The 144179-nt window shown below is 39.7% G+C and overlaps 2 protein-coding genes across 3 annotated transcripts in view; one reads left to right on the forward strand and one right to left on the reverse strand.

Moving 5' to 3' along the window:
• Positions 1 to 36227: 36227 nt before the first annotated feature.
• TAB2 (TGF-beta activated kinase 1 (MAP3K7) binding protein 2) lies at positions 36228 to 102260 on the forward strand. 2 transcript variants are annotated; one of them, XM_032873150.1, is made up of 7 exons: positions 36228 to 36340; positions 55007 to 55197; positions 65675 to 67175; positions 88210 to 88370; positions 88575 to 88668; positions 90023 to 90103; positions 100312 to 102260. In XM_032873150.1, the coding sequence occupies exons 2-7, from the start codon at positions 55096 to 55098 to the stop codon at positions 100452 to 100454; spliced, it is 2082 nt and encodes a 693-aa protein (XP_032729041.1). In that variant the 5' UTR covers positions 36228 to 36340; positions 55007 to 55095; the 3' UTR covers positions 100455 to 102260. The 2 variants fall into 2 exon arrangements, with proteins under 2 accessions (XP_032729041.1, XP_032729042.1); XM_032873151.1 differs by lacking the exon at positions 36228 to 36340 and adding an exon at positions 55350 to 55431 and having other exon boundaries at positions 55118 to 55197.
• Positions 102261 to 132122: 29862 nt separating this feature from the next.
• The window catches only part of ZC3H12D (zinc finger CCCH-type containing 12D), a 34653-nt gene continuing 22596 nt past the window's right edge, over positions 132123 to 144179 (reverse strand). The window contains exons 5-7 of the mRNA XM_032873153.1: positions 137347 to 137581; positions 134750 to 134856; positions 132123 to 133709 (exon numbers count right to left, since the gene is read on the reverse strand). Of these exons, the coding sequence (XP_032729044.1) occupies positions 132904 to 133709; positions 134750 to 134856; positions 137347 to 137581 (1148 nt within the window). The 3' untranslated portion in view covers positions 132123 to 132903. The remainder of the gene's footprint in view (positions 133710 to 134749; positions 134857 to 137346; positions 137582 to 144179) is intronic.

Consider the following 144179-nt stretch of genomic DNA (forward strand, 5'->3'; position numbering starts at 1 on the left):
TCATTAATTTTAATAAGCAATGCTTTCACATTTTCTAAATCAAAAGAAGGAGGAGGGACAAAAGGAGATTTCTTACTCTCTCCCCTTTATCTCAGCTGCCCTCATTCTCCTTCCCAGTGTGTGTGTGTGACTTTCCCCTTCCTTTACACAAATTGTAGCATGATACACACACCATTTTGCATCCTGGTTATTTGATTCATAAAACAAATAAATTAATAATAATTTATTCAAATTAATAAATTCATTAATTTGTTCAAATATTCAAATTCATTAATAAAATGTCAAAATGCTCTTTAAAATCACTTTGTCAGGGCACCTGGGTGGCTCAGTGGGTTAAGCCTCTGCCTTCAGCTCAGGTCATGATCTCAGGGTCCTGGGATCAAGCCCCACATTGGGCTCTCTGCTCAGCAGCGAGCCTGCTTCCCCCTCTCTATCTACCTACCTCTCTGCCTACTTGTGATCTTTGTCAAGTAAGTAAATAAAATCTTAAATAAATAAATAAATAAATAAATAAATAAATAAAATAAAGTCACTTTGTCAGGGCACCTGACTGGCTCTGTCGGAAGAACATGGAACTCTTGATCTTGGGGTCATGAGTCTGAGCCCCATGTTGGGTATAGAGATTATTAAAAATGATAAACAAAAAAGTAAAATAAAATTACTTTGTCAACTTTTGATTGTGATTGAGTTAAATTTATGAGCTTAGGGACAATTTTCATCTTTAAAATATTGTCTTCTCCCTCAAGAACATATTATTTCTGTTTTTTTCTTTTTTTCGTGTCCTTCAGTATTTTTTAATTTTCTTATAAATCCTATATATTTCTTAAGTTTGTTTTTGAATAGTTGGTCTTTTCAATTTTTATCTGCTAGGCTGGGAAAAAAATGTCTCCTTTGTTTCTTTAACTTGTGTTTACATTATTACCAATGAGGTAATACATTTTCATATATTTATGGATCATTATAATCTCTGTAAGTTGCACTTCTCATCCTTATCCATCTGAATGGTGGAGAAGGCTTGAGAGGGTCCCTAGGACAAATAAGATCATTGTTCAACACATTAAAATTTTAATGCACCATTCCCACAAGAGCAATTTCTCCACCTTTCTTCTGTTTCTGTTAGTATGGGGATAACAATTCTGTTAAAGGGGAAAACAAATCCCCATTATTCAGGCTCAGAATCACATTGCCTTCTTTGATAACTTTGTTTCCTTCACCCCCTACTTTATCTCATTTGCCTAAAGTGATTTTTAATAATCTTCTATTGCAATTTCTCTTACTTTTGACTCTGCCTTTTCATCACAAGTTTGTTCAGGCTGTCCATCCCTTTGCCCAGAAATAGTCAGTTTTCTGGTCTCCCCACCTCCCTTTCTTCCTTCTGCACCTGAGAGAGGATAGATGGATGGCAGACCCACTTATATTACATTGTTCATAAAACTTGAATGGTGCACCACTGCCTCCTAAGTTTGTCTCCTACCACTATCTTACTTTTTTCCTACAGTTCAGCAAAACCAAACTAGGTTATATTCCCAAAATACTCTCTATGATTATCTCTATGATTTACTTTTTCTTCCTCTATCATCGGTGTCTGGAATGCTCTCCTTTTCTTTCTTTCTCTCTCTCTCTCTTTTTTTTTTTTTTTGGTTTTGTTGTTGTTGTTGTTGTTGTTCGTTTGTTTGTTTCCTTTTGCAAACCTGTGGTTTCCTCAAGGCTCATCTGAAACATCATCTCCAAGAAAACTTTCCTGTGATCTCCAGCTCTTCTGAACTCCCAGAGAAACTTTGTTTCTCTTAAACCTCTCACCCTATTATTATCACCACTATAAATTGCTTAAGTAAAGAGAATATGCCTTATATGATGGTATGATGAAAAAAATTCTGGGATATGTGGTCAGAGGATCTGTTGAAAGCCCCACTGCTCACTTACTAATTGTTTTAGATTGGGTATGTCATTTAACCTCTTACCTTAAGATCTTTAGTAGTGAGTTGTTAAGGATAGTAATAATATGTATAACAAAAGAAGCTGTGGAGAACAAAGAAGATAATAACATATGTGAAAAAAAACTGTAAATTGTAAAGCACTGTATAATAAATATTGGCTTAGAATTGATACATTTAGTGTGCCTTGAGTTCCCACCTCTTTGTTTGCACATCACAGCACTGTATCAAGGTGCCATATTCCATATAAGGCAGTAGCAATTATTTTTAATAAGATTTTGCATCACAGGGCTCCTGGGTGACTCAGTCGTCAAAGGTCTGCCTTCAGCTCAGTCATAATCCTGAGACCTTGGGATAGAGCCCCACATTGGGCTCCCTGCTCAGCAGGAATCCTGCTTCTTCCTCTCCCTCTCTCCCTGCTTCTGTTCCCTCTCTCTCTATGTCTCTCTGTCAAATAAATAAATAAAATCTTTTTTAAAAAACAAGATTTTGCATCACAATCTATTCTCAGAAATGGAACCTGTCATTAGTTGGTTGAGAAAATAGCAGGTTTTAAAAAAAATTTTTTTATTAAAGGTAAAGAAGAGCCTTAAAAATACTGAACACCCATGCCCACGTTAAAGACAGGTGACGTTGTTACAGACTGTAGACAATTGCTAATCATGCTTATAGAAATCTTTCTGAATGAAACACATTTCTATTGAAGAGTCTATGAAATATGGTGACAGGGATATATGGTGATATATGACAGATATATGGTGATAAAGATGAGATTAGCTGTTCTAACTCCTGTTTTCAGGTCTAGTCTTGAGGCAAAGGGTAGCTGAGCAAATGAAGAAGACTATTGATATCCCATGAACTTCATTGTTATTATTCTCCTGAAAGAAGTTTTTAAATTATTCATAATAACAATGTCTGGTGCTTCTCCTCACAGTGGCATCACACAACACATACACACCACATTCCCTACACCTAAGAGCATGTGCACATAAACCACCTTACCTATCCTAAAAGAGACAAGACAAAAATGGATGAGTGACTCTCTCCCTTCATATCACTATCTTCTTTGAATGAATTTGTAATCCCTTATCCAACATCCTTACTCTGAGTAAAAGACCTTGCTTTCCACATATCTGAAAGGTTGGAGGACCCCACAACCTTTCTACCATCCCTCTCTCTCTCTCTTTTTAAGATTTATTTATTTATTTTAGAAAGAGAGAGACCGTGAATGGGAGGGGTAGAGGGAAAAAGAATCCAAAGTGAACTTCGCACTGAGCACAGAGGCCAACATATGGCTTGATCTCAGGACCCTGAGAGCATGATCTCAGCAGAAACCAAGAATCAGACACTTAACCAACTGTACCACCCAGGTGCCTCTGTCTCTCTCTCTGAGCTTAAGTTCTCTACATTGTCATCCATATATCTTCATTTTTGTAAATCTTTTAATTGAAGTAAAAAACATTTTCAGTAAAGTGACAAACTCACAATTAATTTTAGTTGTATAACTCAATAGATTTTTACATATTTTTGAATCCAAACAACCATCACCTAGATCAAGATGTGGAACATTTCTTATAACCCAATAGGATTCTTCATGACTCTCTATAATCAAATTCCTTACCCAATATCCTCTAGAGGTAGCCACTGTTCTGACTTATATCACCATCAATTACTTTTGCCTTTTCTTAAACTTCACGTGTACAGAATCATACAATGTATACTCTTGTGTCTAGCTCTTTTCTCTTCTCAGAATATCTGATATTCATCTATTTTGTTAATCAGTACTTCATTCTTTTTACATATGTAACAGCTTTATTAAATATAACTCATATGCCATAAAATTCACCCTTTCAAAGTACAAAATCCAGTGGGTTTGGTATATTCAGAATTATGAGACCTTCACAATATATAATTTTAGAATATCTTTATCATCCCCAAAAGAAATCTTATACCAATTAAGTCACTCCAAATTCCTCCACTTTCTCTAGCCCCTGGCAACCATTAATCTACTTTCTATGTGTTTGCCTATAGTGGACTGTTCATATAAACAGGATTATACGGTATAGAATCTTTTGTGAGTGGCTTCTGTCAGTTAGCATAACACGTTCAAGGTTAATCCACACAGCAGCATGTATCAGTACTTCATCCCTTTTCATTGCTAAATGCTATTCCACTGATGGAAATACCACATCTTGTTTATCCATTTACAGACTTCAGAGTTGTTTCCACTTTTTGGCTATTATAAATAATCCTGCTATAAATATTTATGTACATGTTTTTGTGTGGACATAAGTTCTCATTTCTCTTGAATATAATCTTAACTTACTATTTTTTATGAAGCCCAATTTATCTGTTTTTTATAAGTGACAAAAGAAATAACAGTGATTATGGGGGCTGTCAAGTTCAAACTCTATAGGATGAGCTGGCAGGCTGAAGACCCAGGAAGAGCCAATGCCACAGTTTCAGTTCAAACGCCATTAGGCTGGAGAACCAAGAAGAGCGGATGTTCCAGTTCAAGTCAGAAAGCCATCTGCTGGAGGATTTCTCCCACTTGGCAGCGGGGGGTGGGGTGGGGGGGTGGTCTTTTATTCTATTCAGTAGTTAGTGACTGAATGAGGCCCATCCACATAATGGAGGACAATCTGAGAAACACTCAGAATAATGTTTGACTCAGACAAGTTGACACAAAAAGTACACTAACAGAGTTGGGTCATAGAGTGGGCATATGCTTAGCTTTAGCAGATCCTGCCAAATAATTTTCTGTAAATTGGATAAACCAATTTACACTCTCATCTGTAGCACGTGAGAGTTCAGGCTGCTCTCTGTCTTTCTTGGTCAACACTTGGGCACTGACAGTCTTTTAAATGCTAGCCATTCTGGTAGGTAGGTAATGATTTGTCATTGCGTTTATAATTTGCATTCCCCAATAAGAAATTATGTAAAACACTTTCCTATGAACCTATTGGCCATTTGGAGGTCATTTTTATAGTATACTCCTTCAAGAGATTTTCCCTCTTTAAAAAATAGCATTGTTTGGTTTTTCTTAATGATTTACAGAAGTTTTTTGTTTTTCTTTTACACAGTCTAAATGTGAATCCATTGTCAATATATGAACTGAAATACATTCTCTCTTCCTTGCCACACTCTTGATAGTTTCCTTTGATTAATAGATGCTTTTTGTTTGTTTGTTTTTATTTCCCATTTAGGTCTATGATTCATCTTGAAATAATTTTTATATGTGGTGTGAGGTAGGACTTGAGTCGCGAGTTGCTCCAGAACCATTTGTTGAAAATATTACCCTTTCCTCACTGAATTACAGCAGTGCCTTTGTCATAAATCAAGTTCTATTTCTGGATTCTCTATTATGTTCCTTTGGTGTATTCATGTATCCTGGTGCCAATACCACACTGTCTTAATTACTGAGTCTTTTCATAAGTCTTTAAATTTGGTAGTATAAGTCTTTTAACTTTGTTCCTCCTTGAAATTTATCTTGGTTATTCTAGGCCCTCATATTTCCATATAAATATTAGAATCAACTCAATTTGCATGCACATGCACATACACACACACTTTGGGGGAAATTTTTTCCTTTCTTATTTATCTTTGTCTCAAGAAATATCCCTTCTCCTAAAAAGTTCAAACTCTCTTTCTGTGCCTTCAGTGTTAATCCCCAAGGCTTCTCTTGCATGCTCAAGCATCATCACCTCATTCTTGCACCTTTAGTCTTTTACTCTCCTTTGAATTGTTCCCCTCAGCAGATAAACACAGCTAAATGTTTCTTATTTCCTGCTAAAGCAAACAAACAAGCAAAAACAAATGTTTTTCAGCCTTACCTTTCCCCCAGTTACTGTACTCTGTCTTTTATTTTTTAAATACATGCATATACATTTTTAATTATAAAGTTGTTATAACATTACACAAAATTTGGAAAACTCTGTTCAGCCACTCCAAGACAATTATGGTTATTTCATAGTATACATGCATGTATACTTTTTGTTGTTGTAATCTGTGTGTGTTTTTTAAAAGTTTTCTATCTTCTTCCTTCACTTAATATTACAAAAATTTTTTCCATACTGCTCCATAATCTTAATAATTATTTTAAATAACTGTGTCACACACAATTGATTACACAAATCCTAATTCTTAAAATAACAGTATGTTCAGAAATCTTTGTTCCTTCCAATTTTTAGTCATGTAAGTAAATATTGCTATAAACATCGTCATTCGTATAGCTTTCCCTTTCATGACTACCAAACCTTTGGAAAGAATAGTCTGTATTTCATACTTCCTCCTACCTACCTATCTGCTCATTCCTTAACTCCTAAAATCTACCTGATCCTACATTACTAATTAAAAAACAAAACAACAACAACAACAAAAAAACTCTATTAAAGGTCACAATGACCTTCCAGTCAGCAACCCAATGCCTCTAAGTCTACATCACCCCGAATCTCTTCATAGCATTAAACACTGTTTGCCTTTTTGAAACTCCATCACTTCTCCTTCATTTCTGTCCTATATATAGCCCAACTTTGCTACTTCTCTTGCTTTCCCTGTTTCTACTTCATCCTCTGGGATTGTGTTGTAGATCCTCTCCACTCCTCCTTTCCTTTGACAATCACATGGTTTCATTTATTCTCTCTGCAAATGACATCCAGTGTATATCCCCAACTTTGATCTTCTTTCTGGACTCCAGTCTCATGTTATCAGATGCTAATCATCTCCATCTAGATATCTCTTTGACATCTCAAATTAGAAGGACTTTCACAACAATCAGCCTCTTTCCTTCCACAACTTTTCCTTTTCCTATGTACTGCAGTCATTTAGGCTTAAGCCCTGAGTCATCTTTGACTCTCATCTCTCTGTCTTTGACTCCTCAATGCTTGTTCCATCATATAAACCAGGAACCATTTCATGAATGGGCATGTGATTCAATTATGGCCTAGAAGATGGGGTATGGGTTCTGGGATGGGGAAGTGGTTGTGGGAAACAATTTCCCTCTCTTAAGAAGACCCTTCTACTTCCTCTGGACATTATGACTTGGAGATACGATCATTGGAACCACCATTACCATCTTGCCATTAGCCAGACAATGATGCCTACACCCAAGACATCAGAACAGAGAAGGAAAGAACTTGGTGCTTGATGATATTATCAACCTTCTGGATCTTTTAAATCTGAAGTCCACTCTAGTTTACAATATCCAAATTTATGACATCAAAATTTCATTATTGTTTAATCTATTTGAAATTGAGATTTGTTACATGCCTGTGAGAACATCCTTACTGACAGGCTACTTTAGTTCTTCATGATCTCTCATTTGGGCAATTGCAGGGCTATGTGATCTGTATGCCTTCAAACCTAATCTATTTCATATACTTGCTGTTAGATTATCCTTCCTATGAACTATTTGATCGTGTCTTTGGTTTCATTCAAAGACCTTTGGTAACTTCCTATTGCCTAGAGAATAGTTCAGATTCAGCCACTCAGTATTTGTGGTTTTATGCTTTTCATACCTCATGTAACAGTTACACAGAATTAAGTACTATCCCTCAAATGTACCTCTCCCTTTCCTGATTTTTTTCAGGTTTTCTCTCCAGAGAGTATTCTTGTTCTACCTACTCCTGTCCATATACAATTTTCTTCTTGAAGCTATCCTTTCCCTACTGCCACACCCTGCAAAGTAAACTCTTCTACCAAGTCAACTCTTCCCCTATATGTCTTTGGTCTTTATTACTACCTTGAATAAATAATAATAATAAAATATATTATTTATATAGTATAATCTCTTCTACTACCAGTGCTATGCCATGGAATTTTCTGTGAAGATGGTTAATGAGCACTTAAATTTGTGGTCAGTGCAACTGTTGGCCTGAATTTTTCATTTTGTTTCAATTAATTAATTGGAATATAAATAACTACAAGTAGGTAGTGGCCACTGTATCAGACAGCATAGTCCTAGACTAAAAGGCTCTTGAATGTAGCAGAGGGATTTTATCTCTTTTATCTCTGTAATCACTACAAAGAGCACTGGAAAGGCACGGTATGTTTTATTCTCTCTTATTTTCTCCATAGAGCCTTGTGACCAATAGACACTGAATATTCATTAGATCATTAAATTTGGAAATCACATTTACCAAATACAGTATATAAGTAAGGGCTCCAAGATATTTTTGTTCCAAATTCAAGTAGATTAAATGGGGGAGAAGGGTAAGTTGAATGGACAAAACTTCTCCCCTGGTACTGAGACACAATAGCTAGCCCATATTAAAAGGATCTTTCTATTGACCTGTGTACCTTACAACTTTACTCTCTTAGTCAAGCAGAACTCTGCAGTTTAAAGTTCTTTGTTTTTTAAAACTTCTAATTTTGCAATAATTTCAAACTTACTGAGAAATTGTAAGAACAGCACAGAAATTTCCATGTTTATCAGGTTTTTAAAATACTTAAACATTTCTTAGAATTTAAAAATAATCCTGTAGTTGCCAAGGGCTGTGGGAGGGGAGAGGGAATTAGTGTTGAGCTGGGTATAGAGTGTCAATGTTCCAAGGCAAAAAAGTTTACAACTCTGTTTTACAATAATGTGAATACACTTAACACTATTGAACTGCACACTTAAAAATGGTTAAGATGGTAATTTTTATGTTACTTTTTTCTTTAAAGATTTATTTATTTATTTGACAGACAGAAATCACAAGGAGGCAGAGAGAGAGAGGAGGAAGCAGGCTCCCTGCTGAGCAGAGAGCCCGATGTGGGGCTCGATCCCAGGACCCTGAGATCATGACCCGAGCCGAAGGCAGAGGCTTTAACCCACTGAGCCACCCAGGTGCCCGTTACTTTTTTTTTTAACACACACACAAAGAATGCATACCACCTTCCAGCACGAGAACAGTTAAACCATCTTTGAAAAATAAGTTATAATTCTATTATAGACTCCAAAAAAAGAAAATATCTTTTCTTTTATCCTCTGAATTATTCTTCTAGAAATCAATCTGTTCTTGTATTTTCAAATCCTCACTTTTTTAAAAGTTCTTCCCTATGGCTAATTTTAAATTCCGTATTTTAGAAGGGAACCCCTTTATCATCATATTCCACCCTCAATAGAAATAAAATTGGTTCTTTAATAAAAATAATAACCTAGATTCACCAATTTTTAAATTTTATCAATCACTGTCTACATGTGTATGGGAGACATGAGAGATGTGTATGTGTGCATGTGTATATTTGTGTGTGTATGTAATTTATTTTTTCTGAACCATCTGGGAATAAATCCCATACTTAATGTCCACTTACCCTTTAATATTTCAGTGTTGTTTTCTTATGAATAAGGATATTCTTGGACATATCCTATTCAGGAAATTTAACATTGATACAGTAGTTTTATCTACTCAGCAGTCCATATTCCAATTGCATCAATTATCCCCATAATGTCCTTGATAGCAATTTTCTGCTCCAGTAAAAGACTCAGTTCAGGGTCACATTTTGCATTTAATTGTCATGTTTATTTAGTTTCATTTAATCTGTGACTTTGTTTTGTCTTTTATGATACTGACTGTTTTAAGAATACAGGTCAGTTATTTTATAAAACTTTTCTTCTTTTTGGGTTTGTCTAATTTTCTTCATAATTAGATCCAGGTTAAAGCTCTTCTATGTATGTTCACACCTATCATACTCATAAGTTTATAAAGCATTCTGTTTCTATTAAAATACACATTTATTTCATTAAATATATTTCTAAAAATATTTTTGTATAAAAGACACTTCTACGATTTCAAGACATTGTTGGTTTTGTGCTTTTTAGTGGTTTCAAAGACCAGTTGCAATTTACTTAATAATAGACCCAATTTCTCTAAACTCATTTATTCAATTACTTTAAGTATGGAAATAATTCATCAAACAGAACTACTAAAAGTATCAAGGTTTGGTGATTTTTTATTACTCACCAGTGAATAAATTAAGACTATAACACTTCCATTTTTTAATTTATGTCTACATCTGTTAATGATATCAATAGGAGAGAAAATACTTAAATTCTGATATTGTAAATAACAAGTACTTTTGGCTTTTGAAATGGTAAAGGTTTTGAGTTGGTTCTTTATTCCAAGATTACAGCTCTTTTTAAATTATGAGTGCGGAAAAAGGAACTGGGAAAAGTCCCTTAACTGTATAGAAACCTGTAATTCTTAAAAGACATTTAAAAAAATTCAGTATAGCTATAGCGCTCATTCTGGGAACAAATATAAAAATGGTCCTTCAGGATTTTTCTGGGGAATAAGAATGGTTTCAAGGAAGAAACTGGCAGGGATGTAGACATTTTGGACGGGGACAGAAAAATGCCGGAGTGTTTTGGACACCATAAAAGCACTAGAATCTTTAAATAAATATTTTACATTGTGAGAAATTTCTGAGTGTTAAACTCGTATTTTTCCCCCCAGGGGAAATTAAACAAATATTTCTTTAAGATGATAGAAACAAGTCTCCCCTTCTCCCCCCCCCCAAGTTAAAGAGTCTTTGGCTCTGCTTCTAGGACTTCTAGGAACGTGCAATTAAAATAAAATCGGAACAACAAAACTCTTGCAGCATTTATTTTTTTTTTTTCTTTTTTTTCACCAAGCGCTCTAGAAAACTCAAAGTCCGACTCTTTTCAAGTCTCATCGGTGGGAGTGCGGAGACTTCCCGGACTTCTCCCACATACATTCTTGAGACTCTGGGCTCCAGCCCCGTAGCTCCGGGCTCGAAGGGGGTGTGTCCCGGCCCCACCGCGGCCAGACACCGCCTCTGACGCGTGCCCACCTGCTGCCCCCGGCGGCCCCGGCCCACTGAGGGGCCGCCCCCAGCCCCGAGCACTAGGCCCCCACCCGCGGGCTCGGCCCACCCGGGGCAGGTCCCGCTGCCCGCTTCCGGACGGGCCGAGCAGATTTCAGCGCGAACTGCTACCGGCCCCCGTGGGGTGGGGGAAACTTGCACTTTCTCCGCACACACCCGCGCACGCACACGCGCGCGCTCACATACACACACACACACAGCCCTCCAAAGTATGAGAGGTCGGGATTTGAAAACGTAGGCTCCCGGGCCCTCCCCGAGCTCTTTGCGCCGGCTGCCCCTCTGGCACTGCCCCGGCGGCGGCCAGCGCCAGTTCGCGTCGCGGAGCCGGGCTCTCGCCCCGGCTTTCGCTAAGCGGGCGTGGAGTCTGCGAGTGTCGGGGGAGGGGTGCAGGGCGGAGAAAAAGCATCCCCACGCCGCCGCTGCCGCCGCCGCCGCCGGCCGGCTGGGGGAGGCCTCGTCACAGCCGCCGCCTCAGCAGCGGCCGCAGATCTCGCGGTGTTTGCCGGCGGCTGCGCCGCCATATTGTGTGACAGTATTTTGATTTGCACTGGGCTGGCGGAGCCGCGGCGAGAGCAAGCGAGAGCTGGGGGGGTGGGGGGAGGGCAGGCGAGCGCGAGGGGGGTGGGGGCAGAGGGAGGTGGGGAGGCCGAGCGAGCCGGAGCCGAGGAGCGAGGAGCCGGGAGCGGCGACGCCACCCAGCCAGCGTTTTTGATCTGCAGCAGCCGCCGGCGGGGCGACCCAGCCCGACCCCCTCTCCTCCCCTCCCCCTCAGCCACGAGCAGCGGCGGCAGCGGCCGGAGGGAGTTGGCGGCGGCGGCCGATCGGAGGGGCTGAGCGGGGAGGGAGGGAGGGCTGAGGTGTCCCCCCTGCCGGGTGGAATCGGAGGCGGCGGCGGCGGCGGCGCTGGCGGCAGCCGTGGTGGTGGAGGCGGCAGCGGCGACGGTGGAGACGGCTGCCCTAGTGGGAGAGGCGGCGGCGGCGGCCGAGGAGGAGGAGGGGGAAGCGGCGGCGGCGAAGGGTAAACGGACAGCACTGCCGGGCCTCGGCGGTATCCCCAGCCCCGGCTCTCCCCTCAACTCCCCGCAACCCCCCTTCGTCTGGAAGGGGCTCTGCTGACTCGCTGGGCCCTTGCGGGGCGCCCGCTTCTTCCTCTCACTCTTTCTCCCTCCGCCTCCTTCCTCCCCCAGTGGCAAGGCAGAGTGGGAGGCCCCCCAAAGTCCTCCCGACCGAGTGGGGGTGGGGAGCCTCGGGCCGGGCCTGGGCTCCGGGGAGTATGTGTGTAGGGGGAGGGGGGCATTCATTGGAGTCGGGAGCCGGGGAGAGCCCCGGGTAGGGGAGGGTGCCAGGGGGTGGGGAGGGCCCCTGCCTGCACCGCTGCCCCCGGCCCGCCCCTCAGGCATGTGTGAGATGGGGGTGGGGGAAAGGAAAACTCCTTTTTGGGGAGCCATGGTCCGGATAAAGATGACTTAGCGAGGGTGGTGGGGGGAGAGAGTGAAAGAGATGTGTGGGGACGGTGGGGTGGGGGAGAACTTCGCTCCCTTTGCAGTGTTGGTTTTCTGCAGCCTTCTTGGAATGGGGAGCAAGCCCCGCTGTGAATATGTGGCCCCCTGATTTCACTGGGTAATACTAATGTTCTGTCCATACGAACTCCAACCTTAAGATTGTGGTTGTATCTGGGAGGCTGAAAGGACCTGGGTATTGCTGAACAGGTGACAGGTGTATCTTTCTGTTGGTGATGCTGTCGAATTGCTCCGGCAGAGTTGTATATCAAGGTTTCAGAGAACGTGTGTTTGTATTTATGTGTTTGGCTACGTTTCATTCCATATATAGTATATTTGAGATGTTAGGTTTCCATTCTTCAAGTCCGCTTAATTGTTGTGGAGAAATTCTTCAAATGTTTCTGATAAGAGGGGTTTCCAGGAGAGCGGAGGGAATTTGCAGCTTCACAGGGGTTTCTCAGTAGTTCATGAAATTCAGGTCCCCAGTTCGAGGCTGTTTTCAAGAGCATTTTATTCACTGGAAAGTTCTTGAACACTAAGGTCGTGTTGGAGGCAACAGTGAGGTAGTATAATTTTGCATCCATTTTGTCTGTTTTAGGTAAGATTTTAAAGTGTCAAATTTTAGGTTCAGGTTGATTCACTTTTTATAAAAGGAACTGGTCTGTGCTTTAGCTCACTCAGAGAATCTTGTTCATTATGCAATATCAGAGTTGGCTGGGAATTTTGGTGGGCATGGAATAGAATTTTTGCTTTCAGTTTTTACACTATTAACTGGTTGCCACACTTTTCTTCTTACAGTAACAGAGTATTGGCCCCCTTTTTTCTTGACGGTGAAATCGTGATTGGTTTTAATAAACCCTGCAGTTTGAAACTTTAGTTTTGAAACAGTTGCATTTTCTAATAAAAGAGGGCATGCTTTTCATCTTATTGTATGTTTTGGCTGAGCACTTAAATTAGAAACAATGGAAGGAATTGTCAGATAAATGATCTACAAATTAAATTAGGGCCAAGTTAGTTTAAAAGGGATCCTGAAGCATTTAAAAACATATATGGAACAAATATATTGAGTGATGGTACCATCAGTGTGTTAACAGGAAATAGAACAAAAATTCCAGTGATTCAGAACTTCTGTTGGGGTTTTTTTGGTTTTTTCTTTTGTTTTGGGTTTTTTTTTTTCCTCCTTTTTATCTAATCAGTTTCTAATATAAGGTCTTACGATTTAAATCTTTAAAGGAGCAACTGAAAGTTGAATGTGTTAATTAGATAAGTAAGTCATCCACTGAATATACTCCATTATTTCATTTTTTTCTCTTGGGTACATGGTATTACTTTCTGAGTTTAAAAGTATTCTCACAGGACACTGATGAACTGTAGTTATTCACCCTTCTTTGGTGAACTGATTAAATAGTAGAGCCTGTGCTTTTTTAACTCATTAAGAACTTGGTAAATGATGGGCATCTCATCTGATACCAGTTTCCTGAAAAATATATTTTGACTTAAATCAGTCCTGTTTGATTGAAATAACATCTATATTTGGTCCTCTCTTTAGTGGGAAGAAGTACTTGGCTTCAACTAAGGATTGTTTTAAGACTTGCGTACAGTTATTATATCTAATGAAATGAGGTTTTTAAACTCTGCAGTTAGGTAGACAGTACCCAGATCCCCAATTATGTTAATGAGTATTCCTTTAGTATTAGTAACGTGGGTAATTGTCTTAACATTATACAAGTAAAAGTTTATTCTATTTCTATAATTTTCTCTGTAAGGAAAATTCTTTTCTCAATACTGTTCAGGATGAAATGTACATATATATCTGTGAACACCCCGCATTTTGAAAAATAGGTGTAATGTAGATCATTTGCATGAAACTATACATTTCATGCCACAAATTCCTTGAGGGATGTCTGAATTTTCTGAACATTTTTTAAGAAACATAAACTGATGAAGACTAAAAGTTTATTTTTTTTAACAGTCATCAACATACTTGAAGAGGGAATTTTTGTCTTTTATAGATCGTTTAGAAAAAAGTGTCTGATAATCTTTCAAACATGTAAAGTTTGTAAATTAAACTGTAATTCAGAAAGGCTTCAATTCCATTATATCTCTACCTGGTCAGGTTTCTGTGACCCAGAGAACATTAGTAGCACTTTTCCTTTGTTTCACTTATGCCATCTTTATTTGATCCATCTGAATTGGGATTGTCTGTAATAGAAGGCCTTATGAGGTAATTACAGAAGCAAACGCGAAGACTGGGGCAAAATAGTATTGAGGAGAAGATAAGGGATTATTAGATGAACAGTTTTGGGTAGCTAGAAATATGTAGATGTGGGTAGTGGTGGCTGCCAAGCATAGGAAAATGATCATGCTGAACTGTACTAAGGAGATTTGCTCTGAATCTTTCGATAGACTCTGACCATATGTATGTCATCTTATTTTAAACCTTCAGTCAGTTAAGCTTATGCCTTCAGCTCAGGTAGTGATCCCAGGGTACTGGGATCAAATCTGCTTTGGACTCCTTGCTCAGGTGGGAGCCTGCCTCTCCCTCTGCCTGCCACTCCCCCTGCTTGTACTCTCTCTCTCTGACAAATAAATAAATAAAATACTTATTTTAAAATGAAATAAATAAACCCGTATCAAAGTGGTAAGAATTTGGAGACATTTAAATTATGGGAATTTGTTTGTATTATTTACCTCTGGCTCATATTTTGAAAACACAGTAGTTTGACATATCATTCCTTGTGATTCTGGTCCTATAAAATCAAGGACACTTGCTTAATCAGAAAGCTAAAAAACCTGAGGAAGTACTCTTAGGGGTAGCTAGTATTGTACTTTCAGCATTCTCTTTTGTTGACCACTAAACCTGAGTGTGATCTTGATAAAGTCATAGCTTAAGAATGGCTTTTTCTTTGTTTTCTAAGTATTCCATCCCTTAAAACACAGTGTTTAGTATCAAGTAACCTTCTAGCATTAAAGTTAAGCATTTCATTTAGCCTTTCACTCTGATTTTTATATAGTCACTTTATAGAATATGCTTAGTTTCTAATTTCTTAATCCTCAGAAGAGGAATGAGCTACTGTTAAAAGCACAGTAAAAAGTGTCAGGTGACAAGTTGATATTTCAGGAGATCCAAGTCAGAATTGCCACAAACTAAAATCATAGATATTAATGTCACAAAACATAACCTATGAAAATCGATTAAAGTTTAGGCACTTAAAGGAGCATTTTTTCAAAATATAATTTATGTAGACTTCCCCTTCTCCCTTGATGTGTGGTAAATTGCTGAATGTCTTTTTGATTTGCTTTGTAATATTTTTAATGATAAATTTTAATAAATCTGTTGCATTTCTGATCTGTTCCAGTTCAAAATTTGGTTATCAAGGGAACAATGAAATTTTTTTGACCTTTAAAAATTTAATATCTTTTTAGTGTTTCTTTCATAGTAAAGGAAAGAAAAAGACACTAATATTTACTAAATGCCTACTGGGTGCCAAGGTTTCATTTGCTTCACAAATATTTATTGAGCACTTACTGTGTGCCAGGAACCTTTGCGATGTTAGAGGTAGCAGCAGTGACTGACATAGAATTTCTGTTCTTACATAGTTTACATTTTGGTAGTGAAAAACAAATGAGTAAAATTAATATGTCTTAGATGAAAAAGTCCTGTGGAGAAAAATAAAACAAAAATTTGTTGAGAATGGACACTGTTTATTGGCTGTTTTCAGAACTGTATGCTCAGTATTATCCTTGATTTCAAAAACAAAAACTTGCAATTTTTTTCTTTAAGAATATATTTTATAACTTTTGAAACACAATTATGTTTGTACTTTAGAGTTATAGTTTCCATTGATAGCAATTTCCTATTGTTCATACTTCAGAAAACTGCTTTGTTGCTCAATAGAAAATCTAGAGTCTGCTATCCTCGTTTTGCCACTGACTAGCTTTGTGATTCAGAGAGGATTACAATTTTGTAGCCTCTCTGAACTTGTTCTCTTCTGTCTAAAAGGACTGTAATATCACTAAGGTTGATGTGATTATAAATTATACATTTTGTGTCAGTTATCTGCTATATAGAAGGGGCTAGGTAAGTTGTAACATTTTTGTTTGCTACTTACCAGAAAGTTCTGTCAAACAAATATAGTTGAAGTTGGTGACCCTTCCAAGAAGCTCTGGTAACACTGTGGGGCATTGTTCATATATATTTCATTTGAACAACTAAAGCATTCTTGTCTGATAGCAAAGGTTAATTAAAATGCACCTGTAACTTACAGTCACTAGTACTGTCTGGGAAATTGGTACAGCTGCCTAGTCAAGTGTGATAACAGGTATACAGTGTTTTTCTGGTGACATAACATTGTGACATAGCTTATTAAGATTGACGAGCTGGATCTCAGCATTTTGACAAATACAATAGTGTGTTAAGATTCCAATTTATGCAATAGTTGTGAAACATTTAGTATAGCCTGGCATATGGTAAAGCATTTGATAAATGTTTGCTCTTTTCATTATTTATTACTCCTTTATTGTGTGAAGGGGTTAATCCAAAGAATTCACAAAGTATTAAGGAAAACTTTTACAGAGAAAAAAGAGTACGAATTGTTGATGAGTTTTTTTGAGGGGAAAGTGGAATAGCCAGTCATATTGAAGTATTTGTTTTTCATTTTTATTATGGAAGATCACTAACTGAGCTTCTCAGGGACAGACCATGGTTTATTTTCATTTCAGTTTTGATTTCACCATATCTTCAGTGGTTGGCCTCTGCTTAAGACCTCAAGAAATACTGTGTGTTAAATGTTGAATGGTTCTTAGATTTTCTGTGTATCACAACTCATTTTGGTGGTAAGCCACTTTCGAGTTTGAAAAGTGACTACTGGGCTGAAGTCTTTGAATCTCTAGTTTAAGCACAGACTGAGGTGTCAGGCAAGGTCTCCTGAAAGTCATTTTTTAAAAATCTGGCCGAAAATTTGAAATATACCACAGAAATTGAAAGGAAGAAATCAGTAATTTGCAGCTAGATTGGCATTTATTAACCTATTCCTATGAAGTTGTTGACATTCAAGTGAAAAAGTGAATAGCAGTGTTTATAAGAATAGAAAAAATAATTCACACATACTTAGACTTACATGCTCTTAACTGTTAAAAGATAAGTTTATCTTTTTTTTTAAAGCACTTTCAATGAAACTATAGATTTATACTGGCTTTATGAATTAAATGGGTTCAGTCACATTGTTACATGCTTAAGATGTGGGGAATATTCATGTTTTCACAGAAAAAACATCCCCCCCACCCTACTTCAATAGTAACCATTTTTTGTATGTTTAAATCTTAACCATCAGCCAACTTTTTCCTGTTCTGTGGCGAGTTATCCTCTGCCTAATGAATAGTAATTTTAGCTTATTTGCTTTCTTTCTTTCTCTTTCTTTCTTTTTCTTTCTTTCTTTCTTTCTTTCTTTCTTTCTTTCTTTTTAAGATTTTATTTATTTGACAGAGAGAAAGTAGGCAGAGAGGCAGGCAGAGAGAGAGGAGGAAGCAGGCTCCCTGCTGAGCAGAGAGCCCCATGTGGGTCTCCATCCCAGGACCCTGGGATCATGACTTGAGCCGAAGGCAGAACCTTTAACCCACTGAGCCACCCAGGCGCCCGTAATTTTAGCTTTCTTAAAACCTAAGATTTCCTCAAATTCTAAGATATTTAGTCATTTATACAAAATATTTCTTGGGTTTTAAGAAAATGTTCTTCAAAGGTATAATAGGAGCAAATTGTTTTATATTCAAATTTGGTGTATTCCAGTACTGTTTTAGAAATGAGATAGGAATACAATTTAATATTTCGATATTCTTACTTTCTTTTGTTGACTTGTTTTGAACTGTAACAACCTACCACTAAAAAGGAATATTCCCACAGTTTGGCTTCAGAAGGAAAGTCTGATTTATCCACAAACAGGTAGGACATAGATGAGAGCATGGTAAGAATTTGTAGTATTTTAATTGCATTGTTAAAGAAAATGGCATTCTTGTTTCACTTAAGAAAAACAAAAACAGTCCTAGCAAAAGTCATAGAAGTCAAATAATAGAGGTTGGGAAGGTCCTGCAGAGAAAGAGACAGGAGAGAAGCAAGAGTAGTGTAAAATTTAACGAAGATTTTGGTGGAAATAAATGAATGTTGGTTGTTACTAAAAAAATTATTCAAAAGAATTAATTCATCAAAGTGTGTGATCCCTGCATCCGATCCCTCCACCCAAACTTGCCAAAACAGTAAGTCAAAGCAATGCCACATTCCTAGACATATTAGAGAGTTTAGTGCTATCAGCAAAGTCTTGAACATTTCTGGGGGGTAATTCTGACCGTTTAACTTGCCTGGTTGGCTGGTGCAGAAGACATGTTCTGGGAGAATGACAGCAAATTATTGCCCCTTCCCAAAAGTGTGTCAAAGAGTCCTTTCAGTTACTAAAATCTACTTATTCCCTGGTTTATTAACCATACTTCTATTTGAATTAATAGATAATACTATTATTTTGAGTTTTAGTTTGAAGTTTTACTCTTAACATTTATATTAAGGAAAATTTCTTTGGGCCTATCTTAATGTTAACTGTTTTGGTGGCAGCAAAACTGAGCACATCACAGGTTTGCTGCTTTTCATCTTGCCAGCTGGGCAGGCTTGTTTCATCAATATAGAGCCAATGGCTGTTCAGTGGAATGATTTTCTATTCCCTATCAATGAGAGAAAGTACTTGCCAATACAAACGAGATCTTGAAATCAGCAACTTGACCTTGTAGAAGACGATTCTCAAACCAGGCGAGTTTTGCTTAAACAAATCAATAAAAACAGTAATTCTGATATGAACTGGAGAGATAAGAGATGAGGGGAGTTTACCTAGTTTTGATTCTGTCAACAACTGAAGAGAATATTACTTTTGATTTTGAGTTGGTCTCTCTTGCCAACTTGTCAATCTCTACTCCTTTAACTAAATATCTTGTTTACCCTGGTGGGTTCATTCAGGTTTAATAAGAAAAGACCTGGGCTTTGAAGTCAGTGAGCACAAGTTCAACTCCTGAGTTGTATTGCTGGCTCTAAGTATGTGGCCTTAGATTGACCACTCAAACTCTTTGAGCCTTGGACTTTTCTTTAGAAAAATAATGTATACTAATACTTATCTTAAATGGTAGTTTTAAGTACATTATCTGTATTTCTTATGTTACTTAGTACTGTACTGACTTTGAACCTAATAGGCATCAATAAATAGTCAAATGGCAGAATATATCCTATGATAATCTTGTGCTTTTCAAGGCATCTTTTCTTCCCTGTAACTATTTCATGTCAGCTTCATGTTGAGTGCCTTCTATTTAGTCAAGTTTAATTTTTTAAAGTATTAATCTTTCAAATAGAACAAGGCAAATTCTTGTAGTTACATAAGACATATAGCTTAAATAATTAGAAGTAATTTTACATTTGGAATTTTGTTAGGTTTTTCCTTCAGGGTACTTTATTTTTCCTCAAAAAATAGAATGAAAAGGAAATAATTTCTCTACTGTTTAATTTACTCTTACTCTTTGGACCAAGGATGAAATAAACAAAGCATCATCATTATTTTTTAATCACAAAATAAACGTGTGACTTCTTTGTATTTTCCTTACCCTTTCCTGTGAAGAAGCCTTTATTTTCAATTTGAAAGTAGCCCATGCTCATAATTAAGTTCTTTCTAATTAGAAAATTGCCACGGATCATACTTGAAAACACCTTAAATATGAGGTTAAATATAATACCATAAAACTTGTGCTACTTTATATAAAATGATTTGTACCTTTTTTTTTTTTTAAAGATTTTTATTTATTTATTTGACAGAAAGAGAGATCACAAGTAGGCAGATAGGCAGGCAGAGAGAGAGGGGAAAGCAGGCTCCCTGCTGAGCAGACAGCCCGATGTGGGGCTCGATCTCAGGACCCTGAGATTATGACCTGAGCCGAAGGCAGAGGCTTAACCCACTGAGCCAGCCAGGTGCCCCTGATTTGTACCTTTTCTGTTTTAAGTTCCTAGTTAATATTTTTTAAGTTATTTCAGTAATACTCTTCTGTGTCTATTTCACATTTAAAAGGAATATAGTACTGATTTTCCCAGTGTTTATTACTGGATTAACTATGATTTTGTGCTTTGATCTTTCCTAAGTTTTTTTTATCTTAATCTGTTGAGTGAATTAATGTGATTGTTGTAGGATTTTTACTCTACTAATTAGTATTAAGTGCTATCTGCATAAATAGTATTTTAACATTAACAAATGCCATTTGTTTATTGATCACCCAGTAAACTTCAGAACTTTTCCTGCATTGTAAGTAATACAAGTAATTTATTACTAAAATATAAATCCAATTACTGTGGTTACGGCTAAACAGTATGAATGAATGAATGAATGAATAAAAAGTATGTTTAGAACATTTTGTAGTGTGTATATGAAATCTCTAACCCTAGCGGTAGTAAATACACTTTACTCTTAACACTTGCAGTTTGTGTGCAGTCTGTAAAATAAAGCCATGAGACATTGGAAGTCTAGCCATTAATCATTAGATAAATAATAATATTGCAGAGAGGATTATGAAATCTATATTGGTCTTTTCAGTGTTGTTTCTACAGCTAAATAGTTTTTCTTTTAGCAAAGTCAGTATGTAGTGTGTAGGATTATTTATGTAATTTTTGTTTTCTTCAAAGACCATTTTTGTTTTCCTCAAATGCCATTATTTTAGAAACTTAACATATTTTCAGAACCTTTCAGATGGGTCACTTAATGCCAATAATAGGTCAGCAAATTTTTGCTTTTTTGTCCTTTGCAGCAGAGTTCATCTTATATGTAACATCAGTGATCAATTACATAAGGATTTAAATTGAGGAAGTCTACTTTAAAAATTAATTACATTCAGGGGCACCTGGGTGGCTCAGTGGGTTAATGCCTCTGCCTTCTGCTCAGGTCATGATCCTGGGGTCCTGGGATTGAGCCCCGCATCGGGCTCTCTGCTCAGCGGGGAGCCTGCTTCCCCTTCTCTCTCTGCCTGCTTCCCTGCCTACTTGTGATCTCTCTCTCTCTGTATCAAATAAATAAAAATAAATAAAATTAATTACATTCAAATCTATGGTATAAAAATAAGATAGATACTTGCTTCCGTATTCTTAACTTTCTATAGGCTGTCCTGTCTTTTATACTAGCATTTCCTGATCATAGGTTTTTATTGGTGCTAAGTCATCCCTAGAAAATAGTTCTAGCGAAGACAGTAATATAGGCAGAAACAAACAAAAAAAACTTCGGTGGTTTTTTTGAAAGGAATTTGACACACAATGTATGTTCCATTTTAATCTATTAAGCACAGATTGTATAGTTGCAATTAGTGACCCCATAAACATGGACATTTACTCTTTGGAACTGAAGCGGTTGTATGTAGGCATCACAGTTAAGTAGCTGCTAGAATTGAAAAGAAAAAGTGCTTAACAGAGATATCTAAGATACCATTGTCAAACAAAAGTTGGTGGAGATACAGGTACTGTGTATTTGCATTAAAAGCAACTTGCTGTTTACCTTGTAACTAACATTTACCTGAATGGTACTTAAGTAAGTACTGTTTGCCACTTTATGATTATTTTCTAAGGAAATGGAAAAATAGACTTCCATTTCCACATGGACAGTTCTGCTTTTTTACATAGGAAAATGTATTGACATGTGCGGTTGAGCTTGCCATCCTGCCTTTTTTTTTCTTTCCTTCCTTCCTCCCTTCCTTCCTTACTTGGAGGTTTCGTTTTTTGTTTTTCGTTTTCTTTTTCAGGGCTTTTGCAGGTGAAGTAATTGGTCAGCCTGAGTGAGACGTCTTCATTCTCTTCAGGAGATTTTCCCCTTGTGAACAATGGCATGAATTTACAGGATTACTGTTCAGAGCCATTCCCATATATCAGCAAGTGGAACAGGAAGTACTTTTGGGGGAAGGTAGCTGGTTCATGGGAAAATTGAACTGGTGATCTTAGCCAAACCAAGCTACAGGATTAGTTAGTACTTCAACTTTCATAGACTGTCACGTGATCAAAAGAGTAGAAAGAAACTCCACAGAATTTGTTTCAGGTGCCTTCTGTGACACACCTGTGTGAAACAGTTGGCTAACCCAGGGAATCTTGCCTGACTCATTCTTCCACTGTGTCTTATCTCTACATTCTTTATTAGTCAACCTAATTCACTTATCTAATAGTTTTGAGTTGTTTTTGAGTTTTTGCCGTGTGCTAGGTACTTTGCTGGTGACAGTGATGGAAAGATGAATAAGATCTAGGTCTTGCCTTCTGCAGACATGTATACAAACTGGTATGCTATTCTGTAACAAATGCTGTGGTAGTGGTAAAACATAAAGCCCTTAAGGACTCTATAGGAGGAGTGTCTGACTCAGTGAGGGATTAAGGGATACAACAAAGAAATCTTCATAGGAGAGATAATGCTTAATCTGAGGGTATGTCAGACAAGGAGTACAAGCTGGGAGAGGAGAGGCCACTTCTGTCCGAGAAAAGAGTACGTGTGAAGGATGGAGGAAGGAAAGTCCACACACCTTAAGTAACTGTAATTTCATCATGCAGAGGCACTATTGAGGGGTTAGTAGGAAATGAGGTGGAAAATTAGAAGACAGAGCACGAAAATACCTCTATGCTCTGTAAGGTAGATTTGCCTTAGTCTATAAATGATGAAAGGCAAGTGCTTAAACTGACATTCTAAAAAGATGTTTCTGGGGGCTCCTGGGTGGCTCAGTGGGTTAAATCCTCTGCCTTTGGCTCAGGTCATGACCTCAGGGTTCTGGGATGGAGCCCTGCATCAAGCTCTCTGCTCAGCGGGTAGCTTGCTTCCTCCTCCCTCTCTGCCTGCCTCTCTGCCTACATGTGATATCTCAGTCTGTCAAATAAATAAATTAAGGTCTTAAAAAAAAAAAGATATTTCTGGCTGTAGTGTACAGAATATTTAGAAAAGAGCCAGAAGGAAGGGGCAGGCCTTACAGCCATGTATTTGGATAAGGAACTGGATTAATGAATTAAGGTAATGATTAAAGAGAAGAGTACGTAATGAATTTGAGAAGAGAATACTGAGTGTGAAATAAAACAGGTAATGGTCCACATGCCCTGGCTTGAGTACCAGAGTGCCTAGTGTAATGCGTGCCATTTACCGGCTTAAGAACATACCAGGGCAATAATGTGTGAGGAATATATTTGAGTTTTTTCTGTTCACTTCAAGGTTCCTAAAGAGAGAGTAGGAAGATACCACTTTATTAGGGACAGACTGGGAAGCCTTCTTGATTAGATGACCTTTGAGTACGTACCCGATGAAGTGATAAAGGGAACGGGCTTTCCAAATAGAGGCAATAGCACGTCCAGAGGTCTTTAGGTGGGGGCGTGCTAGCCATGTTCCAAGAGCAAGAAGGCCACTGTAGTTGGAGCTGAGAGAGGGGGGAAGGGTGATGAGATCCAAGTATGTATTTCATGTAGTGTCTTTAGATCGTAGTAAAGACTTTAGATTTTATTCAGGATGTGATAAGAAGCCCTGAAGGGTTTTAAGACATGATCTATTTGCCTTTTTTTCCCTCGTTTTTTTAGAACATGTTTGTTCACTTTGTATATGTATGGCTATATATCATTCATCATACATATATAAGATTCATGTAACCATCACAGTCAGGATATAGAACTAGAACTGTTTCATCACCACAGAGAAACTCCTTTGTGTTTTTTCCCCAGCCTTAACTCCTGGCAACTACTGATCTGTTCTCTGTCACTATAATTTTGGTGCTTCAAGAGTGTTGTCTAAATGGAATCACCCATTATATTACTTTTTGAGATTGGTTTATTTTACTCAGCATTATGCTCTTGATTCATCCAAGTTAATGCCTGTATCAGTAGTTGATTCTATTTTAATGTCAAAGAAGTATACCATTGTATGGATCTACCACAGTTTGTTTAACCATTGACTGACAGAAGGACTTTTGAGTTTCTAGTCTTCTATAAAAACAAAACTCTATAGGTTTTTGTGAAAATACATTTTCATTTCTACAGTAAGTCCCCAGGAGTATATTTGGTGTGTTGTATGATAAATACATGTTTGTAAGAAATTACCACTTTTCCACAGTGGCTATACCATTTTACATTCCCACCAGCAATATATGAAAGATTCAGTTTCTCCACATCCTTAACCAGCATTTGGTGTTGTCAGTATTTTTTATTTCAGAAATTCTGCTAGGTTTGTACTGGCATCTTATCAAAGCATCCATTTGCATCTCCTTAATGGTTAATGATTTTGAACATATTTTCATGTGCTTTGCTCTCTGTATATCCTATATAGTAAAGTGTCTGTTAAGTCTTTTGCTCATATTTTAATGGGATTTTTTTTTTCTTCTTGTTTAGTCTAGTGAGTTCTTTAAATATACTGGATATAAATGCTTTGTCAAGTATGTGATTTGTAAATATTTTCTCCTGGTCTGTGGCTTATCTATCTCTTTTTTTGATTTTCCTTTGCAGAGCAAAAAAAATTTAATCTTGACGAAGTTGAACTTACCCATTTTTCCTTTTGTGGATTGTGCCATTGTTGTCACGTCTAAGAACTCACTATATAACCTTAGATCCCAAATTTTCTTCTGTAAGTTTTCTGAAACCTTTACATTTTGGATATATAGAGCTATGACCCTTTTGACTTAATTTTTATTTAAGATGTGGTTTGTTTCTTTAAGATTTTATTTTTTAAAAAAGATTTTATTTATTAGAGCATACACAAGCTGGCAGAGGGAGAAGCAGACTCCCTGCTGAGCAGGAAGCCCATTGTGGTACTTGATCCCAGGACCCCAGGATCATGAACTGAGCCAAAGACAGACACTTAACCAACTGTGCCATCCAGGCACCCCTGAGATGTAAAGTTTAGATTCAGGTTCATTTTTGTCTGTGGATGTCTAGATTATTTGAATACCATTTGTTGAAAATTATATCCTTCCTCTATTGAATTGCTTTTGTACCTGTGCCACAAATCAAATGGTTGTATTTGTAAGGGTCTGTTTCTGGGTTCTCTGTTAAAATCCATTGATCTTTGTGTCTTTCCCTCCATTAGTAACTATCTTGATTATTGTCACTATATATTAAAGTCTTAAAACCAGATGGTAAAATTCCTCCAGTTTAATTTGCCTTTTTTCAGATTTTTTCTTAGCTATTCCAGTTCTTTTCCATGTAAAATTTATAAAATTTTATAAAAATCCTGGATTTTGGTAGGAACTCCATTAAATCTATAGACCAATTTGAAGAAAATCTGTATTTTTACCTTGTTGAGTCTTTCAGTCTGTGAACACTGTATCTCTCCTTACATCTAGGTGGTCTTTGATTTCTTTCATCAGCATTGTTTAGTTTCCAGCATACAAACCTTGTACATGTTTTGTTAGACTTATAACAAACACTTGTAAATGATACTGTGTTTTAAATTTTGGTTTCTAGTTGTTCATTGCTAGTTTAGGATTGACTTCTGTTAACTCACCTTGTTTCCTTAGACCTTGGTAAGCTAAACAATTTTTAGGAGTTTTTTTTGTAAATCCCATGAGTTTTCTAATATGTCTGTGAATAGAGATAGTTTTGTTTCTTCTTTCCAATCTGTGCGCCTTTTATTTGTTTTTCTTGTCTTACTGCACTGGCTAGTACTTCAGTACTGTGTTTAATAGGAGTGGTGAGATCAAACAAGCTTGTCTTGTGCCTGATCTTAAGAGTAAGCATTCAGTCTTTCACCATTAAGTATATGTTAGCTGTAGGTTTTTTGTAGATGCTGTTTATCAGATTAAGAAAGTTCCCTTTCAATTTCAAGAATTTTTATCATGATTGGGTATTGAATTTTATAAAGTACTCCTTCTACATCAATTAATAGGATCATACTTTTCTTCATTAAACTGTTAAACTGACGGTAACTTTTCTTTCTAAGATTCACTGAAGCTGCTGTGTGGAATAAACTGTGGGAGTGGGGCAAAGTTATAAGCAGGGAAATCATATTGGAAATTATTACAGTAGTCCAAATGAAAGATGATAGTGGCTTGGACCAGGGTAGTAACAGGAAAGGGTGAGAAGAGGTCAGATTTTGGATATGTGTCAAACCCTTGTGTGGGCAGGAATTGCTGATGAATTGGATCTGAGGCATAAAAGAGAAGTCATGGATGACTCCGAAGATTTTTGGCCCAAGCAATTGGAACTGTGGATTCGCTGTTTACTGAATTGGAGGAGACCGTGAAGTAGCAGGCTTCAGCTGGACAGTCAAGATTTGTTTTTGGACATGTTAACTTTGAAAGGCCTCTTAGACTTGTAAATATCAAGTAGGTGATTTGGTATACAAAATAGAATTCCAGCAAGAGATCCAGGCTAGAAATGGAAATTTGAGAGTTAACAATTGGGTTGATATATGAGAAATTTATAGTCTAGCAATATTTATTAAAAACTGTACCCTGTAACCTTTTTCTTTTTCCTGTATCTTATCTAAGGTTTGTTAGCAAAATGCCATATTTTCCTACCACGTAAAGAACTTTACCAGGTTCCAGTTTGGATTGGTTCTATTTATCAGCCTACTGTAGTGTATCTGATGTTAAGTGCACCAGAAATTATGTGATTGGGGGATATGTATTTCCTGTAATAATGTATTTAACCATGCTTATTTGACAGGAAGATGACTATAATAGTAGTATAGACACATGTGTCTATATTTTCAGAGGTTACTCCTGAACCTTTATTAACAGGAAGTACTTCTATGTGTATTGTGAAAAAGGTTTGGCACTATTATTTAAATGCCTTATAGGCTTTCTGTGGCAATATTTCTCTTGTAGGAAAAAACAGAACACCCAGAGAGACAGATCAAAAACAAAAAATGAAAATAGGTATGCAAAATATCTAGCAAGGAAGAGATTGATTTCTGACTTAGACCCGAAAATAAATTGGTAAAGAGAGAGGGTGAGCCTCAATTTACAGAACTGGTAAAAAGATCTTCTGAGTTCCATTGAGATATGTTTACTTCATATAAAGGTGTTTCAGAAAATACTTTTTAAATACCACAGTCTTTTCTGTTGTAACTAATTAACTCTAGTAATATTTCTGATTGATAATTTCTGTATTTCTAGCACTTTGTTTTAGTTCTTCTGTTGTAGGACTTACTATATTGTGTTATAATAGTCTGTTTACTTTGCAGTTTCTCCCGCTAAATATAAGTTTTCACAGCATTAGTACAATGCCTTGGCACTTAAGCTCTCTGTATTTGTGAATGAGTGAGTGAACACACATATACACACTGCTAAAGTTTAAAGTAGTAACCTTGCTTGCTTTTGAAAGTAAATGAGTTTTTGAGATTCCAGAGTATGGGTTATGGCCCTATGTCTCTTCTGAGTACCACACTTTGAGTTGATGCTTTCAGACAAACATTATACTCCTACAGAATGCACATAGCAACAATACTAACCAAAGTTACTGAGGCACACATTTTGCCTAAGTTATCTGTTCTTTTTTTCCTTGTGGTAATGGATTTATGCAAAATCATCTAAACTTTAGCCCAGACTTCTTGTAGTGAAAGGGGCACACATTACAAATAGTAGGCTGAGCTTAGAATTGAGCCCGTAGTAGCATGTCTCATAGGAAATTCCCCGCGCTCATTTTAAAAATCTTTTACTTGTCCTTCTCCCCATATTCAGGTAGATGGTAGAGTTATAGGCCAACTTTCTCTTTTGTAATAATTATACTTTCAAAAGCATTTTCATAAACCTTTATTTCTTTGAGCTTTACAAGACAAAAATACCCTGAGCCTTTATTGTTCCAGTGCAGATTTAAGTACCTGAGAACATTTATTTTTGCAGCCATGTATTTTATTTCCAGATCCATATAGTGTGTTTGTACATGTATGTGTATATGTGTGTGTATGTATATATCTGTATACACATATATATGTCATGTGAGTCTATAACAAATTAATAAAGTTCATTGGAAGAAGCTTTCTCTGATATTGTTGATGCAGTAATAAATGCTTAAAAATGTTGTTTATAGAAAATTTTTATATTCTAAATTAGCTATAAAATTATTACCAAAATAATAAACTTAAAACTCTATAATCATTGTTATGCTTATTTTCATTTGGCTTTCTTGACCCCACTCCTTCCTGAATTTTGTCTAACTCTCTGACTCTTTTGCTGTAAGTTCTTGGTCTTTAAGTCTCTTTTCCTGCTTAGCACCTTTTCCATAATTCCATAGATGAGTGTTACCACCTTCTACTAATACTCAATACTGTATAATTCTACAAAACCTGTTAACCTCTGTTGGGGAGGAATGTGAGTGATCCAGTTATGTTTTAAGAGCTAGGAGGTTCGGGGCACCTGGGTCTCAGTGGGTTAAAGCCTCTGCCTTCAGCTCAGGTCATGATCCCAGAGTCCTGGGATCAAGCCCCACATCAGGCTCTCTGCTCAGCAGGGAGCCTGCTTCCTTCTCTCTGCCTGCCTCTCTGCCTACTTGTGATCTCTGTAAAATAAATAAATAAAATCTTAAAAAAAAAAAAAAGGAGCTAAGAGGTTTGTTACCACTCGGAAATACAGCTTAGCAAGGTCTAAGATTAGAATAAACCATCAGATAAGAGACTTGTGTTACTGTGTTTGTCCAGGTATCAGATACCTGAACAAGGACATTGTGGATATAGAGAGGGGAATGAATGCAAGAAATATTTGTGGGGAATAATCAGTGGAACTTTGCTGTTGATTGTGTGTAGCAAGGAAAACAATTGAAGACCCTGAAATTGCCAGCTTCAGAATCATGCTGTTATTAATAATTGACATAGAGGCACATTATTGGGTGGGAGGTAGTGAGATAAGTTTTAGACAGGGTAATTTTGGGTCCCTAGGATGGCATTGTCAGGCTATTAGTTTTACTCGTCCCTCCACACCCGGCCCTTGCTAGCCTTCCCCCTCACTCACTGTATTCCATTACTATTGGTCTAAGAACTTCCTTTTAGGAAAAGTAATTTCTTTTTGATTATAATCAACAGTAGAAATTGTAACGTGTGGAAAGCAATTCCTTGTTTCCTACCCACATTCCCATTATCCTCATCTTTTGACCCTTCCCTCCAACAAGAAAGATTACTTAGAATGGTATGTACCACCATCATTCTTACCACCTCACCCCACACCTACCCAACCTCTGAGATATGGTATGTAAGTTTTTTATATTTTTTGAAATAAGTGAGTCAACTGGGTAGAGATCTTTGAAGAAAAAACTTTATGAAGTGTTTGTGATTAAAACATCAATCAATGCATAGAGTAACACCTCATTTATCTGGTTTCATTAGGTAATAAATAACGCTGCGTAAGATAATTGAAGCTTATCCCAAAATGTTTTTTTAATAGATTTTATGTATAGAGGTTTTTATATGATGTTTAATAATAACACTATGTAGGTTTTTCTTACGTATATATGTGTATATATACGTCTAATAGTTCCAAATATGTTTCTTTATGATGTTTTATATGATTTACTACCTTCTGAAGTAGGGAACATTCCCCTTGCTCCACACTTAACCTGTCCTGAAAGATAGAAATAGCTTTTTGTTTCAGAGCTTCAGAATGAGTGTCAGGAGCCCTAGCTTCTAGTCCAAGGTCTAACAGTAAATTCCTATGTGAGATACTTTGTTTTTTTTAATCATTGAATCTGTGGAATCTAGTATAGTGCCTGGCATGTAGTAGGTGCTTAGCAAATATTTTTTGAAACAAATCATTGTTTTATGCCTACTTTACCACTCCTTTCCTGATTTATTACTTGGACTTCATTACTACCTAGTAAATAAGCTTCTGAATTTTTAATATAATAGGAATATCTAGGTTTTGATTGAAGTGAACTGTTAAACTTAATTTATGCTGCCTTTTAGGTGCTTAGTGGAATTTTTGGCCTTCTTGATGTTTTGTTGTTTTTAAAATTGTCCAAAAAATGATCTTCTAATTTATTGAGAGTAGTTTGCTTACTGTGAGTACATTCTATATGCCTTTATTATATGTAAGCAGTGTCTTATTTACAAGGATGCAGCCCATGTCCTCAGGGATTTTATAACCTAGATGAAGAGACACAGAAGTGGAACTAGAAGAGAAAAAAGTTGGATCTTGAAGCATTGACCCACCCACAAGTACAGTGGGAGTTCCAGGAATAGATCCATGTGGACTGAAGCAGTAAGAAAAGAATTCAAGGAGATGAAACTTGAGTTGGTTTTGGGGAGTAGTTAAGATTTTGATAAGCATCAAGATGGAGAAACGACATTTTAAGTCCGGGCAATAGCGTAATCAGGAAAGAAAGCTGGGTTAAACATGTTCAGACAAGCCTGACTGGATTCCTATGGGTAAAAAGGACTAGTGCGAAAGGAAAGTAGGTGGACTTAGTGTGAGTTTTACTCTAGCTTCATGAACCTGAATGGGTTTGAGGATAGACTTTAGAGGAATCCCTATGTTTAGATGAGTAAAAAACCCTACATCTTTATGTTTTCACTAACAGGAACCTATAAATGAAATTCAGTATTTCCTTCTATGGACAGTCCCTATTTACAATGGTTCAACTTAGAATTTTTCAATTTTCTGATGGTGCAAACGAGATATGTGTTCAGCAGAAATGATACTTCAAATTTTGATCTTTTCCTTGGCTAGCAGTATGCACTGCCAGATACTTCTGTGTGCTGGGCAGCGCAGCAACCCACAGCCTCGGGTCAGCCATGAAACTGTTGAGGGTGAACAACCAATGTGAGCTTACAGAATCTGCTCCCAAACAGCCATTATGTTTTTTACATTCAGTACACTGTTCAACAAATTACATGAGATAGTTAATACTTTTTTATAACATAGGCTTTGTGTTAGATGATTTTGCCCTTATGTAAGTGTTCTGAGCACATTTAAGGTAGGCTAAGCTAACCTGTGATGTTCTGTAGGTTAGGTATATCCAATGCATTTTTGACTTAGTGTTTTCAGGTTACAGTGGTTGGGAGTGGAACCCCATCATAACTCAAGAAAGATCTGTATTAGGATTTTAAACAGTAAAGCACAGTAGTATTAGCAGTGGCTGTGACTTTATTACTAATGGTAAAGCACAGATATTTCCATATTTATAATTATTGATATTTCTGAATATAATTTATGCAGATTACTATTTCAAAATTATGGTTATTAGACTTCTGCTAGATTTTATTTTGTTGAGTATTAGTAAAGAAGCATATATATTAACATATCACAAATACAGGTTTAAAAGAAACTTGGTAACTTTCAGTATTTTTTTTTTATTTTCTTTGTAATCATTATGCATTTGTATTCATTATGCATTCTTTGTAATCATTTATGCATTTAAAACCATATTTTTAATTATATTTTTAGTAAAATTGACTCTTTGTAATCCTTCATACTGTATTTAATGCATTTTAAAATATTATGAGAGGATATCTGTAGCCTTCAGACTGCCGAAGGGGTCAGTGACACCAGATCTAGTGAAACCAAGTGGGAAAAGGCCTTGAAAGCCATACCAAAGAGTTTTAGTTGAAATGATAAGTAGAGGAGGAGTCTAATAAATTTTTTGTTTGTTTTAATTACAGAATAAATGCAAGTTAACTTAGAAAACATTTTTAATTTCATTAAGTTTAAAAAAGAGGGAGTTCTTTATTTCACAGATATAAAGTTTACAAGGTAACAAAAACTTGTCTATCATTGCACATTCATTATCCTTATACTCTTCATGTATCTGTTCCAGTTTATTAAGTTCTTCTGCAAAGGAGTGAAATATTTATTAAAGTGATTATATAGGAGCATTTTTAATCTGCTGTACTGTGCTTCATAGGTCAAGTAGGAAAACTTTGGTGGCAGGGAGGTAAGTTATGGGTCTGGTCATTGAGATGTGGGATGACTGGGGTAGTGTGGTAGCGGTAGGGGTGGAGTAGAATTGGCGATTCTAAGAGCTATTAAGAACTTAAAGGGCTTGGTGGTAAACATGGGAGCTGAAATGCATGGAATGGCATAAGGGAAAGTAAGGGAAAAGAATAGAGTACCTAAATTAGGATTCCTGGAATAATACTGTACAGGTTCACAGTACTTTATCTGTAACCCAAGGCCAGCTGTTTTGGAATTCAAATTTTTTTGAATTTTAGAAAGGAAACATGGTATTTTTATTGTATACTATGTAACACCCCCAGTAAGGTCTGAGGCATCCCCCAGAGGGAACTCTGAACCAGGAGTTAGAAAGCCACAAATACATTTCTGGCCCTCAATCCACCACGGATTGAAGTTTTTGATAATTAATATATTACTTAATTTTCTGAACCTTGCAAAATGAGAGTAATGACTACCAAGCCTTCTCAGTGGTTTTTCATGAAGATCAAATGATATGATGAATTAGAAAGTAGCCAGTAAAACTCAAAATATTCTAAGAAGTTTAGTTATTGCAATATGATGGATGAGGATCCTGAAAAGGTTATTGTATTTGATCTGAATAAAACTCTTATCAAGGGGGGAAATTTGGAGGTCGGTTAAAACAAAATCGAAGCCACAGTATAACTACTCAATAGAGAAGTTTGGCACGGCATGAATGGTAAGAGACAGATGGCCTAGCATAGCATATCCATTCCTTACATTGCTATGGCAGTTTTTGGTTTTGTTTTGTTTTTTTTTTTTTATGTTTGTGTTTCTCACTTGATGAGGAGGCAGAGGGCAGGAACTACAGCTCATTCTCTTTGCTTAGTGCCTTGAATAAAGTAGCTATTTTCATAAATAGTTTTGTGAATAAATACCTGCTGGAGAAGACTTAACTGATAAGGAAATACTTTGTGGTATGAGTATATACATGGATTATGTTTAAGATGATTAAGACTTAAATATGTTCAAAGATTGAAGGGAGAGATTGAGAAGAAAGGTAGGTGGCTGGTTTCCTCAAGATGTGGGGGGGATAGCATCTGGAGCCATGGATGAAAATGCTGGTCTTACTAGTTAGAGACTATTTGCTGCAAAATGCACCAGACCTAGGAGGTTTTACTATTGAATTCTTAAAACTTCAAGCCCTTGATAACTATTTCAGAGCGTAGAGGGAAAAAAGGTAAACTCCCCAGTTCTTTTTACAAAGCCAGTGTAACATGATAATAAAATATGAGCGTAAAAGATTACACACCAATCTCACAAAAGTTGGTGCAAAAAATGCTTAATATAACTATCAAATGCAAACTACCATTACGTTAATAGAATAATACTGTAATGAAGTAGAATGCAATGTAGAATATAGAAATGATAAATTCATTCATATGTTAGTAGGTGAGAGAGGGTTATGAATATCTTGAAGGGTAAAAAAGGGAGATCAACATTTATTTCTAATATTCCTTCGTGAAACAGGAATAAATAAGTAGACATAAGATTTGGCATATCTCAGACCGGAAGTCTGCATTTTGTTATTAGAAATAAATACTAAATTCCTTTTTAAAAGTCATGAATCAAGAAAAGTCGGGCCAGCATTAACTATTCTATAATATTGTCTTTGGAATACTGCCCAATGTAATCAGACTAAAAAACAAAATAATTATTGAAAGGGAGGAGGCAAATTTATCTATAGATGACATTGTATGTCTGGAAAAGACAAAAAGAATCTACTTACACTACTGTGAGTAATGAGATTTCATTATGATAGCTAGTTATAAATTTTTAAAAATCATTTAAAGTATTTTTCTTGATCTTTTTAATAAGTGGGAATCCTCATTCTTAAATATTTTTTTTTTTTTGCCTTTTAGGGAATGCACAGACTGAATTTAATCTTACCATCTCTAAGTAAATTGCAGTGTGTTTTGAATGAGACACTTTCCATGTTAACTTTTTTTTTTAAGATTTTATTTATTTGAAAGAGAGACAGAACAAGCAGGGAGGAGGGACAGAGGGAGAGAGAGAGAGAGAGGCAAACTTCCCCCACTGAGCAGGGAGCCCAATGTGGGGCTCCATCCCAGGACCCAGAGATTATGACCTGAGCTGAAGGCAGATGCTTAACCGCCTGGGCCACTCAGGTGCCCCTCTGTGTTAACTTTTAAACACTGTTTTGAAATAAATTTGTAGCAGTGAATAGTTATTTTTAATCTTTTTTTAAATTCTTGTTACTTTTGATACTTGCTGTGTTACTTGGTAATGCTAGGGAAGGTGTAATCTGATCTTTGAGCTGTATTTGGTAAATAATAATTTTGTATGGAACCCACAGTTCTATCAGTGAGAGGAAAATTATTGCCCAAATGTAAGGCTTTTCTTTGCCCTTAAAGCATTTCCTGACTCAAAGACCAAGTTATATCATGCATGGAAATAGTTTTGTTTTTTAAAGTATAGCATCTTTCAGATCTATAATTTTTAACAAAAGTGTGTGGACGAAGGTATTTTCTCCTTTATTTGTAGGGAAAAGAATTCATGTCTCCCTCTTTACCACTGATTTTGTTTATATCCTAAAAGTAAATTGTTTTATTTTTATTCATCATTAGCTCCTAACTTGAGCTCTCACACATTCCCTTTATAGCTAGCTGTTCTGAAATCAGTTTGATAAATCAGTTATATCTCTTTCGATGTGATGCGGTTGAGTCATTTAAACCTAAAGCTTATCATATAGCTGTTGCTTTAGCATATATAAAAATGAAAACTTAAGTATACCCATATGTTTAGAATAAAAAAATGTTGTTTCATTCTGTAGTAATACAGAAAAATATATTGAATACCCGCTGTATGCCAGGTTCTTCTACACTTCAGCTAATCCTCTTGACAATCCAGTGAGGTAGGGTGTGGTATCCCACTTAATAGAAAAAAACTTGTTCAGAGTTTTAGTGTGAGGTCATCCTGAAACCAGATTTGTCTCTACAGAATTTTTTCACCAACAAATACCATCACGAAGGATGGGAAATTTATATTTTCTTAAAAACTGCTTTGATTCTGTTTCACTTTGCTGTGTTGCTGGTCACAAGAAATGCAAGGAGTTCTTTGAATCTTCCTCTTCACTGTGTGTGTGTGTGTGTGTGTGTGTGTGTGTGTGTGTGTGTGTTTGTTGTTGTTGTTGTTGTTTTTCCTGTTACAGTTCTCACAGTCTGCCATCATTTGACAATTGCAGAGCATTCCGTTTATTTTGACTGCTATGACATTTGTTTCTTAGAGAAACTCCTGCAGGTGCCAATTCATCAAGCATAAAGACATCGTTTCCAGGCCCTTGTACAACAGTCTACCATTTTTAATATCCTACATTTCTATAACCTTTGTAGTTACAGGGTTTTATTTTTCCTATGGACCTAACAAATTTATACCAAAAAAAAAAAAAAATTCAGTCTGTTTTGGTAATGGAAAAAAGAATTTCCAGTGTGGTTACGAACCACATCTTATGAGCTGTTCTTTGCCTCCTACTTTAAGGATTACCAAGTATTTTTTTTTTTTTTAATTGGAACCTGAAATTCAGTTCATTGCTTGGATGCATTTCTTAAGAAACCTCTGAGAATTGATTGTAGGAAATTAGGGGAGAAGTTAGAAGATGACTGGAAATGAGATAGTGAGAGAAGAGCAAAATGACTGGAAGATGAGGACTTTATAATTTTAATTTTACCGGTGAAAGTAGATTTGTTGTTTTTCTCTTTCTGCTATACTCTGTGGTCCCATATTGAACAGTCTGTTGCAAAAAGCCTTAATAGATTTCATATAGGCCACTGTTTGAGTATCTGGAACTGGGAGTCTGTAGAGTAGAATTGGGTATAAAGTAAGACAATGACTTAACTAATGTAAATAGCATCTTTTGGTAACTTGGAACTTAAGAGATCCTTTTTCCATCTCAGTATTTTATGTGAGACACACTGGGGACTAACTCGCTGCTTTTAGATCTCATAATGTTATCTGGTCACGTTTCTTATTCTGCCTACCTCTAGTTTACTCTAGTTTCTCTTCTGCTTTCAAGGCTCCAGTTCCTGGACCTGCCCTGGAAAAGAAGTATCCAGTAGAGATGAGCTCACTGCAGTTACTTAATTAAAAATTTGTAAGCTACAAAAATGGCAATGGGCCAATCAAGAACAGCTACAATTTGAATTTTTCTATTTCCAGGTATGCTAAAGTCCATGGCACCAGTTAAGCTTAGCCTGCGTAACTGCCTCACTATGACATTTATAATAACCAAAACTTTACTTTCAACATCTGTGGTCCTCTTGCTTTCAAGTTTAGTAACATTCCTAACATTTAGGTAACATGCAGCTACTCTTGACTTTAACATACCCTTTGCCTGAATATTTCTAATTTAACTTGTTTGCTAGTAGTAGCAAACTAATACAAAAACAGTTAAAAATAAATTGGAAATGCTATTGAGTTAGGCCCTGTACATGTACAAAAGATACTCTGGTCTTCATTGAGAAGTAAACACTAACGACAACAAAACTGTCTTCCTTTAAGAGGTTCACATATAGTATAAGGAGCACAGGGAATTAAATAAGTGATCCTAGTTCTCGCAACTATTCTATACTACAAACACCTTCACATAGAGTTAATACATTCTTCAGTAATTGGAAATCATAGGATTTCTGAATAGAACCAGATAATGTATTATATAGTACTTTTTAACCTGAAGAATTTTAAATGTAAGTATATAATATTGCTATATTTTTACTTGATTGTTCAAAATAAATCAGGTAAGAAAGTCATAGTAGTTGGAATTGTCCTGGAATATAACAACACAACCAAAAACTGAGGTTTCTTGTTGCCTTAGATATTAATGGAGTAAAAACTACTTATGGGTGGTTAGAGGGCAGAGGGCAATTAGCTTTTTAGGACTTTTATTACTTTTACCCGTTTGTATAGATTTAGAAACAGGATTAATTCATAAAAGGTAACTTTATTTACTAAATGGGCAGATAGCCATACAGATCTTTTGTTTTTATTTCTTTTATTTTTTCTAAAGATTTATTTGAGGTGGGGAGCCGAAGGAGAGACTCTCCAAGCAGACTCCCCACCACGCGGACCCCAGCGGGGGCTCAGTCCTGTGACCTTTGAGATCATGACCTAGCCGAAACCAAGAGCTGGACACTTAACCAACTGAGCCACCCAGGCGACCCTCCATATCTTTTGTTTTTAAAGCTCAAGTCAGAGGAATTGAACAGAGGAATTTTATATCCCAACTGTGATTTTGAAAGATGATTCTAATATCCTTGTGCTTTAAAAATTCTCTCCTCCATTGTTAATGTATAATGAATTTAATGTCAACCGGTGTATTCAGCATTGGGTCACTGGTTATGTCCCACATGATTTGTTTGGTATTGAAAGGATTGTATCTCATGGAGTGTTGAATTAGGACTGGAAAGGGATCTGCTGCCAGAGTTACTGTAGGATCATTACTGCTGTCACGGGAATTGGAGGGGAGAAAGTGCATTTGAATTTCAAGTTTTACTAGTTATCACTGGGGCTATTGGTAATGATGAGATTTTTTTCTACATTACCTAATGCAATTTTTGTATAAAACACTGTAGTAGGCACAGTAGGTATGTGGAAATGAATAAATCTTGCTTTCAGTGATCTTACAGACAAATAATACCAAAAAAAGTACTGTAATAGAGGTGGGAATTGTGTACTGGAGAGTACCAGAAAGAATCAGCTTTGTGGGGAAGGTAACATTTCTACTGCGCCTTGAAGAACGGATAAAATTCTTTTGAGAGAATGACAAGAATATTTCTAAGTTATGGAAATGAAAGTATATAACATGTTCTAGAAATTGTGAGCATTCCAGTGTGCCTAGACAACAGTGTATGGGATATGATAGAAGATGGATCTATGTCATGCGTGCTTTCAAATGTCACGTGAAAGAGTTGGGACTTCAGTAGTAGGTAATGGGAATTATTGGAGATTTCTTAGCATTGGCGTACTTAAGTAGGTGAGTCTTTTGAAAAGCTGACTGAGGTAGAGTAAGGGTTGACTTGATGAAGTCAGATTAGGCGGTAGTAATACCTAATTAAAGACAACATTTATTTTTATATGTACCAGACGCTATGTGTGAAGAGTTTATTTCTCATTTAATCCTCATTACGGGAATGTGAGAAGTAGTTGAAATAATACATACTAGGCATTTACACAGGACCTAGCCCAAAGTAATGATGAGTCAGTAATGCTGAATCATGGCGATTATACTGTAAACTCAGAGAAAAGTGTTCTTGTCCACCTTTATGTGTGATAACTTTCTATAAGAATATTGTGTTTATTGAAGAAGTAACCTAAACCTCTTTTTCTAATACCTTCTGCCTCTTTCTTTTAAGTTAAACTATCCCATTAGTGAATGAATACTTCAGTTGGACAGCTGCGCATTAGTTCACACTGAGTTAGCCTTCCATTGAAAAAGGCGGGGCGGACCTGGCTTTTTTGTTTTAACAGGACTGAGCATAGAGATAGTCATGCACCTAAACATAAAGGCCATACATAAGATTTAAATCAAAATGTGACTGTAGATCTCCACTGTCAAGCATCCGGAAAAGTGGTAATTGTTGCAGCTTAACTATAACAGTAACAGTTTTAGTATAGATAAATTAGCTTTAAGCTATTTGGAAGTATATATAATTGGCTAAATACAGGTACTTTCAAATTATTCTACTCTTACTCTCCCATCCATGTATCAGAATGTATTCTGATGGATCGTCTTCAATCCATGTGTCCCTTTACCTAGCTCCCTCTCCAAAATAATTAGCATGTGTTCTTTTTCTTTTTTAATTAGTTAATTTATTTGGGAAGGCGAGAGAGAGCATGAGTGGGGGGAAGGGGCAGAGGGAGATGGAGAAGCAGACTCCCTGATGAGCAGGGAGCCTGAGGTCTCGGGACTTAATTCCAGGACCCTGGCATCATGACCTGAGCCGAAGGCAGACGCTGAACCGACTGAGCCATCAGGCGCCCAGTTAGTGTGTGTTTATCTTTCAGAACCTTTCCTATGCATTCATATAATAATGTTTTTTAAAATCTATTTTTATGTCTTTTCTTTTTTCTAACAACAAAGTGTATTCTTATACATGGATTCTGCATCTTTCTTTTTTCATTCATTAGAGTCTTAAAGGTCTTTCCATTTAATTGTTTGGATGTCTTATTCCACTTAAAAAAAACCCAAACAGCTGGAGGGTATTCCCTCATATTACTGTATAATGTACTTATTCATGCCTCAATAGAGGTGGTTTTTAGTAGTACACACTAAGGTGCCTGTATGCTCCTCTTGAAATACCTGTTTCTAGATTAGATGCTTTAATTTATATAGACAAAGAGCTAGACCACTCATGCTTTATTATTCGTGACAGATTGCATTCAGCCCACCTTACAGCTGACTGCAGTAGCGCTGGGTGGCGACACCACCATTGGGAACCGCTGGCACAGAACACTGATCTGTGTGTCTGTCCATGATTCTCTTCCATTTAGAGGAGCGGTATTAGCAGTTGTCCTCTCTGCTTCACAAGCGGGGAGGATAAAGAGAGTTCATGGATATGTGCTTGTAGAAGTCCGGTATAAATCTGAATTCTACTGGATTGTAATCTTCACAAAAGCAGGAGCTGTATTTTATTCACCTTTAAATAGTTAGAGCGCTTGCCTGGCAAATGGTGGGCAGTATTTATAGAGTGGGTCCCAGACAGGAAGGTGACCAGAAAGTGGTTCAGGCCTGTAGAATTTTCTTAGATGTATTTTCTACATTATTAGGAATCTGTACAGTTTTCACTGCCACCTTTTCAACCTTACCTTACTTCTCTGCCCCACTCAGCCATAATTCTTCAAATGTATCATGTTCCTTTATGGCCTTTCCCCCAACACAAACAGTTGTCAGGGATACACCGTAAGACCTTTATTTTTCCTAATGACTAAACTGAAGCACAGCATTCTTTGTGACGTTTCACCTGCCTTTTCCTTAGTTTCTACGTTTTAGGTACTTTTTCCTCTTAACCTTCACTACAGCTTATACACCTGTAAATGGCACAGTGTTTGCTGCTGTCTGAAGGCATGCCCGCCCCTGGGGCATGGCAGGGCCTGGAACTTCAGAGAGAAATCCCCTGTATTGAGATAATGAGAGGCCTGTTGTTTTTGCTGACTTGTGGGATGCAGCACTTTGATGCAGGGGAGGACCCTTCAGATCTTGGGTGGTGTGCCTTGCCCTGCTGCTCCAGCCTCATCTTTCATCACATGGTCTCCCTGTGAGTCTTTTTCCCTGCCCCCTCAGTGTTAGTCAGCGACTTTGGCTTCCTGAACTCGCCACACTGTTTCACTCCTTTAAATCTTTCCTTAGGCGACTACCTATGCCTGAAATACTCTTTCCCTCTCACCTGCCTGGTGAACACATTTGATCTTCAAAGGCCCGGCTTAGGTATCCCCTTGTTTAATGAATCCTTTCCTTGAATCCTCCCCTTCCCTCAAAACTGACTGGCCCCTCCTTTGTCTCCCCTGTTTACTGCACATTATATCTGTAACAACTCAGTTATTACATTTATTTATTGAATGTTTATCTTCCCCTACTAAAATGTGAATTTCTTGAACCTAGGCAAATGTGCTGTTATTAATTTTAATATTTTTGGCACCTACTCTAGTGTAGAGTAGTAGCAGGCACTCAACAAAGTTTGAGTAAGCAATATATAGAGAGAGTACATATGAAAAAATATAAAAATAAATTAGAAAATGGGTTATCATAAATAAAAATGTTAGGTAGATATAGTCACTTCTATGTATTTTTACAGTTCAGATATCCTATTAGGAAAGTCTGTAGGTTTATGGATAAGTATTTGTAGGATGAGATTTCTGGTTCTTTATTTGATTACATATACAATTAAAAATATTGAATATTCTCTAAAAGTATTTAAATTGGAGAATTGTGGAATAGATTTATATATAATAAATGTGCTGATGAAAGTTTCCATACAGTTCTGAGATTATTCTTTTTTTTTTTTTTAAAGATTTTATTTATTTGAGAGAGAGAGGCATGGGGGGCTGGGAGAGGAGAGGGGGAAGCAGACTCCCAACTGAGCAGGGAGCCCAGTGCAGGACTTCATCCCAGGACCCTGAGACCATGACCTGAGCCAAATGCAGATGCTTAACCGACTGACCCATGCAGGCACCCCCTGAGATTATTCTTGACCATCTAATAAAAAAATTCATTCACCATAACTATAACAAGACTAATAACCAACTATATACAACAGTTTCACACTATAATATTTGAAAGATGGGCGCATACTAAACAAAATTTTTGCATTGTGTTGTATTTTAGAGACTTGACTCAATTTAATACTGTTTTACAAATTTCACCTTTGCTCATTTTGAATTCTCTATAATTTCTTTTTAAGGTTCTGAGTGCTGTTACAGTAATGATATATTTTATTTAAATGCTGTTCTTTACAAATAATTTTTTATATAGTTTCTTCATTAGCAGGCATAGCAGTCTCCATTCACCACAGTTGTATTACCAATCAAGTATAGGTATATAATTTTAAAATTGCCAGTTTAACTTTTTGTTAGTTATTAAAACTTTTTGTTAATAAGAGCAATAACACCTACCTATTTAAACTATGAACATAATTAACACACACCCAGTGCTATAACACACATATACACACACACTCAAACACATACATCTAGTGTGTGACCAGAAGTCCACTCTGGGGAAAGTCAGTTGAGGACCATGACATTTGAAGATGGGCAAAGTTATATGAGATGTACCATAAAAACATGGGACCAAGTAAGTGTTTGGAACTGCATGGGGATTAGTTGATGAAACTTCTCATAACTTTCTCTGCGTCTTCATATTAAGATGCCATTTTAGATTAATATTCTAACCAGATTGTTAAAATCTTCACATGCCATTGAGTTCATTGGTTCATTACAATTGTTTGTGGTTGATACAAGATGTTAACTCGTCCTTCCAAGTGCTTTCATTTTCTTTTATCCTCTCTTTTTCCCTCTTACCCATAATAGGAACTTGTTGTCATATCATTTATTTATATCATGTTTTCTTTTAAGGATATTTATACACAGGATGGATTATCCAAAAATTACAGTAAAAGGGGGGCACTGAAAGATAACTTTGTGTGTCCCATCTTAAAGCCCTAATGTATTGGAAAAAAAATAGTGAGATACAAATTGGAAAATACACCCAAGGTAGTTAGTTATATAATATGTTTTGATGAATTATAACCATTCTGTCTTAGATTTATTGCGCTTTTCTTGATCCTTAGAAAATGGTAGCACTCACCGCAAAACCACAGTACATAAATTGCTAAGTGGCTGACTTGCACATTCCTTTAGAAGAACTTATAACTGGTAAGCCTTTTAACTGTAAGAAATGGCCAACATTCATGGACTTGAGGCAATGTGTTAAATGAAAAAGTTGGGAAGTTTTCTTTTTAGGAGGAGGTAGTATGGATCATTACATACTGCAGCCTTTGATGTTTATTTTTTTTCCTTTACAAAGTAAATTATTGCAGGGTTATAAAGTTGAGGAATTGATTTTCTGCTAACATAATCCTTTGCTCCTTTCAAGCTTTTAAAAAGCTTGAACATGATAGCTAATTTAAAATCGTAACATTTAGATGACTGATTTGGTATGTTTCCATTACTTTATTTTTGTAAATAACTGGCTGTGTAAAGTGATTCAATATTACAACTGTTTCATGCTAAAATTTATGCTGAAGTTGAGTTATAATTATCTTGTTTTGAGGCTTCACTGGTGATAGTATTTGAATTTTAGATTTTCTAATTACATAGCTATAGTTACCACATTTTAACTCTTAGGAAAATAACTTGGTATTGTAGATTTGGTGGGGGTAGGGTTTGTTTTGCCTTAGTAATTGTAACGTCATGTTCCAAGAATTAAAATTCTAATAATTTGCTGTTAATTTTTTTTTTAATTTTTCATGTTCAGTTAGTGGCATTTGCAAATTCTTTTGAGGTTAAGCAGATGTTAAGTGCACCAACTATTACCTAATTAGCATTTGATGAGATGCTTAGATAATGTATCAGTAAAGTAAAAGGTATTTAAAACAGTGTATGTAATTAGACAGGGAATATATTTCTTTTTTTTTTTTTAAGGTTTAATTCTGAAATCATACTGAGGCTAAAAGGTTTCAAAGTTGGCTTTAATTTTAAAAATTATAGCCTCTTAAGCGAAATAAGTAATCAGAGAAAGACCATTATCTGATCTCTGTGATACAAAGAATTTGGGAGACAGGGTTGGGGGTCGTTCGGGGGGCAAGGAGGGAAAAAATGAAACAAGATGGGGTCGGGAGAGAGACAAACCATAAGAGCCTCTTAATCTAAGGAAACAAACTGAGGGTTTCTGGGGGGTGGGAAGGGATAGTGTGGCTGGGTTATGGACATTGGGGAGGGTATGTGCTATGGTGAGTGCTGTGAATTGTGTTAAGACTGATGATTCACAGACCTGTACCCCTGAAACAAATAATACATTATATGTTAATAAAATTAAAAATTTATAGCATTTATAGCAATATATATAGCAATTATATATATATATACATATAATACATATACATATATATAAACATATAGCAATTACAGCATTTTTCAGCTATTCTTCCTGCATATCAATGCTTCTTTCTCTGATGAGGATACTCTTTTAAGAATAACTCACTGCAAGGTCTGATAATGTCAGCCAATACACAGAAGACACAGAAATTGTAACTAGTTATGAGAAACTACTAACATGATTTTGACAACAAAGAGATAAGTTGAAAATTCTGTCTTCCTAGTAGACACCCTGGGGAAGTTAGTATTCACAGTTGCTGACGTCAGAGGGGCTTTGCAGCACAGATAGTTCCGTTAAAATTTAACATAAGTGTTTCTGAAAATCACGGTGCTATGCAAATCATGAAAAAAAGAAAAGCCACAGGGCTTGTGGAAAAAGCAGAATTTGGGATGAAACACTCAAAAACTTTATCAGAGAACACTAAAAAAAGATAGGAACCTTAAAAAATGACGGTATAGTTTTACACATGTTAAATGATTAAGACATATGTACTCATACACAATATACAAGCAAATATTGTACTTTGAAAAAGTTCTGAAGTTTGCTTGTGGAAATGAGCATAGATGCGGCAGCTTGTTAATGAAGTGGTCCAAGTGGGTTGGGCCTCTGCTTTCGGCTCAGGTCATGATCTCGGGGTCCTGGAATCGAGCCCCGCATCGGGCTCTCTGCTCAGTGGGGAGCCTGCTTCCCCCTCTCTCTCTGCCTGCCTCTGCCTACTTGTGATCTTTCTCTCTGTCAAATAAATAAATAAAATCTTTAAAAAAAAAAAGGGGGGGGTTTCTGAAAACAGAAGGAAAGTTGTAACACAAGATGTGGAAAGGTGGGACCATGCACAGATATGGTGAACTGAGGTGGGTAGCAGATGTTTGAGGTGTGTTCATATTTATATTTTGTGTATTCACACAACTTGTTTCAGCTGAGTGTGGTTTTGTGTTCAGCTAGTGTTTCTTGCTGGCAGAATCACAGCAAAATTCACTTAATGCTCAAATTGTTCCCTGTTGTGTCAGTTGCATTAGAACAAACTTACGGTTTCAAAACAAGTACTCTAGCAGCACTGACTTAACAGCTGAGGGTAAGGGAAACACTTGTTTGGGTAGATCTCTATCTTTTTATAGTAGTCTTCAAAATCTAGGCATTTTCTGATGCATGGAGATTTACTGGAGCAAATATTTACTGAGCATCTAATATTTGACATACTCTGTTTAAGTATTTAGGATACAGCAGTGAACAAGATAGTCTTTACACTTTGGGACTAAGAGGACTTGAGTAAAGAATTTTGTCTGTCATCAGTGAACAAGATAGTCTTTACACTTTGGGACTAAGAGGACTTGGGTAAAGAATTTTGTTTGTCATCAAGGGTTGGTTTTATGAAATAAAATCAGATAGATGGAAGAGAAGTCTAACAAAGGAGTATACTGGGCAACAGGCTTTTCTCTAACCTTTTAAATTACATACTTTAACAAGATAATTTCCTAGGATCCTGTCCCACTCAAGATTCCATTGTTTACAGAAAAAAAAAAATCATCTCTCAAGGTTATTAGCCAGAATTAAATTTTGGGGTGGTGGGACACTAGGGTGGTTCATTTGCTTAAGCGTCTGCCTTCGGCACATCATGATCCCAGGGTCCTGGGATCAAGTCCCTTGTTGGGCTCTCTGCTCAGTGGGGAGTCTGCTTCTCCCTCTGCCTGCTGCTCCCCCTGCTTATACTCTCTCTCTCTCTCTCTCTCTCTGAGAAATTTATTTATTTATTTATTTATTTATTTAATTTTGAGATGGTATATATGTTAAAATGGGAAGACTTCACCTTCTGGTCCATAAGCTAAAGGAGAATATATTTCATTCTGTTTCTTTTTGATATTCAACTTGAACTGTATTTTCCTTTGTTAGAATAATTACGTGTATTCCAATAAAAATCATGTAAGAATGGGGCAAAGATAAAATATGTATATAGTTTTACAAAATAATATTAAAACTTTATAGTGTTATTGTATCTCAAGGAAGGTCTTCTGTAATAATGGCCTTTCTCATCTTCTCCTGTAACTATTCCACACCCCAAACTCCTGCTTCATAATCCCCTTCCTCTCTTCTGTCCCTCCTTTTTTCTAGCCAGACAGATGACTGATTCACTGTCTCCAGAATCTGCCTCTTATTTGGTCGTCTTGCCTCATACTTAAACCTTTATTTTTAATGTTAGTTTAAGTTTAGTTATCATTACAGTTGCATTGGTTTCAGGTGTACAATGTAGTAATTGAGCAGTTCTGTACATTACTCAGTGCTCATCCCAGTTGGTACACTCGCTCCCTTCATGTTTCACCCCATCCCAGCCACTGCCCTTCTGGTAATTACCAGTTTGTTCTGTATCGTAAGTCTGTTTTTTGGTTTCTCTCCTTTTTTTTCTTTGTTCTTTTGTTTCTTAATGAACACATACGAGAGAAATCATTTGGTGTTTGTCTTTCTCTGACTGACTTACTTCACTTAGTAGTATACCCTCCAGATCCGTCCATGTTGTTGCCAATGGCAAGATTTCATTCTTTTTTATTTTCTTAAACTTGCTAAGTATCCATGATTCAGAGCCTCCCAGTCTCTCCTTCAGCCCAGAGGGCCCTTTAAACACATCAGCACAGTTTATACCACTCATCTGGCCCTCACGGATGGCCTGGGACTGACTGACTGCTTTCGCAGGGAGCTTTGCCCAAGTTTCCTTGTTACTTGGGTTATTTGTCCATATACATGGAAAGCAAAGGCTACAGAATTTCAGTCAGCTGTCTCTGTACTCTAAAGCTAGGGTAGCCTGCAGCCCTGTTTTCTGCTAAGGTTTTGCTCCTTTGTACTTTGTGGGAATTCATGGTATTTAGAATAAATAATAATACTACCAGTGTATATGTTTTGCTACAGGGCAGGCAGGTGCAATGCAATTCACTTTTACTATGTTATCACTAATCCTTGAAATTCCTTGAGCCCTTCTCTCCATTTTACAACGAATGATAGTATTAGTGACTTGCACTTACATAAGCTACCTTATTTACTTGTGTACTTACTCTGTGCTCTTTTTAATTATTTTATATATATTACTCATTTAATTTCATAATAATATATGAGATAGCTACCCCATCATCACCATTTTATAGATGAGGAGACTGAGGCACAGAGAAGTTAAATGATTTGCCCAAAAAGATACTGCAAGTAAGAGGCAGAGTCAATTTCATAAGTGAGAAAAATTGTAGAATCCTGGAATTTATACTTAAGCAGCTGCCACTATGTCAAATACTGTACACTTTATATACATTATCTCATTTATTTATCTCATTAAATGAGACAATGCCCACTAATACAGAATTGAGGTTGAAATATTTAGCAGTGTTATCTCTGCTTTTAACCATTAACATGCTCTTTCACCAGAAAACTTCAGAAACAAATGGCTAAAGTATAGAATGCTGTTTCTTGAAATTCTGTTCTTTGGGAAATTTTTAAGTCTATCTCAGAGTGGCATTTAATTTATTCACTGATTTCTTTTTTTGGTAAGACTTTAATAGTAAAAGCCAGTGCTTTGATTGTCAAGCTTAAATTATACAAGATACATAACTAGTTACTCCTTTTATTTTAAAAGTTGGATCTCATCATTTGTTCCTTTCATTTTAAAAGTTTGCTCCATCATTTACTTTGTATGGTATCTCCTGGTCAGCAGCAGTCTTTGATATGCTTTTACATATCTCCATAGTCATTGTTTTAGTGTTTTGTGTTTTTTTTTTTTTATCTTATCTAGGCAGTATGCTTGCGAAAGTAACATGTCTCATCTAAATCTGTAACTTCAGTAGAATGGTAGTGTCTCCCCTTCACCCCACCTCACCCATTTCATGTCCCTTTTCCTCATGTCCTGTGGAGTGAGAATTGCAAAGGCTTTGTTCATTGTACTTGATGGAAAACTAGCTTTTGATCACATTTGATTAATATTCTACAGTTTTTTAATTAAGAACACTCAAACTTTTCTTCCCCAAATGCTAGTATAGGAAAGCACCTTGGAGATAGATCTCATCCCCCATAACAGACCAAGTGGCTAGGCTAACAGTATTTACCAAGAAAAAAAAAAAAAAAAAAAAGGTAATATAAGCACTGAATACAGGTTTAAGCAAAAATTGTGAAATGAGTAATTGGGCCGATGGGCATAGGAGTTGAGAAGCATGGTGTACGTGTGTATTCGGGAACTGAATTACAAAGCTAAATCTTCATTTTCTGCAGTAGGAAATCCATAGATAATGTGTGAAATTGGAAAAATCAAGAAATAACCCCATAATCACTTTGTGTAGGAATGTGGAGAAAAAGCCCAGTGTTGACAGTGGTTACTCTATAGCATAGAATAAGACTAGGAAGGCATGAGGTAGGGAAGTTGCTGGTTTCCCTGGTAAGTTTGGTAGTACTCTTTTGGCTCTTAAACTGTGTAAATGTTTTTGTTTTTACAATTTTATTTAAATTTTTCAATATGAGATATGTGATGTTAAAATATTTCCTGGACAAGTAACTAGTAAGATTTTTTAAAATCATTTTTTTGTATGTACCGCTCAGGTTTTTATGCTGGAAGGAATGTTGGCCTTTAAGGAAAAATTAATAATGATTATATAATGTTTTATACATAATATAACCAAGAATCTTTTTCTTCAGGTGTTCTTAAGTTATATGTTAGGATTATCTACACTCAGATTTTAATTAATGCCAGCACCGGAGATGCCTCTCTCGTGTTTCTCTGTAGCCCAGACGTGCTCTCTGAGCCCTAGACCCATCGATCTCTACTCGTTCTGTGATATATCTCTTTGGGTATTTTAAGGTGCCCGAGACTTAACATGTTCAACACTAAACCTGTAATCTACCCTTTGTTTTCTTGGTCCTCTTCTATAATTCATAGATCAGAAACTGACCTTGACACCTACTTCTTCACCCCAATGTTTAATTCATCAACAAGTTCTATTAATTTTATTTCTTAAATATCCCTTCAGTTTTTCCTTCTCAGCCTCCACTGCTGTTTCTGCAAGCATTTCCTGGCTAGCCTCCCACAGTGGTTTGCCAATGGGGCTTCTATATTTTGCCCTTTTCTCTATACTATAGCCATTCTTCATACATACATGATTTCTTGATCAGGTCTCCCTCCCTGTCTCTGAGCTTAAATCCTCAGTGGCTTCCCATTACTCTGAAGATAAGACTTCCAAATTTTAATGGCCTCTAAGGCACATCAGGACTAGGGCCCCACATTTTTCTTGCTCTCCGCTCTCTATAGTTTTTCCTCATGTACATTGCTCTTTTCCAGTCTCTTTCTGAATATGAAAGAGGTGGAACAAATATGGTAGCCACAAGCTAGACTATTAACAGGAGGCAGATAGAAGGTAAAATAGTGCACCAGTTCAAATAACTATCTGAATTATAAACCTGTGTCTGTGTGCCTCTAATCCAGGAATTTCTTTGACCTGGAGAGCAAGGGCACAGACTAGTACTTGTATCTTCAGCACACTATCTGCTGCATTCTGGGCACTCCTTAAGTGTAATTAAGATAATTAGAGAATGATTGTCCAGTTTTAAACACTCTTTGTATCTCATTGCCTCATAAATGCCCAAATTTTGATCAGATCTGTAAGTCCTGTTGCTTTTCTCTTTGTTGTTTTTTTAATTGGGGACAATGGTTTCTTCTTGTGGGTACAGTTAAAAAGTTAGCCATGCTGCCTACTCTTAGAGTCCTGGAAAAAATCACCGTGACAAGTGATGGTGAATGTGAAGACTTGCTAACTCTCATGACTTGAGGTGTCGGTGAGCCCTGTTCTCATACTTGGCTCTCTGCACGCTCGTGATAATAATTGAGGGGTCAGAAATAAGGTGTTCACATATTCTTTAAGAAAGGAAAGAATAAGGCACATTTTATAAGGCTTTCCAGTATATTTACTGTTAGATTCTGTAGTATTGTATATTTTCTCTTACAATTTAGAATCCTTAAGAAATTACTCCTCCTAGATCATTTGAGGTGGTGAGAGTTTGGTGCCAAATCTTTGCACCTGATGCTAGAAACATTTCTAGAAAGTATGGTTTCTTTATTTTCTCAGAAGAGCAGTCATGTTGCATCTTAACCATGGAAAATATATTTCCATTTATTATTAGAAATAATTTTCCAGATTAAGTTATATTGCATGGCTTTCCTTTTAAAATTAAATACCACCTATTGTTTGTTTCCGTAATGAATTTAGTTGTTAAATTTATTTACTCACCACAAAGGCTACATTAAAAACAGTTACCTTGCTTTGTCCTTAAAGTTTACTCTTACTGGATATAGAATGTGGGTTGGTGTTTTTTCTTTCAGCACTTATATGATGTCATTTGACTGTCTCCTGGCCTCCCAAGTTTCTGATGACAAGTCGACATGACCGGAATTATTCTTCCCCTCTGTCATTTCTTTTGCCGCTTTCAACATTTTTCCTTGATTTTCAGCAGTTGGACAGTTAGGCCTTTGCGTGGTTTTCCTGGGCTTTTCCTGTTTAAGGTTTGAGTCTAACCTGTTCAGGCTTTGATATTCTTGAGTAGGATCTTCTTTTTGTTTGTTTTTGTGTTGTTGTTGTTGATTCAAACAGGCTCTGGTCGGTTTTGTAAAACATTTTGCATGATTTACTTTTCCCCAGTGTGTTCTAACATGCTTCCAGTGATATCAGAATCACCTGGATCAGTGGTAACCAGTCCATACTCAGCAAAATTTTCCAAATGCTAGGCCCAATACAGTACTGTTTCCACTGTTTTTGGCCTGTGTGGCATAATACTGTTTCAGATTTCCTCAAAGCAGGGCAGTTGTTGGAGAGGATGACCAGTTTTGCTTGGCCTTGTCTGATCATCTTTACAGGCTGCTCCTGCCCCCGCAAGCACTTTCCACTTTTCAGGAGGAGTTAGAGCCTAGAGTTGATCTGGAGCCTAGAATTGATTGACTCCAGCAACTTTTTTTGTTGTCTTTGTAGCCACCATCTTCTGCCTTATGTGTGGGATGACCCCCCCCCCCCAACCAAAAGCAGCCACCAGGGTGTCTGGGGAGGTGATTAAGATCTTCCTGATCTGTAAGTTTATATCTTTTACTAACTTGGGGAAATTTTTAGCCAGTATCTCTTCAAATAGTTCTTTTCTACCCCATCTCTCCCCTATCCTTCTGGATGTCCAGTTACAGGTACCTTACACTTTGTGATGTTTTCCCATAGGTCCCTGAGATTCTCTTCCTCCCCTCACCCACCCTACCGCCAGTCTTTTTTTTTTTTTTTTTTCCCACCATCCTTCAGTTTGGAACAGTTTCTTTTGCTTTGTCTTGAAGTTCACTGACTATTCTGTCATTTCCAGTATGTGGTTAAATCCATCCAGTGAATTTTTTATCTCAGATATTTTATTTTTCACTTGTTGAATTTGAGTTTAGTTCTCTTTCTATTTTTTTTTTTTTAAATACAGTTTCTGGTTTGGGGGTTGTGTGTTTTGTTTGTTTGTTTGTTTTGTTTTTTTCTTTAACTGAGATCCAAGCATATTTGTCCTCTTATCTTTAAGCATAGTTAGAGCAGCTGCTTTAGAATCCTTATGCACTAATAATACTAGTGTCTGGGTTGTCTTGGGCTTGGTCTCCCTGGGTTGCCTACTTTCTTAAGTATGGGTCAGTTTTTCCTGTTCTTTACGTGTATTTATGAAAATGACGTATAAAGATGCTAGATTCTGTTGTGTTCGTCCAGTTGTGAGTATTGATGTTTGGTTGGTTTCCTTGCTTGCTTGCTTGCTTGCTTGCATTAGTAGGCAGTTAACTTTGCTGAACTCCCAACTAGAGACTCTGAAATCTCAGTTATTTTAGCTTTGGCCGGGCTGCTTGGAATCCCACATGTGTGTAGTTTGTGGATCAGAGATGTGTGCAGAATTTATACACAGGATTGGGTGCTCCTCTCTTTCTGTGATTTACTTACTAGGTTTTCAGCTGTTGTGGTTATGCCAGAGTCTATCCTTTGGTTCATTAAACAAGTAGGCCTGTAGGTTTTCTGTCTAGGTTTCAGCACCCAAACCAGCTGGGACCTGTTCTCTGGTTCAATTCCTTTAAAAAAGGGAAAATCACCCCATGCTGTTACCTTCTAAATACTGACTCCCTTCTCCCCACCATCCCTCTATTGTTATTGATGCTTTCTGCCTTCAAGTAGTTGTTTTTATATTTTGTTTAGTGTTTATAGTTGTTCATGAAAGAGTTGATCTAGTATGAGCTACTCGGCCATTACAGGAAGTGGAATCACTAAAATACAGTTGTACATTTGAACAATTTTCCTGTTTGTGCACTTGATGGTTTTTATAAGAAAAGCAGGTGTGATTAAGAGTTTTTCAAAGAATCTTGGAAATGTATATTTTAATAATGGAATCAGTCAAAAGTTATATTTGTGATTCATCCTCCTTTAATAAAGGTGGTCTAACTCAGTTAGAATAAAAATTTATTTATTTGCCTCTCCTCAAATTGTGTAAAAATTTCCAAATCTAAATCATTTTAAATGTGTTTTAGAAATAAAATAATATGAAGAAACTATACAGTAAAACCTTCCTTTCATCCAACAAATGTTGCATTTGATCTGCATCTTGAGGATGTAGCAGTGAACTTCAAAGTTCTTGATCCTGTGGAGTTAACATTGTGGGAACAGATAGGTAATGAATAAATACATATCAGGTATTGACAAATGCTATGAAGAAAAGCAGGGTGTGAGGATGTGATGGGGCGGGGCGGGGGGAGACAATTGTGGCATTATTTTGGAGAGGTGGGTCAAAGAAACTGTTTCTGAGAAAGTGACATTTGATCAGAGATGGTAATGAAGTAGGAGAGGGACCGTGCTAGTGTCTGAGGGTAAAATGTTCCAGGTAGAGGGCGCAGCAAGTACAAAAATCCTGAGGGAAGAAAGAATGGCCTTTTTGAGAACTAACCCGAATTGAGGGAACTGGGAGATTGATAGAAGTGAAGTCTGAGTGGTAGGAGTTAGCCGGGGGCCTGGTGTTGGAGGATCTCAAGCAAGGGATTTTGCCCTGATTTACTTTTCACAGAGATCAGTCACTTCGCTCAATAGAGTGAGGGGCAGGGGTAGAGCAGAAAGTGAAGGCAGGGAGGAAACCAGTTAAGGGACCTTTGCTGCGGCGGTCTAGGCAGTCTAGGTGACTTATAGGGGTGGCTCAGACGAGAGCAGTAACAGGTTAGGGAAAGTGGTCCGATTCGAAATACTGTTTACAGATAAAACCAACAAGACTTGATGCTGGATTAGATATGGGATGTGAAAGAAGGATCACCTGGATATATGATGGCACCATTTATTGGGATGAAAAAGACTGTGGAAGGATTGGTTGGATGGGGACAGTTAAGAGTTTAATTTTGGGCATACTCAGTTAAAGTGAGTTTTAGATGTCCAGTAGGAGACATGAGGCAGGTAACTAACTGGCTATATTAGTGTGGAACTCAAGGGAGAGCAAAAATAAATAAGTTTATTTATTTATTAAATCAGAAATAAATTTGCAAAGCCTCTGTGTAAAGCAGTATATTTGGATGATACTACCCTGCAGAGGAATATCAGTATCGTTGAAAAGAAACCCTAGATCTGAATTCCATTATCCACCAACATTAGATGTCCAGAAAAGGAAGAAGATCTGACAAAACTGAGAAGGAGCTGCCAGTGGGTAGGAGAAACACCAGAAGAGTATAAATCTCGGAAGCCAAGTGAAGCCCTTGTTTAAAGAGGGATAGGTTGACTGAGGACTGAGGACTGTTCCTTCGGTCTGACAGCTGAAGTTCTCCCCCAGCTTTGATAAGAATAGTTTCGGTGGCGAAAAACTGGGAAAGCCTGTTTGGGGTAGGTTTCAAAGAGATTAGAAGGGAGGAAAGAAAGATACACGTATAAACAGCCCTTTCAAGTAGTTTTCGCCCAAGAGAAGGAAGGGGCAGAGAAATGAGCTGATAGCTGAAGGGAAGTCCAGGATGGCCTTTTCAGGTTGAGCAGTACTGTTAATCACGCTTTAATTTACTTTTAAGTATCATTTACTAATTTTCAGTATTTCTCTTTTCTTCTATAACCCACTATAGCTTTTACCTATGAAAAGTCACATAGAATTAAGGAATTTAATTAAATAATAAAAAGCTGAAAGGCTTTTTACTATGTATATCTAAATGAGCTTATATTCTATTGAGGACTCAGGAGTTCTTCCTTAACTAAATTTAATAAAAAATACTTTAATATCTACTGTTACACTGAACACTGAACACCTACACAGTGCTAGCTACGCAAAAAGGGACAAAAGAGACCTGATTCCTATATTTGTGGGGTTTACGGGTCTGTATTTTTTTTAAGCTTATGTTAAAATTAAAAGAGAAATACTACAGATAAGAAATCTGTTTTAGAGAGATGGTCTTGTTTGTTAAGTTTATCATAAACTGAAATGATTAAGAAACTAGCATGATAGATATTTTAATATGTTATTTAGGTTAAATATACTTACATACTATTTATATCTCAAAGAGTTTTTCAAGATTAAACATGGTTTGCATTAAGAATAAAAACAAGGTAGGTAGGTCTCAGCTTTGGCCATACATGAGAATTACTTGGGGAAGTTTTAAAAATCCCTGTGCCCAGGCTACTCCCCAGCCAGTTAAATCAGGACCTTTGGGGTTGAGGCTCAAGCATTAGTATTTTTTAAATACCAATTTATTAGAAACGGAGTAAAATGCTGCTAACTCATTGCACATTTAAGGATTAAATATATCTGAAAATTAAGATATCAAACACATTGGGTTATAGATCATTTTTAGACAAAGCATGCAAAGTCGTTTGTAGAACCAGACTTTATCAGGATCCAAACTTTAAAAATAATAGGTAGAGTAAATAAGATTATGCACCTCAGGCTGTCCTCAGATTATTAAGAAAAATGTTAGGGAAGTTATTCATTTTCCCCTTTTAGAAGAATGAGGGAAGACATCCTTGACAATAGTTTCTTAAAAGCTTTTGGAACAGCCATCATAAAGCATACAAATAGATAGGAATTAGTTTGCCAGCAAGAGTTACAAATTGAAAAGACAACAACTGTATGGAAAGCATTATAGGACTTAATAATATTTTGATAACTTATATTAAATGTTCGGTACTAAAGCACGTACCCTATGTATCGAAATTTTAAATCCACAACAATATTCATTCTCTAATCAGTTGTCATTAAAATTTTTTTTCTTTCTTTCACAGAAAATGCTTGGACAGAAGAGATGAGTACTATTTCCACTAAGGCCTAGAATTGCCTACTGTACAAATAGTCCTGATCAGGCAATATACGAATGGCCCAAGGAAGCCACCAAATTGATTTTCAGGTTTTAAATGACCTGCGACAAAAATTCCCTGAAGTACCTGAAGTTGTTGTATCCAGGTGCATGTTACAGGTCAGTGTGCATTGATTTCTGAACTCATTCATACAAACCTGGGTGGTTGTTTTTTTCACGTTGGAAGAAAGCTCTTACCTCTTGTTGGCATTAGTGTGCTGTGATGAAAAGAAACGAACTTTGGTGTCTGATCGTCAGGTGGTCTTTAATAGGTGTTTCAGCTCTGGCATACAGATGATACCTACCTTGTAAAGTAGGCGTGAGGACTAAACGGGAGCCCAGTAGAAAGCATTGGTATGTGGTCCGTACTTACTGTGAGCTTGCTTCACTCCTCCCGACACCCCGCCTGTTTTGGCAAAATGTTTTTAATTCCACATCTCCATATAAAAGTGAGAAAGTCATTAAATAAGGACTCAGGAAACACGGGTTCTAATCCCAGATGAGCACCCCAAGCCAATCTTGTAAGTAATATGCCTTCTTTATCCTCTAGTTTGCTTGTCTGTAAAGCAAAGGAATTGGACTTCAACAATGCCTCAGGTCAAAAATATATAAAAACAAAACATGTTTTTATATATTTTTAATTTGAACTGAAGGTTTTCCAATTAATATCACTAACCATCTAATAAATTTTTACATTTTTCTTGTATGTACAATTTTAGAAATCCATAATTCTAAATATTTAGTGATAGTTGTGTCTTCTCATTTGATAAACTAGAAATCTTCCAGCTTGTTAAAAATAGAGCTATAGAGCTATAAAAATAGAGCTATAAAAAATAATTTTGGCTCAGATGTATTTACTTGACAAATTATTTTTAAAGTTTGAAGTTGCATGAAATTTTTAAAGGCTCAACATCTGTATTTGATGCCAAGTGACTACATTTTGTTCATACCCTCATCAGCTTTTATCTGTACATTTAATTACTTGCCTTTAGTCTGATCCGGTTTTGGTCTCTCCAGTCCATCCACCTCACTTCTGACTAAGTGTCTTTCTAAATGCAGGTTTTGTCATGTATTTACCTGCTTAAAAACCTCATGATTGTTTCCTATACCCTTCAGAATAAAGTTCATACATCGTGACTAGGGTGTACTAGGTCTGTGATCTGGAATCCTGCCTTTTTCTGCAGCCTGCTGTCTTGCCTCGTCCTTCCTCTTCACACCCCATGCTGCAGACGTCTTCAACTGATTGGAATTCTCTGAACACGCCTGGCTTTTTCTATAGTATAGTGTTTAAGAGCATGTTTTGAGTTAATAATACTGTATTGTGTCCTTGAAATTCACAAAAAGTGGATCTTAAGTGTTCTCACCATCACTGAAGAAACACATGGGGGTGGGGGAAGCTGTGAAGTGGTGGGTGCTTTGAGTAACTTGATTGTGGTGATCATTTCATAATGTATATTAAATCATAATATTGTATTTACTTGTAAAAAAAAATCAGATGTACAGCCTAAATATATACCATTTTTATTTTTCAATCATACCTTAGTAAAATTGGGGAGAAATAAATAAGTAAAAATAAAATTTAAAAGTAAATAGTAAATAGTGTATGTTTTGGTGATAAGCAGACTTGTGTTCAAGTTTTAACAGTTACTAACAGTAATTAATTAACCTCTCTACCCTCATTTTTCTCACCTGTGTAGTGGGAATAAAAAACTCCACAGTGAATTAATTATGATGATGCAGGTAAAACAGCTGGTAGGATACCTGATTCATGAGTGCTCGATAAATGTTAGCAGCCATTACTAGTAATAATAATAGTAGTAGAAGACCTATAATAAATATTTGGTGAATGAATCAGTAGTCCACATTAGTTGATAGAGTATGTAAAAGGAAAAAATGAAAAGTTGGGGGAAAAAAAGTAGTAAGAGTAGAGTCAGAAGTTAAAGTATGCAGAGGAGCAGAGATGGTGCGGGAGGAGGGTCTGGGGAAGAGGTGTTTCCCTGTAGAACCCAGGTACCTCTTTCTAACTTTTCTAACTTTTTATGTTATAATAAAATAACATCATACCGAGAGAGTTCAGTGAGTCATTGAAAAATAGAAAAATAATATAGGTTCTTCAATAAAATGTTATAAGACTTGATACGAAAGAACTGTCCAGAACACTTTCCCAGTAGTACAGCTGTAGAGATTTTGAAGAACCTTAACTGGGAGCATTTTGTAGAATATTTTGAAAATATTTTCAAAAAAATAAAGAATGCTACAGTATGGTTTTCAGGGTGTATTAAAACAGAATGCAGGATAGTATGTGTAAAGGAGGATGGGGTGTGCCTGGGTGACTCAGTCAGTTAAGGGTCTACATTCGCCTCAGGTCCCGATCTCAGGGTCCTGGGATCAAGCCTCACAAGGGGCTCCATGCTCAGTGAGGAGTCTGCTTCTCCCTCTCCCTCTGCACAGCCCCTCACGTATGCACACGCACACAGGCTCTCTCTCTCTCTTTGAAATAAAATCTTTTAAAAATAAAAATAAATGAGGATAGGGGAATATATAGACATATGTATATTTGCCCTTGTTACCATAAAGAAATACCGGAAGGATTAAAAACAGAATTAATAAAAGAGCAAGAGGGAACAGGCCAGATGGGGATGGAAGTAGAAGTGAGACATCTCAACATATATCTTTCTCTATTGTTTTGATCTGTATACATGAATTACCGCTTTTTTAAATGTAATAAGTAAGCTTGTATTCAATTTTACCAAAAAAAGAAAAGAAATGATTTTTAATTTCTTTTGGTCCCCTGGTAATAACACTTTTACCCTGTTTAGCTGGTTTTACAAGGACAAACTTCCTTAGGGCATGCTTCCCAGTATCTAGTGATAACCAAAATGAAATCTGTTTTGCTTGTAAATTACCTGTGAGACCACATTCTTCTAAATTGAGTTGGTAATCATTCTGGGCATCCAAGTAATGTGGGTTTCAGCTGATATAACAAGAAATGTTAAAGAAAGGAATGGGGAAGGCTCCTCTGGGAATATGGCTAGGACATACATCTTTCCAAATTTGGGGAGATACTTTTAAAGTAAAGTTACATTTAGCTACCTGTAAATGTATTTCTAAACATCTCTTATTTGGTGACAGCCTTTTCTTTGGGGAGCTGCTATCCCTTTCTCAATTGGGTGGGCTTCTGTCCTTTCTCTTGGGAGAGCCGCCCTATAAATACTGGTTCAGAGCTTTACTAGATGAAAAAAAAAAACATGGTAAAGAAGATATAAGAAATTAGTCATCAAAGGATCATGCTATGCTGCCACTTTGTATACTTGCTTCTTAAGAGAACAGAAGTTATCTATCTTTTCTCTTCTTGACTTTATTTACTGCTCAGATCCGTCTGTTTGGAGCTACTTATAGCATTTCCTTGTGCTGTGGATTCTCTAAGATGGCAATAATATCAGCAGGTGTTACCCATATCTTTAAATTTTGTTTCTATTTGATAATTAAATCTTAGAGTAGTGTAAAAATATTGCATACTTGACACTGATTTTTTTTCCTTTTTTTAACTGAATTTTTCAATTCTTTTAAAGTGACAATTGAATTTATAAGTTTAAAATATGCTCTTTCAAAGCAATGCAATAGTTGCGTTCATTCAGTATTTGTAATACTTAGTATTTAAGTACCATATCCTTAGTTGAAGACTTTTCAGATGACCTCCAACCATAGTCCTTATCCAAATTCTTATTAAAACACTTGTCATTCTATATTATATTTATTTGTGAACACATTAATGTCCTCTACTAGACCATGAGATCCTCCGCAGCAGTTGTATTCCTTTCTACTCGCCTCATAGAAGTTCAGTAAATTGGTTGAGGGAGTGAATGAATCAGAGTTAGAGAAGGACGTTCATAGATATTTTGATACTGTCTGTAATCTCCGTCTCTGTGCAAGAAGCTTAGGGAAAATGAAAGAGGAACTGGAAATAATGAGTCAGACCTTTTGTAACTTTGAAAAGAATAAATGCAGGTTTGCATATATACAAAAAAGCAATGATTTTCAACCTTTTGGAAACTCATCCCACGCCTTTTGTTACACTTAAAGGAAGTCTCACTGAAGGTAACTGGGGTGTATACAAGATGATTTTGGACTTCTTGTCATATCAGAAAACAAAGAAGCTACGAAAGACTACTAGGTTCATGCCATGTACACATGAGCCAACATGAAATCATTCCCACTAGCCTAAAGGTAGGATACAATGACTGCAATCAGTTGATACACATCACATCAGAGCACCTGGGTGTCTCACTCAAGGTTAAGTATCTGCCTTTGGCTCCCTGCTCAGTGGGCAATCTGCTTCTCCTTCTGCCCCCTCCCTACTTGTGCATGCGCGCTCTCTCTCTCTCACTCGCTCTCGCTCACACTCTCAAATAAAATCGTAAAAAAAATTGATGCACATCAGGACATCAAACATACTGAAGTTTATGACGATACTGAAAATAAATCTTAGTAACCTTTAGACGTTGCTGAGGGCATCGATTCATTATTCTAAAAACCAGTAGACAGAGAATTTACTTATCCTGTTTCTTCTGTGCAAAGAGTACTAAATAGTTGAAGAGAACAAGTTCTCTGAGGAAGAACTGCAGCTGATACATGAAGAACAATCTTACAATTAGCATATCACCAGTATCACCATTTTGCAACCCTGAATGAGATAAAGATTCTAAACAGGGATTGTCAGTAACTGCTAGAAATCATTAGCTGGATTAGGCTGATAAAATCAGTATCTGCCAGGCGGCTTTAAGATCACAAAAGGACAGTATTTTATTTCCCTGTGTGATACAGTAAGAAACAGACCCAATAAAGAGTCTTGCCAAAAATTTGCACATGCACCTGCTTATACATAGAGTTACAACTAGGTTCACCATGAAGTATATATAGCAGAACTTGACACCATAGAGTGCACCCATCCCGTCTAGATGGAAAATTCTCCTGCAGAAATGATCAAGTTTTTCAACAAACAAATGACTAGAAAGTTTTTAGAAGAGGAGAAGATTAATTATTATTAGAAATTTAGGAAGCATATCAGCCAAATTAAATATGTGGACCTTCTTTAGATCCTCATTCAGACTAACTAAAAAGACGTTTATGACACAAATCGGGATTTCAACACTATTTAGATATTAAGCATTGAGTTTTTTAATCAGACTAACTAAAAAGACGTTTATGACACAAATCGGGATTTCAACACTATTTAGATATTAAGCATTGAGTTTTTTAAGTAACATTAAGTATTGAATATTTTAAGGTATGATATTGTCATTGTGGTTATGTTTTTATAGGTCCCTATTTTTAAAAGATACATACTGGGGACGCCTGGGTGGCTCGGTCGTTAAACGTCTGCCTTCATCTCAGGTCATGATCCCGGGGTCCTGGGATCAAGACGTGCATTGGGCTCCCTGCTCAGCAGGAAGGTTGCTTCTCCCTCTCCCACTGCCCCTGCTTGTGTTCCCTCTCGCTGTCTGTCTCTCTCTCTATTTACAGATAAGAGTGAAATAATGTCAGAGACTTGATCTAGCTTGGTCGGGGGAGAAGCTGGGGCACATCTATTAGATGAAAAAAGATTTGCCATATGTTGATATTGTTAAAGCTGGATGAATATAGATGAGTTTATCATATTTACCCTTTATTTTTTAATATGTTTAAAATTTTTTAAATGAATTTAGTTAAAAGTACATTTTCTTTTATCCTATTGTGGCTTTATAAAATCCCTGTACGTATACTACTTACCAGTATTTTGCTAATAAGAAAATGATGTCTTAAGAAACCTAAGGGCGTCTGAGTTACTAGCATATTACTGGGACTAGAACATGTTGAATAATCGGATTTGATAAAGGATTGAAGGGATTTTTGAGAACTCAGAATTAAGAAGGAAGACTTTGTAAATAATGAGTATCCACTTTCAAAAAGGAAGTGTGGGATTGGATTAAGTAGACAATACACATTTTACTTTGGGGATGTAGGTAGAGAAGAGATGAGAAGATGGGGTCTTTGTAAGCTTTGGTTTAGTGGGGAGAATTTACAGGAATAGCAATTTTGCTTGAAGCAAAAAGCACCAATTATGTTTGGCAAAAGATGAGATCTAACTATAATGACAGTAATTGGTTGATAAAGATTGTGGTGAAGTTTTAAACTTTATTTGAAAAACTAATATCTATCTATTCAGAGTTAGGAATAGGGTAAAAGAATTTTTGTAGAATGAGAGATTTGAACTGTTAAGTTGGGAGGAAAAAAAGTCAAACCTTGCTCACTAACTTTGTTTTGGCATTACCATTCAAACTGTGGACCATCATTTCTAAACTGTACCTCAGGATGCCTTTTGTAGTTCAGTTTCCTTTAATTAGATTTTATCTTCTTTCAAACCACCTATAGACATTTTAACTTGGTTATTCATCTTTTTTATGTCTAAAATTGACCTCTTTCTGTCAGGCTTCTAATCTTCCAGTCCTCTTTGAAGTCATTTTCTCTCTTCTAGCCAAATTGTTATTAATTGCTTATTTGTAGTCTTTCATAATTTGTGTCCACTGTCAAACAGTCATTATTTCACATCTTCCAGTAGTGGTCTTGTCAATAAATTTTCCCTCTCCTATTCATCTCGATTATCAACAGACTACCTACCCACACTACTCTTGTGTCTTCACTTCTCCATTCATTCATAGTCAGTGGCTCTCCCCATTGCCTATATCAGAGTCCAGACTTTAGTGTGACTCATTTATCAAAATTCTTAATTATAGCATACCTTGGAAATATTGTGGGTTTGGTTCCAGACCACCACAACAAAGCAAATGTCATAACAAAGCAAGTCAAGCAAATTTTTTGGTTTCCCGTACATATAAAAATTATGTTTACACTATACTATAGTCTGTTTACCGTGCAGTAGCATTATGTCTAAAAAGACAATGAACATACCTTAATTAAAGCATATTTTATTTAAAAAATGCTAACCATCATCTGAGCTTTCAGTGAGTAGCACTCTTCTTTCTGGTGGAGAGTCTTGCCTCCTTGTTGACGGCTGCTGACTGATGAGGGTGGTAGTTGCTGTCAGGGTGGCTGTGGCAGTTTCTTAAAATAAGACAACAGTGAAATTTGCTAAATCAGTTGCCTCTTTCACAAACAGTTTCTCTATAGCATGCTGTGCTGTTTGATGGCATTTTACCCACAGGAGAAAAAACTTCTTTCTAGATGGGAATCAGTCAAATCCTGCCACTGCTTTCTCAACTAAGTTTATGTAATATTCTGAATCCTTTGTTGTCGTTTCAACAATCTTCACAGCATCTTCAGAGGTAGATTCCATCTCAAAAAGGACCACTTTTTTTCATTCATTAGAAGTAACTCCTCACTCGTTGAAGTTCTGTCATAAGATTACACAACTCAGTCCTGTCTTAAGGCTCCACTTCTAATTCTCTTGCGCTTTCCACCACATCTGCAGTTACTTCCTGCAATAGAGTCTTGAACCCCTCAAAGTCATCCATGAGGGTTGGAATCAGCGTCTTCCTCACTTCTGTTAATGTTGCTACTTTGACCTCTTCCCATGAATCAAATGCTCTCAAGGTTTTCAGTTTACTTTGCTTGGATCTATCACAGGAATCACTGTTTGTGGCAGCTATAATCTTACAAAGTATATTTCTTAAATAATAAAGCTGAAAGTCTAATGACCCCTTGATCCATGGACTGTAGAATGGAAATTGTATTAGCAGGCGTGAAAACAACGTAAATCTCATTGTCCATCTCCATCAGAGCTCCTTGGGTGACCAGGTGCATTGTCAGTAAGCAATAATATTTTGAAAGGAATCTTTTTTCTGAGTAGTAGTTCTTAACAATGGGCTTAAAATATTCAGTGGATCATGTTGCAAACAGATGTGCTGTCATCCAGCCTTTGTTGTTCCCTTTATAGAGCAAAAACAGTGGATTCAGCATTATCGTTAAGGGCCCTGTGGTCTTTGGAATAGTAAATGAGCATTGGCTTCAACTTAGTCTCCAGCTGCATTACCTTCTAGCAAGAGAGTGAGCCTGTCCTTTGAAGCCAGGCATTGACTTCTCCTCTATAGTTATGAAAGTCATAGACGGAATCTTTTTCCAATATAAGGCTGTTTCATCTACATTGAAGATTGGTTGTTTAGTGTAGCCCCTGTCATTCATTCTCTCAGCTGGATCTTGTGGAGAACTTGCTGCTGCTTCCATATCAGCCCCTGCTGCTTCACCCTGCACTTGATGTTATGGAGACGGCTTCTCTCTTTAAACCTCATGAACCAACCTCTGCTAGCTTTAGCCTTCTCTTCTGCAGCTCCCTCACCTGTCTCAGCCTTCACAGCATTGAAGAGAGGTTAGAGCCTTGCTTTGGATTAGGCTTTGGCTTAAGGGAATGGGGAAACTGTTTTGCTGTCCTATCCAGACCACTAAAACTTTCTCATATCAGTGATAAGACAGTTTTGGTTTCTTACCATTCATGTGCTCACTGGAGTAGCACTTTTAATTTCTTTGAAGAACTTAAAATCCTTTGCATTTACAACTTTGCTGTTTGGCACCATGTTTACTAAGTTTAGTCCTAAATTACTAAGTTTAGTCCTGTGTCACAGAGAATAGGGAAATCCAAGGAGAGGGAAAGAGAGAAACAGTCAGTGGAACAGTCAGAACACACACATTTACAAGTGAACTTCACCATGTCACATGGGTATGGTTCATAGCACCCCAAAACAATTAGAGTAGTAACATCAAAAATCACTGGATTCAATGCCTAGATGCCTTAGTCTGTTGAGCATCCAGCTTTTCGGTTTCAGCTCAGATTATGATCTCAGGAGTTGTGGGATCAAGTCCTGGGTTGAGCTCTGCACTCAGCACAGAGCCTGCTTGAGATGCTCTTTCTCTCCCTCTGCCCCTCCCCCAACCCCACATGCTCCCACATGCACTCTCTCTCTCTCTCTCTAAAAAACAAGTAAATCATAAAAAAAAAAAAAAAAATCAGTGGATCAGGGATTACCCTAACAAATACAATAGTAATGATACAGTTTGAAATATTCCAACAGTTAACCAAAATGTGGCACAGAGACATGAAGTTAGCAAATGCTATTGGAAAAATGGTGCCGATAAATTCGCTCAATACAGGGTTGCCACAGACTTTAAATTTGTAAAAAACAACAGTATCTGCAAAGCACAATAAAAGGAGGTATGCCTGTATTTAATCCCAATCTATTTTTCTTCATATTTGTTCCACCAAATCTCCAGTACAAATCTTTAAGTCTTTTGTAGTTAACCTTGTTTAGAATAGATATTGTCTAGAATTAGATACCACACCAATATCTGTCGTCACTCATGCCTTTTCCTTCCCCAGGAATTCTTTTTTTCCTATGCAAGTCCTGCATATACTACATATGAAGCCCATCAGACTAAGCCCCCATTACTAACCCATTTCTCTGTACAGTCGTCTGCAATACCAACTCTCTGTTGAACTTAAAAACCACTTACTATTGGCACATTGTCTTGTTTTAATAATGTTACTTTTTCATAAATCCATGGTTTGTCTCTCTAATTGAGTTGCAAGTCTCTTCTAGGGAAAATTTTGGTTTTGTATGTCATTATTGAGTTTTCCACAGTCTCGGAGTACTGTGCATATTTTAGGTGCTCAGTAAATATTTTTATGTATGAGTTATGAGTAGTGATTGGTCAGTGTCTTGAGGATTCTTTAGAAATAATCTGGGTGCTTTTTTGGTTTTGTTTTCATTTCTGTGGAGTAGATTTGTATAGTGCTCTCTAAAGGCAGGGGTAAGAGTTCAGTTGCTCTACGTGCTACCTTGAGTTTCTATTTCATATGTGTGGGAAATTTTTTTACACAAGTTAAAAGGAAGCATTAAGGAATTGAGATGACTTTGTTGTGTTATTTTAGGACTTTTTCTGTTGATATACTGCATAATATAATTTTTGAAAGAGCTTATTTATTCATTTGGAGAGCGTGTTTGTGAACAGGGGGAAGAGCAGGAGAGGGAGAGAGAATCCTAAGCAGACGCTGTGCTGAGCATGGTGCCTGACACAGGGCCTGATCTCACAATCCTGAGATTATGCCCTGAGCTGAAATCAAGAGTCAGAGGCTTAACTGACTGAGCCACCCAGGCACTCCCTACACGTATAATTTTTTAGACAGTCATTAGTTTAAGACAACTCATATAGCACTTGAATGTGCAAAACATTTAATTACATAGTATTATATGCCTAATGAATATGATACTTGAATGGTTGTATTTTGCTCAGCATTCAAATCGTGTTTTTAATTATGTTATAATTTTACTATATTTGCATGAATCCATTTTACTGTAAAAAAGCTCCTAAAACATTAGGAACAGTAACTTGGTTTGCTGTCAGCTATTGCTAGTTAGAGAGCTTTTCCATCATGTTAGTAGTGACGATTTGTAATTCAAGCATTTACACAAAAAAATAGTTCTTCTCAAAAGGTTCAGAGGTCTGTTAGAATTGTATCACTTGTTAATCACGTAATATTTTAGTAGTGGTGAGAGTGTAAGCTTTACCTTCTGGTTCTTAACATAAAACTTTTTATTTTGTTTTATAGAATAATAATAACCTGGATGCTTGCTGTGCCGTTCTCTCTCAGGAGAGTACAAGGTATCTTTATGGTGAAGGAGACTTGAATTTCTCGGATGACTCTGGAATTTCTGGCCTACGAAATCACATGACTTCTCTCAACTTGGACTTGCAGTCACAGAATGTTTACCACCATGGAAGAGAAGGAACTAGAATGAATGGAAGCAGGACTCTAACGCACAGCATTAGTGATGGACAGCTTCAAGGTGGTCAGCCCAATAATGAACTCTTTCAACAGGAGCCACAGACAGCACCAGCTCAAGTTCCTCAAGGCTTTAATGTTTTTGGAATGTCTAGTACATCTGGTGCTTCAAATTCAGCACCACATCTTGGATTTCAGTTAGGCAGCAAAGGAACATCTAACCTTTCTCAACAAACTCCCAGATTTAATCCCATTATGGTAACTTTAGCCCCAAATATCCAGACTGGTCGTAACACTCCCACATCTTTGCACATACATGGTGTACCTCCACCTGTACTTAACAGTCCACAGGGAAATTCTATCTATATTAGGCCTTACATTACAACTCCTAGTGGTACAACTCGACAGACGCAACAGCATTCTGGCTGGGTATCTCAGTTTAATCCTCTGAACCCTCAACAAGCCTATCAACCTTCACAACCTGGTCCCTGGACTACTTACCCTGCATCGAATCCTATGTCACATACCTCAGCCCAGCAGCCAAACCAGCAAGGCCACCAGACCTCTCATGTCTACATGCCTATCAGCTCACCTACTACTCCACAGCCACCAACAATTCATTCATCTGGTAGCTCACAGTCTTCTGCCCATAGCCAATATAACATTCAGAATATTTCAACAGGACCTCGAAAAAACCAGATCGAAATCAAACTTGAACCCCCACAAAGAAACAGCTCTTCAAAATTGCGTTCTTCTGGACCTCGAGCCTCCAGCAGTTCGTCTTCAGTCAACAGCCAGACCTTAAATAGAAATCAACCCACTGTTTACATAGCTGCCAGTCCCCCAAATACTGATGAGATGATGTCCCGTAGTCAACCCAAGGTCTATATTTCAGCTAATGCTGCCCCAGGAGATGAACAGATCATGCGGAACCAGCCCACTCTCTTCATATCCACAAACTCTGGAGCATCTGCTGCCTCCAGGAATATGTCTGGGCAAGTGAGCATGGGTCCTGCCTTTATTCATCACCACCCTCCCAAAAGTCGAGCAATAGGCAGTAACTCTGCAACTTCTCCTCGAGTCGTGGTCACTCAACCCAATACAAAATATACTTTCAAAATTACAGTTTCTCCTAATAAACCCCCTGCAGTTTCACCGGGGGTGGTGTCCCCTACCTTTGAACTTACAAATCTTCTAAACCATCCTGATCATTATGTAGAAACAGAGAATATGCAGCACCTCACGGACCCTGCTTTAGCACATGTGGATAGAATAAGTGAAGCACGGAAGTTGAGTATGGGATCTGATGATGCTGCCTACACTCAAGGTAATGATGCTGAAGGTGGGGTCACGTTCCATGCTGGGCTTTTTGGTGTCTGTTTGATTTCACGTGTGGAAATGACTATCAGGGTTATTAGTTCATCTTTTGTAAGTGTCAAATCACACTACTTTCAAAACCTCTGAGAGTATTCGGACAAATTGTGAATTTCATTTTTACTGCCGTATAACTTAAAGTTTGAAGGATAAGGTTATCACATCTGCAGCATAATCCACCCTGGTTTGCTTACTTTCTTAATATTTTAAGACTTGCTTTTCAGTGAATTCTCTTCTCTATGGTGGTGTTGACTTGCCTTGAAAATTTCTACAGATAAAAATTCATAAAAACACATTTTAGTAAGAGATTTAGGGGCCTTGGATAGTCAGTAAATCTGCCTGCTTTGACCAGGCGATTTCTCTATTCTTCCAGTACTTTCATTTTTCTAATATAATATTGTTAGTCTTATTTTATATCAAAATCTAACTTCTTGCAAGTCCTAGAATAATTTACCTTTAAGAGAGATTTTGAATTCTGTTTGCAGTATGTGTTTCTTTCAGCCTCCTTTAAACATCAACTAAAGCAGCCTTTCTTTTTATTTGGAACCATGGATAAAAACATTGGTGAGTCTATCTCACTTGATAATCCTTTTCTGAAATAAGCTAGTTGATATTGACATAATACTAAATTATATCACTTAATTCAAGTAGAGACAATTTCTGTCTTATATATTTTATTTGATTCCTTAAGTTACTTCATCTTCAGTAGGAAACCATTAAACTCCTTCAGATAAGAAAGTGGTGGTTCATTGTGTGTTTTCTTGACTATGCAGTTTTGTAGATTAGCTGGGAGTCCTTTAGAGCAACAACATATCGTGGTCATTTTTGGATCCCAGTGAGTTGTTCCAAGTATTGTAGGTTGGAAAATACTAGGTTATCACCCCTTTGCAACATGCAGCCCCATACAACCACTAGTACCACTTGTCCTTTTAAAATCTTCTAAAAATAGTGGTTTTACTGCTGAGCTTCTCAGAGGAGCCTAATTGTTTGGGCTTATTTTGTGTTTTAAACTACTGTATTCTTGTGATTCTCAACTCATGCTGGGCTGTGATGCTTTCAGGTTTCATAAAACACCTGTGGAGCTTTTCAGTAAGGATGCCCAAGGCTCATCCTAGACTTGCTCAGTTAGAATCTTTGAATGATGAAGTCTAGGTATGCAGGTGTGTTTTAAAGGTCCATGGGTGATTCTGATTGCACTAGAAATTGTGCTAAAACTGGATGCATTTTTGTTTAGTTTCAGCCAGTACATGAATTTTAATACACCATTATTAATTTTCCTGATATTTAATTCCTGTTCTCCCACAGTCCTCTTCTCTTTCTCTCCTTCCATCAAAATAGCAGCTTTCCTGTATTTAGATACTTGCTGTTTCTTAAATGGAGAATAAATTGTTGTGTGAAGATAATTTGATAAAGAGAATTTTCCACTGAAATTCCACTGAAATCGACATCATCACATTTAACTAGAGTGTGAATATAAAGTGTTGCTTAAACTTGTTACCTCCTTAAACTTGTTCTCTCATTGTCTTTTGAATCTACTCCAGGCAGGATTTTACCCACTATAGTCACCCAGAATGCTGTCAAGATCATGAGTGACAGCATTGTTACAAAATCCATGGTCTCCTTTCAGCCCTCAACTTCCTTGATGTATGTATCAGCAGCATTTACCAGTCAAGCACCCTCTTCACTGTGAAACATTTTGTTCATTCAACTTCCAGGATACTACTGTAGAATTTCCACCGCTCTTCTTATTCTTCGCTGATTCTCCCTCCCTCATCTCTTACCTCTTTATCCTTCCACTTCTCGAAGAAACGAGCTCAAAACCTTAAAGCTTAATCCTTAGGCCTTTCTCTTTTCTGTCTGTACCATTCCCTAGGTGATCTCATTCAGTATCATGATTCTAAATATTATGTGCTAATGCTGGAGCACCTGGATGGCTCAGTTAAGCATCCCACTCTTGATTTCTGCTCAGGTTGTGATCTCAGGGTCATGGGATCAAACCCCATGTTGGACTCCGTGCTCAGCGCAGTCTACCTAGAGATTCTCTCTCTTCCTCTATCCCTCCCCTGTTGGCATGTGCGCACACTCCCTCTCTCTCTAGATAAATAAAATCTTTTTAAAATAATAAAAATAAATATCATGTGCTAGTGGTTCCCAAAGTTGTAACTCTAACCTGAACTTATTCCCCGAATTTCAAGCCAGTTGCTTTAACTATTTAATATCTCCATTTGAATGTTTACTAGGCATCTCGAAATTTCTGTATCTGCAGTACCTTCTGACATTCCACCAGCTTACTCCTCCTGTGATCAGTCCTCCCATCTCAGTTAGTGGCAACTTAAATTTTTTAGTGCTTAGGCCAGATACTTCAAAAACACCCTTGACTCCTTCTTTCTTTCATATTTCACGTTTAATTTGACAGTAAAATATGTCAACTCTAACCTTTAAGGTGTATCAGAAGTTTTCTCTCTTCTTACCACCACCCCATGTCACCATTAGATCTGAGCTACCATCATCTCTCAAATGGATTATTGCAGTAGCCTACCTGCTTTCACTCTTTCTTCCTTGTGGTCTTTTTTCAACTCAGCAGCCAGAGAGACTGTTAAAAAACATGAATGAGATTATCTCACTCCTCTGCAGATGATGGCTGTTTCATTCAGAGTAAAAGCTATGAAGCCTTACATGACCTACTACCCATCCCTCATCTCTTTTCCTTCTGCTTACCACTTCACTCACTGTTCCGGCCCTGTTGGCATTCCTTAAACATGGTAGGCATGCCTTAGGCTCTTCATATTTGGCTGTTTTCTATGTCTCAAATTCTCTTCTCCCAGAATCCATGCTTATCCCCCTTCAGATCTTTACTCAAATGTCACCTTCACCCTTTCCGTGAGATTATCTTTGATCTTCCTATCTTAATCTCCACCCAGCATTTCCTGTCTCCTTCCTTGCTTATATTTGCTTGGGGGGGGGATGAATAATATTAAGACACAATAGCTAATACCTGCTAAAAGTTTACTATGTGCCAGGAAGTTTTCTGAATGCCCATTCATTTCTCACAACCAAGTATAAAGTAGACACTAGTACTATTCCTATTTTCAGATTAAAACACTTAGGAACAGGGGCCACCTGCATGACTCAGTCAGTTAAGCGTCCAGATCTTGATTTTGACTCAGGTCATGATCTCAGGGTCACAAGATCGAGCCCCACATTGGCCTCCATACTGAGCATGGAGCCCACTCTGAATTATCTTCTCTCTTATTTATTTAATTTATGAACATACTGGGTAAGTAAGAACCTTGCCAAAGGACAAGTAACAGAGTCAACGGCATTGTAATATCTTCCCACATTTTCAAAATAAACCCTCTGGAAAGATGCTTCTTTTCCACATTTTCAAAATAAACCCTCTGGAAAGATAGTTCAAGTTTGTCTTGTAGCTTCACGTCACCCCTGGTACATCATTGTGGGGACCACATGTACCCCAGTTTAAGAAGTGTGAAGCTAAAAGATCACTCAATGAAAAGTAAAACAAAAACAGGCAGCTATAGGGAAAGAAATCACAACATACGGTTGTAATTAGGAAAACAATTTGAAAAATAAATACCCTGGAGTGGTATAGGGAACACCTTCTAAAGGCATCTAAAGGTTAAAAAAAAAAAAAAAAAAAAAAAAGATTAAAAAAATTGCTGATGAGTGCAGGCTCTGGTCTGAGAGCTCAAAGTCTACCCAAATAGCAAATAGCAGGGTTCCTCAGAATCTGCCACTCAGATTACTTCTCTTCACTAACAGCCTTCAGAACATTTAAACAACCATGCTCACTTTCTTTAAACATATCTACGTGTGAAATTCTGAATTTCATAACATCCGTGTGGCCATGCACCCTTGTATTTTCTCCGTGCGTGCACACCGTATTGGGGAGATACTGTTCTGCAGCCTTCCATCTCGTTTCCTTCTGTTTCGTATGGAACTACTGTTGTTGACCCAGATTTATGCATATCCAGTGACAAAGTTTTGATTGAGTGGGGTTTTTTTGACTCGGTTCTATTAGTATCAAAGGATTGTTCTTTTCTGAAAATACATCATTTTTTTTTAAAGATTTTATTTATTTGATAACAAGAGAAATCACAAGTAGACAGAGGCAGACGGCGGGGGGTGGGGAGGTGTGGGAAGCAGGCTCCCCACTGAGCAGAGAGCCCGATGTGGGGCTCAATCCCAGGACCCTGGGATCATGACCCGAGCTGAAGGCAGAGGCTTAACCCACTCAGCCACCCAGGTGCCCCAAAAATGCATCTTTTATGATGTTACCTTACATGTACATGATGCTCTGCCATTCCTGTAGCGCTCACTACCATACTACCAGAGAATACTGATCTTTAAGCAAGCATCTTTCCTCAAATCTGATTTCTGTGGGGTTGGCAATAAAGAGAAAGGCAATCTCTCTTCCTCCTGCAGTGAAATTGATCTTTCTATAGTTCCTGGAACATACTGTTTCCAAGTAGGAAAAGAAGCTGAGCCAGGTACTAGAGTCATAGGAAAATATTTTTCTCAGACTGAGGAGGGAACAAACACATAGATACATTTGGTAAACAAAATGCATTTTTTTTTTCATTTGTATTTCATATAACATTTTAAATCTACAATAAAACATTTCAAAAATGAGAATTTATGTTTTAAAAAGATGCATTGTTGGATATGCCCTCTGCTATAGAATGAGCAGAAGAAAAAGATGTAAATTAATGAAACTTCTACCACAATCCTACTTATTTCTCCACCAAATCTCCCACTGCCACTGCTAAAGGAAATAAATTGCACTTGAGTCTTTAAACTACCACAGGAACCAGAGACACAAATGATTGCCCAATAGAAAAGACAAATTCAGGTTTGAGAGAAGTTCCATTTCATAGTCTATGGATATGAAGAAGACTCTTATTTTACCTGCTAAGAAGAACAAAGATTGAAGCAAAAATTGTTCAGCAGCAGTAAGATTACTTTGTGGCCAAATGGCTCCATTTACCCCCCTTCAGTTATACTACCTGACTCTACCTAACTTCTGAAAGTACCAGTAAATACCTGATTATTCACTGTATTCTGAGGCTTTCTCGTGTTTTCTGTTCATAGAAGTACGCTCTTAGTAACACTGGCAACTGCTGTGATGTGGAGAACAAATGCTTCACTCATTCAAACCAGTTTTCCTGGCCAGGGAAAAGGCCTGCTTTCTATGCTAGAAGCTCTTAGAAACTACCGCTGCTGCCCAAACATGACTTCTCTCTGTTACTTTACAGAAATCCGTCTGTGCGGTGTTAAAAGTTACATATGTAAGGTCATAAACATTTTTAATGATACTTCAGTACTCTCCTTCCAGTTGTATTTATAGTCCTGTCATATTGTTAAGCAGTAGCCTTGACTTTGAACCTAAAATAGAAAAACAAATAAGAAAACTTACGATGTGAAAATGAGCTTCTTGGACTTTGTATTTCGTATTCCTTGTCATTTTCTTTTTTATCAGTGCTTCTCTCCAAATCACAACACCTTTCTGTTTAATAAGATTTAATAAAAATGCTTAATCATGACAAAAATTGAGAGAGCTAAGTATTCTTTCCAAGTGGAGATATAACTTCAGTTAGTTCAGATTTTTTATTTTGCCTTTTGCCTTTATTTTATGCGCCTACTGATTAGAAATGCTTTTTTTGACTTACTGTGTTGACCTTGAGATTATGTTAAGTAATTAAATCAAAGTGAAGCTTAATTGACATCAACCTGTATAGAATTTTCATAGTTTCTTCCCAATCTCAAGACTAACTACCTTTTTAAATTTGAAATAAATCTCAGGGTTGGAATAGACTTTAAAATTCATCTCAGATTCTTCAAAGGTTATCTAATCCATTTGCTTATCCAACACCTTAATCCTACAAGGTCCCCAGTAAGTATGAATCCATTCTGTACATGCTTGCATAGCTGAAGAACACTACACTCCTCTAGCAAGTTATTTCCTATATTAAACTGACCTTTTTAAAAAGTATTATGCAACATACACATATGATAAAAGAAATTTCAACCCCCTAAAAAAGGAAGTTAGAATAAAAATGGGTCTTCTTTCAGCCCCTACCTTAATCCTTCCACCAGCCCTCCCAGCGCTTAACTCTCAATGGTAACCTCCGTTAGCCATCTTTATCCTCCTTGGCTTCATAATCACAGGCGCACACACACCCCATCTGTAATGGGGATACACTATCCATATGTGGTGTGTATACATGAATACACATATGCAGGATTTTATCATCTGTACATACCCTTTGGTATATATAATGTAGAGAGAGACAACACAGTTTTTGCTTAACATCTTAAGGTCATTGTTTTGGCATGTACAAATCTATCTCATTCTTCCTTAAAAAGTTTAGTCATGGGGTACCTCGGTGGCTCAGTCAGTTAAAAGGTTTAGTTATTATTTTAATAGCTTTATTAAAATAGAGTTAATCCCATGAAGTTCACTTACTTACAGTGTACAAATCAGTGATTTTTGGTATAGTCGCTTACATGCCACCAGAAACAACAACCAATGTTAAACATTCTTCTCCCCTCAGGAAGAAACTGCACACCCTTTAGCCATCACCTGCCTGTCTCATTACCTCCAGCCCTAGTCCTAAGCAGCCACTCATCTACTTCTAGATTTACATCTTCTGGATACTTCATATAAATGAAATTATATAATACATAGTTTTCTGTGACTGGCTTTTTTCACCTAGCATGATGTTTTAGAAGTTCATCCATGTTGTAGCATGTGTTAGTACTTCATTCCTTTTTATAGCCAAATAATGCACTAGTGTAGAGAGAGACACGGCACTTTTGTTTGTTCGTTCATCAGTTGATGGACATTTGGCTGTTTCCATCTTTGGGCTATTACAAATAATGCTGCTGTAAACATTCATGTACACTTTTTTGTGGACATTTGTTTTTATATCTCTTGGACATATACTGGGAGTGGGATTCCTGATTCACATGGTAATTCTCTGTTTAACCACTGAGGAACTGCCAGACTGTTTTCCAAAGTGACTGCACCATTTGGCAGATTCCACCAGCTGTATATGAGGATTTTGATTTCTCTGCATCGTCAACAATATTTGCCATAGTTTGACTTTGAATATTGCCATCCCAGTAACTGCAAAGTCGTATCTCCTTGTGGTTTTGAGTTGCATTTCTCTGATGGCTAATGACATTGAAGGTTACTGCGGTGTTTATTGGCCATTTGTCTGTTTTCTTTGGAGAAATACCTATTTATACCTGTGCGCCCATTTAAATTGGGTAATTTGCCTTTTTTTTTTTACTGACTTAGGTGAATTCTTTGTGCTTTCTAAATGTAAGTCTCTTATATGATTTGTAATTATTTTTTCCTATTCTGTGAATTTTCTTTTTTTTCCTTTTTTTAAGTAAGCTCTACACCCAACATAGGGCTTGAACTTACCACCCCCGCAATCAAGAGTTGCATGCTCTACCAACTGAGCCAGCCAGGCATCCCGTCTATTTTCTTTTTTTTTTTTTTTTTTAAAGATTTTATTTATTTATTTGATAGATCACAAGCAGGCAGAGAGGCAGGCAGAGAGAGAGGAGGAAGCAGGCTCCCTGCTGAGCAGAGAGCCCGATGCGGGGCTCGATCCCAGGACTCCGAGATCATGACCTGAGCCGAAGGCAGCGGCTTAACCCACTGAGCCACCCAGGCGCCCCCGTCTTTCTATTTTCTTAATAGTGCTCTTTGCAGCACAAAAGTTTTTAATTTAACTACAGTCCAACTTATTTATTTTGCTTTTTCTCCTTTCATTGCTCATGTTTTCGGTGTCATATCTAAGAATCAGTTGCCAAATCAGAGGTCATGAGAATTACTCCTATGTTTTCTCCCAAGAGTTTTATAGTTTTAATGCTCATATTTTGATCTTTGATGTATTTTGAGTTAATTTCTATATACTAGTATGAGGTAAGGGCCTAAGTTCATTCTTTCACATGTGGCTTATCCAGATATCCCAACACCATCTGTTGAAAAGACTTTTCTTTCCTCACTGAATGGTTTTGGCACCCTCATAGAAAATCAGTTGAGGGGCACCTGAGTGGCGCAGTCAGTTAAGCGGCTGCCTTCAGCTCAGGTCATGATCACAGGGTCCTGGGATCAAGCCCTGCATCGGGCTCCCTGCTCAATGGAGAGCCTGCTTCTCTCTCTCTCCCTCTGTCTGCCGCTCTACTTGTGCGCTCTCTCTCTCTCTCTCTGTGTTAAATAAATAAAATCTTTAAAAAAAAAAAAAAAGAAAAAATCAGTTGACCTTAAGCACATGGGTTTATTTCTAGACTCTTAATTATTTTTCATTGATCTATATGTCTACCTTTATGTCAGTACTATACTGATTGATTATTGTTACTTTGTGGTAAGTTTTGAAATTGAGACATGTAAATTCTGCATTGTTCTTTTTCAAGATTATTTTGGCTATTTGTGGTCTCTTGTTCCACATAAATTTTAGAATCAACTTGTCAATTTCTACAGAGAAGTCAGCTGGGATTCTGATAGGAATTGCACTAGAATATTTTTCTACATATACTTGATTTAAAAAAAAATACAATCAAAACAAAAGGGTATGTACTGAAAAGTTCCCCTCACCAGAGACAACCAATAGCTATTCACAAATATTTCATTTTGTATTTTTCTAAAAATTGAAACTGTCTACCAAGCATATATATATGTATATAAATGTATTTATATACATATATACACACATAGTTAACACCTCTTTTTGTACAAATACAACATTTTGCTTTTTGTCTTTGTCATTTTTTTGTCTCTGTCTCTTTGAGACTATTCCATGTCAGCAGGTGCAGATCTCTTTTCTTACAAAATGGCTGTGTAGTATTTTGTGCCATAATCCATAGCCAGGCCTTTCTTGATAGATAGACCTTAAGGTCTTGTTTTTACAAACTGCTGCAGTAAAAATCCTGTACATACATATTTATGCCCGTGTCCAAGTATGTTGGCAGAAGAGATTAGATTACCAGGAGTGGAACTGCTGTGTCAAAGGATATGTGTGTTCTGAAGTTTGATAGATACATCTTTTAGCCTTGGTTATGCTTCAGTAACAAACTGGCTTTAACAACCAAGGTTTATCTCTAGCTCACCTGCCACTATAGATTAGCTGGTGGGCTCTGTTCCGTATCATCCTCACTTAAGGACCCAGGTTGGGGGAAGCTCCATTCCATGCCCCCACGAGTGGTCAGGCAAGACAAAAGAAATACAGCAAATCGGTACTGATTCCTTAAGCTTCTACCCTGACATATTACTCTTTAGTAAAGCAAGTTACTGAGCCACATCTAACCACATCTGATTGCTAGACAATGGGGAGGCATAATTCTACTATACATACCCGGAAGGCAGAGAGCCAGAAATATTTGGTGAAGGACACCAGTGTCTACCACAGAACACATTGCTACCCGGAAGGCAGAGAGCCAGAAATATTTGGTGAAGGACACCAGTGTCTACCACAGAACATGTTGCCAATTTCAAGACTCTATCTACCAGTTTATACTCTCATATTTGTAATTATGGCAACATTTTTTTTTTGCAACATTTATAAGGATGTTCCTTTCTTCGCTCCCCTACCCATCACTATGTAGGTGATTGAAAAATATGTATATATCTTTGTCAGTCTAGCAAGCTAAAATGTATTGTTTTGGATTTTTAAAAATTGCATCTTTAAATATGAGTGAGATTGAGCATCTTTTCCTGTATTAATTTTTAAGCCATTTATATTTTGTGAACTTGACTGTTTTTGTGGGATACCTGGTCTGTTTTTTTCTAATACATGATTACTTTTAACTTGATGAATAAATTTTTTTGTTTTATAATTTTTTTTTTACTTTTGTATGTTCAAATTTGCCAATCTTTTTTTCCTTTCTGGTTTCTGGGGTTTATGTCTTATTTAGAAACTAGCCCTTCGGGGCACCTGGGTGACTCAGTGGGTTAAAGCCTCTGCCTTCAGCTCAGGTCATGGTCTCAGGGTCCTGGGATGGAGCCCTGCATGGGTTCTCTGCTCAGCAGGGAGCCTGCATCCTCCCTCTCCCTGCCTGCCTCTCTGCCTACTTGTGATCTCTATCTGTCAAATAAATAAATAAAATCTTTAAAAAAAAAAAAAAAAGAAAGAAAGAAACTAGCCCTTCACAACATTCCAGTATTTCAAAAGACCAGAAATCTTGCACATACCTTCTCGTAAATTGTAGTGATAGTCTTTGAACTATATAGAACTGGCCTCATTTATCTTACCTGTGGCAACCCTTCAAAAATTTGAAAATAACTACCATATTCCCACTTTAAAAGGATAAGCCTTTTTAAACTGTAAATGTCCCCAGTTTCTTTAATGGTTCATCCATTTGTATTTCTTGGAGGCTCTTTTGGCTTCTCTAAGGCCTGGTTTTCTTTTTCTCTAAAACAAAAATTTTAGATAGTATCTGTATCTTAATGCTGTAAGTTTGCATTTAGAATCTTACTTATGTACAAATTAGGCCAAAAAAGTGTTACCTAGCAGAAGTCTCATACTCATCTATTATTAATATGAAGTATAAGTAATTTAAGATTCTTAAAAATAATTACAGGAGTTAAGCATCATTCCTCATAGTTTTGTTATTTCTGTTACCCAGATTACAGGCCTAGTTGCAGCACTGTTGAAAGATCTGATTTCAGACTCTCCTTAAAAATGGGAAAGTAGATGAAAACATCATGATGTTTATTTTAATGAGTAATTGCCATCTTTGAATCCTTTGTGACTCCATCACTAAACAAGTGACAATAATTACACATTAGCATATAAAACGAATACCCCTGCTGTCAACAGTCAGAGTCTAGAAAAGTCTTGATTTATTTTAGAAGCTGACATTGTACCTTGTTAGGTACAGTCACTTAGGCATGTACCTGACTTAGGCATATAAAACCATTATGACAGACAAAAGTATAAAAGACATTAGGAATAAATATCTATTATGTTTCCAATGGCAAATTTCTCTCTCTCTCTTTTATAATAAGCCCAAGATCTTTGTATCCGTAAATACCTGTTATATTTTCCAGTGGCAAAAGTATTCTTTTAAAATGTGCACTGCATACTCCACCCCCCCTTTTTTTTAACTTTTGGAGGAATTAGATGTTATTTACAATATTAAATACCTAAAATTAGTAAAGCTAACATCATCTGAAACTTGAGGTGTGTTTTTCTAATTACAAATAAAGTTGAGTAAGAAAGTGTTTCCATCACTCCCTGGAAGTTGACAAAAGCTGGGTAAAGACTAAGCTTTCTAAAACTGCTGCTTAAAAGAAATGCCTAGAGGGGTGGCTGAAGGGCCCTAGTATTTGAATTAACTAATAGTTATTTTAACAACCACAAGAGGGAGTTGCATGCTTAAATTATTTCAAAAGGTACTGAATATTTTTTCTCTGTTATTCATCTTCCCTGTTTTTGTATTTCAAAGGTAAAGTAGATGGGTTTAGAAAACAAAGTCGATGTGTGATCGAGATGTTAAATGCATAAGTTATTTTATTTTCTTGGTAGAACTAGCATATAAAAAAAAGCTACCTTTCTGCATTGTGAGCAACCTAGAAGTCTTGCCATATTTCAAATGTATTCAGTTGCACTGTGATAAATACTAAAGGTAAACATTCAAGGAAACTCTAAAATAAATTTCATGTTTTTCTTTTATTAATATTTTTATCTCTTAGACCAAAAATTAGTATTTTACTCTGTCATTCATTGAAAGTCAAATTGTCATTATTTTACATTTAACAGATATTTATCAAGTGCCTACTTGATAGGTTGTCAAGGTTTAATACTAGATACCCCGTGGTACAAAACTGAATTCAGTGTTTACTCTCAAGGAGCTTGAGGTTTAGTTGAGACATGTACTTAATAATGAAAAGTCAAAAATGCTGCATTTTTCCAAGTGTAAAATGAAGTGAACTAACAAAAAAAGAAAGTTTCTCCTTTAGTGGGATATTGATTTATAAATACAAAGTAATAATATATAAGCTCTTGAAGTAGTTCAACTTTGTTTCCTTCCTTGACATTTTACTCATGGTATTATTTAATGTCCTTTGAACAGGGAGTATAGAAATTGACTTAAATTCCTTAACTATTAAAATTATCTTGGGGGTGCCTGGGTGGCTCGGTTGGTTAAGCATCTGACTCTTCAGTCCAGGTCTTCAGCTCAGGGTTATAAATTCAAGCCCTGCACTGGGCTCCACATCCAATCCAGGAAATCTCAGATTCCAGAATAGTAAAAATGTAATTAATGTGTTTTTGGCTGAATGAAATACTGTTACAATGCAAACATCACAAATAAAACTAAAGCACAGTCTTTACCAATGCCTTATTGTAGTAACTACTCATGTATGACTGGATATTATTTTACCAAGGTATGCATGCTTGTATACATTTATATATATTTTATAGTATCTTATATAGTATAGTTATAGTATCTATATACCTATAGTATACTATAGTATTACAAATATAGTTATAAAATGTAAATATGTATCTAATATATATAGACACAATTAGGTATCTAGGTTTAGGTTTATCTTTAAATTATCCTTGTTTCACATTCAGTGAACTCCTTCAGTTTAAAGGCTAGTGTTTTCTTTCAGTTCTGAAAATCCCCTCCTGATTCCTGTTTCTCCATTGTTTCTTTCTAGAACTTCTCTTATACAACTATTTGACTTCCTAGACGAGCCTACTCTTTCTCATCGTTAATCCTCAAATATTCTACCTCCTTATCTTTCCTGTTCTGTAATTGAGTATACTTCCTTAATTTTTGTTCCAACCCAGACATGACATTTTCATTTCTGCAAATGCTGTTTTTAATTTCTAAGAGCTAGTTATCTAATTCTTTTCTCACAGCAGATTGTTTTATGGGTATATGAATATCACAGATCACTTAGTGATGCTAATTAGGATTTAAGTTTTTGTCTATCTCCTAAATTATCTCTGCTTAATCTGGGTTTAATCTTTCTCTTTATCTAGATCTTTTACATGTCAAATGTTCCTGAAATATGTGGTGATCCATGGCTGTTGGTTTATATATAAGAATGAAGGACTGTGAAAGCTAACTCCCTTAGGTAGAGCCTGATTCAGACCAAAAGTGTCTTATTTATAAAAATACTGTAATTGGGGCGCCCAGGTGGCTCAGTTGGTTAAGCACCTGCCTTCAGATCAGGTGATGATCTCAAGGTCCTGGGATCCAGCCCCATATCAGGCTCCCTGCTCAGCAGGGAGTCTGCTTATCCCTCTCCCTCTGCCCAACCCGGCTCTCCTGCTCCCCAACTCGTGCTTTCTCTCACTCAGTCTTTCAAATAATTTTTTTTTAAAATGACTGTAATTAATTTTCTTCATTATGAATGATAACAGTTCTTTATGTGTATGTAGTGTATAATGGTTTATATGGTAAAAGTTAAAATTAGGAGACAGACTACAACTAGAGAACAAGAGTTCATTGGCTTTAGCTGAATTTTCATGATTTACCTTGACACCCCTCTTTTCTTTGTCATTCATCTTTCCCAGATTTCTATCTAAAAATCCCAAGCCACAAATGAAAGTGAACTAGACACATAAAAATCCAGGCCCTTAGAAGAAAGAATTGCTAAGAAAGAGAGAGTCATATATCTTTCCTGCTATCTTCAGAGCATTTTTTATTTTGTTTATAATTGACAGACATACTTAAGAAATCCTGAATAGTCTATAAACTACATTTGTCACTTCTAAGTAATATAGTCATTATAACTCTGCTCTAAGTTTTTTTGTTTTCACTGGAAAGAAATCTCTCATAAATTCTCAGACTGTGGATTCACAATATTTTACTTTAGGGCTTCAGGCTAATCATAGGATATATCTTGCCATTTTCCCCAAAGGCAAGCCATGTCATTAGCCATTGTAAAAACGTCTCTCTTTATGAATGTAATATTTTTTTCTATTTCAGAAACATTCTGAAGAATTTACTCTTTAACTTCAAAATATCCCCACAACCTTCAGCAGATCTGGCTCCTTCATTTTTCTAAATCTTTTTTGAATCAGATTTCTGGCTGTTGTTAAAAGATATCTCCTACTAATATTGGTCTTCTGTCTAGCTCTCAACTCTGTGGTTTACTTTCGTATTTTGATAGAAACATTAAAACTATCATATTGGGGATTACTAATGGAGCTCTTTCTGACTGGAAGAGTGTTCAGCCCCTCTCCTGGAATGTATGTTCTGAGATACACTGGTTGGAAAATAAATTTGAATGTTCTTCTATGGTTTTCGAAACAAAGTTGGATGCTAGCTACACCCCTCCCCGAATTTTATCATTAAGAAGCCTCTTTATCTCATAACATACTTTGCCCTAAAGTCTTATTTTTTTTTTTTTTTCTGAAATGAGTATTACTACACTTGGTTTATTTTGATTTTATACTCACCTGGTATGTCACTTTCAAAACTTTTCTAGTTGGGGCACCTGCCCAACCAAGGGCAGCTAGCTTTCGATTTTGGCCTACTTCATGATCTTGGATCTTGGCGCCCTTCATGATCTTGGATCTTGGCGCCTGGGGATCAAGCTCCCTGTCAGGCTTTGCGCTCAGCAGGGAGTCTGCTCGAGAATTCTGTCTCCCTCTGCTGCTCCCCGAACCCCCAGTCCCATACATGCCCTGTCTTTCTGAAGTAAATAAATAAATCTCTTAAAGAAAAAATAAACACTTCTCTACTGGCCAAGATTTTCTCTATATCTTTGGTTTTCAGTAGTTTGACTATGGTATGTCTGGTTTGTTTTGTTTTAATACTATTTGGAGATCTCTGGGCTTCTTTAATCTGTGATTTGTTGTCTTTCCTTAATTTTAGAAGATATTTTCCCATTATCTCTTCAAATATTTCTTCTGACTTGTTTTTCACTGATTACATGTGTATTCTTAGACTGTTTGATATTTCCTGCATCTCTTGGATGCTTTATTCTTTTTTTCAATTTTTTCTTTGTGTTTGGGTAATTTCTGTCTCTCAAGTTCACTGATTCTTCTGTGTCCAGTGTGCTGGTAAGTCTGTTGAAGGAATCTTTTTTTTAAAGATTTTATTTATTTATTTGACAGAGAGCTGGAGGGGGAACCCAACAAAGGGGAGGGGCAGCAGGAGAGGGGAAAGCAGGCTTCCCACTGAGGAAGGAGCCCGAGGCAGGGCTTGGTCCCAGAACCTTGGGATCATGACCGGAGCCTAACACAGACGCTTAATGATTGAGCCACCCAGGTGCCCCTGTTGAAGGAATCCTTTATCTCTGATGCCATATTTAATTTCCAGCATTTGCCTTTTTTTTATAATTTACATTTCTTAGATTATCTCTTCGTTCCTGCCTGTTGTCCACCTTTTAACTAGATCCTTTAACATATTAATCACAGTTATTTTAAAATTCCATCAGGTAGTTCTAGCATCTGGGTCATCTTTTAGTGTGGTTCTGTTGATTGCCCTATCTCTTGGTGATAAGTTGGGTTTTTCTCTTGCTTTTCTGTGTGTCTCATAATTTCTTGTTAAATGCCAAATGTTGTGTGTAAAAAAAAAGAAGAAGAGACTAGATAAGTAGTATTTACACCCAGAAACAAGAACACCTCTCTTTTCTGTGGGTTATTAAAGGGCTGAGTCAGTTCAATGAGGTGCGGAGCTGGGTTCAGGGTATGCCTTTAACATACCACAGACTTTGAATATCCCCAGCAATTGACTCCTTTTATTTTGCGTCTCTTCGAGTGGTACCCAAAGCACAAAATGTTTATTTTACTTTAGTCCTTTTACTCCTGACCTTTCTGTGCTATGATGAGTCCCCTTCTACTCAAACTTCCTAATATGATCAAGTCTCCACATGATCTGATAAAGGGCCAAATAGTAAATAAACTGTGTATGATTTTGCAAGCCGTGCAATTTCTGTCACAGCTCTTCACTTCTGCTGTTGTAACACAAAAACAGCTACAGACATTAAGTAAACAAGTAAGCTTGGCTGTACTTTGGTATAACTTTTTTTCCGCAGAACAGGCAGTGGGCCGTTTTTGTCCAGTGGTCCACAGTTTGTTGACCACTTCTTTAGGGCCTTCTTCTTGCGCACACACACACACACACACAAACACACACACGCATCTCTCCTACCTCTGTAGTGTAAGCTCCACAAGGGCAGGAATTTTTCCTGTTCATTGATTTCATAAGTAGACTCTCAATATATTAAGAAAATGTGTGAATGAATTGTTTTAAATGTGTTCTTATGAACAGCATATAGCCAAATTTTAAAGAATCTAATGTGCAGATCTCTTGTATCTAAACAAATACATTTAATTAAATTACAGTTGTGATTACTGATATATTTGGAATTATTTTTGTCATGATTTTTTTATTTTCTTTTTTTTCCTTTTTTCCTTCTTTCCTGCCATCTAAGTTTAACCAGATAATAATAATAATAATTTCTCCTTTTGTTTGGTCTTTTAATTTAGAAACTGCATTCTATTTAGCTTTCTCTAGTAGTGATCCCTAAATATTTAACATGTGTGTGTATTTTTTTTTAAGTAGGCTTCACGCCCAATATGGGGCTTAAGGTCAGTGACCCCAAGATCAAGAATCACATGCTCTACTGACTGAGCCAGCTAGGTGCCCCAACATGTGTATTTGGTTTAGCAACATTTGAGAGTATTCCTAAATACTTTGAAGACCTTAGAATGCTTGTCTGGTCTTCACATTTCCAATTTCTTGTTATTTTCTAATGTTCTAGTTTTACTTTTTTCTAAGCAATTTATGCTACCCCACCCACTGCCATGGTCTTTCTCCATTGTTTTAGAGTTAGAACTTTATTTGAATTTATTCATCTGTTCTTTCCTTTTGTATTAATTTCCGTCTTATCAAAAAACATTAGTAGTTCTTTCAGCTGCAATCTGTGGTTGGTAAATTCCCCTAAACTTTATCTAAAAATGTATTTATTCATCCATGCTCTGATAATCTAGATGATCAAATTATTGCATTATCTTCTGGATTCTGTTATTTCTTTTTTTTTTTTTTTAGTTTTGGAACATTTTCAGCAAGCATCTCTTCAAATTTTGCCTCTCCTCCATTCTTTCTGTTATCTTCTTCTGGAACTCCTTTTTAGACTTACATGAGATTTTTTAACCCCTTTCATGTTTGCTGTCGCTTTATCTCTGTGTGTCTAGGTAATGATCTTAGATTTATCTTCCAGGTCACTAACTGTCTTTGACTTTGTCTAATCTGTTGTTTCATCTGTTTGACTTTTTCATTTCACTGACTATATTTCTCATTTCTAGAGTTGTTTATGGTACTTTTCCTTTTTTTTTTTTCTTTCCAGATTTTTATTTAAATTCTATTAGTTTAACATATAGTGTAATATTGGTTTCAGGAGTAGAATTCAGTGATTCATCACTTACATAGAACACCCAGTGCTCATCACAAGTGCCCTCCTTAATGCCCATCACCCACTTAGCCCATCCCCCACCTACCTCCCTCCATTAAGCCTGTTTGTTCTCTGTTTAAGTGTCTCTGACCCTCTGTTTAAGGGTCTCTTATGGTTTGCCACCCTCTTTCTCTGTCTTTTTTTGCTATCCACTTCTTTCTCTCATATGTTCATCTATTTGTTTCCTATATCCCACATTTAAATAAAATAAGATACTTGTCTTTCTCTGACTGACTTATTTTATTTAGCATACGTACCCTAGCTCCATCCAAATTGTTGTAAAAGCAAGATTTCATTCTTTTTGATGGCTGAGTAATATTCCATTGTTTGTGGGGTGTGTGTGTATGTGTGTACCATTAGTTGATGGACACTTGGGCTCTTTCCATAGTTTGGCTATTCTTGATAAGGCTGCTTTAAACATCAGGGTGCACATACCCCCTTTGAATCTGTATTTTTGTATCCTTTGGGTAAATATCTAGTAGTGCAATCTCCCTTTTTGAGGAACTTCCCCACTGTTTTCCAGAGTGGCTACACCAGTTTGCATTCCCACCAACAGTGTAAGAGGTTTCCCCTTTCTTTGCATCCTCCCGAACATCTGTTTCCCGTGTTAACTCTAGCCATTCTGACATGTGTGGGGTGATACCTCATTGTGGTTTTGATTTGTATTTCCCTGATGGTGAGTGACGTTGAGCATCTTTTCATGTATCTATTAGCCATCTGGATGTCTTCTTTGGAAGAATGTCTATTCATGTCTTCTGCCCATTTCTTAACTGGATAGATTATTTGGTTTGGGGATGGTGAGTTTTATAAGTTCTTTGTAGTTTTCAGATGCTAACCCTTTATCAGACTCATCATTTATAAATATCTTTTCCTATTCTGTAACCTGTCTTTTAGTTTAAGTGTGGGGGCTCTTTCTGGGCCATTGATTCTCATGGTAGATCATTTTCTTGTTTGGTCATACTTTTCTATTGAGAGCTTCTCTTCAATTTTTCTGTATGGATCCCTTAGTAATAGCTCACTGGTAGTAGAAGTGTATTGCTGACAATCAGTTTGCATTTGCTTCTGGCAGACACTCCAAAGAAATCACTAGCCTGGGGATAATTGTCATAATAATTTCTCACCCTGTGGTTCACTCTCTGCCCTAAAATATAAATTTTGATCACTCAAATGTGTTATAAGTTGGGTTTCAGTTTCTTAGGAAATCTGTTCTCATCCCTGCTTCATAATTTAATATTGAAGAGTACCACAAATGTATCTCTTGTTTTATAATTTCAGCGTAAATATAAACCATCATTTAGTCATTAGAGAATATTGAAGGATTTAGTCATTAGGGAGAAATTTTTGAGTATTAATTTTAAGAAATGCTACTTATAAATAGTGACAAATTTGAACAAATTTCTAAATAATGCCACTTGAGACATTGTCAGTAAAATGAAGGAAAGTATATTATTCCTCATCTTCCTTTGCCTTGTCCTTCATTCTCACTACAGTCCTGCCTCCAGCTTTTCTTCTCTTTGTGTCCCAGTCAAAAAATAACAGCCTACATCCTCATCTTCTTTTAGGAGAATGAACAAACCCTTATTTAGAATTATATTTTGGAAATAGATGGATAAAACTTCAGTTCACATAAATAAGCCAATTTGAATAAAAGCCTGACAAAACAAGCTTGATAGGAAAGTAACAAAGACACAGGGAGTTTTCAACCAGGAACATGTTTATCTCCAAAAACACCTCCCTGGAGTCACAAAATATGTATTAAAATGGGAGAAAGGAAAAAAAAATTATTATTTTTTAAATAAATAAATAATAAAATAAAATAAAATAAAATAAAATGGCAGAAAGGTTAACTGTTTTAGTGTTTATCAAAAAAGAATCAGCCGTGGTTTTTAAAACTTGAAATATTATGCCCTAGTATTTATTTCTTCCAATAAATAAGAAAGGAGAATTACAGATGAAGCATCTATGGATTATAACAGTGTCAGATTTTGGCAGGGGTCGGGGGGGTGGGATTACCTATCATTTAAGGTTAATTTTGAAGTACTTGAGCCTAATAGCCTCCCCCCTTCCATACCTCAATTCTGGTTCTAGAATACACTGCTAGATTGAATAGCCCAAATGTTCCATAGTCTTTTTCTTATTTTTTAGATTCACAAAATTTGAGATTAATTGAAGATGACTATTCAGCATTAATCTAATCTGTTTAATCTACTTGAGTTTTTCATTTTAATAATTAGTTTTCATTTTTAAAGGTTGTTAACTGTACTTTTCTAAATCCACCTGTTTTCTCATGATAGAATCATCCCAAGCTGACTTTTTACAAAAGTGGACACAGGTTATCTTCACTTCCAGTCCAGTACCCCAAAAAGGAGGCTTACGTTGTCCAAGGATTAATCATAAGAACATACACTGATTTTTATGACTTAAGAAAGTTTCCCACGCAGTTTATCATTCATGCTACAAGTCTGATTTACATAATTTCTTTCTTTAAAAATCTTAGGAAAATAAGGGAACGTGGGTGTCAGTTAAGTATCCAGCTCTTGATTTCAGCTTGGATCATGATCCTCAGGGTCATGAGATCGAGCCCCATGTCATGCTCTGTGCAGAGCATGGAGCCTGCTTAAGATTCTCTCTCTCCCTCTGTCCCTCCCCGCTAACCTGTGCCTGCACGCACTCTCTCTCTCTCAAAAAAAAAAAAAAAAAAACCTTAGGAAAATATTTTCACAAAATATTAATGATTTCTCTAAGTGGTATCGTTTTTACTTTGTGACTTGAACAATTTAATACTAACATTTCACAATTTGGAGCTGCCTAGGTAGCTTAGTTGGTTAAGTGTCCAACTCTTGATTTCAGCTAGGGTCATGGTCTTGGGGTCTTGAGATTGAGCCCTGTATCGGGCTCTGCACTGAGTGTGGAGCCTACTTAAGATTATCTCTCTCCCTTTGTCCCCTATCTCCCACCCCCCGCTCACATGGTTGCACTCTGTCTTTTAAAAAAAATTAACAATTTAATGATAACATTTATATGTATTGAAATTGCTTTGTTTTATTTATTGCATACATCAAAATGGATTTAGCTTAACCCACATTCCCTTTTAAAATGTCCGCAAAGTGTTCATATTAGAATACCTTAGCAGAGTCCAACACATCAGGCTTCTTAGAGTTGAAGGTCTTAACCTTTCAGGGGGTCAGATGTGAATTAAATAGTAGTTACTAGAGTAGTTGACTAGACTGGAGCATTTAGAGAAGTAATAGCTACTAAAAATACTGTCCTTAGCCAGAAAGTGGGTTTATCCAAACACTTTTTTTTTAAAAATTTTAAACAAGTAGCAATGTTTGTCTGCTTAAATAATTAAAATAATTTGCAAGTTAAAAATTTTGAAATTTTAAACATTTAAACTCAGAATAGTTTGTTTTAAGGTATCTTGGCATACTCTTGTTTGTTGCAGAAATATTTACTTGTTTTGTTTTCCCAAGGCTGCTTAAAGGTTAACTGACTAAAGTGGGTGGGTCCTCATGTTTACTAATATGTGTTGCAGCTCTGTTGGTACACCAGAAGGCCAGAATGGAACGACTTCAAAGAGAACTTGAGATTCAAAAGAAAAAGCTGGATAAACTAAAATCTGAGGTCAATGAAATGGAAAATAATCTAACTAGAAGGCGCCTGAAAAGATCAAATTCCATATCCCAAATACCTTCAGTAAGTCTGTAACTCTAGTGACCTCTGTGCTTGAACATGAGAATAGGCGATCTGTCGTAAGTGTAAAAAGCTGATCTGTTTTTTTTAGAAGTGCTCTCAATTCATACTTGTTTCTTTGCCCTTACCCTCCCCTACCAAACTCCACTTTTAACTAATAACAAGAGAATTCAATGTAGATCCTTCTCACACGGAATTATTTTTCAGCTCGAAGAAATGCAGCAGTTGAGAAGTTGTAATAGACAACTCCAGATTGACATTGACTGCTTAACCAAAGAAATTGATCTTTTTCAAGCCCGAGGTAAAGTTCAGTGCATATTCAACTGAAATTCATTCATTGTATTAATTTACCAACTCTTTTCCTGTGGCTGAATACAAACTTAGCAGTTATAATCTTAAATTGTCTCAGGTTTGACTTTGGAGCCAGATAGTACTAAAAACTATTGTGTTTTTCTCCCTGCCCCCTCTTCCAGAAGAAATTATGTATTTGGCTTATGAATAATTTGATAAAATTTGTATTATTCAAACCTCTATTCTCATGTTAAGGGAAGACAGTGATTTTGGCTATGTTGTCAAAAGTATTGCTGTTAAATATTAGTAGAATATATAATATTTATAATATTTTTATAATATTTAATAAGATTAAAATATAGGTACTCGTGTCTTTTTCCTATTTCCTTTTATCTTTTGAGAATCATGCTTTATCATGCCTTTTTTTTTTTTTTTTTTTTTTTTGAGAATCATGCTTTTAAGAACATAGTTAAAAAGGCATCCCCACCCTACTGGCACTTTCTTAATTGATAAAACAGAGAAGGGAATAAAAATGTGGCTTACACATTTTTAGAACAAGGATAGCTTATTATGAAAACTTGAGCTATTCCTGATAAGCAATAGTTGGTAATTGTAGCAAAAAATCTTGACAATTTAAGTCAGTTCCGTAGACAACTAACAGGAAATTTTACAACTTAAACCTAATGCTGAAGTTAGGGAAATAATAGAAATATATGAAATGGAAAAGACAGGATAAGAGAAGGAAACCAACAAAAAAGAAGTCCTTAATTACTCTTTTTAAATGTGTGCTGAAAATCCATCAAGTTGAAAGATGATAATGTTGTATTTTCTTTTAAAACCTCCATAAGTCATGTATCTTGAAATACTCTCTGAAGATGCCGTAGTTTAAAAAGCGAGAAAAAGGAATTTAGTGCTGATCTAGCAACCATAGTTCTTAACTTATTCCTTTTGTCATCTGAACCATTATATTTAATTAGTGCAAAGTTTTTAATACTTATTTGGGACCAAGCTATTTATTTAGTTGCTTAAGATCATGTTTGATCATTTGAAATTATATTTTAAATTGTTAAATTGGAAGTTATTTTAACTTGGCACATAGAACAGTGTTACTGTCTTACTAACAGTTAAGTCTGACTTCTTCCCCCGTTTACCACTTAAACTTCTGTTGTGAGTACTGTATTATACCTTCCTCAGCTGTTTTGACATCCTTACATGTAATTTGAGATTAGAGGTACAAAATAAATGAAAGCATTTCTTCTATATACTGTGACATTTTTTAGAAAGAAAATATTGCTTTTTAAAAAAATAAAATTAAATATTTTTGAGCTATAAACATTGATACATTTACTTTTTATATATTTCAGGACCACATTTTAATCCCAGCGCTATTCATAACTTTTATGACAATATTGGATTTGTAGGTCCTGTGCCACCAAAACCCAAAGGTTAGTGTATTCATTATGTGTGAAAACCATTACATTTTGAAAACCAAGATCTTAGAAAATTTTGTTCTCAGCAGCCTTCCATTCTATAAGTGCTTCAAACTTTGGCATTCGTGGATGAATTCATTAGGAAGATAGTTGCTTATTTTCACTTACATGCTGGGGATGGGGGAGCATGCAGAAGTGTAATGTACTTAGCTCTTTAAAAGTAATATTCATGTCCTTAGGATTCATTATATACTCCTAAAATAGCAAGTCTTGGGAAAAAAATAATCAGTAAAGCTTGTACTCTTTAAAATTTTAGATAACTGATGAGAACAATACTTTAGGGAAGTTTATTTTTCATGAGTATTTTGCTTATGCATAATTCTGTATAATCACAATACTCTGAATTTCAAATGAATGATTATTGAAAATTATCACCTACTATCATTTTACATCATTGGTAATCAGATTTGTATACATATGTAATGAAGGTATGTCAAAATATGTGTGTGGATTTTTTTAATCTAGGAATTAAAATAGAGAAATGAGAAACAATAGGTATGTTACTAACTCTTTGGTTTGTTACAAGACTTTTCTCAGTCTCATTCAATATCCTGTTCTCTCCACTCCCTCATTTTTGTTTAAATATAATTCAATTAGGACTAGCCGTATCTTCATGGTGTGTTTGTTTAATATTTCTAAACATAGATAGGTGGAATACAGTGAACTATTATTACAGAAGAGCGAAAGTGAGATTATTTTGTCACAGTAAGCAGTGGTTAAAATACTAGATGCCATTTGGACTTTAATTGAATAAAGGGATAAAGAGAACAGTGGCATAACCTAGCTCCTTAAAATAGGCAAAGTGGGTATTTCCAGACTCTGAATGAGAGATACTTTAATATGATCTTTTCACTCTCTCAAAAATTAACTATATTTTTTCTTATGAAAAGATTTCCTGTTTTGCTTCAGCATAATCCACTACTTACATGTTGAGTGTAGGAGAAAGTATATGGAGGTTACGTGGAAAATAGATGAAATTCTTAAGATTGGTCTTGACAATCTGAAGCAGGATAACATCATGAGGGTTTATTTCACTATGCTCTATATATAAGTGTGAAGTTTTTCATGGTGATAAAAAGTAAGAAAAGCTAGAACAGTAGAAAGCATAGATGGAAGCCTTTCCTTAAATTTATAATATGTCAAGGGGAGGGATCCAAGATGGTGTCATATGAAGAACCTAAATCCACCTCTTCCCATGGACATACCATATCTACACCTCCATATAGAACAGTTCCTCCTGAAGAACTGAGGGCTGATTAAACAGTTTCTGCATAATAAAGGGTGGAAGGACCACATAGCCATTGGAAGGAGAGATGGAGTCACAGTAACTGTGGGAACCCCAACCCCTACACTGTGAACTGCAGACAGAGAGAGAGTACTGAGGGACCCATGCACAGATCTGCCCACCTTGCCCCCCCACCAACAAAAAAGCTGTGATTTAAAGGGCAACTAGAGGGGCATCTGGGTGGCACAGTCGGTTAAGTGTCTGCCTTCAGTTCAGTCATGGTCCTGGGGTCTTAGGATCCCACATCAGGCTCCCTGCTCAGTGGGGAGTCTTCTCCCTCTCCCTCTGCCCCACCCCCACTTGTGCTCTCTCTCTCTCTCTCAAAAAAATAAAATCTTTTTAAAAAAATAAAATAAAGGGAGACATATTAGTGAAGAAAACCCATACACCAACTCTAGAGCTTCTACCAAACGGTGGAGAACTGCTGGAACTTACTCTGGAGTCAGAAGTGCAAGCAAGCACCATGTTTACCTTCTCCCACCTCCTTGATAACATAAATGGGAGCAGAGTCTAGTCACTGTAGCCAGCCTACCCTCTCAGCAGGACTTATGCCTCCTTCCCCCCCCCATTAGCTCCAGCCATCCTTCCAAAATAGCCCCTTGTACCCGTGCCCACCTGAGCTCTGGCCATCCCACCAAGGTGGCCCACAGTGCACTAGTGCACACTAGTGCACCCTCAGCCTATACCCAATGCAGCTCCAGCCATCCTACCAGGGCATCCCTTCATGGAGTACCATCAGACTCAGCTCACACTTCCTACAGCTACCACCAGCCAGCCAAAGCTGCCAGGCACATGCAGTCTATACAGGGACCTTCCTACACAGCGCCTCCTTCCTGACCGGGAGAGGTAGCTCCATCGCCTCATTCATAGAAACAAACACAGAAAGTCAAACAAAATGAGACAGAGGAATGTGCTACAGACAAATTCAGAAAAGGAGCTAAATGAAACAAATAAACAATCTACTTGATAAAGAATGTAAAAGTAATGGTCATAAAGATGCTCATCAAACTTGAGAGAAGAGTGGTTGAGTTCACTGAGAACTTCAACAAAGAGATAAAAAATATAAAAAGAATCTGAGTTGAAGAATACAAGTAGTGAAATAAAAAATACACTGGAGGGAATCAGCTGCAGATTAGAGGATGCAGAGGAACCGATCAATTATCTAGAGCCAGGGTAATAGAAAGCACCCAAGCTGAACAGCAAAAAGAAAAAAGAATGTTAACAAATGAGGACAGGTTAAGAGACCTCTGGGGCATCAAGAATATTAATATTCACATTACTGAGGTCCCAGAAGGAGGAGAGAGAGAGAAGAAGGTGCAGAAAATTTATTTTAAGAGATGATTGTTGAAAACTTCCCTAACCTGGGGAAGGAAACATAAATCCAGGTTCAGGAAGCACAGAGAGTCTCAAAAAAGATGAGCCCAAAGAAGTTCACACCAAGACACAGAATTAAAATGTCGAAGATTAAAAGTAGAGAATCTTAAAAACAGTAAGAGAACAGGAACTAGTTTTATATAAAGAAAAACCCCACAAGACTATCAGCTGATTTTGCAACAGAAGCTGCAGCCAGAGGGGGTGGCATGATATATTCAAAGCTCTGAAAGGAAAAAAACCTACAACCAAGATACTATTCAGCAAGGTTATCACTTAGAATTGGAAAGCTAGAGTTTCCCAGATAAACAAAAGTTAGAGTCTATCACCACTAATCCAGCCTCATAAGAAATGTTAAAGGGACAGGAAAAGGCCATAACTAGAAATAAGAAAATAATGAAATGAAAAAATTTTCCAGGTGAGACCAAACATATAGTAAAGATAGTTGATCAATTGCTTATAAAGCTTAGTATGAAGACAAAAGTGGTAAACTCAACTATATCTTAAAAAAAATTAAGGGACTCACAAAATAAAAAGACATAAAATAGGACATTTACATAAAACATAGAGGAGAAAGTAAAAATGTACTTTTAGAGTGTGTTTGAACTGCAGTGATCATCTGCTTCATAGGGACTGCTATATACTTTGGATGTTACATACAAACTTCATGGTAACCACCAACCAAAAGCCTACAATAGATACACAAAAAGTAAAGAGAAAGGAATCCAAGCATAACATTAAAGAAAGTCATCAACACATGAAAGGAACATAGAAGAACTACAGAAACAACCAGAAAACAACAAAATGGCAATAAGTACATACCTATCAGTAATTACTCTAAATGTAAATGGTCTGAATCCTCCAGTCAAAGTCATCCAGATAGGGTGACTGGATGGTAAAATAACTAGGCTCATCTATATGCTCCCTACAAGAGGCTCAATTCAGACCTAAAGATACTGACTGAAAAGAAAGGGATGGAAAAAGATACTCCATGCAGATTGAAACAAACAAACTGGGGTAGCAGCACTTAGATCAAAGTAGACTTTAAAACAAAGACTGTAATGAAACAAAAAAGGGCATTATGTAATGATAAGGAAGGAGATCAACAAAAGGATATTACAATTGTAAATCTCTATGCACGCAGCAAAGGAGCACCTAAATATATGAAGCAAATATTAACAGACATAAAGAGAAAAATTGATAGTGATACAATAATAGTAGGGAACTTGAGCTGTACACTCCCATCAATGGAGGGATTTTCCATACAGAAAATAAGGAAACAGTGTCTTATGAACAACCCATTAGAACACATGGACTTAACAGATAGATAAAGAGCATTTCATCCAAAAATAACAGAATATATAATGTCAAATACACATGGAACATTTTCCAGGAGAGTTCACATGTTAGGCCACAAAACAGGTCTCGATGATCTTAAGAAGACTGAAATCATGTCAAGCATCTTTCCAACCACAGTGCTCTAAAACTAGAAGTCAATTACAAGGGAACAATTGGGGGGAAAAAAATATGTGGAGGCTGAACAACATATTTAACAATCAGTAGTACATCAGTGAAGAAATCACAGAGGATATCAAAAAATACCTGGAGACAAATGAAAATGGAAGCACAGGTTCACATTCTCTGGAATGTAGCAAAACCAGTTCTAAGAAGGAGGTTTATGGTGATAGAGGCATACCTCAAGAAACAAGAAAAATCTCAGATAATCTAACTTTATACCTACAGGAACTAGAAGAACAACAAGCAAAGCCCAAAGTTAGTAGAAGAAAGGAAATAATAAAGATCAGAGTGGAAATAAACAAAAATAGAGCTAAGAATAGAAAGGAGCAATGAAATCATAAAAATAAACATAAACATAAAACAGAAACATAAACAATTGATAAACCTTTAACCAGACACATCAGGAAAAAAGAGAGGGCTCAAATAAATAAAATAAAAGATGAAACAGGAAAAATAATAACCAATACTACAGAAATACAAAGGATTATAAGGGATAACTATAAAAAGTTTTATGCCAAGATTTTAACAACCTAGAAGAAATGGATAAATTCTTAGAAATAAACACTGTTCCAGGACCGAATCAGGAAGAAATAGAAAATCTGAACAGACCGATTACTAGTAACAAAATTGAATCCAGAATAAAAAAAAAAAAATCAAACAAAAGTCCAGGACCAGATGGACCAGATGGCTCCACAGGTGAATTCTGCCAACATTTAAAGAAAAGTTAGTATCTATCCTTCTCAAGCTATTACAAAAAATAAAAGAGGAAGGAAGACTTCCAAATTTATTCTGCGAGGCCAGCATTGCCCTGATAAACAAAACCGACAAAGATACTACCAAAAAAAGAGAATTATAGGCCAGAATCCCAGATGGACATAGATGCAAAAAATCCTCAACAAAATATTACCAAATGCATTTCAACAAAACAGGGAAAGGATCATCTGCCACAATCAAGTGGGACTCATTCCAGGGACACGAGGATGGTTTAATATCTGCAAATCAGTCAGCATGATACAAGGGGTATAGCTCAGGGGTAGAGCATTTGACTGCAATCAGCATGATACACCACCACATTAACAAAGTGATGCAGATGGGGCGCCTGGGTGGCTCAGTGGGTTAAAGCCTCTGCCTTCGGCTCGGGTCATGATCTCAGGGTCCTGGGATTGAGCCCCGCGTCGGGCTCTCTGCTCAGCGGGGATCCTGCTTCCCTTCCTCTCTCTCTCTGTCTGCCTCTCTGTCTGCTTGTGATCTCTGTCTGTCAGATAAATAAATAAAATCTTTAAAAAAAAAACGTGATGCAGAAAAAGTATTTGACAAAACTCAAAATTCTTTATGATAAAAACTCAACAAAGTAGGTTTGTAGGGAACAGACCTCAACAAAATAAAGGCCATATATGGTAAACCTGTAGCTAACATGATAATCACTGGTGAAAAACCGAAAGCTTTTCCTCTAAAATCAGGAAGCAGACAAGGATCCCCACTTTGGCCATTTTTATTCAACATTTATTCAACTGTAAGTTCCTAGCTGCAGCAATCAGAAAAGAAAAAGTAAAGTATCCAAGTTGATAAGGAAGGAGTAAAATTGTCACTATTTGCAGATGACATGATACTAGATATAGAAAACCCTGAAAACTCCACCAAAAAAACTATTAGAACTAATAAATGAATTTAGTAAAGTTGCAGGACACAAAAATTAATATGCAGAAATCTGTTGCATTTCTATACACTAACAACAATGTAGCAGAAGAGAAATTAAGAGAACAATCCCATTCATAATTGCATCAAAGAAAACTAAAATACCTATAAATAAATTTAACCAAGGAGGAAAAAATACCTGTACTCTGAAAACTGTAAGACATTGATGACAGAAATTGAAGACAACACAAACAAATGGAAAGATATACCATGCTCATGAATTGGAAGAACTGACACTGTTAAATGTCTACTACCAAAGCAATCTATACCGAGAGTCAGTGTAGTCTCTACCAAAATACCAATGGTATTTTTCACAGAGCTAGAACAAATAAGCCTAAAATTTGTATGGAACCCAAAAGACCCCAAATGCCAAAGCAACCTGGAGAAAGAACAAAGCTGGAAGTATCACAGTCCCAGATTTCAAGATACGGTGCTGGCACAAAAATAGACACATAGACCAATGAAACAGAATAGAGTGCCCAGAAGTAAACCCACACTTAAATCATCAGTTAATCTACAACAAAGTAAGTGGGGGGGGTGGGGGGACAGTCTCTTCAGTTAATTGAGAATATTAGACTGCTTCGTGCAAAAGAATGAAACTGGACCACCATATATCATATATAAAAATAAGCTCAAAATGGATTAAAGACCTATAGATAAGACCTGAAACCATAAACTCTTAAAACATAGACAGTAATATCTTGAATATTGGCCTTAGCAACATTTTTCTAGATATGTCTCCTCAGGCAAAGAAAACAAAAGCAGTTGTCAAACTAAAAAGTTTTTGCATAGCTAGGAAATCACCAGCAAAACAAATAGGCAACTACTGAATGGGAGAAGATATTCACAAATGATATATCTGATAAGAGATTAATATTTAAAATATATAAAGAACGCCTACAACTCAACACCAAAAAACCCCCCAAATAATCCAATTTTAAAATGGGCAGAGGACTTAAATAGACATTTTTCCAACAAAGACATGCAGATGGCCAACAGACATGAAAAGATGCTCGTATCACTCATCATAAAGGGAAATGCCAATCGAAACTACACTGAGATAACACATCAGTCAGGAGTGGCTAATATCAAAAAGACAAAAAAATTTAAAACAATAAAAAAAAAAGACAAGAAATAACAAAGTACTGATGAGGATGTGAAGAAAAGGGAACCCTTGTGCACTGTTGGTGGAAACTTAAATTTGTGTAGCTACTGTGGAAAACAGTATGGAAGTTCCTCAAAAATTAGAAATCCCATGCAGCGCAGTAATTCCATTGCTGGATATTTACCCAAAGAAAATGAAAACAGTAGCTTAAAAAGATACATGCATGCCTATGTTTTTTGCAGCATTATTTACAATAACCAAAATACGGAAGGAACCTAAGTGTCCATTGATAGATGAATGAATAAAGAAGATGGGGTGTGTGTGTGTGTGTGCACACGTGTGCACAGTGGAATATTATTCAGCCATAAAGAAGAATGAAATCTTTCCATTCACAACAGCATGAATGAACCTAAATAGTATTATGCTAAGTGAAATAAGACAGAGATAATATACCATATAAGTTCACTTATATGTGGAATCCAGAAAATCAACAGCAACAACACAAACAACATCTGTTTTAGATTCAGACTAATAAATACAGAGAACAATCTAATGGTCACTGGGGTGGGGAGAGATGAGCAAAGTAGGTGAAGGGGATTAAGTGGTACACACTTCCAGTTATAAAATAGATTAAGTCACAGGGATAAAAAGTACAGCATAGAGAAAGAATATAGTCAATAATATTGTAATAACTCTGTACAGTGACAGATGGTAACTACATCATGGTGAGCTTTGTATAGTGTATAAAATTATTGGATCACTCTGCTGTACCCCTGAAACTAATATAACATTGTGTGTCAACTATACTTCAACTTTAAAAGTTTATAACATGTCAAATTTGAAATACAGTAATTATTACCCAAAAAAGGAAAACAAGAAAAAACTCTATTAAAAGCTTTTCCACAAAAGATAGAAGCTTTTGTGTGCTTCTATCTATTTATGCTATTTTGGAGAAATACAGAATCAAACATTTTACCTTCAGCTAAAATAAAGAATTATTAGTTTCATTTATAGAGATTTATTTAATTAGAACTGATTTTGCATTTCTGCTTTACACTGCAGTGTTTTGTTTTTTTTAAATAGCTAAAATTACTGCAGAAATCACAAGCCAACCTTTGCAGTCTAACTTCCTCTTAAATTCTGGTTTCCGAATACCTCTAATAAAAAGATTTGTAAGTTTAACCAGCAAATGAGATTGTGCAATAAGAAAACCATTGGAGATTTTTCATTAAAAAAAAAAAAGTGTATGTTAGCTATTGATTGCCTTGGATATTACTTCAATAATGAAGAAGGTGCTGATATTTAATAATAGATTAAAATATTAATAGAAATGGTCTACCTTCCTAAAAACCTTTGTAGTTAAGTAGAAAAGGTAGACAGTTTTTTAAATGTGCCAGGTAGGAATATTTTCTAACATCTAATTGAGACCAAAATTCTAGGAAGTAGGATGGAGCCCCAAATTAAAACAATCAGTCCATAAAATGTTTCCCAGGTATGAAATGTAAAATCATTTTATATGGTAAAAAGTCAAAACAAAATTTTAACTATTTTAATATGGTTTAAGAAATATTAACTAGTATTGTCAGAGTCTCAATTTTTCCAATATTTTTACTTAGATGTGCCTTAGATATTTTCTTATTACTCAATTATATTACTCAAAAAAATGATTATTTTATAAATAGCATTCTCAAATTGCTCTTGAATGTGGCAAAAAGTGTCATGATCCCTAAAATTGTGAACAGTGCCTAAAGTTGAAAGTTTTGCAATAAAGTGTTCCTTAAGACTAATCAGTAAATAAGATGCTGCTAAAGGGGGACAGAAGGGTGCCTGGGTGGCTCAGTCAGTTAAGCATCCGATGCCTTCATTTCAGTTCATTGATTTCTAGGTCCTGGGATTAGGTCCTGGGATTGAGCCCTACGTTGGGCTTCCTGCTCAGCAGGGAGTCTCCCCTCTCTCTCTTTCCAATAATTTTAAAATAATACATTTTTTTAAAAATAATGGGACAGAATACCAAGCATCTCTTAATTATTTTACATTTGTTACAAAAGCTTGACTTCCTCTATTTTGCCTGCTAGATACAGTGAGTTTCTTTTAGATTATCAGAAAAGATATCATTTAATTACCAACTCAGTAGAGTAGGTGGAATTTGCAAATGAGTATACAATGTCTTAACATGTTTGAGTCTTTACATTGTAAACCTTGAGAGCTCCAACAGTGCATGCTCCTTTTACTTTAAACCTCCCCAAACTAATTTGTAGGAATAATATCCTGAATTTCTAATGGGATCCTCCCTCCACAAAAGTAGTTTCATAAATGTAATTCCATCTTAGACACAACCTTGGAGGAATGTAATCATTCCTTAAATTTAGGATACATTAATCCTTTCACACATTCTGGAACTACGGCGTCTTAAAGCTGCAGTAGCTTCACTTCATAGGAAATAGTTAGACCTGAAGGGTGTGTGGTTTATCTAAGATCACAGAAGAGAAAAGTGAATAAGTGAGAAGCAGAGTCAGGAGCAGAACTCCATTCTCAGAAACCTCAATCTAGGGTTCTTTCTAACTGTTCTGTAATAAATATGATTTTAAAATAAAATGAGAAACAAAGGTAGAATTTTTACACTGATAAACTTCTCCAAATCTTTGTTGAGATATAGTTAAGATTTCAGAAATTAGCTCATCTTTCTATTTTTATTTGTGTTGTTCACAGCTTACCTTTTTAGCAAATAGAGAATATTTAACAAAAATGTCCACTCCTGGTAGAAAACAGAAATAGAAGTTCTTCATCAGTGGGGAAGGAAAATCTAACTTTAATGAGACACAGACTTACTGTCAGTATGGTGGTAGGATACCTTTTCACAGTCCTAAGGTGACATTATGGGAATCTTTGCTGTTGGTTCCCATGAGTTGATTTCCCTTTCCTCCTGCTATCAACCGGAGAAAATGATGCTCTTTTCCCCCGAAGGAGGCAGTGAGGTGACCCCATCATGTCTGTGTCTGTGTTCCCCAGGGGAGAAGCACCAGCTTGCTGGAGGCGGGTGCGGATCAGGTGTGGGTGTCAGTGTCCACTGGACGCTCATTGGTCAACAGGCTGCTGAGTGCTGTGTGGCCCAAATGGTGCTTCAGGTTGCCAGTAATTTACGATTTTGTAATTGTTTGCTTCTAAGACATTTCTTTTGCCTCCTTACAGATCAAAGGTCCACCATCAAAACACCAAAGACTCAAGACACAGAAGATGATGAGGGGGCTCAGTGGAATTGTACTGCCTGTACTTTTTTAAACCATCCAGCCTTAATCCGCTGTGAACAGTGTGAGATGCCAAGGCATTTCTGAGCCAAAAGGCCCTTTAGCTCTGAAACCACATCATAAGTTCCAGAAACTAGTCTGTCATCAGGGGAAAAGTTTCACTGCTACGTAGGATTTTTGTCAAATTGAAGGTGTGACGAGATGGTGTTGTGCTAATGTTAGATGGCAACCCACAGAGCTAATAATACCTCAGTCTAATGTCATGGGCAGTTGAAATTCATCACATGAAAGGGAATCTGCTGAGAGACTCGGTTGCCTGCTGCCTAACCATGTACAGTGTTACCAGTAGCCCATTGAGGATGATTCTCAGTATGTTCATGCCCAGGTGTGCCCAGTACCTTTTCCCCCTCATGTCACTACTGAATTTTGACAGGAGGAAGGAATAGAACGATGGCTTTTTTTTTTTAAAGCTTTCGGTGAAACACTACAAACATGAAGAAAAGGAACAAGGTTTAACTATTTAAAAACTGTTTGCTGCCGCACGGTGCCAACGGATAGGGGAAGAACTTCGTTAATCTGTGGTACTCTTGGCCTCGTCCTTGTCTTCCCTGAAAACGTCTCCACTCTGTGAAGCCAGCATCTGGGGTCTAAAGATGAAAAGGAAAGCAGCATGCATTGTCTGTACAAACATGCAGTGAAATGTCCCAAAGCTTTTCCTACTGTACAGATCTCTCGAGTCTGCTTTAAGTGATTTCTTTTCTTATTATTTTCTTATATTTCTATATGTATAGCGTAATAGTCTTTTGTTAACTAATTTTCTTTTCTCCTGTTAGTGATTAAGCACGATCATGTCCCTTTTTAAGCCTTACCTGAGAGAAGCAGTGCCTTAAAATAAAAAAGCATTAAGGAAACTTTGCCCACAATAACTCTCCTCCACTCACTCTGTACTTTGCCCTCCTGAGTGCCGACGTTCTGTGAAGACGTGCAGACGCTGCGCGCTGACCTGCAGGAAGTGCTACTGGCCGTAGGTCTCTCAGTCACACTCCGCTGCCGACGTCAGCAGTGGGTGGCGCAGCACGCTGACCTTCCACAGGGAAGCTTGAAACAAAAGGTATTTTTAACCCACTGACAGAGCACCGAGGTTAAGCTTGCTTCGTCTGCCGGGTGTCCCACAGAACCTCCGCAAGAGATCACTATGGGGAAAGTACGGTTCTCAGAAAGCAGCAACAGCAGCAGTACCTACCGCCCCGATGCCGGGAGAAGTTTAAACGCTTTCCTGTCGGGGCAGTCCGTCTCTAAACCTGACTTGGTGGCAGTATCATGTGTATTTATGAAATGAGGCTAGTCATATTTAGGACAACTGAAGGAAAGCTGGAAAAAAGAAAAACAAGCAAACTTGAACACTGAAGCAACCTCAAGCATCTCTTTATTTTGATGATATATTTTTATAAGGAAAATAAATATTCAGATGATCGGGAATGTATATAACTAAATGAAATCGAGAAAAAGAACAGTATGCCTTTTAAAAACAATTATGAAATTATATGTCAGTGCTTAGAATGGGGCTAAGGGAAGTGCTGAAACGTAGCAAAAGGGAGGAGATAATGTTGACTGTCACCCATTGTAAATGTCTGCAAATGGATATTTTTTAAATAAGCAGGATTATTACAGGTGATCTATACAGAGCCTTGATTTCCAGGCTTTGCATCTTGTATATGGGAAGAAATATGACAATCCTATAGTTAATTAGACCATAGACCCAAAGCCCTTACATTTGATGCATTTTGTTTTAAAACTAGGCCTTGTTTTTCAGCTTCATCTGCAGTTCTATGTGAAGATTGATAAATCAGTTTTTACTTGTTTTATTAATAAAACGTAATTTGGATATCTTGAGTTGATGGTTTTGTGATTTAGCTGGGTAAACTATCTTTGTAACAGATAAGTTATTTATAAAAATTAAAAAAACTTATATTCTAATGTGGATTTTGTGACTTGTTTTTAAAAGTTTGTGGGCTAGAAGACAAGTTATACCCCAGCAGAACACTTGATAGCTAATTGAAATCAGAGAAAACTCATCCTCCAGAGTCTTCTCGTGACATCCTAGCATTCAGCTGCATTTCTTGGATTGTTCTCAGTTCCCCCAAGCTTTTTAACTAATGAAAGAGAGTGACCACGCTTCAACTGAGCCCAAAAACAAAAAAACAACAAATATTGCTTTTTCATAGTTATTGCCTTTCCTTTCGTTTCTTTTTGAGTTTTTTGAGTTTATCTTGTTGAAACCAGGACACGTTGGGTCATTTGGCCTGAGGAGTCATTCAGTTAAGATCTGATTTATTCCATAATGTGTAGGTGCTGTGGATCCCAGTGGTGCTTCTCTCGGAGAACCTTTGTATTAAGAGTTTTCAAAAACATCACTTGGCTTTTCTGAGCTTGAAAAAGGCCAAGTAGCATTCACTGATCTCTCTCTGTCCTAACTGTAGAAAGCCCTCTTTTGCCTCCATTGGTCTTCTAAATTTGGTGGAACAGAAATATTATTTGCCAAGGAATTTGAGGCTGGTGGTCTGGAAACCACCTTCCGGAATTATTGCGCTAAAATAGAATTTCAGGGTCCAAGAACCTCAGATCGAAGGATGGACTTATGTTTCTTATCACTGATTATCCTTGGGTACGGACATTCGCTATATTTAAAGGTGAGATGGGCAATTAGTTCATGTAACCCGGACGTCTCAGGAAGCTTTTATATTAACAGAACAGGGGCCAGTATGTGCTATGACAGCTGACATGTCACACAAAGATGCATGTTGAATTGCGGATTTTGGTGAGAAATAATGAAATTTAATTTTTCTGTTGAAATTTTCAGGTTTTTTTTTTTTTTCAAGATTGATTTTATTTGACAGATCACACGTAGGCAGAGAGGCAGAAAGAGAGGAGGAAGCTTGACTTGAGGCCCAATCCCAGGACCCTGGGACCATGACCTGAGTCAAAGGCAGAGGCTTTAACCTACTGAGCCACCCAGGCGCCCCATAATTTCCAGTTACTTTTTTAAATGACTGATCTAGGTCAATCTGCAGCCTAATATTAATTGACCTTATATTGGAGAATTGAAGTTGTGCAGAAAATCAAATTCATGGACAGTTGAAACTATAGGCTGTTAACTTCAAGCATATTTCAGTCAAAGCATTATAAATAGACTTCACCAACATTTCATCAATTACCACTATCCCAGCTGAATGGTGATGGGGCAGTCCAGTGAGCAGTGATGGGTTTGAGAAGCGAATGGTGTAAGGTGTAATAATGTCCAGTAATGAGGAATTGAAGTTGGCTGTATTGCCTTAGAAAATACTGTTCGATCTGTACTGGCACCAAGGGCCATTCCAGATTTAATATCTTCATGCTGGGTGTTAGCATAGTTTCCCTCATAATGTTACAAAATACTTATATTTCTCTGTGACAAATGAACATATTTTTGGCTCCAGTTTTTAGAAACCACAATTATTATAGCCGTATTATTTGAAGATGAAATGGTTTAGGGCTGCAGTTTAATTTTTTATTACTTCCATCTGAAAATAAGGCAACTTGAAAGAAAAGACTTTTAAAGAAAACAGAATTTTGTAGCTTTATGTTTGTTAAAGTGGCATTCCCACCCCCACCCCCACCCCAGTATGTTTTGGTGGTTTTGGTTTTTAAGGGAGTGTAATCATGCAAAAATGCTTGGAAATGCGTTGTCTTTGCAACTATAAATTTTTTCCTATATTACATGTTCAAAAATAGAACTGCCATGTTACATTGTAATAGTTCACCAACTTGCCTAGTTATGTAGAAAGTTTATGAAAGCACTTGCATTCTTTTATTAATTTTTAAAATTCCGATGGCATTAACATACGGTGTTCCATGAGTTTCAGATGTATAATACAGTGATTCATCAGCTCTATACTCAGTGTGTTTGCCTTTCTAACACCATGGCACCTGGTTCCCTAGAGAGACCACTCAACTCTTAAGAATCAGGACAATTTGGGCATCTCCCTAGATAGGTCCTGTAACCCTAAGATAGTTCTTTGCTTTTATTTCTCAGCCCTGTTAAATGAAGATAACTATATGAATTATGTTCAACCCGCCTCACTGGGGCACTGAATGTGAAACTAGCTGAGCCAACCCCTTCTCACTGGCAAGTTCATTGCCCTCAAACCGGGCCATGTTTTTGAATGAATGGGATTTGATGCATTTTTCTCAACAGTATCAGTGAATGAAACGGTAAATTTGCTGTTATTTCTCTAACTTGGTCTAGGGACATCTCAATGGACCAGAATTTGGTATTTCCGTCACTACGATTAAATTCTTGCCTTTTAACGTCAAAAGGTTCGTTGCTTGGCGAAGATTATAAAGTTATCCAGGGGCTGGCCTGAAGATCAGACGTGTTTATCTTTCTGTTGTATGTCCAGCTATCTACAAGAATGTATGTTTTATGATGGAGTACAACAAATTATTTCTCCAGGAAAATAATTTCTTCGAAGGACTTACTCCAGTGTTTGCACATTTGCATATTTGTTTTAAGCCTAAAATTGGCTCAAGGTGAACTTCATTCGAGCCTCTCTACCAATCCCTTTCTTTTAACTTCCCTTTTCCCCCCTTCGGGCAGGAATACATCCTTCCTCTGACCCCCAACTACATGCGACAAAAGTTTATTGATCCTCATAGCACAGTGAACAAATGCTGTAGTATTTTCACCATGGAAATGCTTTCCAGAGACTTCTAATGGGAAAAACGGACTTTCTCTCCCACCTGTGAGTCGCCCATCATTTCTTGGTGCTTAGCGCCTTTCTCACACTGCTCTAATTGGTTCTCCCGCCTCGGTTTCTTCCCTCTCCTGGCCTGGGGCAGCTGGGATTAGAGAGAACACCATGCCCGTGCTCTCTGGTTGAGAGATCCATCATCTCCCCTCTGCTGACCGGGCTTCACTTGTAAGATTCTGTAGCCCGTGTCACCTAGGTCTTCAGGATGGTTTGTTGCTTTCCATCAGAACACTCTTCCAACTAAAACGGCCTAGTCTCTTCCCTTAAACCTGCACATCCCCACCAGTGTGTACCTTTGTCCATCCCATTTCCTCTGTCTGCTTAAGTTTAAACGTTCTAGGACCAGGACATGGGTCCAGGTTAGGAGGCCTTCCCAAACTGTGCCTTCCTGCGGCACTTGCTAGACTTTGTGCCCATGTGGCATTTACTGCTGCTCTGACCTGTCCATTCATACACTGACAGGAAGGTATTAAGACTCACCCCTTTGTGTCTCCACAGTAAATAACCCTATGCAGACTAAGAAATCAGTCATTGTTGATGGTGATGATGATTCTTGAGGCCATTCCTAACATTTAATTCCAAGTTAATGGATGGGCATGGCCCTCTTGAACTTTTTACGTATTTTCCCATTGGAACAACATTATAATTTGAAGATTCCCAGCCCAGCCCAGTAACTAACAGGAATGCTTTGCATTTGAAATACCGGGATATTGCACAATACTACTGGGATATGTAAATGTAACTAATGAATAGGATGTTTCAGTTATCTTCTGTGTGGCTCTGCAAGAGTGTGGAGAAGTAGAGACCGTTGTAGATATTCTGGGAAATACAGAATTGACATTTGAAATGGAGGCTCCTGGTTCCAGTATATCCAATTTTACTTCAAAGCTTAATTTTTTTCTTTTCTAGGATCCAGATCTGTGAGTGGGCTTCATGTTTTTAGACATGAAGATCAAAAAAAAAAAAAAAGACCTTATTTATTTGAGATAGAGCGTGAGTGGGAGAGAGGGGCTGAGGGAGAAGCAGACTCCCCGCTGAGCAGGAAACCCTATGCGGGGCTTGATCCCAGGACTCTGGGATCATGACCTGAGCTGAAGGCAGATGCTTAACTGACTGAGCCACCCAGGCACCTCTGAAAATTTTTGTAGTATCACAGCTGAAGCAGAGGGACATGGGAGAGTATATTTTCCTTAGAAAACTGGTCTAGAAAAAAAAGGAATAAAGACGATTGAATGAACACGATGTAATAACCTTCTCCCCTTTCCCAAGAAAGGTGAGAAGGCAGCGTTCTGACTAAAGGAATACTAGCAGAGAGTGTGTTTGTGAATTGGGTGTGTGGCACCAAGACTGCCTGTATCATGCACACCGTGAGACTAGCGCACATTTTATACAAATTGGCTTGGAGCTTACTGATGACTACCTTTTCAGCTTTTAATAGAACTATTTCACAAGCCCATACACTGAAGAACCAGCTCCTTATCATAGAACAGTCTACACATCTTAGAAGGCTACTAGAAGCAAGACGTGCAACCTCATTGCAGTGAATGATAATAGGTGTTTTCTGTTAAGACTGTGAAGCACCCCAAAGTATATTGAATATCAAATGGCAGGAACATATAGCAAAGTTTCCGAACTTTGCCACTTTTATTTCTCTCTCCACCACAACCTCTCTCCTACCATTCATAACCATCAATAACCTACAGTTAAATGCAGTGGGTTCACATTACATGAAACAAATGGCCCCCACATTCTAAGGCAAGTGAAATAAAGAACAAGCAGGAATCACTGAAAACTTTAGACCAACTGTCATTTTTTTCCCTCTGAGCATCTGTGCTGTGGAATGTACATTTGCCACAGTGCAGAGATCTTGAGACCCCCTTGGAATTGTACAAGGCTCTCATTTTCATAGCATTTTGACAGACTCATCCATCCACAAGGAAATGGATTTTGTTACTATAATGACTCTCACTGATTCCAGCTTCTCAGTTTTCTACAGGCATAATACCGAGAAAGAAACTCTTCCCGTCATTGTCAGAAAGTGCAATTTAGTAGCATTTCGGCTTTGTCTTCTCCAGACAGAATAACTACCTCCCGCCGTTCCTCAGACACGTTCAGGTAGGGGCGACCTTCCTCTAACCATGTTTTAAGAACTATGGTGGACGTGGGACCCTTGGCATCCTGATTCATGTACAGAATGGGCTTCATGCTTGTCTCCCAGCACTTGCATGTCGTGCGCTTTCCTGTATGTGCTGGGGACACGTGGGAAGTTTCCCACTGTGGTACTCAGCACAGCACCCAGCCTGCGCGTTTCAGACTGAGTCCATGGAACCTCGCTGACCTTGGGAAGGTCCTCTCCAGTCACTCCCCCTGCTCTCTGCTCTTGTCCGTTTCCAATCAATCAGTGCTTGTATCCCCTGACTGTTGACTTTATGTTGTTTTTATAGAACCATTTTTTCTAATAGTTCTATGAAAATCTAAATGAACTTAAAGTTTTATTAACTTTAATTTCTCTTTCAGCAGTAACAATCCATCCTAAACCAACTCTTCATTTCTAGACAATTTTTTCCAGTAGGTTCGTATGTCACTCAGCAGGGGCTGAGCAGGACGGCCATGCTGATTCTCAGCCCCAGGACCAACCGCGGTTCAGTCCTGTGGGGTCAGAACATCTCTTCTCGGCACATCCTTGAGTGGCCAAACCGCGCTTTCCTAGCCACGTAGCAGTAACTACCTCACGTTCCACTTCTCTGCTTCTCTCACAAACATAATCAAGTTGATCTGACAGGATCTACTTCTTCAGCAGATAAATCAGATGCCATGCATCTTTTTAGATACTACCAACACACACTTACTACGGGGGGCACACTCCCAAGGGTGACTCTCCGAAGAGCCCAAATGGTAGATGTTCCGGCATCCCCGTTTCACAAACGAGGACCTGAAGCACAGAGAGAGTAAGAGGCTTGCCCAGGGTCACGCAGCAGGTAAGAATTTGGGACCAGAATTCCACATCAGGTACTCTCACTCCAGTCTTGCTTTTAACCAAACTGATGTTTATTCCTACTTATTCCAAGGTGGCTGCAATGAGCGATCAGCTCTCAGGCTCCAGAATCATCTTCCTATTTCAAGAAACACTTTACATTTCTCCCTCATTTGCCAGTCTTCCTAATCTCTTCCTGATGTGTGAGGCCAAGGTCTCGTTCTGTGTTCACCATCGTGCACCCTGCCCCCAACGTGGACATGGCACATGGCATGTGGCAGACACGCAGTAAGTTTCAAGTTTGCCTTATAAATTCAGTGACCCAGTGTAACTGTATTTTTCTGTTATTTCCCTCAAATGCTTCTCGGTAGTGCATTCCTGCCGTTGGCCGGCCGCATGTTACCTAACCCGGGAGGGAAACTGGCCACCTTGGGGCTTACAAAGGGGACACAGGTGTGCATGCACGGTCAAACCTCACTATTCTTAGAGTCTGTCGTTTGGGAATTTGCCTGCTCACTACAGCCCTGATTGGGCGTGTGCCAAGCAGTGCAACATCCGAGTCCCCCGCCACTTACACTCCTGGCCAAGGTCAGACCAAGTGCCAACGCTCTGCCTTCTTGCTTCAGCTTTTCCTGCTGTAAACAATGGTCCATATTGACAGTCTGGTCAGGGCCACGCTTTTCACACTGGAGCGCTTTTTGTTGGTGATTTGGCTGTTGAAAATGATCCCCGAGCAAACAGGCTCCAGTGTGTCTTCCAGAGAAAACGCACTTTGCTCAGATAAAATCCTAGTGCTGTGGTCAGTGAGTTCAGCGTTGGTGAACCAATAATATGTATTAAACGGAAACACATATAAAGCAAGGTCATGTATGGATCCGTTGTTGGAAACATGACCAGAGGCCGTGGGAACCTCACCCTGTCTTTGCCCGAGGAGCAATGGCTTAGAACTTGGTAATTCATCTGTTTTTCTAGAACCATTTTTCCTAATGTTTGAGATTAAACATTAATTTCCCTCTCAGTGTTAACAGTCCATCCTAAATTAATCCTTCTCTACGCATCTGGGCATTTTTCACTGTGATGACTTCATAGGACTTCATGGGATTACAGAACACAAGGCAAGGGCTGAACACAGAGGGTCCAAACTCCGTGGAGTAAGAGATGACTTCTAATGGTGGAGTCCCGGACAATTTATGAAAGGGAGGCATCTGAGAGGGGTCTCAAATGATAGGGGAGAATCGAGAGCAGGGGAAGATGTTCCACAGTGCAGAAAACAGAGTGAGCCCAAGCAGAGCCAGAAACCATAGGGGTTCCAAGGAGATCTGCAGGTAACCTCACTTGGCTGAGAGGGGAGCACAGGAGCGAAAGGTCATTTGAACCAGTCCGTGAAGCAAGGTCAAGACTGTACTTGATTTGATAGGTAAAAAGAGCCATGAAAATAATTTGGGTAACGGGCCCAAGAGAAATGAAAATGTAAATCTGTGCATGTCGATAGCGGCTGTATTCACAGCAGCCAAATGGTGGAGACAACCCACATATCCACGAACAGGTGAAGGGATGAGCAGATTACGGCCTCTCTGTTGGAAATACTCAGCATTAAAAAGCAACAAGTACTGTGCAATGATATCAGTGAATCTCAATGTCTTATGCTGAGTGAAAGAAGCCAGACACAGGAGTACATCTGCGTGATTTCATTTATATAACATAATAGAAAGAGTGAAGCTATAGGGCCAGCAGAAGCAGTGGGCCAGGATTCCCTGAAAAGGGGCACAAGGGAAATTTCTTGGGGTGATACATACATTCGACATCCTGATGACGGCAAGCCTCCATGAGTGTATGCATTTGTCAGAACATTTAAAAATGGGTGCTTTTGGGGGTGCCTGGGTAGCTCAGTCAGTTAAGCATCCCACTCTTGATTTCAGCTCAGATCATGATCTCAGGGTCGTGAGACTGAACCCTGTGTCGGGCTCTGTGCTGAGTGTGAAGCCTACTTGGGATTCTCCTCCCTCTCCTCCTACCCCCTGCCCCGCCCTGCTCTCATCTAAAAATTAATTAATTAATTAATTTTTAAAAGTGGATGCATTTTGCCACTCTTGAACACAGCCTGGAGGTTCAATAGAGCTACCCTATGATCCAGCAATTGCTCTACTGGGTGTTTACCCAAAGGACATAAAAATACAGATTCAAAGGGGTACATGCACCCTGATGTTTATAGCAGCATTGTCAACAATAGCTGAACTATGGAAAGAGCCCAGAGGTCCATAGACTGACGAATGGATAAAGAAGACATGGTATATGTATGTATATATATATATATATATATATATATATATATACACACACACACACACACACTGGAATATTACTCAGCCATCAAAAAGAATGACATCTTGCCATTTGCAATGACATGGGTGGAGCTAGAGGGTATTAGGCTAAGTGAAATAAGACAGTCAGGGAAAGACAAATACCATATGATCTCACTTGTATGTGGAATTTAAGAAAGAAAACAGATGGGGTTCCTGGGTGCCTCAGTCAGTTAAGCATCTGACTCTTGGTTTGGGCTCAGGTCATGATCTCTGGCTTCTCCAGTCGAGCCTGCATGAGGCTCCACACTCAGTGGGGGTTTGCCTCCCCTCTCCCTCTGCCCCTCCCCCTACTTGTGTACTCTCTCTCTCTCTCTCTCTGAAATGAATGGATAAATCTTTTTTTAAAAAAAGAAAGGAAGAAAGAAAGGAGATGAACATATAGAAAAGGAGAAAAGAAAAAAAGGAAAGAGGGAAACAAGCTGTAAATGACTCTTAACGATAGAGAACACACTGAGGATTGATAGAGGGAAGTGGCTGGGGGATGGACTAGATGGGGGATGGGGATTTAGGAGGGCACTTGTTATCATGAGCACTGGGTGTTGCATGTAAGTGATGAATCCCTGAATTCTACTCCAGAAACCAATTTTGCACTATATTTTAACTAACAAAATTTAGATTAAAAAAATGGATGCATTTGTTACATAAAAATCATACAATTTATATGAGTGTATTTTATAGTATATAAATTAAAATAATAACTTTCTTTTAAAAGAAGCTGTAGAAGGGGAATCATCTGATATATATTCCAACACCTTTCCGCCACTCTGATGAATGAACACCATGAGAAAGGCAGGTAAGTGGAAAAGAAGAAACACAAAACAAATGACCAACTAGATGCTTCCTTCGTAATTATCAGCTGTAAGGTAAAACATTGTCATAGCTAAAGCTAAAGACTCCCAGACGTCATCCTACTGGGGAATTTCCATTATCCACACTCTTGCTAACTTGTATTTGACTTACAACTTCCTATTAGTAGTGTATATACCAAGTCCTCTCTATCACCACTATATATCTGGTGGCCAATATATTTGGTCGGCTTTCTTCTCAAACTGTAACACTGTGGAATTAAGACAACAGCATGAGGTCAGTCTGTGTTGAGGAACATTGTGTTGTCATCTTGGTCTCCTTGGGAGCTCAGTGTGAAATGTATGCTGTGAAGAGGTCAAGTGAACTGTGCCGTCTGCACACCAAGGTTGGCGCCATGCTGCCACTTACAGCCACCATCTGAAGGTCCATGAAACTCACCAGTATCAGGAATGGACACACTTGAGGTATGGCCTCTGGCCTTCTTATAGCTTGAATTCTGCAATCCAAGTAGAATTCTCCAGGGAGGACACCTGGGTGGCTCAGTCATTAAGCATCTGCCTTCGGCTCAGGTCATGATCCCAGGGTCCTGGGATCAAGTCCCACATCGGGCTACCTGCTCAGTGGGGAGCCTGCTTCTCCCTCTCCCACTCCCCCTGCTTATGTTCCCTCTCTCGTTGTTTCTCTGTCAAATAAATAAATAAAATCTTTAAAAAAAATTTTCTCCAGGGAACTACCCACCTTCAGTTCTCCGAGTCTGAAGTGTGTTCTCATTGAAATACATCTTTAATTCTAGTAATTCTCATATAAGTGAAGTCAATGTCTCTGCTTACACTCACTATGCAGCATCTTAAGCTGACAAATCCCCAACACCTATGAGATGTTCCTACTTTCTCGGGTTAAACATTGATTTAGAAATTTAATATCTCATTATCCTTGGGATCTCCCAAGGCTCTGGACTATGGTGGCTTCTTCCTCATTATGTCCCCTCTCTATTCGTTACCCACTTGTTCTGAGAGTGGTCTTGTTATATTTTGTTTTCAGCTTCCCTCTTAAAGAGCATATGCTCATTTTCAGAAAAATACATTTCTGTAAGTGAGCCAACATTACCTTTAGTAAAAACCACACACCATAATGCTTTCTGGCTTCTGCTTTGGGGATAGAGCAGAGAACCTCATCAGTCCAGGGATGTTACTAAATCCTTGGAGATTAGCTTTTAATCACTTCAGAACTGGTTTTAGGGGTGATGTTGGCTAGGCAGGAGGGAAAGGGGAATAGGCAAGTAAGCAGCATTGCCCTTACAGCTTGCTAAAGCTGGTACATTCTGCTCGAAATGCTGCATTCTTTGTCTCTTGCATTTGTGGTACGCTGAGCAGCATCTGATGTGCTTTTCTTTAAGTTGGATGGATTCCTAAATCTGACATCAGGGTCTTTCTTTCTTTCTTTCTTTCTTGCTGTCTTCCCACCAATATTCTCTTTAATAAGGAAGGGAGTGTGGAAGGCATCTCAAAAAGCGGATTCCTCCCCAGCTAATGCCGCATGGGGGACACCACACGTGTGGTTTCTTACTGGGGCTCCTCGTTCTTGCTTTCTAAGGACACCGCAAGGGCGGCTTCCTTCAGCTGAGCCCCATGTGGCACGGTTCCTAACTGCTGAATAAACAGAAAGGAAGTCAAGCAGAAGAAAAGCACGAATACACACAGAGGCATAATTACAAGGGAACATTTTTAAGTCAAAAACATCGCTCATCCGGAAAAAACTTCACAGAGAGAAGTTTAAGCTGTTTGCAGTTTTCCCTTCAGAACGATTCTCATAGGGCTGATACTGCCACAGTTCAAAAGAAAGTAGTAGAGCAGAGGATTAAGATCTTTGGTTAATACCGAGAGACGCCCCAAACATGGGCTGGTGGGCTGCGAAGCACTCGATGCTGGTCACAAGCCATGAATGCCAAGCGGAGGCGGCCACGGGACGGGTTCAGTGGAGGGGGTCCTGGGCCCCAGGGGAGCCGTCAGCATCCTCCCCCAAAGCAGCCCCTCTCAACTGCATCCCAGGAGGGACTGCTGGAAAACCGCCCCCCAAACCATCACCTCCAGGCGCGCGACTACAGGCCTTCTGGCGGGGCGTCCACCCACGACCCATGTTAGCCTTCAACTTGACTCAGACCCCCCTCGCCTCCATCCTCGCCAGCAATAACAACTGCAATAAAGTAAGCCTCGCCATCTGGACAGCGCAGCGGGTTGACCTTTATGCCTGTGGCTCCCAGATGCCAAGCTCCGAGCTCCCCCCACCCACCCATCACCGAGTCTCTCAGCGATCCAGAGCCCAGAAGAAAAGCGAGAACAGGGTGCTGAATTTGCATAAAGCAAAATCGATTTCGGTTCAAAGCGTGCTTTTTGTTCTAACACCCATAAACCTCGTTACAGACCACCAGCCCCTTGACAAGCGGCCGAAGGGGAGCATTTTCCCAGCGCGGGGCGACCCGGTCAGCCCCCAGCCTCCTGGACGCCGGGAGGCCAGGCGGGGCTGCGGGAGGCCGGGGCCGGGGCCAGGGGGCGCGTGGCTCTGGCGGGGCCGGGAGGGGCCCTGCCCACTGTCCCGGAGGGGCAGCGGGGAGGCCGACAGCAGCCACTAAAGGAGCGTCTGAGGAGCACCGTGCCCCCGGGGGTCGGGCCTGAGGAGCCGGGGGCCGGCGCCAGGGCCGGAGGGCGGCCCCGGGAAGCGCCCCTGCGGACCGGGCGGCGGGGCGCGGGCGCAGAGGGGCCGGGGCGCCTGTCGCCGTCACCCGCCGGCCGCGCGCGCCGCCGACCGCCGTCCCCTCGCTCCCGCGCGCCCCTGCCCGCCCCCACCCAGGGCTGCCGCCTCCCTCCTCGCAGTCCTGCAGGTCTTGGCTGGGGTGGATCCGGGGCCCTCCTCTCCCTGGCGGCCCTGCGCGCGGCGGGCAGACCTGGGCGCACCAGCGCTGCGCGGCAGGAGAGGGCCCAGGGGCAGCCGCGGGGATCATCCGGTCTCCACACATACGACCTCCCTGGTCCCCTCTCCCCACCCTTTCACCCCCTCCCCCCGCTGATAAGGAGGGTGCCCCTCACCTGCTGGTCGCCGGACACCAGGGTCAAGGTGCCCTGCCACCGCAGTATCTTACAGGTCAGTGGGACTTGCTAGGACCGGCAACCCCGAAGGGCCCAAAGTTGGGGGAGGGGAAGCACACACATGGGAGATCATGGTGAGTGGAGCCACTTGTGTCCCCCCACGGTTTCCTAGCCCCAGGTGCTCTTGCTGGGGACACTGCCCTATCAGGTTTCTGACTTAATGCCTGAACTGCTTCCCGAAGGTGGCCTCTCTGCCTTCCCAATGTTACTGCTCAGCCGGTGTGTCTGCGGAGAAGGCAGGGGTCCTTCCCCAAGGCCTCCCCCAAGCCCCCTGCTTCCGCGTAGTGTGGCATGTGACCACACTGCCGAGCTCACGCTCCGGACCGCTCCTGCACCCCGTTCTCTAGGAAGAGGATCCCCTTGTCTTATGTTGGCTCTGCGGGATTCTGTGCTTAGGGGTAAGGCGTTAAGGAAGCCCCCAGCAGTGATGGGGTCTGAAGCTCTGTCGGCAGGGAGGAAAGGCCAACCCACACCAAGAATGCATATCTATCTCTATGAAGAATGACCGCTGGCCCCTCGGTGACAGAATGGGCCAGATGTAGCTGACTCGCTACCAAGGAGATGGTAGCAAGACCACATTAGGGGCTTGACTTTGGCCTCCAGTGCTGACAGGTTAGAAAGTCAGAGGCAGTCAGTAACTCCATTGGCCTTGGTGACAGTTTCTCTGCTGGACATATGTATAACCTCCATCATTGTCGCCATGGTCACTCATTCGTGTGCCCCTCGTGCCAGTTCCAGGGGATCCATAAACACATCTGACCAATGTCAACCGGCTAAGTCATTTTGTCTCCTCGGTGGTTCAGTGCCTTTCCTGTAGTGTTGCTTTCCAGTGGGGAGCAAAGTGATTCAACAAGGAGCCGGCTAAGTGGGGTAAGTCAGAAGAAGGTCTGACTTACATGTGGAATCTAAAAAAGCCAAGGTGGGGAACGGAGCCAGGGAGGGGGCTGAGAGACCTGGGGAGACGCTGGTCAAAGGACACGGACTTCCAGCTCTAAGGTGAACGAAGTTCTGGGATCTCCCGCACAGGGTGGTGATTCTAGTTTACAGGGCTGTGTGGCACGCTTGACAGTTGTTCGAAGAGTAAATCCTTCATGGTTTCACCACGCACAACAACAAAGGGTGAATATGTGAGGAGCAGAGATGTGAACCAGCCCGACTGTGGTTATCATTTCACACCCTATATGAGAATGGGGTCATCACACTGTGTGGCTTAAACTCACACGACGTTCTAATGTCTCAGTAAAGCTGGGGTGGGGGGGACATTGAGTCAGTCAGCCAAGTCGCATTTTTTCAGGCTCTCTTGGTCTAGTATTAATCACACAGCACCATAATTTAGTTTTTTCTGTTGTGAAACAGTGTAGATGAGATTTTAATGACATTCTGAAGACGTAGTCTTCATCAGCCATGAAAGAGAATGGCAAGCAGTCTGGTACCTCAGAAAGCTTTGGCGCAAATATTTGTCATTATGTGTATTTTTAAATCTCGTGACAGTTTACAGCCTTGATATATTTAGAAGCGGTATCTTTTCTTCCCAACCCTGACCCACTTGTATCCAGCAAGGGCTTGAGGTAATGGGGCAGCTGTGGCACCCATTTAGTGAGGGAAACAAGGAGGGGAGAAATCTAGCACCTGTGTGTCCAGGGCCTTGTCCTGCCCTAAACAAGACAAGCAGACTCCCAGGGTTCAGATTTGTGAGGTTGAGTGGGAGGACCCGGGAGGAGGGAAGCTGCCAGGAGGGCAGGGACCAGTGAAGGGACCCTGAGGCTCCACGCTGTTCTGAGCCTGGAGAATTTCAGGAGTTTGGAGGGGAGGTGGGGCATGAGCACAGAAAGGTGACACAAAGGCCCTGTGGCAGGAGAAAACCTGGCATATCTGAGGAACTGACAGAAGTCCAGGTAGCCTGGGGTTCAGAGAGAAGAAGGAAGTGTGGCCCCTCACGAAGGTCACAGCGAGAGGTGCTAAACAGGGTGGGTGTCTGGTCAGAACCGCCTTTTCTAGAAGATTGCCCTGGCAGCAAGTGTAAAGAATTGGTTAGAGGGATAAGAGGCTCTTTTTGGGCAAAGGTCACAAAGAAACAATTTTCAGACATGGAAAACACAACAACCAAGGCTCAAGGGAGAAAAGCTAAGCTTCGCTATAAATAGGAAAATGCAAATTAGAACCGTGGTGATATCAAAAAGAGAAAGGATAGGAACCATATTATCACTTCAATAGATGCAGAGAAAGCATTTGACAAAGTACAACATCCATTCATGATTAAAAAAACCCTCAACAAAGTTCGTTTAGAGGGAGCATACCTCAACATAATAAATGTCTTCTGCGAAAAACCCACAGTTAACTCATACCCACTGGGGGGAAACTGAGAGCTTTTCCCCTAAAGTCAGTAGCAAGAAACAAGACAAGGATGTCCACTCTCTCCACTTTTTTTAACATGGTCCTGGAAGTCCTAGTCAACAATCAGAAAACGAACAGAAATAAAAGGCATATAAATCGGTAAGGAGGAAGTAAAACTTCCACTATTTGCAAATGACATGATGCTATATGTAGAAAATTCTAGAGACTCCACCAAAATATTTCTAGAACTGATAAATGAATTCAGTAAAATTGCAGGATACAAAATCAATATACAGAAATCTGTTTCATTTCTATACACTAATGATGAAGCAACAGAAAGAGAAATTAAGAAAACAACCCCATTTACAATGGCACCAAATATAACAAAATACCTAGGAATAAACTTAACTAAAAAGGTAAAAGACCTACACTCTGAAACTATAAAACTTTGATGAAAGACATCAAAGATGACATAAGAAATGGGAAAATAGTCCACATTCATGGACTGGAAGAATGAATATTGTGAAAATGTCTATACTACTTAGAGCAATCTATAGATTGAATGCAATCCCCATCAAAATCCCAATGGCATTTAGCACAAAACTAAAACAAACAATCCTACAATTTGTATGAAACCACAGAAGACCTCAAATAGCCAAAACAACCTTGAAAAAGAAAAACAAAGCTCTGGAGGCATCACAATTCCAGACTTGAAGATGGATTATAAAGCTGTAGTCCCTCGAGACAGTATGGTACTGGCACAAAAGTAGACAAAGGAAGAAAGAATATTCAATGGGAAAAAGACAAACAAATGGTGTTGGGAAAATTGGGTAGCCACATGCAGAAGAATGAAACTGGACCATTTCATGGTTCTTCCTCTCCTGTGTCCACGGTATCCTCTGTTCCCCCTCCACAGTCCATCCTATCCCACCCCTTACCTATCCGTGGCATCCCTCCCTGTCCCCTTCTGTCCTCTATTCACCCTTGCCATCTGTCTGAGACAGAATTCTCTTTCAGGGGTCTGAAATATTAGGGCTGCTGTTCTCTCCATCCCTGTAGGTGCTGGGAGTGGGAGCTGGGTGCCCAGGAGGGGCCCTGGCAGGGCGTGAACACCTCTCCAGCCCTCCTGGACACTCCCTGCCACAGGTTCCTCTCTTGCTCCTGACTAAAGCTGCCTTGGCTGTTAAGGGTTGTTCTCTGGTCCATTCTGGAATTGCCCTCCCTGCCCCCCATGGCCGTATGGCTGGTACCACTACTCCTGGAGCTACCTCCGGTTTTGCTTCTTTTGGAGGCTTAGGGAACATGGATTCCTTTTCCTTTTGGGACCCACCTCCAGATTCCTGTTTGCTGTGTCTCGGTTCTGCCTCTGTGTCCTTTAAACAGAGTCCAGTGCATGGTTTTCAGAGTGCATTTAGAAGCCGTTCTTTGGTGGAAGTCACACTGCCTCTGCACCCTCAAAACAAACAAACAAATAAAACCACCACACACAAAAACAGACTCAAAATGGATGAAAGACCTAAATGTGAGACAGGAATCCATCAAAATCTTTGAAGAGAACACAGGCAGCAACTCTTCAACCTCAGCCACAGCAACTTCTTCCTAGAAACATCGCCAAAGGCAAGGGAAGCAAGGGCAAAAATGAACTATTAGGACTTCATCAAGATCAAAAGCTTTTGCACAGCAAAGTTAGCAGTCAACAAAATCAAAAGGCAACTGACAGAATGGGAGAAGATATTCGCAAACGATATATCAGATAAAGGGTTAGTATCCGCAACCTATAAAGAACTTACCAAACTCAACACCCAAAGAATAAATAATCCAATCAAGAAATAGGCAGAAGACATGAACAGACATTTCTGCAAAGAAGACATCCAGATGGCCAACAGACACATGAAAAAATGCTCAACATTACTCGGCATCAGGGAAAAGCAAATCAAAACCACAGTGAGATACCACCTCATACCAGTCAGAATGGCTAAAATCAAAAACACAAGAAACAAGTGTTGGGAAGGACGAGGAGAAAAAGGAGTCCTCATGCACTGTTGGTGGGAATGCAAACTGGTGCAGCCACTGTGGAAAACAGTATACAGGTTTCTCAAGAAGTTAAAAACAGAGCTACCCTTAGATCCAATAATTACACTACTGGTTTTTTACCCAAAGAATACAAAAACACTAATTCAAAAAGATATGTGCCCCCCAGTGTTAACAGCAGCCTTGTCTACAATAGCCAAATCATGAAAGCAGCCTAAGCGTTCAATGATAGATGAATGGAAAAAGAAGTGGTGTTTATATACAGTGGGATGTTATTCAGCCATAACAAGAATGAAATCTTGCCATTTGAAATAACATGGTCGGAGCTAGAGAGTATTATGCTAATTGAAATAAGCCAGTCCGAAAAAAACAAATACCGTATCTTTTCACTCATGTGGAATTTAAGAAACAAACAAACGAAGGAAAAAAGGGAGAGAGAAATCAAAAATCAATGTTAGGGTGTATGTGTGGTGCAGCTCTGGTGAGATGGGACCCAATACCCTGGTTCTGAGAAGGAGCACCGAGCAGGCGATGTCTGGGGTGAGGCTGGCCCAGGCAGCACAGGGCTTTTTTACTGCACCGTGATTTACGTTCAGCTTCAGTTGCTTTTTTAGATTTCCCTATGGAAAATGATAGTCCTGCCTTGTCCCGTCACATTTCCTGAAGGCCCATTCTAGTGAGGAGAACAGGGAAGATAAACCCAAAGCTATATTCTAGGCCAGCACCGCACACAGAGCTGCACTGAGCCATGTGTGGCTGCTTAGACTCATAATTAAATTAAGTAAAATGTAAAGTTCGATTCCTCACTCACTGTAGCCGCATTTCCAATGCTCAAAAGCCACATATGTGTAATGACTACACTCTCGCACAGAGCGGAACACAGCCATCATCACAGAAACCTCTATTGGTCAGCACTTAAAGGAGGAAAGTAACTGGCTTTTCCCATATGCAAAGATGGCTCAACATTAAAAAATTAGAAATTATTTTAAAAATAATAATAAAAAATTAGAAATGCACATTAACAGATTAAAAGGGGAAAATATAATCATCTTAATAGATGTAGACAAAGCACTCAGGAAATTTATGTTCATACAAACATAAATAACACCAACATTAAAGACAAAAGAACCAACTCATAATAGCAATAAAACTACGAGGTACCCAGGAATAATTTCAGTCACACATGCACACATACCCTTGTGGAGAAAATGATATCATCACTACAGAAGATAAAGGCAATGTAAATAAATCTAGAGCTATGTCACGTTCCTAGATGGGAAGATTCGGTATCACCAAGATGTCAGTCCTCCACAAGTTAGTCCACAAACTCGAAAAAAAATTATAATAAAATTTCCAGTAAGGTGTTTCACAGAACTTGACCAATTGACCCTGACATTATCCAGAACAATTAAGGACCAAATATAGCTAAGACATTCCTAAAGACCGAAAAAAAAAAAAGAGAGAGAGAGAGAGAGATAGAGAGATTGAGAGAAAGAGACACCTGCCTTATTATTCGCCCATTCATGTAGTCATTTGACAAATACTGAGCATCCATTCTATACTCTAGCTTTAATAGCTGGGAACCTAGTTGTTAACAAAATAGCCAGCAATTCCTGCCCTCATAGTGCTTGGTCACATTCAAATATCAGGTCTTGCTCTAAAACTGTAATAATGGAGATGCTGTGGTGTTAGAACAGGCATGGATGAACAACATAGGGAGACCAGAAACAAAAGCTTGACACGGGGTGGGGTTTGGTAGAGGAACAGTGTGTCCTCATGGAGAAAACGTGTTCTCGATACACAAGAAAATCCATTATAGGTAGATTAAAGTCCTAATGTGAAATGTAAAACTTTAAACCATTTAGAAGAAAATACAGAAAAATATCTTTGTAACCTTGGGATAGGTAAATACCTTTTATGAGCCATGAAAAGCACAATCCACTAAGAAATTGTTAATTATTTGACTACATAAAAATTGACGACTTCTGTTCAAGAGAAGTCCCTAGAGCTTAAGTAAACCACAGAAGGGAAGAAAATATTTCCAAAGCATAAAACTGAAAAAAAAAAAAAAAAAGTTAACCAGTGTATATAAGAGACTGCTACAAAGCAATAGGAAAAAAGGTAAATACAGTAGAAGATGAGAAAAGTAGGAATAGGCATTCCTAGAAGAGGAAACTCAAAAACCCAACACCAAAAGACAGAAATGAGGAAAATGCAAATCAAATCAATGATCTGGTTAAAATCAAATTGACAAGGAAAAGAACAAAACTAAAGAAATGGACAAAAAATATATATTAATAATGTTGCCAAAGAAGAAGTCCACACCCCACTGGTTAAGAGTGGTAATTGACTCAACCACACAGCGCACAATAAGGCAGAATTTGAGAATTAAAACGCATATTCCCGTGGCCTTTGCAACTGTCCTCTTTGGTGGACAGAGAGAGTCTTGCCATGAGCACAAGGACATGTGTAAGAACAGTCATTTCACAGAAAGTGGATTAGTAGTTGCCTAGGCTGGGCTGAGAATTAACTATAAATGGGCACCAGGGTTTTAAGGGAGTCATAGAAATGTTTGCAACTTGACTATAGCAATGGTTGCACAACGTAAATTTACTTGAGAAAATCATTGAGGGGCGTCTGGGTGGCTCAATGCGTTAAAGCCTCTGCCTTTGGCTCAGGTCATAATCTCAGGGTCCTGGGATTGAGCCCCACATAGGGCTCTCTGCTCATCGAGGAGACTGTTTCCTCCTCTCTCTCTGCCTACCTCTCTACCTACTTGTGATCTCTCTCTCTCTTTGTGTCAAATAAATAAATAAAATCTTTTTAAAAAAAGAAAAAAGAAAATCATTGAATTGTATACCTTAAAGGAAATAAACTATATGGTATGTGAGTGATACCTACATAAAGTTGTTTTTGAATTGTCATTCCAGCTTTATCGCAATGATAATAAAATTGAAAACAGCCAACATTTTTATAAATGGATTGTTGTAGAGATTCAATGGAATAGGAAACAGTGGCTTAAATAAATAAATCAGAGCTACCTACAGGGACAGGAATAAACCTCCACAGTGAAAAGTAATGGCCGAGGGGGTAAGAGCAACTTGCCAGGTGATACAATGTAAATGGAAATATTTACATAAGATTTGAAAACATATAGAACCATGCCATATAATGTTTATGAATACATATAAATACAGCTATGGCATTTGAATCGGCACAGAAAGGATACACATCAAATTCAAGGTAATGATTGTCTCTGGAGAGTAAGGAATGGGGATACAACTGTATCTGCAATGTTTCATTTCTTTAAAACAAAGCAAAACACTGAAGCAAAAATGGCAATTCAAGTGTTTGTTATAATATTCTCTGTCATTTTCCTGCACATTGACATCGTTTATTATGAATTTTAAAATACTACATGGGGCACCTGGGTGGCTCAGTGGGTTAAAGCCTCTGCCTTCGGCTTGGGTCATGATCCCAGAGACCTGGGATCAAGCCCCACATCAGGCTCTCTGCTCAGCGGGGAGCCTGCTTCCTCCTCTCTCTCTCTGCCTTCCTCTCTGCCTACTTGTGATCTCTCTCTGTCAAATAAATCAATAAAATCTTAAAAAATAAAAAATACAACATAAAAGTGTATTTTATTTGCTCTTCCAGTTGCTCCAAATACTGGCTCTTTTACATTACAAAGAGTTGTAGCTGCCAAGGTGTAAAGCATTGTTAAGTTTTCCCTATATTTTATAATCATCATCAATGGTTGACTGATTAGTGGCCTCAGGATGGGCTCTGCTAGACTTTTGGGAACCCGGGATGATGCAGAAAGCCAGAGGCGGATCATGTCGGAGCGCTGTCAATCCGTCTGGAGCCCAGGTCAGTACATGTTGTGTGCAACAGTGACACCTAATGGTCAGTGTTGGTACTTGCGTGCGCTCTTGAACGAATATTCCGTTGGGTTTGGTAGCTTTTTTTCTAGAGGCCCTTACAAGAAAGAGAACGAAGGATTCAGTCTGGAGAAATTTTTTTTAAGATTTTATTTATTTATTTGACAGACATAGATCACAAGTAGGCAGAGAGGCAGGCAGAGAGAGAGGAAGGGAAGCAGGATTCCCACTGAGCAGAGAACCCGATGAGGGCTCTATTCCAGGACGCTGGGATCATGACCCCAGCCGAAGGCAGAGGCTTTAACCTACTGAGCCACCCAGGCACCCCCAGTCTGGAGAATTTTTATATTTGGTGAGCTCCCTTCTCAGTTGACCGAAGTCGGTGAACACCAACTCCCCCCACCCCCTTCCCAGGAACACCTAGACTAGTTCAAAGATAATGCTTTTCCTCCTCTTCCTGGAGTTAAGGGGGCTGAGCTTTGCATCCTGAAGAAGTTTGCTCCCAGCATCCTGGGCAACACCAAGATAGTGTCTGAGGTCCTTTAAAAATAGTGTCTCAGGCCCACATTTGAATTGAGATTTCAGGCAAGAAGTATTTCTGTAGCTAGGTAGGAAAGATGGCATGGGGTCGGAACGCAGTGGTCTTTCCCATTTCAAAGCAAGTTGGTGAGCTGCATAGATGTTAGTGTTAGATAGGGCTAGTGTCGAAAGATCATAGCATGTCCGGACCACGCGAGACCTTAGAGTTTATGTTACCAGCTCCACAGGCATTGGGATGTCTTGAAGTCCAAGAACATACATGTGACTGAGAACAAAATTGACCCAGTAAATGCCTGTATTTCTGACACTCCACACAGGAGGAGTACTGAGGACCCGTTCCCCAAACAGGCAACACCAGGAGAGGAGCAGACCTTTCTCCCCACAGCCATTCATAAATTCACTAAATCGGCACAATAGCAAGCCACTAACAAAACTGCTTCCTCACTTTGACATTGGAAATCATCACCAGCCTGAGTCTTTCAAAACTACCCCAAAGCGACATCTTCATTTGAAAGTTGTTAGCTGAGGGGCGACAGGGTGGCTCAGTTGGTTAAGCCTCTGCCATCAGCTCAGGTCATGATCTCCGGGTCCTGGGATCGAGTCCTGCATTGGGCTCCCTGCTCGGTGGGGAGTCTGCCTCTCCCTCTCTCCCTCTGCCTTCCCACACTCATTCTCTCTCTCTCTCTCTCTCTCTCTCTCTCAAATAAATAAATAAAAATCCTTGAAAGGAAGGAAGGAAAGGGAAGAAAGAAAGCTGTTAGCTGAGTAGTGCAGGGAGGAAGCCCAGCAGCCCTGGGGTCTCTCCAAAGACCTCTCCCCACCCAGCTGCCCCTCGGGCTGAGATGGGCCCATTAGGACAGCACATTCGATGGGCTCAGACAGGGCAGGGCACCTGCTGCTGGGCTCTGCACAGGACAGAAGAGTGACGAGGAGAAGCTGGGACCAACTCAGGATGGAAGCCTGTGGCAGCATCATCAAACCCTCCAGAATTCGTTCTGGGAACACAGCAGGTTTCTTTTTCTTTTAAAGAGCTTCACTGGGGTGCCTGGGTGGCTCTGACTCTTGATTTTGGTTCAGGTCACGATCTCAGGGTCCTGGGATTGAGCCCCATGTCAGGCTCTGGGCTGAGCATGGAGCCTGCTTAGGATTCTCTCTCTCTCTCTTTCTTCCTCTGCCCTCCCCACCCCTGCACACATGCTCTCTCACTCTTTCACTCTCTCTCAAAAAATAATAATACATACAGAGCTTTACTAAGGTATAATTAACATACTATAAACCGCGTGGATTTAAAATGCACAATTGGTGGGTTTTGACATCTGCACACACCCACGAAACCATCCCTTCCATAAAGAGGATGATGTATTCATCAGTCCCTCAGCAATCCTTGCCCCACCCCCTCCCCCACTCCCATATCTCCGGGTAAACTTTCATCTGCTCTCTGGCACTTAAGATCAGTTTGGGTTTTCTAGAGCTTTATATCAATGTAATCACACAGTATCTTGTCCTCTAACTGGCTTCCTCGGGTGTGATTATTCTGAGAGTTGTTCGAGTGACATCTGCCAGTGGTTAATGGCAGGGGTTGCGGGCCCTGGCTGTGCTCACAGTCTGGAAGGAGGCTACCCCATCCGCATCAATCATGATAATTCATTTGGCTTCCCAGCAGCCCCTCAGCAGAGGAGTGGGAGCCCAGAGAAAATGGGGGAGAAGCTGGGCTCAGGTGCCCTTGTGCTGAGTGAGAAGCTGCTTGGGGCAGTTTCTCTGCGGGTGTCTTCAAAGGTGTTCAAAGCCAGAGACTGAGTGACGTGTGGTCTAGGGCATCCAAAAGATGACTGTCACACTGTAGAAAACCGGAGGCGGAGCCCCACTAGAGTGTGAACCCTGAGGGCAGGGGCCACGCGGTCAGGTCCTGGGGTGGAAGAAATAGGAAAACCTTCTTGGCGCTGGACCCCCTAAATCACCCTGGGTAAACAAGCAAAGGCAAACCTCCCAGGGCCCCAGGCAGTGCTTTGCCGATGAATCAAAGGTCAGCAAAGCCATAAATCAACCGCATTTGCACCCAACAGATTGTGAAGAGTTATTTTGAACTTGACTTGGCCACAAAAATTCCCTGGCGCTGAATCAACTTCAAGAACACAAACAGAATGGGGAAACATCCATCTTCCTCCTCTCCCCAGCAATGAGAGCTGGACGCTCCAGGGCCGAGCTCCCCACAGTGAGGGCAGCCTCCCTTCCTGCAGTATGAGGATCCCCAGTGTGTGTGTGTGTGTGTGTGTGTGACCTAGGCTGCTACGGGGTGACAGGTCTTCCACAGAGCACCCCCAGCAACTGACAGACATAGAGCTTTGCGGTGGGGATGGGGGTTGGAGGGATAGTTCCCAGGGTCCTTTAGCGCTCCTGGGAACCAGGGTCTGCATAGGATTTTCTGGCCGTAGAACTAGCCTGATGCTCACCTGGGCTGTCATGTCACTGGTATCAGTCCCATGCTGTCCAGGCTGTAGCCCATGAGGACTCTTTCAATTAAATATGCATGCACGTATGGAAAGAAGTCTGGAAGGATCTACGGTTCCATGTTATCACATGTCAATTTAAAGTGCCTGAATCTTCTGAATCTTTTATAACGAGAGTGTAGTTTAGCATTTTTAAAAAATTTTTTTAAAGATTGTATTTATTTACCTGACAGAGATCACAAGTAGGCAGAGAGGCAGGCAGAGAGAGAGGGGGAAGCAGGCTCTCCGCTGAGCAGAGAGCCCCATGCGGGGCTCGATCCCAGCACCCCGGGACCATGACCCAAGCTGAAGGCAGAGGCCCAACCCACCGAGCCACCCAGATGCCCCTAGTTTAGCATTCTTTAAAAGGCAGTGGTGTGTAGCAAGGAATTTTTGTCTTGTTATAAAAACCATTAACTATGGAAGATTCAGAAAAAAATATGTAAAGACCAAAAGGAGGAAAGTGTCAGCTGGAATCATAATCCCACCACCCAGATATACTCTGTCGACCATTTTAGAGAATTTCTTTTCTAGAAATAGAACATGCATTTTTAACAAAAGAGAAACGTGGTGCATTCCTTTTTATGATCTACTTTTATACTTCATATACACCACAACTTCTTTATCCATTCATCAGTCAATGGACACGGACTCTCTCCCTAACTGGGCTATTGTTGATAATGCTGCTGTAAACATCAGAATGCATGTGCCCCTTTGGATCAGTATTTTTGCAACCTTTGGGTAAATACCTAGTCGTGTGATTAATGGATCAGGTAGCTCTATTTTTACCTTTTTGAGGACCCTCCATACTGTTTTCCAGAGTGGCTACACCAGTTTGCATTCCCACCAACAGTGTAGGAGGGTCCCCTTTCTCCACATCCTCGCCAACATCTGTTGTTTCCTGTGTTGTTAATCTTAGCCATTCTGACAGGTGTGAGGTGGTATCTCATCAAATTTTGATTTGTGTTTCCCTGGTGACAAGTTTCCCTGATGACAAGATGCTCAACATTTTCTGTCCTTAACATCCTCTGATGCTCAACATTTTCTGTCCTTAACATCCTCTGATCTATCATTTTAACGGCTTATAATATTTCATTAAATGGATGTACCATGCTTCATGTAACTCTTTTTTTCCTTCAAGGTTTTCAATTAATAAATATTTCTTTGTTGCCTACCATAGGCAAAGGATCACGGTGCCATTCTCCAAAGATGCCCACCACGTGTAGACGTACAGGAGGATTGCACTTTCTTGCCCTGTGTAATTAGGGGCTGCCATGCCATATCTGCTTGCAAGCTTTAAGAATCTGCACAGTTGAGCGTGTTCTCTTCTTCAGGCCACTTGGAAGCTAGGGACAGATCCTCCCTCAGCCTGGGTCTCTGCATGCACAGCCCCAGCTAACCTGTCCTGGACATGGAGAATGATGTCACACAACTCTGTAATCCTAGCTGTTGGGATTCAGGACTGTTTTGTTTCAGTGACATAACCTCACTGGTCCTGACTGACTAGCCTCAAGGCTGATGGAAAGACAAGGTTAAAGACACAGTCCCAACCTTCCAATTTGCATATCTTAAGCAGAAACCTAAATACAAGGAGAGAGTTTGATAAAGAGCAGCAAATAGCCATTCACAACAAAATCATTCCAAAGGGTGCCTTGGAGCAGCTGGAAATGTTCAGCCCCAGAAAAGACAGCAGTGAGGAATCCGAGAAGGTGGTTCACACGTGCTAGAAAGGCCTGAGCTGACTTTGCAGAGGAAGGGGGAAGAGACGAGTTTTGAAGCCTTGAAGCCGAGGGAGATTTGAGGACAATGGTGGGAGCAGGAGATTGAAGAGGATAAGAGAGCAAAGGAGATACATACAATCAAGTGAAGGATGGAACACAAAGGTCCCCTCAGTAGGTGATTTTTGGGTGAAGAAGGGGCTTTGAGAAAACGAGAGCTAGGGAAGTTCTCAGAGAAAGGAAAAGAGGCCAGACTGGGGGGAAAAAAAAAAAATCACTGGTGCAGAGAGAGGGACCTCATCTCCATCCTGTGCTTTCCATCCTTCCTTTGAGGGAGAAATGCCTCTATAAACTACCTCAAGAAGAATGGCAACAGTGAAACTGACTTTTGAGGCTTGTTTTAATCATGCAGACACTACTTTCAAGAACCAATTTGACTTCAGATAAAGCCCAAACTATTGTGGTTTGTTAACCCTATTTGAGTAATGACTCCCAACAGCTATAGGTGTCAACCACACTTTAAACCTTGTCAGCCATGCAGTCCGTGTCAGCCAGTCAGTGTCTCAGTCAGTACCAGTTAATCACTGCCAGTCAGCCCATGTCTGTCCCCTTGTGTCTGTCAGTCAGACAGTGTCAGTGTCAATGAGTCAGTCAATGTGTCAGTTAGTGACAGTGTCAGTGAGTCAGCCAGTCAGTGTCAGCGAGTCACTCAGTGTGTCAGTCAGTGACAGTATTAGTGTCAGTGAGTCAGTCAGCCAGTCAGTATCAGCATCAGTCATTCAGTGTCAATGAGTCAGCCAACCAGTGTCTGTCAGGTTCCGTTACTGCTTGCCAGTCAGCCAGCCAGTCACCGTCAGTCAGCCAGCCAGTCAGTGTCAGTCAGTCAGTCAGCCAGACAGTGTCAGTCAGTCAGTCAGCCAGTCAGTGTTTGTCAGTCCACCAGCCAGCGAGTTAATATGAATGGCATTCAACTGGTCTCTGAGTTATGCTCTCATGCCTTTCTGTTTGTTTATCCAGCATCTTCCTGGGCATTACGATAGGTTTATCATTCCTCCATAAGAACAGAGAGGTGACATTGTTTCCCCAGGAACTCAGAGCAAAGTAATTACAAGCTGGGTCAAGCCCTCAGCCCCTTATTTTCAGCTTGGCTCCCAGCAGTTGGGCTGAGTGCTCCGATTCCAAGAGCTTCCCGAGTTCTAGTGGGCATCAGTCCAGAAGTGAGGTGAAGGGAACAAGGTCACCTTTTGACTCTGAAGAGCCACTTCCTCCCCTGCAGGGGTTTTTGGCAGTCTCCCACCAAAGCGCTCATCTGGCCTCGTTCCGGGACTGGCAAGATTAACACAATGATAGCTCAGGCCCTGTAACAGCAGGCCCTCCAACTCCCAACCACACAAAGCTGTGTTGTCTATGGATGGGCAGATGCATGGTTTTCCTGACAAAGCGAGAAAAAGAATAAACACAGCAGCTCCTTTCTCAGGCAGGACTAGAGCTAGCGGAGGGGATGGGTGGGGCCATCCTAAGTCCTGTCCTAGGGCCCAAACTTGAACATTGCCATGGGTATTCTTTTTGTCACCCAGACACTGTCTCCCTTCTTTGTTCTGAGGGAAACTTAAACCTTCTGCATTCCCTTAAACCTTCTAACACCCCACCAACCATGTGGGTCCCTGCAGAAGCTGACAATCCCAGGACGTGTCCTCATCAGAGCCGGAGGGGGGCATGAGACCCAGCTGCCCCCCATTGTAGTGCCTCATGGTGATTGGTCCAGGGGCGGGCATATGACCCATGCAGGCCAATTGATTCTTCCCAAGATTCTTCTGAGGCTGAAAGTCCTTTAGCTGAAAGGATATGTACCTAGGTCTCTTAACAGAGTGGCTCTCCCTGTGTAGAGAAAACCTGAGAAGGAGAGAATAATCCCACATGCAGAAGAAAACCAAAGAGAGAATCCTGACAGACAGGGTTCAAGCAACCAACCAACCTCGAAGTTGCTTTCCCCTCACCCCCCATCCCAGTCTCCTGGCTCCTGATTTGTGAGCCATGCTTGTGAGTCATGAGCTCGCCTCATGCAAACCAATATACTTGCTACCCTGTTAGATTTACCCCTTCTTTTTTAAATCTTTTTTTTTTAAGATTTTATTTATTTATTTGACAGACAGAGATCACAAGTAGGCAGAGAGGCAGGCAGAGAGAGAGGAGGAAGCAGGCTCCCCGCCGAGCAGGGAGCCCGATGTGGGGCTCGATCCCAGGACCCTGGGATCATGACCTGAGCCGAAGGCAGAGGCTTTAACCCACTGAGCCACCCAGGCGCCCCAGATTTACCCCTTCTGACCTCATTTGGACACAGCTCATCCTGTATGTGATTTGCTCAAGACCCTCCACTTCTCCTCTTGAGCCCCTTGCAGCAGAGGTGGGCAGAGAAAGCCAAGGAAGGCCCACTCAGCCCTCAAGAGGGTGCAGGAGACTGTCCCTGAGGGACTCTGAGGCACCTGCCTCGGACACATGTGGCCTTCCCCAACTATGAAGCACGCACGTTGTCTCTTGGACTCTGACACTCTGGTTATGGAGAATGTTCTCTGGCTTGTTTCTCAACAAGCAAAACAGCTTCATAGGCAGGAGACAATCCCATAGGACATCTCCACTTAGAAGGACCCCAGGCTTGGTTGAATTCTGTGCTATCAACTATCTTGAAATACTTGATCACTTTTGAACGAGGGGCCCTGCATTTTAATTTTACATGGGGCCCCACAAGTTATGTAGCTGGTCCTGGCTCTGGGCATTCCCTCATGGTGGGATTTGTGATTTCAAGTAGTTACTCCAGCTCCTTGAGTCCCCTCTCCCATCCCCCATCCCTTCATGTCTCTTCCCCTCGCCCTGACCATGACCATGCTCTTCTCCCCTAGGGACTCTTCTCCCAGACATGGGGAGCTGTCCCTGCACCAACTAGCAGTTGGCTCTTTGCTCCCTGACATGAGTTCTAGGTAAAATCCGGAGGGCTGGAGTTTGTTTTATCTGGAACAATGAGGACCTGAGTGGCTTCTGTTGCTTCTCTCCCTTTAGCCGCCGATATTCTGCAGTTCTGCCTCAAAATGCCGTCCAGAGGCTTCTGGAAAAGCTGCATGAGCAAAAACACGGTCCGGCACCCAGCTGCTCAGATTTGAGCAGTCGAGGGTTCTGCTGCAAGTTGATACAAGAAGTGGTGTTTGTGAGACTGCTTTGTGGTTCTGTAAGGAGGATTTTAACAGTCTGGCAAACAGGCAAGCAGCCCGCTTGAGAAACCTGGAAACAGCCCACTGAGCATCCAGCAAAGGCCTGTCCTCGCTTTGGGCCTTGCTGTTTCCCCTGGAAAAGGTAGATTCCAGCCTCTGACCCCCAACAGTGGAAATAACACCACATAAAGCAGCCATTACATCGGTCTTCATAGCCACAATATTGAATGTGAAAACCTGACCTGAGGGGAGAAGCAGACACAGGAGAAAATGATATACAATTTGGTAACAGTCCAGATATGGATAAAAGTGATTTATTTTTGGATCATGGTAACAGTTATGCGACCAGGAACTTTTCACTCACCCGTCCATCCATGTTTTGTGTCATAAAGACATACCAAGACTTCGGAAAAGATTCCAAAGGGGATTACACTGAAATGTGCTGTCTCTTCACTTGTTTTTGTGCTTGTCTTAATCTCAGTGAATCAAATAAAATAGCTTTACAGCTTACTAAAACTCAAACTTGTCCTCAAAGGAAGCAGTTTAAACATTTCCAACTGTAAGTCAGCCTTGCAACAATGCCACATCAGGAGACACATCGGAGAGACAAAAGCAGCTCTAACGTAAAGCTTATCTTGCCAAAAGAAAAGAAAAACAAAAACTCCGGGAGGGAAATCCAATTTTTCCAGAAAGAGTTGACCTTCTTCAGGACTGAGGTCCCCAGATAATAAGACACAACTGTGGGTGCAGTGTCCTCTTTGGGGAAAAAGGAGTAAAGAGCAGATCTGGCTGAAGCACGCTAAAAGGCTGGTTGAAAAAGATGAAAGGGGTCACAGGGAGACACAACGTCACTCTATCACCACTGGCAGCATTGACCCTGAGTTAGAGGGCTGGATGCAGACTCTCCTGGGCTGGCTCCCAGGGGTACACCCTGGTGTGCCAACAATGCCCACAGCTGAGTGGTGCACTGAGAAGGGTTTCCTTTTGCACTCCCAGTCTGCAGGAAACTTTGGGGGGTTGGGAGCTGATTTTACACTGGAAGGTGCCTCACACTCTCCTGGATAGCCAGCCACCAAGGGCCCTCATAAGCAAATGAGCCAAGACCTGCCCCACTGGACTTGTAACCCAGAGTGAATGGCAGACGCCCCCTAGAGATGCCAGGGTCCCCTGAGGATGCAGGGTCCACAATGGGGAAGCCCAGTCTCCTTTCTTGCCCATTGCAAATGGGTGGGTCCCTTTGCCCCAAAACTCAAAGCAGTAGCTGGCTGGAAGAAACAGCAGTGGTGGAAGGGGCCAATAAACCTCCATGACTGAGGACAGCTCAGCTCTTCACTGACCCACCTCAACGTTCCTAGGCACAAGTCCTGACTCAGTGGGCCTTGGCTCACGTGTGAGGGGCAGCTTAGAAAACTCAGCCAGTAGAGGAGCTTGCTGGAAAATGCCCTGAGGGAAGTCTCTGAGTCAAGAAGGGTGTGTGTGTGTGTGTGTGTGTGTGTGTGTGCGCGCGCGTGCGTGTGGTGTGAAGGCCCCAGGAGCAGACCCTCAGGACACCATGGCCCTGCCCCGCCCCCACAGACCAGCAATCGCAATCTCAGAGTGACAAGTGGAGCCCACACATCAAGGCTAGAATTCTAGGTTCCCCTCATGAGGTAAGAAACAGCTCATCTGAAAACCTCCAGATGCTGAAATCTCCATCAACCAACCCACTACATATGTCAAATGTGATTTGATACAATAAAATTCAAGGCCATGTACCAGGATTTTTCAAGCTTTTTCCAGGACCCACCTCAGGTTTACAGGGGTACTAAGGGGATGCAGGTGCACCCACCTGAAGCTAACGAATAGGAGTTTCATACCTAGCTTGATTACTTGCAGTGCATTCTGAGATTTCCTCTTTCTGGTGTAACCCATAAAATTGCCTTTGTGACCCACTTGTGGATCCCAGCTGCAGCTTGTCAAAACAGGCATGGAGTGTTCTAGACCAACCCTCGGAGCTGTCGGGGGACCCGTAGACTTCCACACATAAGACATCACTCCCTCCCGGAAGTGGCCGACCTTATTGACCTCCAGCAGCAAGCCCTGCAGTGTCAGGGAGGGTCATCGAGTGCCACCAGGAGCCGGGCTGAGGGTGAGGAAGCTGGCTTCCCTGACCATCTTTGAAGAAAAGGGGGCTTTACAGCGGCTCGCCCCAGGAGCAGGCTGACAACCCGCCCTGCCCAAGTGGTAGGGCAAGGCTGGGACATCAGTTGCGGTGGCATTGGCGAGTTCCTTAGGATTTTCCCACAGGCGCACCAGACCTTTGGAATTTCTGGATGAGAAGGATGAGCCTGGTGACGTCGGAGAGCGCGGGGAACCGGGCCATGACGCTGTCCACCTGACGCGGCGGGAAGATGCTGCAGAGCACGATGCGCGCCCGCGCGCGCGCGTCCGCCTCGCTGGGAGCGGAGGGAGGCGGCGACCCCGATGGTCCCCCGAAGGCGCCGTAGCCCCAGCCGCGTTCCGCCCAAGCCGACCGGCTCGGGAACCGGCCGGCCGCCGGGGGAAGGGCGCGCGCGTCGACGGGCCATCTGCGCTGGGGGAGCAGCTCACTGTGCGCGGCCCCGGGGACGTGCCCCCCGCGCGGCCGGGTCGGCGGGCCGGACGAGACCCCGGGGCTCGGGAGGTCGGGCGAGGCTGCCGGGGTCGGAGAGGGCCCCCGCGCCACCCAGTCCGGCCGGCGCGGCTGGGGCGTGAGCCCGGCGTCCCGAGGAGGCGTCCCGAGGAGCCCCGGGTCGTCGCTGAAGGCGAGCCGCGAGAAGCCGCCTTCGAGCGCAGCCACGTCGGCCACCCGCCGCGCAGAGGGCAGGCTGCGCGCGCCGAGCTCCGGGCCCCCCAGCCAGGCCGCGGCGGAAGCGCCCCGGGGGCCCCCCTGCTCCGCCTCGGCCGCTACAGCCCGCGCGCCCCTCAGCCGCTCCGCCTCCGCGCCTCGCCAAGCCCGCGTCTGCGCTCGCAGCTCGTCAGCCACCGCCAGCTGCGCCAGGTGCGGCCTCTCCGGGTGGTAGAACTTGCACTTGACGCCGTAGGTGCATTTCTTGCCTGGAAGGGGCGGGGCAGTGGTAGAGGGCGGGGTGAGACCTCGGGAGGGAGGACGAGGTGGGGAGAAGTGCCCAGGGGCCGGGTTAGAAGGGTGAGGGTGTGGTACGCTCCCCCACTCCCCCCACCCCCGGTGGTGTAGGGCGCTGGACCCAGTAATCTCAGTGTCAGGCAGGGAGATTGGCGGTGTGGAAACTCCCTTTGGCCAGGAACTGAGACCAAACCTCTAGATCCAATGACCTTCGACCTCCACTTCCCCAGGGACCCTGTGGATGGGGCCAGCCTTCGGGATAGGGTGGGGAGCAGGTGCTCGAGGCATAAGACCGCACCTCCAGTTCTGCCTCGGTTTCCACCATTGGTCTCATTCCTTCTGCGAACCATTGCCCTCTCCCTACAGGCTGTTCTAACAGAGGTGATCCTGTAATGTATCGCCCAAACCGGGACCCTGCTGAGGGCAGGATCAAGAAGAGCCAACCTGAATGTATGTGCGGTCGCCTTCATTCTAACAAGAAGTGACTTTGAGTATCACCTAAGGTTTTTTAAACTTCTATGGACATAAGAAGCAAGACCTGGGATGTTAAACAAACAAACACAACCCAACAATCTTGCCAAAGCAAGTTAGTGAAAGCTGGCTAGAAGCGCTGTGGGATAAAGTCCTTAATTCTTAATGGATAGCATTGACCAAAGTCCGTGAAGGGGTGGGGCAGGTTGCCCACACATGTTCCAGGGTGCCAGGGGAAGGGACTGAGGAGGAGTTTGGGGGTACACATAGCTTCCTTGCTTCCTAGATGCGGCTTAGCCCTGTGTATGACCCCCGCCTCTGGCCCTAGCAAATCCTCCAGTGCCACCGACACCCATGATGTCTGTCCATCCTTGTAATAACCCAGCCAGCGTGCGCGGGCCAGACAGGTTAAATTAGCTCTGCAGTGTCACACAGCCAGGTAGGAGTGGACCCTGGACTAGAACCAAGGCTGCTGATTCTGCCCTGTACTGCCTTGATATGGGACCTGACCCAGGAGCATGGGGCGTGGGGAGCTACTCACCATAGGGGCAGTGCTGCCAGGATGGCTCCGGGGGCTTTGGCTTCCGGCTCAGGAAGTTGCTCAGAGTGGGTCCCCGGCGGCCCAGGGGGTCATCAGGGGGCATGAACCTGTGAACAAGCACAGGGGGGCAACTGCTGGATCCCCAGACGCTCACCTCTGGCACCTGTATGGGGAGCAGGCCCCAGCCAGCCAGTGCAAGAATGGCAGCACCAGGCATGGCACCGGCCTGGGATCCCCATTCAGGGCCCCTTCTAGAGAACCCCCCAGAGGGTGTGTAGCATTTGGAGCAGAATCACCCTTGAGTCTCATGGACCCTAGGAGGGGCCTAGCCCAGCTCGCAGAATCACCAAAGTCTCCTGGCTTCATACAAGTCCTACTTAGTGGGTTCCGGAGTCTGCATTGTAACAACTTTCCAGGTGATTCTGACCCACTGAAATGGAAGCCTCATTGCTCTAGGGCTCCCCTGGGCCTCAGTCTGAAAGCAACTCTAAACTCCTTTCCCACTGACCTCAACAGAAGTGCTGAGACCTCCATGGGGCAGCAGACAGCCCTGGGCCTGTGAGCCCTGGCTCAGATCCCACTTCTCCCGTGTTGCCCCACAGCTCTGGACATAGGCTCGTGGGGGGAGTAAATGTTAATAGAGTTTGAAATGCTAGCAGGGAGCCAGTGAGGAAGCAGATCTCAGGGGGGGTGGGCACACAGAGCCTCGGTGACAGGCCCAGCCCCTTCTGGCAAACCCAGGGAGCTCTGGGGTTGGTCTCAGCTTGTGCGGCTCTCTGACCCCAGCCCTGTTCTTGGATGATGCCCCCTCTCTGCCCCTTCCTGTCTTCCTGGCATGTAGTTTCCCAACGAAGGGAATGCATCCTCAGTGGGCCCACAGCTCAGAGAGAGAAAGGGTCCTTGGAAGGAAAACTCCCCTCCTTTAGGGTCATCCATTTTTTATATGAATAGTTCTATTTCCAGGTGGCACTTCCAGGTCATACAAAGTTTCCACCAGAGGACTTGTGGACCCTAAATGGCAGGGTGAAGGGGGTCCTGTTTTTAATACGTTGGTGCCCCTTTGAGAGTCAAGGGTCATACTGAGTCCCACCGTGCAGACCATGTACACTAGGCCAGCCCAGAATGGGGCAATCCCCAGGCCCAGGCAGCCTCTGTGGCTCAGATCCCAGCTTCCCAGCTATGCAGCCAGCTTCTCCGAGTTGGGTGCTGACCAAGAATCTTAGGGAGCCGCCTGCTGCGGTTATTAGAGGTTCCCAAAGGCTTCACCTCCTGCTCTCCGCCAGGCCTTGGCCATGGCCAGCTGCGCCAAGAGGGCCCTATGGACATGCCTGGGGCAATGGGGCGGGCGTCCTCTCCTACAGGCAGGCTCTGCTTCCTGGCAGTTGGGGGAACCTTCTGGCAGGCCCTTACCAGGGCCCAGTGCGTCAAAAGGACTTGGCTAGGGCCCTGGGCTGTCACCAGGCCAAGGGCAGCCATGATCCATCAGACCTCAGTGAGGATTTTCTGGAACCCACTGTTATCAGACTTGCCAGATTTCTCTGGGCCTGAACTGGATGGAGGGAACCGCTGGCCCTGAGTACGTGGACATGACCATGGGGGCTACTGGGGGGTAGCTGCTTGCAAACGTCTGCCCTGGGGCTTAGGAGGGTGAGAGTAGGGACAGGCATGCCCACAAATGGCAGAACCTCTGTTTGAAACCACACCTGCTGCCTCCAAAGCCCTAGCTCTTTGCTGAAGTGGGAGCGATGTCCCAGCTTGCTGTGACCTCCCCACTCTGGGCTAGCCACAGACCCATGCCCACCTTGCCGGGCTCCTGGCCTTTGCTTTTAGCACACCTGAGGACATCTGCCTTGCTTTCTCCTCACCTTAGCTCCATCTGGGAGCCCCTGCCCAGCATTGCTAACAGGCACTTGCCTTGTGTTCCCAACATCGCCCTCCCCCAGCTAGAGCTGGTTGGTCCAGGGCAGACCTGACCCAGGGGAACCGACCTCGGGAACAGAAGAACCAACTAGATTCTTTTGAAAATTTCAACCAACAGGTAATGAGACAGACTCAATTTCAAGATCTTCACAACCCCATGGAGATGAGTCCCACATGTAATTCAAAAGTTAAAAGCAAAACAAGACAGAAACATAAAATAAGTGAATGGAAGTGCGACAAAGTTCAGCTCTCCCCCAGGATGCCTGTTTTGGCGCTTTTGCTTGCAATCGTAAACGCTTTAAAAATAAAAGCAACATGTTGATGGTGCTCCAGCTCGTGCTTTGCCCACCTGTGGGCAACTCGGTGCCAGGTTAGCTGTGTGCGGGCATGGGAACAGAAAGGTCATGGACAGTTGGGACAAAATAGCCCTGCTGGGGAAAGGCGGTCATGAAAGAGAGGAGACCCAGAGGGACAGGGAGAGATGAGGCGGCCCGGGAGGGAGAGTGGATGACTTCCAGGGGGCTCAGTCTCCGGGGCTAGGTGCCCTCTCCTTTGACGTGATGTGCCCGTGACTGCAAGCCCCACCCCCACCCTGGGCTTAGGCTGGTTGGAGTGGCTTTGTGCTGGTCACCCCAGCCCCCACCCTGGGGGCCAGGACCCCCTGTGCCGCCACATACCGGTCATTGACGAAGGAGAACATGAGCAGCCTCTGCTCGATGAACCATTTCCACTCGGGGTTCTCACTCTGAAGGTCGCGGTAATTGTCGTTGGAGACGATGACCCCATCCAGCTCGTAGGCCACCTTCACGATGTAGCGGTCATCATAACAGACCACCCTCTTGCCGTTCACCTTGCGGGACGGGGTGTACACAAGCACGGCCTGCCTCTCCAGCGCCTCCAGCATGTGCTGCTCTGGGGGCCACAGGGCGGGCAGGAGATAGAATGTGGCAGCTTCCGGGGCAGGGCTCCCACCCCCAAATCCATCCTCACATCCCCCAGCATGCTCGGCGGCTCAGGGAGCCTCTCTGAGCCAGCTGCCTCCTCCCCCACCATGGCCCAGCCTGGCAGCTCAGTGAGGAGCTGGGGGTCCTGAGAGGCGTGTGCCAGCAGCCTGGGGTCAAGGGGACCCGAGTCATGACAGGATTCCCCAGAACAGTACTCAACAAGGCAGCGTCACTTCAGAAGGCACAGTGAAGCCTTAGCTCTTGTCCTTCTGATGGTTACATGACATAAGGCCCTACCACACTAGACACCAGAGTCCTTCTGGAGAAAGACGTTGGAATTTTAACTGGAATCCTGGCAATGCCAGTTACTAGAAGACTTGCAATCCCCCTGAAAGGCTCCTGCCTGGGCCCACAGCTCAGAGCCACTCTCCATTTTCCCCATGGTATAGGGGTCTGCTTGGGACACCTTCGGGATAGAGCCTCCCATACCACAGCTCTGAGGGACCCAAGAATGTAATAAGAGGCATCTGGGATTAAAAATCTATAACCCGAGGGGGCAGCCTGGGTGGCTCAGTCATTGAGCATCTGCCTTTGGCTTGGGTCGTGATCCCAGGACAGGTTCTGGGATCAAGTCCCCACGTCGGGGCTCCTTGCTCAGCAGGGAGCCTGCTTCTCCCTCTCCCACTCCCCCTGCTTCTGTTCCCTCTCTCCCTGTCAAATAAATAAATAAATAAATAATCTTTAAAAACAAACAAACAAAAAAGAATCCACAACCTGGGGACTCCTGGGTGGCTCAGTGGGTTAAGCCTCTGCCTTCGTCTCAGGTCATGATCTCAGGGTCCCATGATCGAGCCCCGGATCAGGCTGTCTGTTCAGCAGGGAGCCTGCTTCACCCCACCCCACCTCTCTGCCTACCTCTCTGCCTACTCGTGACCTCTCTCTCTCTCTGTCAAATAAATAAGCAAAATCTTTAAAAAAAAAAAAAAAAACGCCTATAACCTGGATTCTTGTCTCCATTCCCACTCCTAGGCACCTCGTTCCTCTCTGAACACCAGATTTTGCATTTCCTATAAATGAGCATAGTGAGTCCTCCTTCACATCCTCCGTGTCTGTGAGCAAACTGGATGAGCTCATCCAGTTCCCAGGTAGACAGGTGAGGAAGTGAACGCATATCACGTAGCACAGGGTCTCTTTGGGAGCTAAAATCCACATTCCTGGAAAGTTTACTCTTTGACCTTAGTTGTGCCTTTGGGGACATGCCGAAGAAAATCCCTTCTACCGGTAACAGTTACTCAGAACTTGGAAGAACATCAGCGTCTCCTTCACAAATTGTTTCTTCCCTCAAGTCGACATCCTTTCCTACATGACATGGTTTCCAGACTTTTAAAAAAAAGTACATAATGTGTAGAGGGTACAAAGGGTGCGTGTTTTTTTTTTTTGAGGAAAACAACTGTACCTTTTATTTCTATTAATCTTCCAACATCCAGTTGTCATTTCCAATGGCTACTATGAATTATATACTTTTTTTGGGGGGGGGTGTGGTTTTTTTTTTAATTTTATTTTTTATAAACATATAATATATTTTTCCCCCAGGGGTACAGGTCTGTGAATCGCCAGGTTTACACACTTCAGAGCACTCACCATAGCACATACCCTCCCCAATGTCCATAATAACCCCACGCCCCCCTCCCAACCTCCCTCCCCCCAGCAACCCTCAGTTTGTTTTGTGAGATTAAGAGTCACTTATGGTTTATCTCCCTCCCAATCCCATCTTGCTTCATTTACTCTTCTCCTACCCCCTTAACCCCCATGTTGCATCTCCTCTCCCTCATATTAGGGAGATCATATGATAGTTGTCTTTCTCCGATTGACTTATTTCGCTAAGCATGATACCCTCTAGTTCCATCCACGTCGTCACAAATGGCAAGATTTCATTTCTTTTGATGGCTGCATAGTATTCCATTGTGTATATATACCACATCTTCTTTATCCATTCGTCTGACGACGGACATCTAGGTTCTTTCCATAGTTTGGCTATTGTAGACATTGCTGCTATAAACATTCGGGTGCATGTGCCTCTTCGGATCACTACGTTTGTATCTTTAGGGTAAATACCCAACAGTGCAATTGCTGGGTCATAGGGTAGTTCTATTTTCAACTTTTTGAGGAACCTCCATGCTGTTTTCCAGAGTGGTTGCACCGGCTTGCATTCCCACCAACAGTGTAGGAGGGTTCCCCTTTCTCTGCATCCTCGCCAGCATCTGTCATTTCCTGACTTGTTAATTTTAGCCATTCTGACTGGTGTGAGGTGGTATCTCATTGTGGTTTTGATTTGTATTTCCCTGATGCCGAGTGATATGGAGCACTTTTTCATGTGTCTGTTGGCCATCTGGATGTCTTCTTTGCAGAAATGTCTGTTCATGTCTTCTGCCCATTTCTTGATGGGATTATTTGTTCTTTGGGTGTTGAGTTTGCTAAGTTCTTTATAGATTCTGGACACTAGCCCTTTATCTGATATGTCGTTTGCAAATATCTTCTCCCATTCTGTCAGTTGTCTTTTGGTTTTGTTAACTGTTTCCTTTGCTGTGCAAAAGCTTTTGATCTTGATAAAATCCCAATAGTTCATTTTTGCCCTTGCTTCCCTTGCCTTTGGTGATGTTCCTAGGAAGATGTTGCTGCGGCTGAGGTCGAAGAGGTTGCTGCCTGTGTTCTCCTCAAGGATTTTGATGGATTCCTTTCTCACATTGAGGTCCTTCATCCATTTTGAGTCTATTTTCATGTGTGGTGTAAGGAAATGATCCAATTTCATTTTTCTGCATGTGGCTGTCCAATTTTCCCAACACCATTTATTGAAGAGGCTGTCTTTTTTCCATTGGACATTCTTTCCTGCTTTGTCGAAGATTAGTTGACCATAGAGTTGAGGGTCTATTTCTGGGCTCTCTATTCTGTTCCATTGATCTATGTGTCTGTTTTTGTGCCAGTACCATGCTGTCTTGATGATGACAGCTTTGTAGTAGAGCTTGAAGTCCGGAATTGTGATGCCACCAACTTTGGCTTTCTTTTTCAATATTCCCTTGGCTATTCGCAGTCTTTTCTGGTTCCATATAAATTTTAGGATTATTTGTTCCATTTCTTTGAAAAAAATGGATGGTACTTTGATAGGAATTGCATTAAATGTGTAGATTGCTTTAGGTAGCATAGACATTTTCACAATATTTATTCTTCCAATACAGGAGCATGGAACATTTTTCCATTTCTTTGTGTCTTCCTCAATTTCTTTCATGAGTACTTTAGAGTTTTCTGTGTATAGATTCTTAGTCTCTTTGGTTAGGTTTATTCCTAGGTATCTTATAGTTTTGGGTGCAATTGTAAATGGGATTGACTCCTTAATTTCTCTTTCTTCTGTCTTGTTGTTGGTGTAGAGAAATGCAACTGATTTCTGTGCATTGATTTTATATCCTGACACTTTACTGAATCCCTGTACCAGTTCTAGCAGTTTTGGAGTGGAGTCTTTTGGGTTTTCCACATATAGTATCATATCATCTGCGAAGAGTGATAGTTTGACTTCTTCTTTGCCGATTTGGATGCCTTTAATTTCTTTTTGTTGTCTGATTGCTGAGGCTAGGACTTCTAGTACTATGTTGAATAGCAGCAGTGATAACGGACATCCCTGCCATGTTCCTGACCTTAGCGGAAATGCTTTCAGTTCTTCTCCATTGAGAATGATATTTGCTATGGGTTTTTCATAGATGGCTTTGATAATATTGAGGTATGTGCCCTCTATCCCTACACTTTGAAGAGTTTTGATCAGGAAGGGATGCTGTACTTTGTCAAATGCTTTTTCAGCATCTATGGAGAGTATCATATGGTTCTTGTTCTTTCTTTTATTAATGTGTTGTATCACATTGATTGATTTGCGGATGTTGAACCAACCTTGCAGCCCTGGGATAAATCCCACTTGGTCGTGGTGAATAATCCTTTTAATGTACTGTTGAATCCTATTGGCTAGTATTTTGGTGAGAATTTTTGCATCTGTGTTCATCAAGGATATTGGTCTGTAGTTCTCTTTTTTGATGGGATCCTTGTCTGGTTTGGGGATCAAGGTGATGCTGGCCTCATAAAATGAGTTTGGAAGTTTTCCTTCCATTTCTATTTTTTGGAACAGTTTCAGGAGAATAGGAATTAGTTCTTCCTTAAATGTTTGGTAGAATTCCCCTGGGAAGCCGTCTGGCCCTGGGCTTTTGTTTGTTTGGAGATTTTTGATGACTGTTTCAATCTCCTTACTGGTTATGGGTCTGTTCAGGCTTTCTATTTCTTCCTGGTTCAGTTGTGGTAGTTTATATGTCTCTAGGAATGCATCCATTTCTTCCAGATTGTCAAATTTGTTGGCATAGAGTTGCTCATAATATGTTCTTATGATTGTCTGTATTTCTTTGGTGTTAGTTGTGATCTCTCCTCTTTCATTCATGATTTTACTTATTGGGGTCCTTTCTCTTTTCTTTTTGATAAGTCTGGCCAGGTGTTTATCAATCTTATTAATTCTTTCAAAGAACCAGCTCCTAGTTTCATTGAATTGTTCTACTGTTTTTTTGGTTTCTATTTCATTGATTTCTGCTCTGATCTTTATGACTTCTCTTCTCCTGCTGGGTTTAGGGTTTCTTTCTTGTTCTTTCTCCAGCTCCTTTAGGTGTAGGGCTAGGTTGTGTACCTGAGACCTTTCTTGTTTCTTGAGAAAGGCTTGTACCGCTATATATTTTCCTCTCAGGACTGCCTTTGTTGTGTCCCACAGATTTTGAACCATTGTATTTCCATTGTCATTTGTTTCCATGACTTTTTTCAATTCTTCTTTAATTTCCTGGTTGACCCATTCATTCTTTAGAAGGATGCTGTTTAGTCTCCATGTATTTGGGTTCTTTCCAAATTTCCTCTTGTGATTGAGTTCTAACTTCAGAGCATTGTGGTCTGAAAATATGCAGGGAATGATCCCAATCTTTTGATACCGGTTGAGACCTGATTTAGGACCGAGGATGTGATCTATTCTGGAGAATGTTCCATGCGCACTAGAGAAGAATGTGTATTCTGTTGCTTTGGGATGGAATGTTCTGAATATATCTGTGATGTCCATCTGGTCCAGTGTGTCATTTAAGGCCTTTATTTCCTTGTTGATCTTTTGCTTGGATGATCTGTCCATTTCAGTGAGGGGAGTGTTAAAGTCCCCTACTATTATTGTATTATTGTTGATGCGTTTCTTTGATTTTGTTATTAATTGGTTTATATAGTTGGCTGCTCCCACATTAGGGGCATAGATATTTAAAATTGTTAGATCTTCTTGTTGGACAGATCCTTTGAGTATGATATAGTGTCCTTCCTCATCTCTTATTATAGTCTTTGGCTTAAAATCTAATTGATCTGATATAAGGATTGCCACTCCTGCTTTCTTCTGATGTCCATTAGCATGGTAAATTCTTTTCCACCCCCTCACTTTAAATCTGAAGGTGTCTTCGGGTTTTAAATGAGTTTCTTGTAGGCAACATATAGATGGGTTTTGTTTTTTTATCCATTCTGATACCCTGTGTCTTTTGATTGAGGCATTTAGCCCATTAACATTCAGGGTAACTATTGAGAGATATGAATTTAGTGCCATTGTATTGCCTGTAAGGTGACTGTTATTGTATATTGTCTCTGTTCCTTTCTCATCTACTACTTTTAGGGTCTCTCTTTGCTTAGAGGACCCCTTTCAATATTTCCTGTAGAGCTGGCTTGGTGTTTGCAAATTCTTTCAGTTTTTGTTTGTCCTGGAAGCTTTTAATCTCTCCTTCTATTTTCAGTGATAGCCTAGCTGGATATAGTATTCTTGGCTGCATGTTTTTCTCGTTTAGTACTCTGAATATATCATGCCAGCTCTTTCTGGCCTGCCAGGTCTCTGTGGATAAGTCTGCTGCCAATCTAATATTTTTACCATTGTATGTTACAGACTTCTTTTCCCGGGCTGCTTTCAGTATTTTCTCTTTGTCACTAAGACTTGTAAATTTTACTATTAGGTGACGGGGTGTGGACCTATTCTTATTGATTTTTGAGGGGGGTTCTCTGAACCTCCTGGATTTTGATGCTTGTTCCCTTTGCCATATTGGGGAAATTCTCTCCAATAATTCTCTCCAATATACCTTCTGCTCCCCTCTCTCTTTCTTCTTCTTCTGGAATCCCAATTATTCTAATGTTGTTTCGTCTTATGGTGTCACTTATCTCCCGAATTCTGCCCTCGTGGTCCAGTAGCTGTTTGTCCCTCTTTTGCTCAGCTTCTTTATTCTCTGTCATTTGGTCTTCTATATTGCTAATTCTTTCTTCTGCCTCATTTATCCTAGCAGTGAGAGCCTCCATTTTTGATTGCACCTCATTAATAGCTTTTTTTATTTCAACTTGATTAGATTTTAGTTCTTTTATTTCTCCAGAAAGGGCTTTTATATCTCCCGAGAGGGTTTCTCTAATATCTTCCATGCCTTTTTCGAGTCCGGCTAGAACCTTGAAAATCGTCATTCTGAACTCTACATCTGACATATTACCAATGT

Source organism: Lontra canadensis, unplaced genomic scaffold, assembly GCF_010015895.1.
Source record: "Lontra canadensis isolate GAN:19392208 unplaced genomic scaffold, GSC_riverotter_1.0 scaffold47, whole genome shotgun sequence".
NCBI lineage: Eukaryota > Metazoa > Chordata > Mammalia > Carnivora > Mustelidae > Lontra > Lontra canadensis.

What these genes read in the sequence shown, in the direction of transcription:
- TAB2 (XM_032873150.1), top strand. Translation starts at nt 55,096, where the DNA reads ATGGCCCAAGGAAGCCACCAAATTGATTTTCAGGTTTTAAATGACCTG. An exon ending in CCATATCCCAAATACCTTCA is followed by an intron (nt 88,371 to 88,574) that starts GTAAGTCTGTAA and finishes ATTATTTTTCAG; the next exon opens with CTCGAAGAAATGCAGCAGTT. An exon ending in TGTGCCACCAAAACCCAAAG is followed by an intron (nt 90,104 to 100,311) that starts GTTAGTGTATTC and finishes GCCTCCTTACAG; the next exon opens with ATCAAAGGTCCACCATCAAA.